Genomic DNA, 142,481 nt, shown 5'->3' on the forward strand with positions numbered 1-142,481 from the left:
CAGGAAGACTTAAGGAATGAACCATCGATTTAGCTGACTTGTAAACAAGTGAGTGGAAGAAAGGACAGAGAGAAACCACAGATTTGCTGCAACATCCATCTGGAAAAAAAAAAAGAGACCAAACTATGCATTGCCTTTATTCCTAATGTTTAGTTTATATCTTCCAAGGGAAAACTGGCAAGTGACCGGCTGTGAATAATGTACCCATGGGGAAAGTTTGTTTCTAAACATGAACAGTTAGTGCCTGGCTTATGTCTGGGTGGGTGTGCTGGCTATTTCATAAAGATTTCATTCTACTGAGGCAACCACATAAAAGAATTGCTCTGGAGGAATTCAAGGTGAGAATATCTTTATTTCGCATCAACACCAACACCCTTAATTCAGTAGAAGTGAAATGCAGAGATTAACCTTTCTCCTTCATCTCTCCCATGTCCTGCTCTGTGTCTGAGCTCCTTGCAAAGTCCAGCTGAAATGGTATGATCCTTTGTATTTCTAGCTGCTCCAGATTGGCTTGATCGATTAAATACTGGGGTTTTCTGCCATGGCATGGAGGCAGGACAGAGAAAAATGCAAGAGCTAAAGGTATAATCTGTTGTAGTTTTGGAAAAACTGCTGGTGGAGTAAGAGCTGCAAACAAAGAAAACCTAAAACATTTCCTTCAGCTTTGGATGTCAGGATAGTGAGGGAACCTGAGGGTGTGGCTCTCGTCAGAAAAGGTAAATCCAATTACATAACAGCAAAATTTGCTTGGGTGTGTTTTTTGTTTGTTTGGTTGGTTGGCTTTGGTATGCATGCCTAGGTCTCTCAGGTGAACCATATGAACCTTAAAGAATCTCAGATACTTCTCAGTTTCTACAGCCCTCAGGACCCCCTGTGCCCCTGCACTGCAGTGCCAAATACATATTCTTCTTCACCCACTTGGTCCTCTCCAATGCTGCAGTTTGGAAGTAATGGCTCCTGGCAAAGGAGTTAATCTGATTCATCTGCACTTAATTCTCTATGAGAAGGAATCTGAGAATGGCCTTTGTGTCTACATCTGAGAGAGGCAATATATTATATTATATATGGAAAGCCCTTATTCATGCCTATGTAAATCAGGAATAATTATCTTTAAATTGGGTGGCATTGAGATGACTATCAAGTCTTGAGAATTCCCAATTTTCAGAATATTTTATGCTGCGGTCTAGGTAGGGCCAAAAAAACACAGCAAGGCTTAGGTAGTTAGAGAAATGCTTTCCTAATAATTCCCACCAAAAAGTTCTGTTAAAAAAGCAGTTAAGGTTGCTTCAGGGCAAAACACACCCACACAAGAAATGACAGGTTAGGGGAACCTTCCCTGCATAAGCTATCCTGCACACCTCATGTTAACCACTCCCAGTGACAGACTCCAAACCCCAACAAGAAGTTCCCCTTGTTCTGCAGGATACAGAAACAAACTAAACACCTCCTACATGCTTCAGTGCAAAACCCTCTGGCTTTTGTAATACTAACGTTAGCGGCTGCTGCAAGTGGAGAGTCTATGGTGATTATAGGGGGAAAATGGAGATTAAGTGTCCCCTGAGCATAGGCTCTGTTGGTACTGCTGGTCTCAGGGACCTTCTGTGACTTCATCAGACTCAGTTTTTTCTGTGGTTGGCCACTCCACTTAGTAGACCCCTTCCACAATGCAGAGCTGAAGAGCCATCTGTTGCTTTTTATTAGCCTGGATAATGAGCTATTTGATATACTTACACCAGAATAAATCTTTTTCCCTTGCTGAAAAAATAACTACATCTGCTCCAGGTATTTGTATGCAGCTTCTTCTAAATGATTTATTCCCAGTTGGGCCAGAAAAGGTTTTACATGAAAGCTGTTTTGTCACACAACACTGTGGGGGGGAAGGATAGTGATACAAAGCTGTAATTATAATTAAAGTTTTATTTTTTAAGCAGGATTTTATGATTGGCATAGCACACAATTGTGTAACCAGAATAGAACAGGATGCTTACAGTTAGAATCAGCATATCGCAATTTTCTAGGTAGCTTAGCACAAAATTTGTATCACAGGTTGGCTTAGAGTTCCTAATCACCTGGATGCTCTGCAGAATGGGTCAAATCTTAATACTTGGCTTGTGGTGTCAAAATAATAATAATAATAATAATAATAATAATAATAATAATAAACATGTGGAAAAGTATTAATCAGTCACTCAAATTGGGAGGCAGATGATGGTGGAAATATCCCTGACCACAGGGAGATCATGGGTCCAGCAGCAACTATGGTCCAAGTCCCACTTTGGTCTCTTGACTGCTTGATTTTATAGACAGTGCTCTGTGTTCTACCACAGCTCCCAGTTTTGTGATGGTGTCATCACAACCTGGATGCCTAGGACCTTCAAGACTGGTAAGGAAGGAAGAAGTGAGCACAGTGCCCAGGAACCTTGAGGCTGATAGGGAAGGGGGAGAAGAATTCTGTCTGGTGCTTGGGACCTTCCAGACCTGATGAGGAAGGGAAAGGAGACTGATACATGACCGGTTTGGTCACAGAGAATGGCCATTTGACTTTTGAACTGGCATTAGTTAAAGTAGCCATATTTTGAGGGGTCAAGAACAGAGGGTGCCAGTTACAGACTTGTATTGAAGAAGCCTTTGCTTCAGAGTGTGTTGGTGGTCTTCCATCAGTAGAAGAAGCTTCCTACACAGCTTTTTACCTTCCCACACCTAGTGGCTACTTTCACCCAAGTTTATTCTGCTCCAGTGGGTCACAGTGACCAGTACTGACAGGTTTCACCTGGTTGTTTAAATGCTAACACAGACTTAATTCTGCATTTATACCCAGGTGCTCTGGAACAATGTTTTGACATCATACTAATAGGCTTTGTGTGCTGCCCCGGTGCCACAGGGGGCTTGTGAGTCTTCTCATCCTCTGCAGAAAGACAAATATGTCTTGGTCCAAGCAGAGAAACCAGAGTTTTTACGCTTGGTCTCAGGAGAAGGTTTTGATACAGCTGCATCAAAATAAAGAATTAAAGATGAGTAGAGAAAGTACATTTGTGTTACAGACCTATGTCCTTTAAAAATTATCTGGAGAAGAGGTAGTAGTCTAACAATGTCATTTTGTGTCATGACTGATGATGACCTTGAACACACTGAGGACTGAAAACCTCCTCACAGAAATTTTCATACATATGCCTAAGCTGTGACTTGGTCACAGGCTGTTACTTCAGCAGGTATCTCCAAAATTCAGGCCCTGCTCTTCCTGAGTGCTGTGCTGTATGATCACTCTGACCTGGAAAACTGAAATCATATTAAAACTGTACTCATTACAGACTGGACATTTTATAGTTCTGTCACAGTGTGAAGGCCCCAGAGTGCAAATTAATCAAAGTTTTATATGCATTTCTATTTTAAAAAGTCACTTCTAAAAAGTCAGCAGGAAGTTTTTATTTTCTGTCCTCCAGGAAAATCCACCTATTCCAATAAATCCCAGAGAATCAATAACTGTTAGGAAACTGTTATAACTGAAACTTTTGAAAAGTCCTAATGACTTTTAAATGCCTCTATTAATGGTTTCTAAGTTTATTACAGGCTGTGTAAGGATAATGAACAAAATAGGGTAAGCTTGGAGCACATATCTTTTGAGGATACCTATGCATATCTCTATGCATATCTCTACTCACTGGTCCAAGAATATGATACCAAAATACTTCCTTTGTTCCCATCACAAGAATACATTCCATGTGGAAGTCATCAGTATCAATGCTAAGCTTCCCTTTAAGCCCTTTTGAGCCACTCTTATTAAATATACATTACACATACACCTGTATAAGTTGAAGATTTGGAAGAACACATTTATTCCCCAGAAATCAAAGTTCTTTCAATGCAGATGCCTGCGGGGGGACAGTGATCATAAAGCAGCCAGAAAGCCAAAGGAATGCTGAGATTTCAGAGCCTGCATGATTACCCACAGCTGTACAAACAGTACAGTGGAGAAAACAGACTGACCTTGGCCATGTTTTGAGAGTGCCTGATAACCAGGTCCTTCAACAAGCGCTATTTCAACATGAAGAGGAAAGAAGAGACTGTGACCCTGAGGAACAGGAGGAAGCTCAATAATGACTAAAGCAGCAACATGGCAAGTCAGCAGCTTGAACATCTTCAGAGGACTGGTCTGGGACAAAACTGGTTGGTGATGACAGACATCTGCCTTATGTACCTGGCAGCATGAGAAGTGGATTAAACCACATACATGACAGCAATATCTCAAGTACAAGTAGACAGCACACTTCAAAACATGAATTACTGTGCTTTGACCATCCCAGAAATATCCATGGCAGAGAAATTTTAGTCTGTTTGCAAGAATTTTGAAATAGAATTTAAAAAGCAGAGAGTGTTTCAGTGTATTTCTAAATCCACAGGGTCATGGCTATCTTTTTCCAGCTTATTAGTGCCTATATTCTACTGTACAGAGAGAACATTGAAGGGGGCCATACAAGCAAATACTAGCAAATAACTCACTGACCTCCCTTTCACCTTTGCAAACAGGTATTTTCTTTGCTGTTTCTTCACATGTCTGGGGAACACACCCTCCAACACTTGCAAAAACAAACACTATCACTGGGCTGGCCATCAGCATCCCCTCTAACTCTTATCTTGGGCTGTGTCCCTCTAGGATTGTTAAATTACACACTTAACCTCAAGGAATCTCTCTCCCCTCCCTGTGGTGGACAAAACACAGTGGATCATGTAACTCATAAAGGCACTTGGCATGTAAATGACAGAGGCTTGATTCAGGATCAAAGCTAAAAACTAACTTCTTCCAGAATATCCCACACCTCAGAGCAGGCTGTAGGGATGATCCTCAGAATGGTTGTACAAAACAGCTTGAGGTTTGAAGGAAATCTTAGCTTTGTTCAGCTGGAAAACGGAACATTACACAATACTTGTTTTTCTCACCTTTTGAATTCTGCCCTTGCAATGTGTAAATCCTTAAGCATCCCTGTGTTCGCTGCCATCTAGCATCTTGGTAGGCAGGGAAAAAAAACCCACTAAAACTCAAAACACAACAAGGGCAGTGAGAAGATGGAAGATCAGAAGGTGAAGGTCACTATTCTGTCACTTCGTGGAGAACTCCTCTCCTAGCACAGGCAGTATCAAAGTGTTTCCCTGTTAAGGCTTCATCTATAGCTGCTGCCAGCTTGGCAGAGAAAGCAACTCTCCGATGAAAACAAATTCCTGTGTTCCCATGACATTGAGTTGCTCCTGCAACACTGCAGCTGTCAAAAAACTTGAGTGACTCCAAGGAGAAACTGCATTTACCCTGGCTGTTTTGCTCTCCCTTTTCAAACACTAATTTTATATTCTACAGTCAGCCAAACAACTCTTTACAAATTTTACAACCCATTCTCCCAAGAGCCTGAAGGCACGAAGCATTCACACAGTGCACAACCTGAGAATTAAAGCATAAAATGCGCGAAAACACACAAAGCCTGTATGGACAGTCCTGAATAAGGTCAGTGAATCTGCCTACACCTTCATGAGCAAGCGCTCACCTGACTTTTAAGACTTAAAACCAGACCATGTTAAAAGCTGATGAAAGCACAAGGAGGTATAGCATATTTAGATCTGCCACACAAAAATCCTGCATCTGATTTACAAGAAAGTGATATGGAGCATGTCCTCACCAGATTATCCACCAGCTGCATGTCAAGAGCTTTAGAGCAAATTTAGAGAAGGAATAACTACAAATTGTAATGAGTAGCTGAGAAACAGGATAAGATGCAAGATGGTTCTTTTAAAACTACATCATGCCAAACTAAGCAATTACATTTCTTAGATGTGATTAACTCAATCCCTCTTTAGGCAGAGGTAACATGGACTGTCTCAGCTATTGGACTTTAGCAAAGCATTTGATTCAGTGCTACAACTTTGGTGGTTAAAAGGCAATCTGGAGAAGATGGAGATTAGTCAACAAACTGTAAAACAGTGAGGAACTGCCTTAAGGGAAGGAGACAAGTTGCATTGCAAAGGTAGTTGCATTGCAAAGGGGCTGTGCTGGGATGAGGGGGTTCCACAAGTACCAGTCTTAGGACTTTCAATATTTTTACTGAGAATTTAGATATTAAAAAAAAAAAAAAAAAAAAAAAAAAAACAACCACACAAAACCAAAAACAAAAACCAACTCAACAGGGGTGTTGTGAAACATGACTGATATGTGATGAAATCTGTCAACAGCAGACAGCTGGAGGGTGTTGCTGGTATGCAAAAATTTATGGATATCACAGGCAGAAATCTCTCAGAGATTAAATTATATCAATGGAGTCAAAGGGTGTAATAAATATCAAACAGAAAAGCAGTAGAAATTATTCTAATAGCATTGTGGAAAATACATTAGATAAACTTCATCTGGAATACTGTATACCATTCCAGTTAGTTCTATTTTCAGAAAGCACTCAAACTGGAACAGGTGCTGTGAAGACATATCCAGGAACCTTACAGGGAATAGACAGCCTTTTCTGTAAGACATTGGAAGAACTTCAGCAAAGCAAAGGATGAGAGAGCTTATGATTTCTCACCATAAACACTGTGGAGGCACAGGAGGGAAAAAGTCAAACTGTTCAACTGGAAGGACAGTCTGACTCAAAAATATTTGACTACAAGCTGGTCATCAACAGACCAAGCCTTGAAATGAGAGGAAAGTTCCTAGTTACCAGAGACATGACCAAAAAGGCTACCCACAGAGGAAGACAGCCCCAAAGGTTGCTGCTTTTCAGTATGAGATCTCTTCAGTTTCTAAAGAACCTCTACCACATGGCTGCCTGCAGTGACCCAGGCCAGTGCTCCATGAAATCAATTCCCATCTCTGTTTCTGCTCCTGTCCTTGCAGCAATTGCTGGTGGTGTCCCAGGAAGGTGTCCCTCAACTCTGGTCTTACACAAGCAGGCGTCTCTCTGGTTGCACAGACTTGAGCGGTAAATCTTTGAACCTCTGTCTCCCAGCCCTCAGGGAAGGTCACTCCCTTTTCTCACAGTGCAAAATACAAAATCCTCTTCTATTTCTCCGGCTGCCAGTTTTCCAGAGGCATTCTTCATTTTGATCTTAGGCAGCAGTTAAACAGTTCATTTCTCCAGCCCAGGTGCTTCCTCCAGCACAGCGACAGGAAACGAGCAGGCTCTGAGGCAGGCAGGTTGCTGAGCCCCTGCGCAGCTTTTCTGTCCCTACCACTGCGCTGCTCTCTGCCCCTGCCCCAGCACTGCAGCCCTGCTCTTGCCTGTGGCAGCACAAGCATCTATGGGGACCTGCCTGAGCCAGCACCTGCTCTGTCCAAAACACACACACTGCTGCAGTAGAAAGAGAGGGGCACACAGGCTCCTGTGGAGAGGAGAAGGGGAGGCACACAACTACTGTTGATTATCCATGTTATGGCTACACATCCATAGGGCCTTTCCCCATAGGGCGAAAGAAAAGTGTATTTTTAAAGATTTAATGTTATCTTTTCCGGACCTAACTACTTTAAAACCAGCATATTGACTATGGTGGACAGTCAGGTGTTAAAGAATGATGCAGAAGTGCTCTTTCGTATTTTTGAACTGCAAAACCTCCTTCGTGGAAGAAGGGGCAGAGGAGAGTGAGGGTCAGGCAATAGGCCTGTAAGCTCTGTCAATTGTACCAATTCATCTGGAGCACCTTAGAGCCCCCCAAAGCCATTGATCATCTCTTAGGGACTGGCTTTCTATGTGATCATAGCAATGCACACTTTTACCACCACTGCTTTGACATGCAACTGCATCTGCCCCTCCTTCCCAACCTTGAGGCTGACCACGAGGAAAATGCCCTTTGTCACTTTGTCATTGCTGGCCATGCCAGGTTTACTAATAAAAAAAGGTGAGTACCTTTTTTATTCAGCATTGTACTGGCCTTGCAAGAACTGGAACTTTTTCAAATACTGCTTGAAGCCACCCTGCCTCTGCTCTCCCTCCTTGCTGTCAGAGGCTTTCTGTGGCCAGATGAAGGAGTGGGTACCTGCAGGGTGTCCTCTGCACCCCAGGAAAGCAGGATCTGCTGGGAAGGTTAAAGCTGACTTTTCCTTTGCACAAGTTGGCATCAAGAAGGTGCACAGAACTTGTGCCCATAGCTGCAGCTCATGTGAATCTCAGCTGTACTGGAACCCAGAAGTCCCCTGGGTTTTGAGAAGGGGATCTTGCCAGTTTTCACAGAAAAGCATTCACAGGGAACACACTGTGAGCAAGCTTGTGGAAGGCAGGGAATACGGGACAGGGCTGTTTTAAATTTCTGCTACCACAGTACAATCCTGGCCTGGGCCCAAGCCTCCTCAAAACTGCCCAATATCTATTCTACTGGTGGTAGCATTCAGAGGTAAACGTGTTCCTATGCACATGGGACATACAAATATCACAATAAATAGTCCAGAAGTCTATCTTTAGAGCAGAGCTCCTGCACATAAACAGAAAAGTAGCTATTTTTCCCACTCCTTTATATGTCGGCCCTGATGTCTCAGTCTGACTGACCTTTCATTAGTGTGAAACCTCTGAGGGCTATTTTCATCCTAGTGCAAATCAGCAGAGCTTCGGGGTTGGCATCACACGAGGTTCTTACCTCATGGGGACTGTCCCAGCACAACCTTCCTCCAGAACACACCTCTGTGCAGGAGATAACAGGATCTGCTGTACATGCTGACTACTGCTGTCTGTGGCTGTCCCCCTGCCGACAGAGGAATCCTGAGCCAGTAATTTAGAATTTCCCTCTTCCCTTTCTTAAGAGTTGCCCCAAACAAGTACCAGTATCTTCCCCTCAGGCAGTGTTTCTGCCACCCTGCTCCCTCACTGCAGCCACTGAGGAGGTGAGCAATGCAGTTGTCTGTGGTCTTCTGTGGTCAAGAGAGAGGGAGGTGCCTGCAGAAAGCAATTTATCCTTCCTAAGATCTTAACCATGTCTCTCTCTGGGGAAGTGTCCAAGACAACTTCACTCCTGACATTGGTGCTTCATTTAGACACCTAAAATGAGGTGTGGACAAATCCACACCCCTCTACTTCTTGCATGATGTTTCACAAGCAGAAGTGTTGTAATTCTCCTGCTTGCTGCTCTCAGCTGCTAATGCTAGATAGGATGTTAGATATAGTACATCCACCCACGTTCTGGCAGAGCTCTTTCCCCCAAGTGACAAAAATGATAATTTTCATCTTGCTTCACTAGATATTCAGCATTGCATAGTGCAAAGGATGCATATTTTCATATTTGGCTGTGATCAATAACACAGCTCCTATCTCTGGTAACAACAGCCCACAACACTGAGGGTTGGATCCTGCGTGGTGATTGTCAAAACGGCTATGTTTTGTAATCAATAGCCCAAGAGTCTTTCTCAGAAAGATTTGCATTGCATGATCAACAGCAGCAGTAGTCCAAGCCAAGCTAATGAAAGACAGTTAATCCCAAAGAGCCAAGTTCCTGGAATGTGCCCTGCTCTGGGAGGGCATCACTCAGCTACGTGCATACAGCTGGGTATGTCTGGCGTAGCTGAAGCTGCTAGCTAGCCAGAAGTCGGGGCTCGATTGGTGCTTTGGGGTTTTTTGCCTTTTTATCTTTTATTTTTTTAAGAAAGAAAATCATCCACACTTGTTCCACAGGAAAAGAACAAGTAATCTACCCACATGGAATATATGCAGTTGTCCTTGTTTCCTCCTTGCTTGCTTTCACCTTCTGCTAGTGTAATTTGAGTTACAAGATTTTTCCAGACACCAAATTAGGATAAACTGTAGTTTGTGTGCAACAGATGAAGGGGAATAACCGGCAGGCTTTAAACAAATCAGGAATATGTGCACAGGGCAGACACTGAAATGCGTAAACTTTGCACTGTTTTACAAAAACAGCCAAAAGCAGAGCCACACAGGTAGAGTCCTACAGCTGTAGGGTGTCTGTGCTTCACTTCCCACTCTCCCCTTCTCCTCGAGGCAGCTATGCTGAGCTGTGGCAGCTGAGCTAAACCTAAACCACTTGAAGTTTTCAACCTGACATGTTAAAGCAATCTCCCCTTACCCAAGCAGGGGCGTGAAAAGAAGCCCAAGGCATGATTCTTCAGGAAGGTAAAACACCCCAAGTGACACATCCCCTGGTGCCTGAGGAGGGACATTTGCGCATATGAATGGCCAGGACACCCCAGGACATAGTGGTTTGCAGCTGCTTTGCCCAGATGCACATGCCTACACCCTGCCCAGTGCAGTGAGGGACACGGTCTGAGTCACATTCAGTGCAAAGTCAGGCCTGAGCCGACCACATGTGAACACCTGCCAGAAGCCAGCCTGTGAAACAGGCTTTCCTCACCATTGATCCTATGGAGCTACACACACCCTGGCAATGAAGCACCATCTTTAAAAAGCATCCCAAGCATAAGAGGAAACAGCAATGACAATCAAAGCTAGAACCACAGGAAATTGCATAGGTAGGCCATATCACCTATGGTGTCTGAGCATCACTTGGCTACATGCAAAACTGCTGACTGACAAGTGCAAAGGCCTGAACTCAGTAAGTTTTAAGATGAGGTCCAGTCACTGACTATCTGCACTTTCCTAGGCCGTTGCAATATAAAATGAAACAGGTCTATGTTGATTGTAAGTGAAGGTACCACAACATGTCAAGCCCTTGTGTGGTGCTTGGTAGAGCAGACCCAGGGAACATTGCCAGTTCAGGGCACCTGGTCGGGTCTGACTGGCCAAAGCCATTTCTCTTGGCTCCCCACCTGAACTGGCAAAGTTGACTTTTGCCACTCCAAGGATAAAAGGCCAGGACTGGGACTGGTTCTTACCACTCAAGAGAACATAGACATGGTCAAGCTGTTACAGGGAGCTGACAGAAGATCTTGGAGAATTGGGTATGCTGTCATAACACCATCACAGGAGGCAGAAATAGCAGAGGTGGGAGCAAGGCTGTACTTTCTATCCTCCCATTCCAGCTTCCCAAGCTCTGTTCTATCTAAAATACCTAGGAAAGCTGCTGCCATTCCAGCTGCTTACTTTGCCACCAATGACTACCAACTTGTAAGCATTCAAGGCCCAGAAACAGCTTCATTTCTCCTGGTGGAGGGAAAATGGTGCTTTTATTTATCTTTCAGGCTTAGAAAAGCCATAACAGAGCAGAGCAGATAGGAGAGCCCAGACAAAGCACAGGCTGTGTATGGGGCCAGGCACCCAAGTCAACCATTCACAGGTAACCTGGCATACCCAGCACAAGGCACCTTGTGCTGGGTGGAAACTAAAATGTGGGGCTGGGAAATCGTGTAGCTGAGAGGGGTTTACATGGCTGTGCCCTACGTGCTGCAAGCTCCCCCTGCTTACGTGCTGGGAGGGACAGGGTTCCTCCTGCCTGGCAGAGAGCTGCCTCAGCCCCGGGCTGCGTGCTGCCCCGCTTGCACCTTGGCCCCACTTGGATTCACACACACCACACAATGCCTTCACACGGATATATTTATCAAGCTAAAAAAAGTTCTGGTTAGCTGTTGTCTTGGCTGTGAGGCTGAGTTGCGCTATCTAGGAGGGAAAAAGAGGCCACCTGAAGCTGTAAAAATCTCACAAGCCTGCAAAATAAGGAGGGCAGCATGCTGCTGGGAGGTTGGATATTTACTGAAGTGGAAGAATTCCAATACAGAAATTATTCTTTTTCACTGCACGGTCCCTCCCCCCACCATAAAAAATTTTTCCTTTTTTCATGTTTCCTGGAATATGTGATTGTACTAGAAGAGCATTTTATGCTCCTGTTATGAAAGGGAATCCAGTGGGACAAAGTCATTCTTGGAATAACTTTCAGTGAAATCAAGAGCTACAACTGGACTGACTTCAGTGTAACAAGTCCTCGGGATATTGGTGGCTGCTGCAGTCATGTTTTTGTAGGCAGTCTGGATCTACAAGTTTTCCTAGTATAATAATTGCAGTAAGAACTGTGAGGTTTTGTAACCAAACTCGTTTATGCTGGCAAAATCCCTTCTTTGGATGATAGAGAGGTGACTTACACCATTTAATTCCTTCCAGTTTTTCCTTGGAATTGCTGTTCTCTTATGAAATGTCTTTCTGCTGTCTGCACAATAAGTGTGAATGATTATTTCTGCATTGTTGTAACAGTACCCTTTTCTAGCACAGACAAGCTAAAATGTCTAAACTATTTTATTTTGTATACTGCAAATATTAGGATATGGTTGGGAAAGAAAGAAACGACTATCTTAAAACAAAATATATAAATGCCCTATAATATCCTGCAAAGTAAATTCTGTGGACAATAAGAGAACAGAATTCACCAAAATAATCTAGAGTATTTTCTTTCATTATTTTTATCACACTTGGGATCTTTATTTCCTAAGCAATCTGTATGAACATCTGCATGAACTTATAGCTTGTATATATCTATTTTAATTTCTAAGATCCAAGTTAATCTTGTTTGCAGCACACAAAGAACTTGAGCAGGATCTGATATCACTTTATGTCATTCCCACTTAGAAGTGCAGTAGCCCTGCAGTATCACTGCCTGGCCAGCCCAAAGGGCAGTGGGACATCTGCAGATTTGCCATTGCCGGTTTGACTGCAGATGCTCTAAGGAACTTCTGGGAAGCAGATATTCCCCGGGGCATCTCCTGGAAGTGAAAGGGAGTATGATAAAGAGAAAAAAGTTGCAGAGGTAAAAATATAAGTATGAGGAAATATGGGGCATCTCCTTGAAGGTGTGATTTCACCTTGTATTTTGTCCTGGCAAGAATGGAGATAGGTTCTAAGGGTTTTAAGATAGGTTTTAAGAACCTTAGAAGGTTCTTAAAGCAAAGATAAGCAGCTGTGTTTGATGGTTTAAAATCAATGAAACTCAGTCTGTGCTTTTAGAGAGAATATTTTCCTATGTATGGCACGCACCATAGGAAAACTCTGGATCAGTACCATAGTGTTCCTTAAAATAAGCCTCAGAGATAATTCACACATCCCAGCAGAGATGGGAGAGTTGTGGAAGGACAAAGTGTCTATGTGGGATCAAAAAGGGAAGAAGCAACCTCAGTCTGCAGATTGCTTCTGAGCGGCCCATTATGGGTTAGAATAATGAAAAACAGGCTCTTTGTCCTAAAGCCTCCCCTTGACAACCTGTTTCTTGAGGCAACGTGGAGCTCACAGCAATTAGGCTGAGGGTGGGAGGAATTTGCTCTGGAGGTGGCAGGGCTATTCTGGCACCCTGTAGCTGACTTTCCCCAGAGTTCCTCCCTCTCCTGCCCATCACAGGAGTAATGCATATCCTTGATGCGACAGCAACGGGGCCTTGGGACACCAGGAAATCTGGTGCTGGAAACAAACAGCCATTGCCAGTGATTCAATGGCCTGCAGCTCATTTGCAGTGAGGCCCAAGGTGTGTGCTCCTTCTGCGGCAACCTGGGGCACAGCAAAGTCGCTCCACCCGCTGTGCAAGTGCAAAGAAGCCCATCTGCACGTAGAGAGAGAAATACCATCAGCCACAATATAAATGGACTTGTATAAGTCGGGTGGAATTCTTCTCTTACTGAGGTAAGGAGGTTAGTGGAAAGGGGTGACAAAACAGCAAGCAAAGAAAACTTTTGTATCAGCCCTGTGGATATGTATGCAGCTGCAGGGTCAATGAGTGTGTATCTCACAAGCAGAGAAAGGACGTTGCAGCAATCAAGATATCAGAGAAGGAGAATCTGGCACAGTTGGGGCTACCAGGCTGGCAAAAAAAAAAAAAAAAAAAAAAAAAAAAAAAAAAAAAAAAAAAAAAAAAGACTGTATCTTGTAGACATTACCCAAAAATAGTCTGCAAGACTAAAAATAGCATGGATATACCAACGTTTAAAAAAATGATCAGAAATGAAGCCCATAAAGATTGCAAGTCATATGAGATGCAGAACTTACAAAGCTTATAAAAGAAAGTGATGAAAATTAAATTATACTAATTCACACTACCCAGTTTCAATCTCCAGTCACCAGAGCCAAAACAAGCAGACAGCTTTATTTATTGTTTTTTCTTTTTCTTCTGGGATGTACAAACTCAAGGTGCTGTATGCCAGACCTCCCATGCTTCTCATATACAGACCATGTTTCCTGCTTGCACAGGCCTCTTTTCTGCCAGCACCTCAAGCATGTGCTTTGGTGGCTACCTCAAAAAGTGTCTGGAGGACTGAAAAGGCGAGAAGCAAGAAAATGTCTGTGTCAAAGCCTGAGGAACAAGCTTTGTGAATCTCACTCTGCAGGTCAGACACCTGTCTCAGGTTTGCAGGGTTTTGCAAAGTATTTCATGCACCACCTTCTCTTACCTCTGGGTTAGGATGCCCACCAAATGAAGGTGTCCTGGTCTTGAACAGACAGCAGCAGATCTGACTCTGAATAGGGACCAGCAGCTCACACAGGCAGCTGCTTAGCAATTCTTGGCACCACAAGGGGTGCTTGGGGGCATTTTAGACTTTAGTTAAAGACCCAGGACCCTTAGTTAAGCATATCTCCTGCTAAGATACTCTAATCTTTCATCTGATTTAACCCTCCATCCCTGCTCAGGGGTATTAAGGGTTTAGATCAGCATTTGCAACAGGACCCAGATAGATGAAGAGCTTAAGGTGAATGGACAAACTAAGCAGAGGGGCTGCAGCAGAGGCTGATCCTTGTCCTATCTGGGGAACAGCACAGAGCCCTGCCATTCGTGCTGTGTGCTGCTGTAAGCACTGGACATGAGCAGTCCCGGCATGAGCACACCAGGCTCAGTCCCAGGGGAGACAAGGGCAGCCACGGGAGCGGCAGGCAGGCTGCTGGGGCAGCTGCAGCACCCCCTGGGGCAGCATGGGGAAAGGAAGGGAGGGAACAGCTCTACTCAAAGCCCTGCTTGTGCAGTCATAGCCTGTCTGCAACCACAGCCTGTAAGCAGCCATATGGACCCAGCCAGGCTGGAGACTCAAGTCTTCTTCCAGCTGTTGTTGAAGTGTCAGTACCCCAGTCTAATCCCACCCTCTCGTTACCATCCTCCTTCTAACCACTCCTAGCCTCCCAAGTTTGTCAGCAAAACTGTATATGCTTCCCCTGGTCCTCTGGAGTCAAAGTGAGCAAGACCTGCCTGAATCTAGTTCAATGCCAGTAAATAGGTCAAGGAAAGCTTGGCTAGGTGTGTGTGTTTCTGAGGGCTGGGTGAGTGGTAATCTATTCAGCCGACAGACCTGGACTTTACAGACTGACTTAGGCACCTCTGTGCTGAATTGCCCCATGCACCCAGGAGCTGACTTTGGCTTGTGTTCAGTGCACGCTACACCAAGAGGATGAGTCTGGTCAGAGGAACTCCAGATGTGCCCAACACTTTTTCATCCCTACAGGCTCTTGACTGCCTCTTCCTCCCATGGGCAGTCAAGAAGGTTCCATTGAGGCCCAGCTGGGGTCAAGCAGAGCCACAACCACCCTGCACACACTGCCAGGGGCACAGTCCCTCCGTCCTGGAACAGCAGGGTGTGAAAGCAGGGGGTGTGCATGGTCCTGCCCATGTAGGGTGCATTCCCTCTGTCTCAGCACACAAGAGCCTGATGCCGCTGAGCTGCCTTCTCCTGACAGCAGTTTGCGTGCCACGAGTTGCTTGCAGCTGGTTTTGGTGATGCTTTTAACGCTCAGATCTTGAGTACTGGGGCCCAGCAATGCATTTCTCCTATGTGTAGTACATGTCCTGTGGTGTAGATGGGTTTGGGGTTGAGCTTATGAGAGCACAGAATTTGCAAGTTCTCACCTCATCCTTCCTTCTAAAGCACTTTCAAATCAAGATGCCACAAACCAACCACTTTCTTGCAAGTGCCTGTACTACTGTTTTATGTAATTCAGAACTGCAAGATCACTTTCACCGGATACCTTAGCAGGCATTAGTGTGAGATTCTCTAACAAGGGATCCAAGGAGACCTGCTGTTGACTTCTCTGTACAAGCAAGAACCTTACTCTCTAAAAAAGATAATTACGAAGAGGGTTGTTTGTGCCCATTCTTGTTTTTGGGGACTCTCCTTTTTACTTTGCCACCATGACTCATAAAACTCATTAAGCCAGAGTATGCCTAGTAGAGCATTTAATTACACAGCAGTTGCAGGGTAGTGACGGAATCTATGTTTAACTGGCTGAGAGCATGATGGCTTTATCTACAAAGCTGTTTAGATGTCAGTATAGCCAGTGCCAGTCATAATGCTGGGCAAGCCATACCAGGCACCAAACCAGCAAGGAGGAAGGTAAAATTTGTGCCAGGAGTAGGCTCAAGACACTAGTGATTTGCATAAACAGTCTGAAAACCTGCCTGTCATCACCATGTCTGGGGCAATGTGTGGAAACATTATCTGGGTAAATCAACAGCCTCGCACTGCACAGTGACCTAGATAGGAAACACGATGCAAGAAGGGAGAAGGTGAGACTGCGCACTGTTGTAACACAAAGATCAGGTTATTTGCTGCTGCTTTTATTCTAACTATGAGTTTAATAGCCAATAAACCACTTGAAAACAAGTTCTAGCCACTCCCTTCTTTCTCTGACACTCTCAGAGCAACATAGCACACAGCCAGACCAATTCATGAACAATATATTTCAGTACTTAGCAAAATGTTAAAATATTCTTAAAACCACTGTAGACATCTCAGTCGTGGGTGCACGACTTCAAGAGCATAGCCTCAGAGTGTCTGAGAAGCTGCTCAGAGGGATAACCCCAAGACTGGAGTGACTACTTCTCTCTTGTATGTGTGAACAGCTTGTTTACATGAGGAAACTCTTTCCATTGTGGCCTTTGAGGTTGCAGTAGACGATTCAGTTGCAGGCTAGGATATGCGAGGAGGACTTTACTCACTGGAATAAAAAAAAAAGGGAAGTTTTTGGAAGCTAATGCATGACACTGTTAGAAATGCCCTCCCATTTGTACATTTTGTCCTGGTAACTTAGAAGCCAAACATGACCAAGTGATTTGTCATCAGTTCTGGTTTTATAAGGTTTTTCTCCTTGTAATTTACCTTACAATTAGCATGTTGTATCATACATTCTAGCCCATCTAAGCTGGTCTTAAAATTCTACCATAAAACCTCAGCACACTGAAAGAAGTAAGCACTGTTCTGCTACAGAAAACACATCTCCCTCACCTTTAAAGAGATTAATAAATTGTAAGCATTTTTAGAGAAATTGTAGCTGGATGATACTTTTAGAAAGGCAGAAGAATGATAGCCTTGTAGGGGGCTCAATTTTCCTACATTATTTCCATAATGTTTTTACATCAACAAAATAAAGATTTCTCTTAGCTCTGAAACTCTGCTGGCAGGAAGAAAAACATTCAAAGATTGCATATCAAAGGTCTTTGAAATCAAACAATAACTTATCTATAGACCAGTGTTCAATATGCAGTCTGTAAGCAGGAAAATAGCTTGCTTTAATTTTTTCATTCTTCTGTAGACAGAATATTGTCTTAATTAACCTTGTTCACTCCAAATTACTGAGTTTAGCCAAAATTAAGCCTCTTTTTTATAGTTTTAGATTTTTTTCCCTGAGAACTAATAAAACAAGTAATGGAATATGCATCTTTCAAATGTATAGTATGCAAGACTGACATTGCCATGAGGCTGAGCTATCAGAAGTAAGAGTGAAATTTTCCTTTTTCAATCCCATTTTAAAGTTATTTCTTTTGAAAATAACACATGAAACTCTATCCACACAATCCCCCCCCCCCACCGTATTTAAATTGTAGCTAAATCTTGAAAAATAGACTGTAGCTAAATTTTGGAAGAGAGTGCTTTTTAATCTGCCATCACAATCAAGGAGACCTGCATTAATGAAAAGAGAGAGTGGTAGGTCAGAATCTTCTAGCTTGTGTAACAGTCGCCTGGTTTCCTTCTATATTCACCTATTTTTTAAAAACAAAATTCCAACAGTTTTGCTCTGGAGACTTAGGCCAGAGTTATGTTTGTGATTACTCTGTCACACATTATCACAGTCATGACACTCCATCAGAAAAATTGAACAATTTCTACATGATAAACTACAGAATTTATTACAGCAGGTATTTACTGGTCCAAATGAAACCATTTCTCCACTTGTGGTGGGGAGGGAAACACACCCCTCAGGAGTGTTTCTTGACTGATTTAGGCAGGTATCTTTTTTTGTCATTTGCAGCGGACAGTCAATGCTGCATTTTCCACACTTCTGGCAGTAGTTTCTGTATAGCATCTAAGGGAATTTCTCCCTCCACACGCATTTTTGGAAGAGCCTTACATCTTAATTATTCTCCTCTCAACCTGTACTCACACCTCATCTCACAGTGAAGGAGATCCTTGTTCCCCCTCCTGGTCCCACCACACTGCTCCACAACTCTGCTTCCTCTGCCTCCATCGGAGCTCAGCACTCCCCCACACGACACTGCTAAACCTCCTCAGGGATGAAGCCCTCCTCTATTTATAGAGCACTAAGGCCAGATGAAAGTTTCCAGAGAGTTTTCTGGAAGAGCTCACATCTAGCTGCTCTGAAGGCACCTTGCTTTAGAGCTTTGCCTGGCATCTAACAATCACTAAACCTTTGCAGTAAAGTATGTAGTGCACCAAGCATGTGTTTGATGTTATACACTGGCATTTATGAACTTCTGAAAACTTTTCTTCCTGACATGCTTGGGGTGTATTCTCTACCATGAACCCATATTCTCAATTGATTTTTGTCTAGGTCTGTGATTCAGTGCTATCTTAAGATAACAGAGAGGAAAAACTGTTTTTAGCTTTGTGCTGTGTTTTTTCCGTAAAAGATTGAGGGCTGATATTTTAAAATCAAAAATAAGGTTCCATTAACAAATGCACTGCTGCGTGTTGCTCCACAAAGACATGATTCTGCGTTTCTTTTACTCAAGTCACAAGTTAAATACAGAATATCCTTTAAAACAGTGGATAAATGGCTGTAGCTAAAATAAGGTAGGAGTCAGGCTGGGTTCACAGGGTGGGCATATCCACAAATACAGTCTGTGTGCATATATGAGCTAGCCATGTTCAGCCTCTGAAACTGATAAGTTGCTGTTTATTTAAAATAAAATAAAAAAAAAAAAAAAAAAAGAAAGCAAGCCCTTGACTACTTTTGCCCACAGCACATGGCTTTTATTGGAGGTTGTGTTTGCACAAAGGGAGGAGTGTTGCCTCCCACACAAATTTCAAGAACCATTTGAACAATTTGGTAAATAGGTGAGGACAGAGTCTTCGTCTATTGTCTGCCTATCCCCTCCAGTCAGAAGTCAATCACACAGTGAGGAAGCTCTAATCTAAAGGAGAAATCCTTTTTAGGAATCTGCTTTTTAATGGAAACTCCTGAACATGGTCAAACATTACCAACAATCTGCGGTACACACATACACCTCGATACAAACAAATGAACAAAGAACAAAACAACAACAAAAAAGAGAGAATAATTCCAGGAAGAAAATATAAGTCTAATGCAACAGGAAAGGAAGAAAAAAGTGAAATCCGCCTCCTGACAGGATATTATCATCTTGCCTTGCACTGCAAGTGGCTGAAGAAGAAGCAAGTTGCTTCTTGACCTGTTTTTTGCTTATGCATAAAAATAAAAGGCCATTTCTTCTAGTACAAATAAATGCCACCTTTTCGCTAAGTCACTAATTAGCTCACTGGATGAGCAAGGGAACAGGTTCAGGTAACTCTAACAGTAACAAACTGATGCAGAATGATAGCAAGACTCAATCACAACCCAGCATTAATTACAGCTCTGCAGCACTTACTATCACTCTGAACACAAAACAAGGATGTTAATAATAGAAATTCAGCTGTGCACTTGCACAAAATCCTTGTAAGCTTAATTTTCCAGGACTTAATATTTCACTACTACTTTGTAAAAGCTCTCCAAAATAAGATTCCAACATTATGTTTCAGTGGATTCGTGAACAGCATTGTTTCATCTCAAGGCCCACTGAAAGAGATAAAATGAACAGTGTCAGTTTAGATCATGCAGGAAGGATACAACCATTTTCATAATATGGGAATTCAAATTATTCTATATCCACTACTACTAGCATTCCTGGTTTAGTAAATATCTGTCCTTGGTATAAGTTGCTTGGGATGTGCTTTAAAACATGATGAAATACCTCACTCTGGTATTAGTCAAAGAGTATTTACACAGAAAGTTGTGCTTGTTAGCACAGGGAGAATAAGACGGCAGAGAACACCATCATAATATCAGTATTATCATAAATAGCCAAAACCTTTCAACTACTAAAACCTGAAAAGAAAAACAAAGAAACCAACAAAAACTTACAAAATCAGAGTCCCTGGCATGCTGTTTGCACCATCAACAGCCTGAAGTATCTCTCCTTGCATCGTTAGATAGCAGTATCAGTTGATGCTAGCCATTACCCTGTCTTAGTATAGAATCTCCTGCACTTTGGATCTGCTGATTCCCTCAATACAGTTTCCAAATTAAAAGCTTCTCTTCAGACAGAAGAGAGACTGTACAAAGGGGTTGAGTTACATAATGTGAAGTAAATAAGAGTGAAGTTACATGACATGACTGAGGCAGCTCACTATTCTGATTTGCGTGGTCCTGCTTTTCCCTCCCTAACTCCTGGCCCTGCTGGTCCACACCCTCTCTCACAGCACATCAAACCACTTGGTAAGCAGATCCAACTTGTCAATCCAACAGAAAATTACTCTCTCAAACTGACTCACCAAAGGGCCTGAAAAGAGTGATGCCAAGGAGAATGGCTCTGGAGGGAGCAGGACCACCCCTTCTGGTGGCAGCAACTCAACACCGTGTCTTAAATGAACCACAGCTTAAGAGAGCGCTGAAGAAGGGCACAAGAGCAGCCCTGAGAGCAAATAGAAGGGCATGGAGTAAAATCCTGTGTCTTTGAGAAGAATGGAAATGCGAGAACAGACATCACAAAGCCCTTGGGATAGCATAGACACTGAAGGGTGCAATGGTAGGAGAGCAACAGGACATTGGATGGTGTAATGCAGCAGAGGGGGGAATGGGAGTGCAGGCACTGCCCTGGCAGAATGAAGAATGGCTAGTGACAGAAAACACAACACTGAGTCCACACGGGTTGCGGTGACTCTGGGGCTCAGGCTCACAGTGCTTGTCTCTCTGTGTGTCTGTAGCCAGCCCTGGCAAAGATGAGCTCTTTGGGACAGATGTGCTACTCTTGATAATTTTAACAAAATATGAGCTATAATTTTGTATCCCCATTGTTCAAGAAAAGAGGGAGGACACCATTGTTCACTCTAAAAACAAACAAAAATGAAGCCTGCCTCCATTCTTCTCAAGAAACTGCCTCATCAAAATAACAACAAAAATCAAACTTCTGAGTGTTATTGAGGAATACCATCTAGTCAGTCTTATCAGCTCAAAACCTCACTCACTATTATCTTTTCCTTCCTCTCTTAAATTACTGAGACAGGTCTCTCCTGTCACAGCAGCCAATGTTTTAAGCTCACTGTTTTCTTGGAATCTCCCCTACTTGTACAATTGCCTCCGTAAGAAAAATAGTTTAGGGGTATCAGAAATTGTGCTAGTTATCTGGAGAAAGCAAAAAGAAACTGCATCTTCACCCAAAGATAAAATGTCCAGGTTTTTAACAAATTTGTCTTCATAGTTTCAAGGAACACTCCTTGAGCTCGTCTCTTGAGCTCTAGGTAACTGCTCCTAGGTAATCAGAAAAAATTACAAAAAAAAAAAAAAGAAAAGAAGAAAAGAAAAAAACCCCACAAAACCAACCAACCAAACAGGAAACTTTGTAATGCATTAAATAGCAGGATATATTGCAAAGCATGAGCTGAGGTATTCTCAAGCTTCCCAAACCAAGGGGCAGAGAGCAAACTGTCCTTGCCTACACCCCAGGGCATCCCTGTTCTCTTTTCCAAGTACAAGACCAGGCACTGGCAGAAGTAAGAACTACGTGCCTGGCAGCCGAAAGATGAGGAAAGAGAAAATATGATGTGCAATAAATCAGGTACACACAAAATAATCACGGTAGGTCACATCATCCTAACACTGCTCGGCATTGTTTCCACCTTAATGATCTTTCAGCATGTCACCATGCTGAATCATGATGACAGAGGGGCAGGAAGCACATATCAGATGCAGAATGAACAGGTCTTCTTGTGATTGCCACTACGAAATGCTGGGCTTTCTTTATGTTGGAGTCCTCTGTTCTCACTCTGGAAGACTTGTCTGCACCAAAATCAAGAAAAGGTTCTGGAGCAGTTCAGATAAATTTGACCTACATACAGATAAAACAGGAACCGTTTTTTTGTTTTTTTTTTTTCCCCAAAAAATGCGTTTATTGCTGTATCAATGCGTGAATTTCAAATGGGTTTAAAAAAATGTTCTTTAAAAGAAATTTTCTGTTCATAACTGGACTTTAAGCACGCTGAGGGCCTGCTGGCTTGCTTAAATTGGAGGCCAAAAATGTACATAATTGTCAATCTTCAGCAAGACAGGGAGTTCTTTTCTAACCAAAGCCAGAAATACTCCCTCTGGAGAAATCTCACAAACAATGTGAAAAAAGCTTTTGAACTTTCCATGGTATGAAGTTTAAAATGAGAACAAAACTGGAATGTGTTGGTCTTGACCATTTTCTAAGCTATGCTGCATTTCCATAGCTTTATAGATACAGACATCTGGAAGTAGAATTTTCAGCTCAGAAGAAAAAAAAAACCCCATTGTCTTGTATTTCACTGGCATAATTAATTTGCCTTAAACATGAATAAAATTATTACAGTAGACAAAAAAATTTAGTATGTATTAATCTCTCTGATCAATACTAACAATATTTTTGGTGTAATAAAAACAGGCTACATTCCCAGATATGAAAATGCATATAATTTCAGACAGATTCAGGGACAGCAAAATCACTTTTATTTAAACAGCCTGGAGGAATTTCATAATATTTAAGACAGTATTAAACACAAGTTTATGTAGAGTAATTGAGAATACTCCTTATAATTTAGTCAAATACTTATAAACTGAGATTATAATGAAAGATTTTTTTCTTTTAAACATTAGACCATTATGGTATTCAGTGATACACAACCAGCTTATTCTATTACTTTAATTTCAGCAAAACCTTTTAGGGAAACTCTACAATGGCATGAACAAGCAGTAAGCAGAATGAGAAATGCTACAGGGTACGGCAGATTGTTTTCAGGGCTCTGAGCCAAATTCTCTGTTCTCCCAAGTGCCCTTTGCCACTTCATACTGTGGAAAACACCAAGTTCTTGGCATATCAAAGCCTGGATCTTGAAAAGTTCTGAGACCTCTTCAGTTATGCTGCCCAAATGATTTGAGGGGACCCTGAATTTGGTCCTGTGCTCCTGTGTAATGGCTGGCACTAGTCCTGCCAGGCAATAACCCCACACCTTCCAGATCACCTCAGCTGGGTGACCCTTTCCTTGCTTTGCAGAAACAGGGGCCAGGGGAGGTATCTGGGAGATGAATAAACCATGCTAACCCTTTCAGTACCTCAGGAAAAGAGCATGCATTCAGCAAAGGAGCACTTGCATAGCCTTGTGGATGTACCCTGTACACTTTGTCCTGATTAGAAAGGAAGTGAGTTTAACAGAGAATCCAATTCAGACAAACAGTTCTCTCCTTTAATTTGGAAAATCTGCAAACCTGTTACAGTTCACTTGCTAGTATGAAAAGCAAGCTTGAAAAATGGCACTGTTGAGACCAGTGAATAATGGTCTAGGTGGAAAAGTAGCAGTCAGGCTGAAGAACATGGTGGAGTGGTCTGGGTGGAGGAGAGCAAAGGCCACATGCCCCCAAGTTGTGACTTTTAATGATGATGCTGTTGTGGAAATGCATCTGTCTCATGGATGCTGGACGCTACCACCCTCAGGAGCACATGTAGCTTCCAAGAGGCCTTCTGGCACCAATGAAAACCTTGGCCTGGAGTCCGAGCACTTTATTTCCCATTCACAGCAAAACTATCTCAACAGGAGATTACTTTTCATTTCAACTTTATTTCTAAACTGACTGTGCAACCTCCTATAATCTTGCTGCTCTGCATTCCCCTTCTCTCCTGGCTTCAAAGATTCTTTTTTGGTCGCTTATATAATCTCAGCACTGCAGTACGCAAGCTATCTAAAGCATGGTATAAATGCAGCCGTTATTGCTACTTAATAAAAACAGAAAAGTTATTCATTGACCAACCTCTTTTTCCCCCCTTTCTAATAAACATATCCGATCCATATCTAAGTGGTGATAAAAAACTATGACCTTGCACTAAGTTTATCCCCCAACATCCTCATCATGACTGGTATTTAAAGACTTTTCACTGCATTCTCTGCAAAGCAGTATGTCTCATCATTACCTAGTCATCAGTAAAGCTGTTTTCCAGCATTCACTGATACAGACAAGAAATTAGCTATCTTAGAAAGGCCACTTTAGGGACCAAGCGAAGAGTAATCAGCTAAAAAGAAGGAGAAGGAAGCCCCTTCCTCCTTTATTCTGGCAACCATCATATTGATCTACCATGTGTCGCTTTTTGTTGTGCTTTGTCCTTACACTGTCTTTTAAAGAACAAGCTCTTTGGCAGTGAATAGAGTCTTATGTGCTTGGAAAACATCTCCAGCATGTTGCAGACAATATTGTAATATAAACATAATGCACATTGTATTCCTGAATTTCCTTACCACCACTGCTCCTCAACACAGCTTTGTCACTTTAAAGTTAAGTTTTGTGCCACTGTGCAGTGCTGCAATAATAAGGCAAATGCTTCATACGCCCAGAGATGGATTTTGTTGAACTTGGTATTTCTGTTGACCATGCTGTGAAACAGTATGATGTCAAGACAACCTGAAGTAGCTTAGCACATCAGCAAATGTGAAAAACTAAGATGCAAACCTTTAATTGCATCCCAAAAGACATGTGGAAAAGAGGGGGAAAGAGCAGAAGACTTCTGAAGCCAAATTAGCCTATAAATTAATAACTATCATTAGATTTTAGCCAGGCACCATATTTGTGCCTTGGTCTTTTTCTTAGTTGTTTCATGGTTGGATGATTGAGTTTCAAGTCTGCAACTTTCATCTCCATTGTGTTTGCTGAAGGAGTACACAACAAATGCAAAAGATCTTTAACTCCTCAGTTTCTATCTAGCAGAATACCACTATTTATATTTCTCAAGTTTCTTTCTTCTCATTTAGCCCAGTTTAACAGTGCTGCAAGTCCAAGGAAATCAACTGAATTAATCTTAAAGCATGCTAGAGGAATGCCTAAGCTTAGTATTTTTGACATACCTCACATATCTATGGTTGAAGGAAAAACTCTCATTAAACCTACATTAAAAATCTGTCCACTTCATATTCTGGATTTAAAACTTGGTTTTAATCCACTTCCTTCTGCTCTTACCACAAAGAAATTACTAATCTGGAATTTTGTTTTTAGTTTCCATCTTTTCAAGTTCATCTGTCACCTTTTTTTTTTCCTTTGGTGGTTGTTGTTGTTTTTAATTCACCCTTGGGGCTCATTAGTCATGTTCACCTTGAATTTTTTTCCACTGGCCTTTTATGACCTTGTCCCCTCAGCACTCCTTTTGCCTTTCTAATATTCACCCTGGTTTTCCTTCTCATTTTTCATCTATGTACCACAAGGCACTTGTAGCCTTGGTACACTTTGTTTCTCTTACACCGCTCATATAGTACACTCAGTGTACTTGGACATTCCTCCAAGTCCTTTACTATGCCAAGCAATCTTAAATCCAGTTCTATATGAGAGATAAGAATTAAACAATTTTAATTGCATACATAAAGTCATCTTGCTATAATACAAGTATATTACAGTGTTAAACCTCACAAAAGCCAGTGAAAAGCAAAAGCATTAGTATTCCTCTTCTACAGAGGCAGAGAACAAATTACTTATCCAAAGTCACGTGAAGTCCTGTGGCAGCCTCTGGGTTACCAACTAGAGGATTCATTTCACCTTTCTACCTCAAGATCTGTATATTGGCTCATGTATTTTACACTTCTTGGGCTTTAGAATGGATTTGCTTAACTTACAGGCAGCGCAGACCAATGGTATGCATCGTGTCTCACCAGCCCAGCCCAGGGAGCAGATGCTGGCTGTCTGTTCACCAAATGGCTCTCTGAGAAGATGGGCGGGAGAACACTCAGCCCAGGAGGAATCACTGCTCTGCCTCACCACACGGCCCTGAAGCACCGACTACCGTGTTGGGCTGTACTACAGGAAACTGCAGAATACACTCCACTTTCCAAAACTATACCACAAGCAAGCAAAGCCACGGTTAATCGGATCAGTGGAAGCTTAAACATCACCTCAGAGGAGTACAGATCCCCATGTGGCTTCTGACAACCGACGTGACTGAGCTGAGACCTTTGTCCCTCCACCAGCACTGCTCTGCCAAACGAGCTTCCTTTTTCCTGTCAGGGACTTTGCCATGTTCATCACAGCACAGGCCTCAACTCCTGGCCTCGCCTTGTTTTGGCAACAACATCAACTGGCTCCTTCTTCCTGCTTTTTGCTTTTTCTTTTCTTAATCAGCCTAGCTCCGGCCTTCATTGCCACCCCGTTAGGCGGGACACAAGCCCCGTGTTATTTATGAAGGAGACAGCACATGTCTCTCCCGCTCTACCAGCTATCCGGCGGGAGTATTTTGGGGTCTACGGGAGTGACAAAACCTGGCCCTCCACTGCAGCCGGGTGCCGCCGCCGCCAGCCTGCCTGTCATTCAAGCCAGCGCCCGGTTCCCGCGTCACCCGCCGCTCCTCGGTGCCCTCGCCTCACCTGCGGCAGGCCCACACCCCGCAGGGGCGGCGGGGCAGCTCGCTACTGGAGTCACGGGCACCCGCAGATTAGCGACCTGCCCAGCGACGACGGGGCGGCACCGGCACCACAGACCAGTGACAACCCCGGCAATTTCCCCACTGCCCCTGCCGGGAAGGCCGCGCTCGTCGTATGGGGGGGAAGGACGCCGTGGCCCCGGGAGCCCTGCGGCCGCCGCGGCCCGGCCCGAGGGCCGTCCGCACGCCCGAGGCCGGACCCGCGGCTGCGGCGGCGCCTCTGAGCCCCCCACGCAGCGGCGGGGAGGACGCGGCCGGCCCCGGCCCGCCCAGCCCCGCCCGCCCGGCCACGCCCGCCTGACCACGCCCGCCTGACGTGCCGGCGGCGCTGGCGGGCTGGAAGTGGCGTACGTGCACAGCGGGCCGCTGGAGTGGCGCCTCCTCCTCCTCGCCCCGGCACAGCGGCGGAGGCGCGGTGGGCAGAGGCGGCGGCCGCGCCGGCCCGCGCTGCACGGGGCAGAGGCCGGCGGGGAGCGGAAGGCAGCCCCACGCCGCGCTACCCCGCTCCCCTTCGGCCGTTCCGCCGCCGGCGGGGCGGCGATGAGGCGGCGCTAAGCAGCGTTAGCGGCGCAGGGAGGGCGGCGCGGGCCCCCGCGCGCCGGAGGAGGCCGCGGGCCGGCGGAGGCGGCGGGGGCCGCGGCGGAGCCGGAGCCGGGCGGCCATGATGCAGTGAGCGCTCCCTCCCCGCGCGGCCGGGTGGGGGCCCGCGTTAGCGCCGCTCCCGCCCGCCTCCTTACATAACACAGCCCGGCGGAGCGGGGCTGCGGCGGCACCAGCAGCGCCATGGCGAATGACAGCGGCGGAGGCGCCGGTCAGGGCGAGAGCAGCGGCGGCAGCGGCGGCGGCGGCGGCGGCTGCAGTAGCGAGCGGGACCGGCAGTACTGCGAGCTGTGCGGGAAGATGGAGAACCTGCTGCGGTGCGGGCGCTGCCGCAGCTCCTTCTACTGCAGCAAGGAGCACCAGCGCCAGGACTGGAAGAAGCACAAGCTCATCTGCCGCGGCGGAGGCGCTGCGGCGGCTGGAGCGGCAGGGGGCGCTACCGAGCCCCGCGGCGGGCACCCTCTGCCGCCCCGCGCCCACGGCGGGGCCGCGGCGGGCAGCGGCAGCCGGGCGGGGGTCGGCAAGGGCGCAGCGCCGCCGTCCCCGGAGGCCCCCGCCGAGGCCGCCCCGCTGACCAACAGTCACGCCTCCGCCGCCGCCGCAGCTGCTGGCGGTGAGGCGGAGGCCGCGGCCCAGTCTCCGTCGCCCTCCGGGGAGGCAGTGCTTCTGTACCGGGACAAGTCGAATCTGTACCCGGGCGGCGTGCAGGCGGGGCCCGGCGGGGCCGCGCTGCGCCCCAACGGGCAGACCAAGTCGCTGGTGCCGCAGCGGCTGGCGCTGGAGTACATCGTGCCCTGCATGAACAAGCACGGTATCTGCGTGGTGGACGACTTCCTCGGCAAGGAGCTGGGCGGGCTGGTGGCCGAGGAGGTGCGGGCCCTCCACCACACCGGCCGCTTCACCGACGGGCAGCTCGTCAGCCAGAAGAGCGACTCCTCCAAGGACATCCGCGGCGACAAGATCACCTGGGTGGAGGGCAAGGAACCGGGTTGCCAGACCATCCGGCTCCTCATGAACAGCATGGACGATCTCATCCGGCACTGCAACGGAAAGCTGGGCAACTACAAAATCAACGGCAGGACGAAAGTGAGTGAGGGAGGGGGAAGGGAGCTGGGACCCCCGGTGCCCGGCCTCCCCCTGCTTCCTGCAGCCGAGGGGGTTGTGGCGGAGGGGCGGGAGCGGGGCGGTGGAGCCGGCATTCCCGGGTGCGGGCGTGTGTGCGCGCACGTGTGCGGCTGTCTGCGGGGCTGCGTGCGTGTGCGCACGTCCGTCCGGCTGTCTGTCCGTCCGGGCGGGTGCCTGTGCGGGGCTGTGCCGTGCGTGTGCTCCCGCTGCCGCTCCGCTGCCCGGAGCCGACTTCTGCTTGGGAGTCGTGTCCGGTTCTGGGCTCCTCAGTACGAGAAAGAAGATCCTGTCTTTCTCTGGAGAGTCACAAAGATGATTAGGGGTTTGGAGCATCGGTGTCATGAAGAAAGACTGCGGGAGCTGAGCCCTTTTAGTCAAGTAAAAAGAGGATAGAAGGGATCTCATTAATCTATTTAAATATCTCAGAGGTGAATGTTAAAAAGACGGTGCCAGACTCTTCAGTGTTAGCCAGTGACAGGACGAGTAGCAATGGCCATAAACTAAAACATAACAAGTTCCACCTCATCGAGAGCAAGAGCTTCTTCACGTTGAGGGTGGCAGAGCACTGGAACAGGCTTCCCAGGGAAGTCGTGGAGTTTCTGTCTGGAAACATTCAAAACCCACCTGGATGCCTTCCTGTGTCACCTGCTCGAGGTGACCCTACCTGGGCAGGAGGGTTGGACTGGTGGATGGTCCTTTTCGACCCGAACTATTCTGTGACTCGCACCCGGCCGCGGGGGACCCGCCGCCTCCACGGGCGGGTTGCTGTCCTGGGTAGCCTGGGGATTGCTCTCCGCCGGGAAGGTGCAAAAAGAAAAAAGGTGATCTTGTTTATATGCCTGCATTTTGTTAAAAAACCCTTGACCTGGAAGCTTATCCGCTAGGTGATGAGTACTGAAATGCGAATTCTTTCGTGATCTCCCAAAAAAAACCCAAGTAGCAGTGCTCTGACAGCCTTCGGGAGGCAGGGATCTGGCTGCGAGCTGTCCCGGCAGCGGGGCTGGCTGAAGAGCGTAGAACCACTTGTGCATAGCGTTTGTAGGCTCACAGAAACGTCTGAGTGGGCCGGGTTTTAGTAAGCCTTGGCTCAGGATGTGGCCTGCCAAGTGCAGGACTTAAAAATGTGGTCAGGAGACCCACATCAGTGAGTGCCCCAGTGGCACAATAAACCCGTGAGTTACAGTGCGGCACTCTGGCAAATGGTGTTGTGGCAGGCAGCGGAGTCACAACCGTGGAGCAGAGCGGCTTTGGGCAGAGTTTTTTTTTTACTCTCATCAGGTCACTTTTCCACAAGAATCTTACTCCTTAGCTCTATTTCGAGGCTGGAGAACTTAGTCAAAATCTCTCATTGTATTAGCCTAATTTGCGATTCCCTTCCAGTCCTTTAAATAAAATTCATGCCCCTGGTAGAGAACTAGTAATGAATATTCATCAGTATCTTTTCAGTTAAAAAAAAAAAAAAAAAAAGAAGAGGGGTGAAGCCCCTTCAGACTTTGCTACCTCTGTTAAAGCATAAGGAAGCCAGTGAAATGGTAGGAGTCATCCTGCCGAGGTGGTTGCACTGTCACAGATGGACTGTTGTTGCTGCAGCTGCAGAATCTCAGCTGGTAGGAAGCTGCGGGAGGGAGGAAGGGAGAAACTGGACTGCAAAAAACAGCCCTGGATTTGTTCAGGGCACGGGAAACTCCCGTGATAAAGAAAAGAGGGTGGGAATTTTTTTTTTTTAATTTTTTTTTTTTTGGTAGGGCTGTCTTTGCATTTCTTCAGTTGAACCAGTACTGTGCTAAAACTTTTCTGTGGGAACATGGTGTAGAGTCCTCATAGATCCCTGCAGGACTTTTCTAAACCAACTTAGCTTTCAGGAGGTCTTAAATCTCTTCAAGGCTTCCAACTTACACTCTAAGAACATCAGTGGTTTTGCTGGATTTCACTTTTATGCAGGAAAAAGGAATACTGCTTCTGTTTCTATATGGAGGGGTATGCTTCTGTAAAGCATACGTGCAAGGGCTTTTGGAGTTGTAATCCTGAATCATGCCTGTTATTCCTGGACTACTGTATTTTACATTCCTACTTGATTTTCAGTCACTGCTGAAATCCGTCTGGGGGATCAGAACAGGTGCAGGGATCAGATAAATAAAAATACAATACTTTACTCGTTGGTGGCACAGAAATGCATTACTTTGCTCACTTTCGCTTGCTTATTTCCCCACAAAAGTCAGTGCTTTTAGTGTGCAGAAAAGCTCAGTTCTCTAAAATTCCAGCAAAAGCAGAATGAAAACTGTCATTCACTCTCAGAGATTTACCTCAGAGTTGAATAAACAGAAACAGGTGATACCTAGAGGATTACTTCGAATAATTTGTATTAAACCATGTAACTTGTAACTCACTGATGATGTTGGCATTGAATTACCATTGCTTCTGTAAACTGTCTAGAAGCAGTGTATGAAAAAGCAAGAAGAAATGGGTCTGAGGTATATATATCCCGAATCTCTTGGGTTGTAAACCTGCCTGTCAGGGAAAAAGCTATGTTATGTTAGTAGGATCTAATTCAGACTGATTTACATTCACCAGGGCCAGTCCATTAAGGCAAAGAGCATGAAATAGGGTCAAATGTTGATCATGACCTGAGATTTTATATTTTAAAGTCTCTTATAGGTGTTTTCTCTAGACTACCTGTGCCACCTATAACTGATCTACTTAAACTGATGTGGTTCTACCTAGTCCTGAGTGTCAGCAAATTACTCTCTGGCCTGAAAGATACCTGTACAGCAGTATTTATAAACTAGCCAAGTACCTTTGAGATGTGTGGAGACAGCAGCAAATATAAGAGAATGGCTAACTATTTAGTCATCTTGGAAGTCCTGACTTACTGCATTCCTTGCTTTTGTTCTCTTTCTTTCTAGACTCTGCTTCCTTCTTTTCTTTAGCAGATACTTACATATTTGAGCTGTACTGTCTTTCTCCTACTTCCTGTTATTTTCTAGTTTTTTCTTCTTTCATCTTTTCATAAGTTATCTGTTTTTTCCTTTGTCTTATCAATTGCCACATTTGTACATGCATGTATTTCTGTTTCCTGCCTGTCTTGTTCTTGCATAGCTAGTTAAGGTAAAAGCCTGCTCATCAAAATCAGGAAAAGAAATCATCCTGAATCTCATTCAGGTGAGAAAGTTTTTCCTCCTTCCCCTGTGGAGCATGAAGAAAGGGTTAAGGGTGAGGTTAGATTTATGATTTTTTTTTATTTTTTTTTTGCTATCTTTCTCTTTCCCTTGTTGTGGACTCTGCTGATCTGAAGCTTACATCCTTTACTGGTCCTGGAGTAATACTGTGACTTCCCAGTTGTGGACTGGTTTCCTAATAATCACCGTATAACCAAACATCTGATCCATCAGCTGTTCCTCTTTTTGCTTGCCCTTACACCCGGTGCCAGCGATCTCCTAAACACTACTCTCTGCCTTTTGTTGAAAGGACATTAAATAGAGAGGTTGACAGGCCCTGTTGCATCCCTTTAGTTTTCCCCTCATTCCTATGTCTTGAAACCTGTCAGGAGGCCTGTCCTGTTCAAATTGCTGCATTTTAATGCTCTCCTCTCTCTTCTAGTAGACCACTGGCACCCACTGCTTTTCAGCCACCTGTAGCTTAAAAAGTTGCTTTATTTGTTACACATTGTGCAAACTTACTTTTCTGCTTTTTCTGGCAATTGCTCATCTCTTACTCTGGAGATCCTGGTGTTTTCTGAAGACGTAGAGGACTCTGGAGTCAGACTAGTCTGACTGTGCTCTATTAAATTAGATTCTTTCGAAGTTACTAATGCTTCTTTAGAAAATAATTCTCCAAGAGTGAGTGGATTCCTCATACCCTGCTGTTAGCTTTTTTATAAACTGGACAGAACAGGCTCTCTGCTCTTGCAACTTACTTGCATTGCAGCTTTTCTACAAACATGTTAGATTAATGTCACCGAGGAAAAGTAAGATTTATGGGTGTATTTTCCACTGCATCTTATTGTACAAAATATAACTTGTAAGCATGTGTGGCAATAAGAGGACAAATGAAAAATAAGAGGTAGGAAATAAGAACTTGGCAACCAAGCAGGTACTGAAAAGTGATGATGATGCCAATACTCTGGTAGAAGAAAGGAAAGCGAGCACAGGGGCAAATGTGCAGCTTGGGTAAGTCCTGCTCTGATTGAAGGATCCAAGAGCTGTCACTGGAGATGTGGGCTTGGGAATGTCTGTAAAGTGGGGGGCTTCCCTTCAATTTGCTTGTGGCATGTGTAATTATGTCAATCATTCTGGAGTTTGTTTCGCTGTCACACCTTGAATTTATTTATTGGTAGAAAACTTACTGATCTAATTGGTTCCTAGTGAATGACCTCATGCATGAGTGAATTTGCCACTGAGCTGTTGTGGGAAAGTGTGGGTAGGTCTCTCTCAGTCTCCCAGTATTCACTTGTGTTGCTTGACCTTGATACAGAATATCACCCACACTCCTCCTTATCTGTTCCTTCTTTCTCTGACAGCAGCATTTCTGTTGGTGATGCTGTTTTCTTGTAGATGAGTGTGCTGGTCAGCGAAGGATGCTGTGGTGATTCATGGATACACAACGGCCCACACACAGTTCTTAAATCCCTCTTGGAGTAGAGCCCTGACACATCATGACTGTAGTTTTCAGTTGTTGTTCCTTATGTACAAGCCTCTTGGGTCCCAGGTGAAACAGATGATCGGAATACTTGACTGGGGCTTCTCCTGCAAATGATCTTTTTGATTGAGAAGCTCAGCAGCATCCAGAAAAGACTCTTATTTACAGCCAACTTTAACTTTGCTGAGATTCTGACAGGTTCTCCTACTAGAGAAAATTCTAGAGATATGCTGGTTTCTGAGGGGCAGCTGTGTGGTGACTGCAGCTTTGAAGTGTCCAAGGGTGGGGAGCACCACCTGTGACTGCTAGAACTTCTCCATACCTCTGTGTGTTAGGCTGTAGTTCAATGAACATTTTGGGCTGGCAGTGCTGGAGAAGTAGTCACTCTTCTTTGCCAGCACAAGTATTTACATGGCCATCCTGTGAACTGGTTTGGGGAACTGATCCATCTGAAAAATAAACTGGCAAAAGAAGTGCTCCTGGTTCAGTGTTCGGATGTTTGTGCTGGCACTGAGGACTGGCAGATGGTGAGACTTTCTTTCAGCAGCAATGCAAATTTATGCCAGTTTAAAGTGTTTGCCAAACTACAGTCTTAGTTTAGCACTTGGAGTCTGATTCTCCCAAAATTTGCCCTTGAAAATTCTAACACATTTTAAGAAATATTCACTAGCTGTGGTTTTTTTTTCTTTCTTAACTTTTCTTTTTTTTTCCTCTTTTGTGTTCAATGTGAGACTAGGTTCTTGCTGTCAGAAACACGTTCTCCTGTCCTCCAAGAGCCTTTCTTACAACAGTTTTATACGGAAATTTTGTTCCTCTACCCACCAGGTGATCCCATGTAACATGTACAGTGGAAACATGTATTTTCTCCAAATGAAGACTGATTTCCCACACACTCCCAGCTTCAAAACCAGCCTACTCTTAAGCTTACTGGCTGTTCCTACCCATTATTCTAGAGTTTTATTAGCATGAAAGATGTTTTTGACTTCTCTGTTTCAAAACAGAGCTAGATTTGCGTCATCTGCCATGAACAGTGTGCTGCATCTTGCTACTGTTTGCTGCTGGTAAGGAAGCTCAGCCCCATCCCCTTGTGCCAGCTCCAGTACTTGGTCTTCTTCAGGGGTTCTGTCTGATATGGGCAGTTTCAGTACTATTTCACATTTTGTGTCCTGCTCATTTCCCCTCTGTTGCCTAGTGCGTTAGGATAGCTATATGAAATTCTGGGTTGGTTCGTTGCTTGCTTTTCCAAAGCATTTTCGACTGTAATTGGAATTCATGTTTTTTAGTTATTACTGTTCTGGAGATAAGGAACCCGTAACATTGTAGTTTGTGATTTCAGTACACTGTGGATAATTAATTTTTTCCTGTGAGTGATATAAATGATTTTTTGACCATGTTGCTACTTTGATGTTCTGTCTCTTCTGCACAGAATGGGCTCGTTTAATACTGCCTAGGGATCAAGTGGGATGTTTCTCATCATAGCTGTACAGCTTGAGAGGAAGAGCTGTCTTCCCTTCCCTGTGGCCTCTTGGACTGAAATTCTTTGCAAGTGATGTCCTGCCAAGTCATAGGACTGTCTGAACAGCAGTTCTCAGATCCCTGGGTTAGTTGTATCAGTAACCTTGACTGGTTGGTTGAGAGATGTTTTCCTTTTTTCTAGATGGTGCTTGATTTCTGAATAGGCTGCTGGTTGTTTCCTGAAAAAACAAATCGGCATCATATGATTCTCTTCTGTGGTATATACTGTGATCATTAGATTTATAATTTAGTTGGATTCAGCCTGTCTTGGTTAGTATCTGATGGCTCTTGGCTTGAATAGGCCAGGTTGCTATTGAAGTTGTGCAGGATGCTGTCTTTCTAGTTGCTTCTGTGTTATTCTGTACTGGGTGCTAGTACGTATGTTTGTACTTCTAGGTATGTACGTACACAGCATACTTGCAATCTTAAATGAAGGCTTTCTCCTGCAGCAGAAAGGAAACTTGTTATAAAAGGGAAATGGGTGCTCTATATAAAGCAAAAATTTCTTCTTGCTTATGTAGAGACTAAATAGTTTCTCTTTAGGCTCCTTAGAGAGCTCTTGTACAAAGACAGCACTTTTTTCAGTTCAAAAATTAATTTTGGGACTGTTGTGAGTGGGTTGGTCAGTGAATTCTTCAGTAGGACACTCATGGAGCTCCCTGGCTCTTGTGCTGCTGTATTTTGTTATTTTTCAGTGGGGGAGTGACTGCAGACAATGCAAGGACTGTACAAGTGTTTTTTGGAAATCAACATACTCAGATTATATCAGTTCAAGTTCTTTATTCATGGGCATGTTTTTACACTCCACTAAAAAAACAGTATTTTGAAAGCAGTATTTCTAGTGAATAGAATAGTAGAGTTATGTGACTTTGCCGTTTTTTGCACTCACTACTGAGTGAAATAATCATTATTTATTATACCCTTTTTGTCTTCTGCATTTCTGACTGACTTAGACCCTTCAGAAGGAGGACTAATGCTTGTCTTTGAGGTCTCTTGGGGAAGTCATTTGGTGCTGATGAAATCCTTGTAAACTCCTTCAAGTTTCTGAAGGTTGTTGGTTAAGGATGGGTGGTCAGGCATATTTCCAGTGCAGGCTTGTGCCAGAATTAGCTGGTAAGTGGCAGTCATAAGCTTCAGGTCAAAATCCACTCGCTGTTCCAGAGCAGTGTCTGTCAAAAATAGAGCGATGCTTTTATGCACGTAACAGCTGCTTACACTTGAAGACTTTCTTGTTCTTTGGTATTTAACTTAAAACTGCTTGAGAGTATTTTTATAAATAGGAATCTGGTAGAAATGTGCGTGCCTGCACGTCTGTGCAGAGGCTGTGTGTGGAGGTAGGGTGGTTATCGATATGTTGTGTGTGTAGTGCTCTGACAAAGAGATGAAGTCCATGCCTGTAGGGTTACTTATGGGGCCTAAAGAAAAAGGTTATTTAATACCCCAGGATTAATTTTACACATTAATTTAGGCTCAGATCAGCTTAGAGCACATAGTTTGAGCATGAAGGCATTCTGCATTGTAGAAATTATGTACAACTTTGAGGAGATGCTGCTGTGTCACCTCTATGTGCTGCAGTGAGAGCAGAGCCTGAGACTGCCTTGCTTTGTTTCAGCAAAAACAAACATGATGTTGAAAATGATACAAAGGTGAATGCAGTGAGGGAGATTTTCCTTTTGGTCGTAGCAGGGAGGAGGAATTGTTGCATTGCCTGTAAAGTTATAAAATGCACTAAATGCTGAAGACTTTAGCACCTTATATGTATTTGCTTGGTTTGGTTATTTTTCGTGGGGTTTGGTTGTTTGGTTTGTCTTCTTGTATGAAGATATTTTAAATCTGTTTCCAGGAAGAGCTTGTATTATCAATTCACATCAATTTGTTCTGTTGATAGCTTGAAATTCTTGGTGGCAGAGGCTGCAGGATTCTGTGCTGGGCATAGTCTTCCTGCGCTTTGCTGCTGTTCTTGTATGCCAGGGTCTTGAGTAGGTCAGATGGCTGCAGTTGCATAGTTATAACAGTCTTGAGGTTCTAGTCAAATGACACAAAAAAGTTTCGATAATAGTTTAGCCTCGTTGTTATGATAATGTGAAATTTAAATTGCTATTGATTAAAAACTTGTCCCAACTTGAAGGCAGCAATCCTCATATGTTTAAGTTCTCTGTGCTGTGAAAAAGTCCACGGATGCAACATGTGTAAGGTTTCCAAAGCAGTTTATCGTTGGTTAATAACATATCTCTCTTGTTGCTGCTCTCTGTCCTGTTCAAGCATCTGTTCAAGCAGCTAAACCTTGCCTTGGATGCCAAGATCCCTCAACAGCTCCTGCTGTATTCGAACAGTGTGTGGTCTGTTCTCTGCTGAAGGCATTGGGCCCTTCCAGTTTCAGTGGTTGCTGGACTGTTGTTCAGGCAGCTGGCATGCAGCCTTACTGCTGTGAGAAAGGAAACTGTGGCCAGTTGATAAGGGCATCTTAAACTGACTCCCTTTCAGCTGGCGCACTGGATGATGCCCAGTGAAATAGATGCTGGCTGAATTGTACCTCTGTTTGGCTTAACCTTATCTGTGTGTGCTTTAGCCCCTCTATGACAGTGCGTCAGTCAGGCAGTAGTGCTGTTCATTGTGGTGGGTTTGCTCTCTCAGGTCATACAGGGAGACACTGAGAGAGCTAGGGTTGTTTATGTGGCAGAGGAGAAGGTGTGAGGGGACCATACCAGTGTGTACAGACACTTGATGGGAGGAGTGAAGAACAGGGAGCCAGACTCTTGGCAGCAGTGCTCGCTGGCAAGGCAGTGGGTACACTGAGATACAAGAAATTCCATTGAAATGTAAGAAATAATTTTTCCATTGTGATGAACCAAGAAGCAGGTTGCTATGGAGGTTGTGGAGTCTCCATCCTTGGAGATACTCAAAACCTGATCACTGATCACCCAGCCTGCTCTGGGTGACTCACCTCTGAGCAGTGGGCTGGACCACATGATCTCCAGAGGTGCCTGCCAACCTCAGTGCTCTCATGGAAAAAAAAATAATGCAGTTTGAAATGGAAAAGATACAAAACAAGCCAAATTTTGCAATCTGTTAGAATTTTTTTTCCAGCAATGGCATTGTCAGTGTAAGTCCTGCTCATGGCGTCTCTGAATGAAGTTGCTTGGAGTCTGTCTTCCTACTAATGGCCATTTGCTCCCTAAAGGATCATTGTGTCGAATCTGCCAGTAATGTAACTGTTTGAAATATTCCTGCCCTGGATCCCTTTTGGTCATCCAGGTGGTCTTTTTCTAAGTCTGTGCTGCTGCCTTTTTCCTGTTTTTTCCCAAGTTGCCTGTTTTTCCATTCATGTGTGCATATGCTCACAGCACAGTCTTTTCCTAGCATAGTTTGCTGATAGAAAGCATGTGTACACTTCACAAGACTGATTTAAGCAAATGTTAAAAAAATTAAAATTACACCTGTAGGGGATTAATACTTTCTCTCCAAAATTATTTTAAAGGTATATATGATCTTGGATCCATTTCTGTACTGAGAGGGCATAGTACACCTCGCATAGTTATCCTTTTCTTGCATGACAGACAGAACAATGAAATATGCTGTTTCAAAGCCGCAAACTACTAAAAAGTGCTTTACTTTTAATATTTCACATATTTTTACTTTATTTATGTAGAAAATTTGTAACAAACATCTGGCCAAATATTTTTGGTGCATTTCAGTTTTATCTTACTTATAAGAAATTCCACCCACTCTATATTAAAAAAGATAAGTGTGAGGATGGGAACATATGAACTGGTAAGAGTCAGGCTTATGTATACTGTTGAATAAATCAAAAACCTGCAGCTCTCAAGTTACAATCCTTACCTCTTCCATCTACCTTCTAGTAGAATTTTCTTTCATCTGTACTCCCCACACAAGCTTACTGCTCCTTCCCACTTCCATCCTGCTTGTGCTCCTCTGGGGATCCTGTTCTGCAGTGGTGTGTTCCATCCGTGTTGAGGGAGAAGGAGCAGGTGCTGAGGGAGGCTGGCTGCCCCAGCAGGGGTGCAGAGGACAGCACTTGCTGCTCTCTGCCAGGTGCAGCAGTTGTGGGCACCCTGTCAATGGCCTGTCCTCGGCAAGGACTGTGTGAGAGAGATAAGAGCCATGTGCCTCTCGGGAGATGTCAGCTTGGCCATCCCTACCATATATCTAGTGGTAAATTGGAGCCAGATGGAGTTGTGTTCATCTGAAGTGACCTTCTGTATGAACTAGATGCTAGGCCACGAATTGTAGGTTAATGTAAGCATTTTTGAGGAGTATCCAGTCTTAATAGTAGGAACACCAAAAATTTAAAACCATTTGTTCCTATTGTTCAGCTGCTGAAGACCCTCTGCCCAAAGGTTACACATTTCGCAGTCTGGCTAATTTGATTTAGGTTCTAGCAGACTGCTTTCTTGTGTTTGCTCAGTGGGAGTTCTTCCTTATCAAATGTCTATTTCACACAAGTATTTGTCATCTATGTTTATACTATTATGTAATTGTAATTAATCAATAATTGTTTTGTATATAAAGCTTCAAAGTGTATTTAAAATTATGGTCTCATATACCATCTACCTCTGGCAATCCAGGAGCTCTAAGACAGAGGTTGTATCTAGCCTGTAATACGTGCAGATGGATGGACACATTTGCCATTAATTTATGTAATCTTGTTTTAAAAGCCATTTGTACTTTTGGCCTCTGCAACATCCTGTAACAGCGAGTCCTGCAGTTTGATTAGATGGAAAAGGAACTTCCTTTTGTTTAAAACCCACTGATGGTGATTTCAGTGTCTCCTAGACTGTATTGTGAAAACTCACTTCCCAGTAGTTTGACTTGTCATATTCTTTTTAAAAAATTTGGCATTTGTTTGCATGTGGTTTTTTTCAGCTGACATGCTTTCCCTCCTAAATTGAAGAATTGTAGTCTTTTTAGTGTTTATCTAGTGGGTACTGATTCTAGTTATTTATCCAGTGGTTTCATGATTCTAGTTATTCCTGCTGCACCTCTGTGCAGCTTTTCTGGTTCTGCTGATCAAGGTAAGGCAAGCAGAAGCATAGTATTTAGTGTGTACAAATATATCCTGATTTTGTATGCTGGCAGGGTGATGTATTCTGTGTTGCCTTTCCTTGTTCAGTGATTTATGACACTTCAGTTGCTTCCTCTGCTGTGCTGAGATGAAGTTGTTGGGAGAACAGCCTGTATTTACTGCTTTTTTTTTTTCTTTCCTAAAGTGATGGTATCCAGTTTAGAAGACATTGCTGTATAAGAAAGCTTTTTTCCCCCCCCCAGGGGGTCTTTCTTCACACTTACACTTTCCTGAATTTCACCTCCCATTTTGTTGTTTAGGCAGTTGGTTTCGTTTTACACCCTCTGTGTGCCTTTCTGCATGCAGGGCTGGGAGGGGACTGCAGCATATTTAGGTATTGCAGATAAACACCATCACTTCACCCCGTTTTCCCAGGTCATAGAGAAATAGTACAGGTCCTCTGGGAATCCCACTGGTAACACCTCATTTTTCACTAAAAGGAGGTTAATTTGATATAGTGAAATTGCAACTGGAATTTGCCATTTTATTGGTCTTTCCTTTGCCTGTTTTGTTATTACGAAATGTCTTGGAAGTAAAATCCATGGTTCAAGTGCTTTATATTTAAAAATGTTTGATGTTGGCATTAAAATTAATGGCTTGAGTAAATTTGTATTTAATCTCCACTATAGCTTGGACAAAATGACATGTAATGACTCTTGAAGGCCTCCTAACACCTGGCACAGACTCAAGAACAACACAGGAGTTCCTATACTGGAGTCCTGACTTTGTCATTTTCCTTAGTGAAAATAGAAAATGGGAGTTGTCTCACTCATGAGCCAAGGCTATGCCAAAATTATATTGTAAGAGCTAATAAGATAAACATACATTATTTTTACCTGTTTAGTCCTATATCTTTATAAAGGACCTTGTAAACATGGAAAATGATATTCCACTGCTGGACATGAAGTGTAGATGAAGATACTATCAACTAGATTTATTTTGAGTTTCGTTGTCTCATAAAGTAACTTGAATTTTGCAGATTTCTGGTTTTTACTGTGTCTTTTACTCTTTCTGCACTCACATCCTGCTACTTTGAAGGAACACACCCACTGAAAGACAAAGCTAGTAATAAATGACGCTTCCTCACCATTGAGAGTTGGAGTTCTGCAATTCAACTTATAATAGCTCCATATTAAAACCCCAGAGAAAACTTGCCTTTGAAGAGCACAAATTCCAATGCACCACCCCCCCATGCCTCCCCCTGCCTTCCTCCCCCTCCTCCACCCCTTCCCTTTGGGAACAGCTTTCTGGAGGGAGTGATGGAATTCTTCAGGGGCTCAGTAGGGAACAGAATTTGCCAGTGATGGGAAGATGGAGTCCCTTTGAGATTTTTTTCCCTCTGAAAAGTCTGTTACACTTTTTTTTTTCATCATGTAGCCTTCATTTTTAAGGAACAGTTATCTTTGTTTGGGAACCCTTAATTAAGAGTTGTCTTACAGAGGAAGTCTTGCTTTCTGGAGGAACTCTCAGTTGTCTTTGTGGTAGCTATATCACATTGCTTGTATTGATCCTGGAAATAAAATATATGTCTTTTTACTGACTTGTTTGTGCACCAAGTGGGGGGATAAATTGAGCAATAGACTTGAGGGCAGAGCTGGCATTCAGAGAGGTAAGTAGCTTTTTGCAAGGCCACTCCAAGTGAACATTTTACCTGGAGTACAGATGATGTGAGCAGCCTTCTGCACGCAGTGGGTGGATTTGAGCACAGTGCTGTGCATGGAGCAGCCGCTTTTTTCTTATCTTTGCTTGCAAATCTGTGTGCTGACAGTAATAACCTTCAATGTCCAAGGTGTTTTGTGATGTGGTTCATTAAGGTCCCGGAAGACACCCCGAAACAATTACAGCGGAGGTATCTCACTTGTTCGTGTTTGCAGCTTGATTTCATGGGGTTAGTAGCAGGGCAGTCACAGTTAAGACCCACGTGCTGTGGGACTTGCTCCTTTCATTGCTGCAGCACATGGTTGGCAAGTTAATCCACTGTCCACAGGTAAATTGCCCACTCCTTCGCTTCCTCCCTGTTCTTCCCTACAGCCTTTCTCTGGCTTCAAAATCAGCTTTCCTCTTCTTGGTTGCCCATCTTCAAAGTGTGACTTCAAGAGGATGCGAAAAAAGTTTTGGGATCTGTAGTGTCTTTAGTATAAAGATACAGGGCCATTTACTACATGTAGTAGAAATTAGTAAATCAATCGGCTGCCCACAGATAATTTCTTGAAGTGCAATCTCCTATTTAGAAACTGCTACCCAGCGTTAGTGTGCAGTACTAGATACGTGTTTTAGGAGATCTGTTGTTTATTTCCAATAATTATGTAGAAATTTTACTGGAAAATATGGTCGCTGCCTGGAAGACTAGTTCTGCCAATCCTGAAATCTAAAGTAGTTGCTTGCTGACTTGAAGGGGAAGTTGACTGTATAGAATTCTGGAATCCAAGATTTTTAGAATTGGCGGCTGTTTTGTTTCTTCCTTAGTTCTCGTGATACTCGGCATCGCTTTCCCCTTTTCAATAATGCAGACTTTTGTCAGTGTTGCCATTCCTTCTGGTGTCTATTTTTTGTCTTCCTTTTCTTTCATTGTACATTGTCCATCAGTAATTTCCACTGCTATTGCTTGAGTTGATAAGAAATTCATGCCTTGAGTATGAGTTGTTTTGAGTTATTTGCAGACTGAGGCAAACACTTTGTCATCCATTATACTCTTGCCTCTTTTTTTCTTTAATTAGCACAATGTTAAGCTGGGAACAGGCTTAAGCTCTGCAGCTCTTGCATGTAAGTTGCATAAATATGTGCTGTGGAACAGTCCTCTTGGTCTGACGTGATACCTCTGATCTAGGCTACTGTTTCTAATGCCTGCAATCTCTCCCCAGTGTGTACTGTAGATTGCAAAGTCCTAGCTGGTCTTTGGTTTACCAGGAAAGGTTCTACTGATTGGATTTTTAGGGACATACAGATAAACCTTTCTGCAGAAACACAAAAAAATGCAGGTGTGAATGTCCTGTCTTGAAATACATTATTTCTAGATGAGGTGTGGAATAGTGTGCTTCTCTTTCTTACTAAATACAGTCCCTTGTAAGAAGGTTTAAGAGTATGTAAGTGCTTACATGCTAACACAGCTGATGCAGAGATTTTTGACTTTCTGTGAGAGCATTTGCGAGGTCCTGATTCTGTGCTCTTCTGGATGCCTTGGAAGAGGGGGGGGAAAGTCTCAGTGACAAAGTTGTTGAAGAGAAGCTTTCTTGTTCCTGTCAGATTTTGTTCACCATGACTGTTTTGCTTACATCACCACTTTGTGTGGAGTTTGGATTCCGTCACATTCTGATTTTTAGAGTGGGAAATTTGGAGTTTAAGGTTAACATGTGACTTCTAACCACAATGCTTGTAGAGTTATAGACAGTCATGACCAATTTGATTGACAGGAGCCTTGTCTCCTTAACATTAACAGGATTTTTAGTTGTTGTTCACAGGAAAGGACTAATCTGTGGAGAAGCCTACTTGCCTTTTAGGAAGGGTGAATAATTTGAAATATATATAGATATAGAAAGATAAAAAATACTATTTTTTGTTGTTGAAATAGTAGTAAAGATGAAAAGAGGTAAGTTTTTTGATTGGATTGGTTTTCCTCATAGCAGCTTCCTAATGCCAAGTATGAACAGATTTGCAACAAACCAGATGGGTCCATTTTAACAATTTATAGTTGATAAGTCAGCATGTTCCATTTTTTCCAGGACATGAGAGTGGTGTGTTTTTCCATCATGTTGGTCTCCTGGGCCAGTGGTTGTGATTGATGGTGAGACTGGCAAAAAGCCTGTTGAAGCAGCACCAAGGAGCTCTGCAGGAGGTCCTAACCTAGAGATGATCTTGTTGCTGCCATGAACATAAACTCACTGTATGGTCAGCTGAATTGGCATTTCAGAAGACACTGGGGCTTTTCTATCAGCCAGACTAGCACAGACAGTTTCCTCAGGTGTTTTTTCCTCCCTGGAGTCAGTGCTGGGGTACATTGAGATCTTTCCAGCCTCCCCACTGCAGCAGAATGCCTCCTTAACCTGAAATGACATGGCTGGCTCCGCTGGGACATACAGAGAAGGGGTGGGTTTGGGAGTCAGTTTTCCGACTTGGTATGCCAACGTCAGCAGTCCTGCTCCTGGTGTTTATGATCAGCCTGTAGTGCTGCATGGCCTCAGCTGTTCCTCGAGGCTTTGCCCAAGGACTGATGGGAACTGAGACAGCTGGAATACCAGTAGATTTGTTTAATGCCGGCGTGCATTTGAACTGGATACACTGGGTGATCTGGTTAAAACAACAAAACCTCTAAGTGTTGTTTATGCCAGCTGGGAAAGACACCCTATTACAGGACTGTGGTGGGATTGTAAGGAAAGGCTTGGATGGAGACAATTTATGTGTGAAAGCCCATAAAAAGTATGGGCAGACTCAGCACTTTTTGCATTTAAATTGTAGGTGGCTTGAAAGCATATTACAGGCTGCTCGTTGCTGTTTGGCTTTAAACCTTAGTCAGACTTCTGTGCAGTGCTACTGTAAACCAAATCTGTCCATAAATAAATGTCTAATAGCGTTTCAGTGCATAGTTGCTTCTTTTTCTATAATACATAAATAATTTCAAAGAATTGTCTAGACTCTAATAGTAGGAATGAATGCTATAGTATATGTTGTGAAGTTTGGAGTTCTGTGGGCATGCTGAATCACATATGTCCCCTTGAAAATAGCCTTAAGACCTGTTTTAAGATCATTCTCCTTGGCATACTGTTTATGACAGTAAATCTTTCTGTGGTTAAAATCTAGAGGTGGCACCTGAGGTCTAGACTGGGACATTTTACTGCATCTACATGAACGTTTACTAAACTTAAAGGAATTTACAGTGCACAAGTATTTCTAAGTATTGGGCTAACCATACTACTAAACACAAAATCCTGTTCCCATGCAGCTGTGCAACATTCAAATTTATATAAAGATACCTTTCCTACTAGCTAAATTTTGGTTATGTGGCTATTTTCTTCCCTAAAACAAAAACAAAATTGCAGTTTTAAGTTGTGGTGGTTTAGCATGAATGTGAAAGTTTTTTTCCTAAGAAAGTTCTAGCATGGATTGACAGCTTGGCTGATGAATAAGAGTGTTTTCTACGCCTCTGGAAACCCAGTCTTAAATCAAAAGTCCCAAGTGACTCAGCCTTTTCCTTTTCTGGCTGGCAAGGAGCTAACATCACCTGGTCAGTCAGGAGTTCAGGGGGGGCCCTGCCTGTGGGACGGTGGCCGGGGCTGGCCGTGTCCCCTCTGTCCCCTCCCAGCTCCTCTGATGGGGAGAGGAGGAGGAGGAGGACTGCAGACCAGCAGTCTGACCCTGCCCCAGGGGCCATGGTGGCTGTACTCTGGGCTTGGCTGCCAGAGCCGCTGGTCCGAGGGAGGAGAGACTTCGGAGAACTTTTCTCCAGAGCTCCAGGGAGCTGATCCAAGTTTGAGTCGTTTTAGATCTGACCAGGGGTGGAGGAGGTTTCGTCCATCAGCATTCTTGAGCATGCTCCCTCTCCCCCTTCCTCCCCCCATCATCACCTTGAAGTTCTGCGAGTCAGCTGGAGAGGAGGAAAAAAAGACTCTGGGCAAAGACATTAACTCTTTTTCCCTCCTCCACGGAAGACAGAGTAATGTAGAATGTAGAGAGACAGCATTGAGACAAAGTCAGTGAAAGAACTGAGAAAGACTATTGGGAGATGGGATGGAGGAAGTGGACATTTTTGACTGGACTTCTCTGGATGTGAATTATGGGGAAATGGACTGTTTTTGTAATATCCTAATGCTGCTTGGGGGAATGCAAGTTCTAGCCAAGGGTTGTGTGTACTGACATACATGGGTTTAATTGAGAATTTTGAGTAGGATATATCCCTGGCTCCTGAGAAGGAATAAGGAGGTCTCTATTTCTTTCAAGATAGAGACAATTTCAGAGATAGAAGAGAATCCTTGTTTTGTACTAGAAAAGCATTCTTAAAACGATACCCCAAACATGCAGAAACCCATAAACAGCTTGGGAAACTGTTCTATGGCTGGGACTGCACAGAATCGGCAAAAATTCCGTGTGGTTGCAGATCTGTGAAAGCCACCAGACCTTTTCTTGTAGTGTGTTCTCCTTAACTCTAGAGAGGCTCCTCTCCCAAGGTGATGTAGGATCATGTTTCAATGATGGCAGCTGACTGAAAATCATAGTTTTATCTTTGTGTTGAGTGGAAAAGTGAACAGAAGGAGGTGGAGGGGAAGGTGTTTGAATGTCTCTTTTTTTTTCTCTCTCTTTTTCTTTAGTGTATCTTAATAAAATCTATCTGGTTTTACTTTTAAGTTGTGCCTGTTTCACACTTTTCTCCCAAAATCCTATCTCCCCGTTGGTAAACGAAATTTGGCAAATGTGAAACCACAACAGAAGTAAGAAACTAATCTCCGTCCTAGTAGTTAGCAAAATGATTGTGTGTGGTTTGTCTTCTATAGGAAGGAAATTCTAGGCTTCTCAGTTTGTATAGTTTTGAGGAGAGAATGGCAGAAATTATGAGGGACATTCTTTAAATGGCAAATTTCTCAGCCATTTACTTCCACAGATAATACAGTAAGGTTTGGTTTAAAGAGAAAAAAACCCAACCACCTCTTGCCCACCTTAATCCTTAGTATTTTTCCTTCCCAACCTCTCCTGGTGCTAAGAAGTCCCCAGCCTTGATGTTTGGGCTAAATATGCATGCTTTATTTTTAGGGTAGTGTGTCACAGCATCATTAAGGTTGAAAAAGACCCCTTAGGGTTGAGTCCAGTTGTTGAAAGTTTACCCAGTAGATCTCATACAACTGAAAAAATTCACTGATAATACACAATAATCTAAAAGTAAGTAACCATGCTTTTTTGTGTGTTGTGCATCAGTTTGCCTGCTGATGTCATATGGTTGGCTCTGGAAATCTGTTGCACACAAAGTGCTGTCAGAATATATTTTAAGTGATGTAGCTGAATGAGACTTAACTTCATACTATTTTAGTGCACTGTTGTAATTTGCTTTAGTGTTACGTTATTTTTAGTTGTGTAAGATGTTGTCTTTAGTTGTTAAAGATGTTGCTGCTCTGTGCCCTTTTTGAATGGGCAGTGATGAAACTTAGGAAGTTGAGTAGTCTCATGTGTAAGCAGAAAGCTTTGCCCCATCTTGGGGAGAAAAAGTTTCAACGTACTTATTTTCTAAATGTTTGAGGTTTTTTTAATTTCAAAGAAATTATGGTGTTCAATTAAAAACAGAGTCTTAAAATTTGTGTTGACTGACTTATTTCTGTCGAATTTTTATACAGTGCCAAAACAGTGAGTCATGAGTCTGCATCTCTTGAAGGGAATGGGGAGTTAGCCATGGAGGCCTGCCAATTCTACAAACCTCTTTAACGTTATTCAACAGTTGTTTGAATCTGAAATGTATTGGTCAACTTATTTAATTATACCATAGACAGATTTAGACTGACACAAATCAAAGTATGCTTTGGACTTTCCTAGCTGCCAAGCCAATCCTGTGTTTGCTCCCCACAGTTTTAAGAGAGAACTTTCTGCCTCTGGTAACAGTGCTTTTTATCTACTTTCTTGGGAAGCCCAAATTAAATATATCTATGGGATTTTTTTGTTTGTGTGTTCTGTGTTGTTGACCTGGTTTTTTGAAGTTTGCACTAGACTTTATATCAAAACTATCAGAATGTGCTAAGTGTAATCTTAGGGGAGGGAGCTATTACTACTTCGAGGTACTGACGTATCTTGGATGTGCTAATATAAATGCTGCTCTTTTTTTGCCCCTTTTTTTTTCCTTTTTTCTTTTTTTTTAAGGGAATGCAGATGGTTTAAACTTGAAGACATTGTCTATATTCAGAGATATGTTAGATAAACTTCACTTTTTTTAAATTACTCTGTTTAAGCCAGTGCACAGCTCTCTGTGTACCTTTTTAGATTTGAACTTCAATTTATTTTCCTGATAAACAGTTAGATTAAGTTAATGGGAACCAGGACTTCATAAGATTGAAGGACTGCAGGTGTATTTGCAGTGCCTTCACTGACTCAGTTTTAAAACAGTACCTTTTGGTTAAAGGGGCACCGTTTTGAGAATAGACAGGTCCCACCTACTCTGGCTTGCAGCCTGGAAAATGCCACTGTGTTGTGTTACAGAAGATACAATCTTTCTTTTTCCTTGCCATTTGTAAGCTGACTCAGCCCTCTCTTTGCCTTTGGAGATTTGAGACTTGCAGCTTTGTAAGTTGAGGTATAGGAGAGTAAGAAGCTCATAAATGTTTAAGCACTTTCATCTCAGTTTAGTAGCAGGGAGAGCTGCAGAACTTCAGCTGGGAAGCGTCTTTTAGATCTTCCTGTTATGTCTGTCTTTAGCACTGGTTTCAGTTGCTCGAGAGTTCACCTTTGGAGAAGTGTTTCTCCAATTGTCCTGCTCTCCCCAGGGTTCAGTCAAAGCCTCCATGCAAGAAACATGCCTTCCACTGTCCCCATGTTGTGTATCAATACCATCTCCTCCTGCCTCTTGCTTGATAGTTTCATAAGAGCTTCTCTATCTTATTTCTTGTTTGTTAGATGTATTCATTGAAGTGTAAGCACATCCCACGTGCAGTCATTTCCTGAATATCAGAATTAAGCAACTGCAGTTCTGTGTTTTTTCCTGAGCCGTGTGTAAGAACTGATGAATCATCTGGAATCATATGCACATTTTTTCAGCAATTCAAGAGCTGAAAAGCATTTCTTGGAGTCTATGGGCATGCATGAATTAAAGCAATGATACTTGAAAATGAACTTTGTGTGGTCCTACTGTTGAGCACAATTAGAATTGAATAGTAAAGGGAGAGGTGTTTTGGTAAAGATCTACCAAACTAGATGTTGCTACAGTGAAAAATACCTGAGCTGGTTTTTGCTCAGCGGCACCGTGGTTACATTCAAGCTGTTTAGGTCCAAACTTCATGTGGCTCTTCTGGGCCTAGTGAGCTAAGCTGAATGTAAACCACTGAACCAGCATGAAAATTGCTGCCTTCTGGCTTGTGTCAGTTTATAAGTATGTTTGAAGTGAATGTTGTGAGCAGGTAAATGCCACATAAAAATGAAGACAGGAATAAAGCCATGACTTGGAGAGGAATTAACTACTGGGTTGGCAAAGCTTTTTCCGAAATTTGGTCTGAGAAATCAGCATCTGATTGGCAAGTTAGAAATAAGCAATGTGTTAAGGTATTAGTAGGTTGTGCAAAACTTTTGATGGTATGGTATGTTATGTTGCTTGATTTTATATATGATTGTTTATGAAATGTGGTTCTGTCCAAAGCGAGTAGAAGTCTTGTATTGACAATTGTATGGAAAAGCCTGGGAAGAAGGGAGGTAGGTCAGGTTACTGAACTCCCTAGAAGGTCATGGAAGATGTAATCCGTGTACATAGCTGTGTGCTGATTCTATTAATAGTGTAAGCAGCTATGTCAGCTCTCAGTTTTTCCTCTCTCCCTTCCTGTCTAAGTTCATTTTTCATCTCTGTTCTTAGTTCAGTTTGCCTGTGCTTTGCCAGCTTTCCAACTTTGCTGTTAAAACTTCAAAAATACAAGAAAGGATGACCTATGTTTGTAATCCTTGGCTCTTCAGTTGCTTGGACTTTTCCTGAAGGACAGCTTACTCTGTTCTTGCAAGAAGATGGCACAAATAGCAGCTGTAGGCAGGATTTATTAGTTTAGGTGGTAGGGAGCTGTTGGTTTCTGTTTCGGTATTTGGGGTTTTCTTTCCTCTACTCTGCAGCTGGATGTTTACCATATCTGCAGAGAAAAAATACAAAAGAAAATAATGGTTCCAAACTCCTTTGCTAATGGACAAGTTGAATGGCTGTAGTGTAATTTAATATTAGGAGAAAGGGCTTAAAGATCAGTGATTCAAAGCTACTGCAACATGTCAGTTTTTTCTTTATTTTAGTTTCTGACTTAGAGATTCCTTTCTTCTCTTGAGGATGTGTAATGCTTTGATTAATTTTTAAGCTGCTAAGTAGTAGTTTACTTTCCCCTTGTATGTTCTCCAGTTGATGATAACTGCAAGGCATAAATTTTTAATAGGAAATCTCTGCAGGGCCTGATATTTTCTCCAGCTTTTCTAGTTTCACAACATTGACATGTCTAAAAACTTGATTCTCTAGCCTTGCTTACTAAACCGTGGAGGATACCAACTAGAAATTTTACTCAGATGGAAGTTAGTATAGAAATACTTAGATTAGCTGTGTCTCAGATTTATTTTACCCTTTTTTAGATTGCTCTGTTTTGGGTAAGGCTGACAGGAGTTTGTCCCTGTTGACATTTTCTTTCTGTTGCAAATTTCTGTCTGTGCTTATGAAGGATTTGCAGAAGACTTATGAATCCAAGCCAAGTTGTACCATGCTAGCATGTGTTCAGTAATCTTGATCCTGCTCACAGAAGGTGATACTAAACCAGTCTTTTGTTCCTTTGATTTGACTGTTACTTTGTTCAACTGGTAAGAAGTCACACCCTGATGTGTACTTAAAGTGAAATGTATTTCCTCAGAACTCTTTGTTTGTCAGGGATTAATACATTTTTGAAATAGAAACACATTACAGCCCAAACAGGGCTGGGTCATTTTGTAATTTGATTTTATTTGTCTTTGATTCTTCATTGCAGTGGTGTGTGAGGTTTCTTTCTTTCTTTGAATAATCTGTCAGATATCCAATGCCAAGGCTTTCCAGTGAAGTGTTTGTGAGCACATCTGATAAATTTTGGAAGGAAGTCATCGGTCTTGCATTTAGACATCTTGTTTTGCTCACTGAGATTTTCAGTTCCTTCAGCAAACAGCAGAAGTGACATCTCCTTGACCGATGCAGCTTTAATCTGAGCTCAACAATAAACTTTAGATATTAATATATTTAATATATTTGTTTAATAAGTTAATAGAACATGCATCCTCTCCATTATATGTTTGTGGTTTTGGGGGGGGTTTTTCCCCCCCTTATGGAATTTTGTGTTCTCATGTTACTGGTATTCTCCTCTCTTTCCTAAGCTTGCTTTAATGTTTCCCTTTTTTTAAGGAAGGATACCTAAGCTTGCAGGCATCCAGCAGTGAGAGGAATGGAGAGGATAGGAATAGGAGAAAAAGCTTCAGTTTGTTTATCTGTAAGTTTTCCTTCTTTATAGATGGGAGAGGCTGTCATACTTCTGTGTGAAAGGAGGCGGAGACTAGTCCCAAATGAAATCATCTTTCCAGCTGCACCGTTGTGCTGTGCCTCTCAGGGCTGAGTCTTAGCTGATGTGTCTTTACATAATGAAAAAAACTGTATAGATTATGGTTTATTCCCTCTGATGTTACCTTTGTGCATTTTATTGTTAATTAGAGGAATTAGGGATGCCTATTCTTAGCAAAAAATCTGTGGTTTCAATTAGTTCTTCTGTTAAGAACTTAATGTTGCTTATTTGAGCTGATGGCCTTATTTTCTGGACTTAAGACGTTTGCAAACAGACCATCTGTATGTGAATGAGTGATCAGCAGGAGCTTTAGCATGTGAGTACTTCAGATTTGATAGGCATAAGTTAGGCAGATATCAGTGTGGGGAGGGCACTTTCATGCTTTCTTGATTACTCATGAATTCCAGGGGGTGTCTTAGGACAGCACTCGTGCTAGACACGAGTGCTCAACCTAAAACAGTACGCTCTTGGGTTAAAGAAGGTTAATATTAAAAGTGTTGGCACAGGAATCCTGTGAGTGAACAAATCCAGTGTGTGATTTAAATACATTTGTTGTAGAGAGTAAGTTTACTGAATTCCTAAAAATGATAATGCCTAAGAAGGGCAAAAGAAGAGGCTCCTTTTCTGTTGAGAAAATGCGAGTAATACCTTGAGTTGAATTAACTGATTACTTTTATGGGACAACTGATGAGACGGGTGGCTCTTTGTTTTGGAAAGTTAACAACTTTATTGTTCATGGCCCAAAAATGTTAGGAAATCTTGGACTTTCAGGTCTCAAATGCCTGGCTATACTGACTGCCACTAGCAGTGTTTGGAAAAAAAAGAAGTCACAGACATAATTTTTTCTCTGTTCTTAATATATTTGTCTTTGCTTGCTTATTCGTACTGTAAAATGTTAAAACAACAACAAAGGCTTTGTTATTTATGTGGATCGCTTCTTGTCCTTTCCATGTAAGGGTAATCTTGCACTACATGACAGTTTGGCATGAAGTCACTTCATACTGTTGCACAAAGCAATGTATTTCCCATGTCTGATAAATGGTTACATTTTGTACCTTTCCTTATCATAGGTTAATTGGGGACATGGCAAAAGCAATGTATATTATCCTACATCAGCTGAGTTGCAAATTTGTTTACTTTCCAATTTACTGCTAAGGGCTGAGTCATTCTCAGTGTCATAACAAATGCATATTAGAAAAGTTATCACAACAAAACTCTTTCTCATCACTTGGAGTTGATGATAGAAGTTTCAGACTCCAAGGTCAAAACCAAGAGGTCTTTTTAAACATTGGAAGTATTTTAGACTCAAATGACTGTATGAAATGAATGAATATGGTTGCTCTTTATGTGAAATTGGTAATAACTGGTGTTGCCACAGACATTCCAAAAAATGTTGCTGATCTCATTTTCTTCAGCAGCCTGGTGTGAAATATTGTTTTGTTGCCTTGGAGTCTAGCTCTTAAAGTGAGAATTGACAGTCTTGTTCTAGCTGCTTGAGCTCAAAAGTTCTCCTCATTCTGAGAGACTTAGTAGCTGTTTTCACACAGATAGTGAGCAACAGTTAGTGTCAGGATTTAACTGATTTGCTTGATATCTCTCAGCAAAGCCCCTTAAATTAAAACTTTCCTGTTATTAGGAATACTGTTACAGAATTGGACCTGGATCTGCTTTCAGCACTGTTCATGCTCCACGAGAGCTTAGTACGATTTATGTTGTACATGGGAGATTTTGTCAAGAATGTTGGCTTTCAGTGGAAACCAAATATCTTCCTCTTCCAGCCCAGCTTTGCTTTTGTTTTCTTCCCTTTTTTTTCTCCCTATGAAAGGAAATTACAGAACCCTATTACATTATTTGGTATCTTTAACTCACTGTTTTGATTTCTGTGGGTTTATCTTCCTGCAGCAAAACTGATAAGTCACGACTTTGCCAAATACTGGATCACATTCTTGATATGTGTAACATTTTCGTAACATGAGGTCTGTAATGATAATGGCGTTATGATTACAGTAAAGAAGTTGGAAAGCTGAAGTGTCTCTGTTATTTGTATTTTGTATTTTTGAGTACCCTTTGAGTACCCTTCATGCAGCATAGTCACTTCCTAATGATGTGAATGAAGTTTGGCTTTATTTTTAGGATTCTTCAGAGTCATGGGCTTACAGCTTGGCAGATACTGTGTTCTGATTCTGCCTAGATATAGCTACTAAAAACTGCTGTTTCCCTTAGTAGAGTATATATGGAAAAAAAGATTTTTGAAAGGTTGCTACTGCAGCAAAATCCATTCTGCTTACATGTGATAGGCAAATATTTTACTGATTGAACTGCAAGTACTTCAAACTGTTTCTCAGTTTGCACAAAGCAGTTTACCCAGCTGCCTGCACTGAATGTACTGCACTTGTCAGTCCTTGCAAGTAATACAAACTCTGGAAAGGTTTATTTATAGCATTTAAAGGGGGAGGAATTAAAATTACCAATATAAAGCAAAAAAAAATCACTTTATTGGGAAAATATTTTTTGTGCTTTACATGAGAGATGAAAGAGTTTGCAGTGCAGAGGTCTGACTTAGAGTTCTAACTTAACCAGGCTAAGTCTAGACAGGAATGTTTGTTTATAGAAGTTTTTTACATTTTTTTTCATACAGCAGGCAGTCATTGAGAATAGCAGTATGTTGCTTTATTGGTAGAAACTCACCTTTTTGTTGGATTTTGGTTGGTTTGGTTTTTGTTTCATTTTTTAGTTCATGCTGCAATTTCTTGCAGGTAGAATATTGTCACTGCAGACATCTGAGTAGTGTTGTGACAGTGGGTGACTTGAGCTGGAAAACTTTGTTCTGATCTCTTTCAAAAAACTGAAATAATTGATATTTCTAGCAAAGAAATATGGATAGAGGGATGTGCTGTGCAACGAACCAGCCGTGTGCTCTGATAGCTGATCAAGCTAATCAGGCCATCTGGGAGCAAGGGCCAGTTTGTTTCACACGCACATCCGCAGGTCTGAAGACTCAGAAATCGCCTTCCAGGGTCTTTCAAGTCAGCTGAGCAAAGTGCAGCATGGGAAGTTTAATACACTGCTGTACTGGGAGTCGTTTGATGTCAGAAGGTTATTGCAGATCACTGCTCGGTGTCTGTTTTCCATTTCTCACTTCTTGACTAAAAAGGATGTTTTTGTTGTAGGTTTGTTTCAACAAAGGTTCAAAGACCTCCTATGTACAGGACAAAACACAAGCCCAAGAATGCTCTTGGAATGATGGAGTAACATGGGCTATTGGTTTTGTCAAAAAGTCTCCTTAAAATAATAGTCTGACAACATTTTTGAGAAGGAATTCTTTGCATTGGAAACACAGGAGAAAAAAAAAAAATAAAAAGATAGCTGTCTGAACTTGAGTCTGGAAGATTGCTTATCACAAGGAGAAGCTATTAAATTACCTACATGACATTCTTCCTCTCTCCTATGTCATTCAGGGGAGGGAAGTCTGAATGATTAGTCATGACATGAGAGTAGGCCCACCTTCCATGCTTTAATTTAGTGTTCCTCTCAGTGTCTTTCATGCCTTTGTTGTCAGCATCTGTTTGTATTCTAAACCAGTTTTTAACTAGAAATAAAACACAGCTAAAATGCCTCTGCACATTATTTCTGGTTTATTTTTTCTATTGCTTATGTATTAATTACTTAAGAATTAATATAGATAAAATGTAGACTTTTCCCACACATGCAGATCAAAGTAATTCTTGTATTTGATTCTTTGACTCCAGGCTATGGTGGCTTGTTATCCAGGCAATGGAACAGGATACGTGCGCCATGTTGATAATCCAAATGGAGATGGAAGATGTGTTACATGTATATATTATCTTAATAAAGACTGGGATGCCAAGGTATGCAATAATTTCTTTCTAAAATTTTTTTTTACTTATATATATATACATATATACACACATACATATATATACACTTGTTATTGCACCTTTGTTTGAGGTCTTTGTTCGTGTTCTAGTTTCTGTGCTTTAGGTGTGTTTTTACACTACATTGACTGTGGGTATCCTTTACCTCTCTAATTCTGTTGATAGTGAGAGCAGATAGAGATTAAGCATTTATTTTCGAGGTTTTGAATGATGTCAGCAGGACATCCTTGACAGTAAGATTGAAGGAAAGGGGGAAATGCCTCGCTAAACACAAAGAGAAATTAAAGGCAATTTCATATATTCTTAATTTAATTTTTCTTATATTCCTGTTGAATTTGAATTTATGGTTTGCTTATTTGAGTATGCTTATACAAAGAAAGATGCTGTAACTTGGGAGCATTTTCAGATAAACCAAGTGTTACAGTCATTGCTACATCAGTAGAGTTCAAAGCAGCACAAGTCTTGTATCACCATAGGTACAAGGTGTAGAAGAGATTTATACCACAGTTCAAGTGGTCTGAGAATTTACTACTAGTGGCTATGAAAAAGAGAATTTTTAATAAGGATTTTTCTAGTGATTCAGTGAGACTAGGTAGATTTGAAGAACAGATGTAGCTAAGTGGCAGTATTGAGACCATGAAAGAATAATGCAAAGACAGCTTTGCTAATTCTTTGATTTCTCTGCCATTAATGATGGAGAAGTTTATTCTCATCATCTGTGGGGAAAAAACAAGATAAAACTCCTGATGCTTCATCATGCTGAGGGGAATAGCACAAGGAAAAATACATAGGAGCAGTTAGATTCTGTGCATTGTGTACACCAGATATGGATAACACAAACTGCAGATAAGAGTTTGAGAGTTGGTTTTTCTTTTTTTTTCCCCCATAACATACTTGTGTAAAACTGGTAGGTGAGAAATCTGAGTCAGATGGATGCACTTCAAGCTTCCTGTTTCTGATGTGTTCTTTGACATGTCAATTTGAATCCTACAATTAGAAAATGTTTTTTTTTTTCCATGATAGCATCTTTGCATATAAAGGTACTGATTGTACTAATCATCTTAAAGTGCAGCTTTGGGGCATTTTTAGTTGATTTATGGTTTCTCTCTTGGGAAAATAAAACATATACCAGAGTATAGAAATTAAGCAAATTACATTTTACAACAATTGTGAAAAATTTACTAACTCAATATTTAATTTATGAGCAGAGGCGTTAATTTCCTGCAAAATCTATTATAAATTATATATTATTAAACTACCAAGTATATTGTTTACTGAAAAAAGAATCTCAGACTTTCTTTGGGAGAAGAAATGGATCTAAATTGTCAGTTGTTTGATGACTTAGATCACAGATGCCCCTGTAATTTATATCAAATTGCCTTGTTAGTACTTGCACTGTTATGTCTGTTATGACATGAATGTCTATGGTGGCCATCTATAGTTAAATTTAACAACATCAACACCATCAATAGGAAGAAGTTAATGTGACTTAAATATCGTTAACCCCACCTACTCGTGCCTATTTCTAGGCATACATAGGTGGGTTCAACTGTTTTCAAAACCTAGAAGATATCTAACTTGACCCTGAGTAGTAGAGATTCAAGCTTTAGTTTGAGATTTCCTACTCTTTCCTTATTTTAATTACACATAAATTTGTGCCGCGGTTAAATGAAATAATCTCTTTAATGGAGAAAGGTGAAACTCAGATGTGAAATAAAATGCTTCTCTCATCTGTTTCAGGGTGTTTTTGGCCCCCCCCCCCCGTGTAATATCAGTCAATCTTATATTATTTTTTTTTACTAATAGGTAATGCACTCCTCCATCTAAGTTTTTACTTAAATATGAATGCACATAGCATTCTGTGAATCACTCAGTGAAAAATGTGTTAAGCATTTTGTTAAATGAAATGTATTGAGAGAAAAACCATATATTTGTAATTTCTACAGCACCTGATAAAGGCTTTTGTTTCAGTTCCAAGTGTCTGAAATATTTTCAAGTGTGATATTCAGAACTTTTAAGTACAATGAGACACAGCTCTCAAGCATTGTTTGAAAATATTTCATTTGTAGGTAAATGGAGGCATCCTTCGGATATTTCCAGAAGGTAAAGCCCAATTTGCTGATATTGAACCCAAATTTGATAGACTGCTATTCTTCTGGTCTGATCGCCGCAACCCTCATGAAGTACAGCCAGCATTTGCTACAAGGTAAGAGTGATGGACTCTCTACTGCATGATGCCTGTCTTAGCAAGAAATGAGAAATTACTGACACCGTGAATTATGACCTGACACAAAGGAGTTGTTTCTGCTAATGGATGATTAGGCTTCCACTATGTTCCTGAGTTTGTAGTGTTGCCTTACACTTACTCTTACTTTGGAGAAAACTTCCTGTGTGTAGGTGGGAAGTTTCTGAGCATGTGCTGGGCAGAACTGGGTGGGAGCACACAGAGCCGTAAGCAGACCCCAACTTAGCCAAAGGGTGCCATCTTTATCATTTCTCTGCAGTGGCTTTACACCCTTCTCCTTTCCCTTTGTTCTTACCACCCCACTGTGTTACTGGAAGATTGACTGGGTACTTCAGTTTCATGTTCGCTCTTGTTGGGAGGGAGCTGTCAGAAAATAGTATAATTTTCAGGCTAAGCTACCATATTCTAATTTGGGAATAAGTGAGGGTTGTGGAACAGAAACAACCATTGATACACAGATGTTTTTATGAAGTATTAGAGGAGCTGGTCTCAGTCTGAAGCACCAGGGAAACTTGATCTCTCTTTTGTCCCTCAATGCAGAGCAGTGGTTGATGCTAAAGGTAGCCACATTCACTGCCCACATATGATAAGTGACATTTCCAGATAGTGGTAATAAGTAAATCATTTGAGTCATTGATCCAGACTTCCTGGTGCTCATGTTTGGATGGCCAGAGTACTGAACATTGACTGGAGCTGTGAGATAACACAACTATGTTTGCAAGAAGTAACTTGAAGCTGCCTTCAGCAGTTTCTTGCAGCTTTTCCAGAAGCTGTACTGCTTTCCCCTCCCTCTTTCTACTCCCAGAAGAGTCAGAGGGTGAAATACCATTTACTAAAACCTCCTTAAAGTCTTTTCTCAATAGCTGGAATTTTGTATTTAAATCCTCTACGGGCACTGGAAAACCAGAGGAGCCATGTAAGAAGAGATAGTTAATTGTCCCTTGTGGCAAATGTCCAAAAAAAGATGATCCTGCAGTGTGACTCGGTGATGAACTTGACCTAGTAGTAAGCTGAGGTCACAGGGCAAGGTGGTGTGGGCAGAGACTTTATTCTGGACAAGAACCATAATAGCAACCCATTAGGAAAAGAGTGTAAACTTAGAGTATCAGTGTCATCCTTTCAATGACTTTTCATATAATACCTACTAGTGGAAAAAAAAAAAAAAAACCCAAACCCACTGCTTGCTTTATGAAAACTTTTTTTCTGTCAGACTGCAGAAGTATCATCTAATTTAGGTCGTGTTTCGTGTCAAGTGCTTCTCTGGTATTTTGCTTCATAGTTCAGGAGTGCTTTTTTCTTCTGTTTCCTTAGGTACGCAATAACAGTGTGGTATTTTGATGCAGATGAAAGAGCACGAGCTAAAGTAAAATATCTAACAGGTAAGCTCTTCTTAGTATCATTGTTATTTTTTGTGGAAGAGTAGCCAAGTCTAGCCTCATCTCCTTGGCCCACCCTCTGCACAAAAAGAGAGAGAAAGTGGCACAACTCGAGCTAGGTTTTACAGGGAAGGTGACCCAGGGATTGAACTCCTCCTGGGCAGTGGTTCTTGAAATCCAGGTCAATGCCTGCCCTGCTTACACTTCCTCTGAGACCTGGGGCTGCTTAGTATTTTTACACGGGGGATACAGTTTCTCCCTACTCTGGTCTCCCTAATATATGTGGAGGATAAATACACGAGAAACTGTAAGTCACTGCAGAACTGAGAGCTCTGGAAATATTTTGATCAAATATAGGGCTTCAACAAATGAATACAACTTTACCTTGACTAGAATTTTTATACTGTAGAAACAAAAGCCTAAAATTAAAATCTGTAATTAAAGAATGGACTTACTTCCTTAATTTCCAGTTTCAGCTATCTAGCATCTGTTTTCCTTCTCTGGCTTCTCCTCCAAGAGGAAGTTGATCTAATTTTCCTGTTCAAATTAGCGTTATAAGGAGAAATGGCCTAGGACTTCTGTCATGCTTGTAATTGCCATCACAATTTTGTGTTGTTACAGTAGTTTGAAAATAAACCAAGTCAGGAGTACCTGCAAGGGCACACAGACACGTGAACACGGCTTTGTCAAGAACTCTGAAACCATTGATGTTCAAGACATTTGCCGGTCATTTCCAACTGAGACTTCCATTCATTGCTGTATGGAGCTCCTTAGCAGCCCCAGAGCTGTGTACAGTTCAGTCCAGTCCCTCTTGGTGACTGTGCATTTTGGGAGTGGCAAGAGCAGTGCAGCTCCTGCTTGGCTTTGAAGGGAGCCCCTCAGCTCCAGCTGGGCAGGCTGTCCTCCTGCTTGGTGACACATGCCTGGCAGGGCACAGTTGACTTCCCAGGCAGTCAGCCTGCCTTTCCTCCACAGGAAGCCTGTGTGTCTCTAAGCCAGCCTTCATGTCACAAGTGTGCAACTCTGCAGCTGCTGGAGCCAGCCTTGCTGGATCAGAACTGTTTTGTTGCCTCTGCACAGCTTTAGCAGCTGCCCTTCCAAAGGGAGTGAAGAGAAATGGTTTGGGGGTGGGGGCTCAAGCCTGAAGGGAAGGTGCTCCCTTTCCAGGGTCCCCTTAAATTGCAGGCTCTTAAGGGAGGAAGGCTGGGTTGTAAAGTTTCACAGAATCACAGAACCAGGTAGGTTGGGCAGGACCTCCGAGATTGTCAAATCCAGCCTATGACCAAACACCACCCTATCAAGCAGACAATGCACTGAGATGATGCTGCTGGAGGTGGTGACTCCACCTCCCTGTGCAGCTCATTCCAATGTTTAATCATCCTTTCTCTGAGGAAATCCTTCTCCTTCAGTATCAGTTTGCTCTGTAATGGATTTGTATTACCACATTGTTGTGGTTTCAGTTTTCATTTCCAATTAAAATTGCATTATTTGCTCTGTATCTGCAGCAAGAATTGTGCAAGACGTGATTTATTTTCTACTGACAATAATATATGAAATTATAGAATAAAATATCATAAAATAGAAAACTATTAATTTTTTGGGTAAGTGTCAATCTGACTAAAGCCATGCAGAATATGTGTGTTTTTCTTCCTTATGGGATATTGTGTTTTGATAGTAAAACTTTTTTCTGGAAAGTGATATAGACTGTTAGACTATACTTGATAAATGCTGAAAATACCATTTTCCTTTTCATATTTCTGCAGGTGAAAAAGGTGTGAGGGTTGAACTTAATAAACCTTCTGACTCAGTTGGGAAAGATGTTTTATAAGCCTTTGATTTTGCAACTCCCCTTGCTATTCTCCCTGAGAAATCTTGATGCTATCTATTAACTTCTGAATGTGAATAACAAGATTAAAGGAAAATCAACAACAAACCAACATCTTAATACGGAAGCAAACAGTGTTTCAATGTTGCATCAAAAAGAAGGTTCTTTGACTGCTGAAGCATTGTACTCTGTGATTGTGACTCCAGGCCTGTGACTGCTTATGTGAAGAAGATAAGCAATCAGTAAGAAACACCATATGCATCTGGACATAAATAAGTGCCCTACATAGAATTTGTCCATCCTTATATTTTGCCAGACCTGTCATCCAGCTGAATCCATTTCATCTCTCCCTTTTTTTATATGGTAAAAGTTTGAATTTTGGGTAATTTTTGTATGACCAGGTACAGTTTATCAAAATTGAGTCTTAAAAAAAAAGAAAAACTGAAAAAAAGGAAAAAAATTACAGTACTCTCCAATATAACATGGATCTATTTTTGTAAAACTATTCATACTGTTCTCCTCTGCCATGAAAGACCTAATTTAATGTAAGAGTTGCCAGTACTGATAATCACTTTAATTTTTTTTTACAATTTAAGTCAGAAAAGGAGCACTTTAATTACCAGCTACAAATCTGATTGTTTTATATCATATCTCACACTAATCTTAACTTCTAAAGATTGCTGCTGTATTGTTTTTGGGGGGGTTTTTGACTACGTTCTCTTGAACCTTATTAACAAAAGCAAATCAGTATCTTGCTACTAGTAACATTCAGTTCGTGGTTTTGTATGTTGAATCCACAGAGGGGAAGTTTCTGTCTCTTTTCTTTTTCCTTTGGTTTCTTTTGTTCTGTTTTGTAGGGGGGATGTTTGGGGTTTTTTTTATTTTCTAAGTGACTGGCACTAAGTGAACTTGACACTATCGATTGCTGTCATTGGCTTTGGGGACCTAGTAAATACCAACAAGTTACAAAAATATACAAGGGCTTTCCTAGGCTATTAGAGGTACCCAGAACCTCCTTACTTACTTGACAGAAATTTTTGAGCTTTCCCTTTTCTAAAACATACTTGCCACCCCCCTTTCCTTTGTATATAAGTTAATAGAATATCTAAAATTCACTTTTTAAAATGTCCTTTTCAAATGTTGGTGTCCCATGCAGTCTGTAAGTTGACACCTTGATCTATTATATAGTATCAAGGAGGTGCTCAGCACACTGAAGCTGAAGTGCATCACTCTGTAGGCTCCTTGTGCAATAATACATCTTTAAATTTTCTGAAATTAACTGTTGCTGAAGGATTTCCCCAAAAAGGCAATGCCCTTTGATCAATACTGAGGTAATATTTAGTGAGAAAACATTTGCTTTCTTTTACATTGTTTTTATTTTATCCAGGAGATGGGGCATCACAAAATAAAAGTGAGATGTGCAGAAACTGTGATATTCTTATTTTTAAGAAATGGATGTTTTGGACACAGATTTTTTTCTTCTTTTTCTTTCCTTTCTTTCTCCTGAGCTTTAAAAGCTTGAGAAAACAAAAGAAATCTATCAAAGACAGCATTCATATTTAGAGGAGTCTGGGGGTTGTTCATCTTACCCACTGCAGTTTTCTATCTTATTACTTACTTAGCCAAAACAATGTGAGTGTACAGAAGTATTCTGTATATATTACAACTTGTGACAATTTTAACATCTGTATAGTTTGTACTCAATTAGAGACCCTTTCTATGGAAAGCTCAGTAATTTTTTATTAAAAACATTACTATTGTTCATGTAAAACATGAAAAAGCTAATTGTTTAGTAACAAACTGACAGAAGGGGGGAAAATTCAGTATTGTTATATCATTTAGGAGAACCAACAGAAATCCCAGTTTTGTTTTGATTTCACTTTTCCCTTTTTTAGTAAGTTCTTGCCCTGTACAGTTCTCTTCCTCTTTCTTCTTTTCTTCCCAGAAAAACAGACAGGATACCTTTACTGTAAGTGCCTCTGCCAACCTGGCCAAGGAGTGCAAATCTTCATTACTGTCTGGTCTGCAGTGCTTTTAGGCTACCAATGAAACAAGCAAAAAAGTCACCTCTTCTACTTCATATTCATTAGTAATTCTTTAACAGAAGTTTGGTTTTGTTTTAGAAATGAGCCTTTAAACTCATTTCAGTCCCTCTGTAATTCAAACCGCTGCAGTTAAACAGCGTATCAAATTCTAATCACACTGTAGGTTTGTGCTTGCCAGACAGGTTTAAAAAGTGCTTAATTTTTCACTCCGTGTAAGTCATTACAACAGGGTCAACAAATCAGGTCAGCCATTTCTTCCATGTCCTTTAGAAACTGTTCATTTCATGTCGGTTGAATATTCAGTCTTGAGCATCACCAAGCAGGTCCTTGTTTTAAAACTATTTTTTAAACTGTCTTATGATCTGTATGTATCTAGTCCTGGTTAAAAATAAAGCTTCATAATGCTATTTTTATTCATGATGTTAGCTGGCTGTGAAATATGAGACCTTTATCTATAGCAGGCAAAGAAATTCAGGATTCATTTACAGGTTGCCTATAAAGTTGTGTAATTTCAAAAGCAGTGTTCATTATGAAAGAGCTCTCAAGTTGCTTGTAAAGCTAATCTAATTAAAAAAAAAAAAAAAAGATGATGTATAAAGGTTCTTGAAAACTATGTGGTTATTTGTAATCTTTGTAACTTCTAAAACTGCTCTGTAGCAACTAATTTATGAATGCCTACTGATAAAGGGGGTATGGAATTTTGGTTGTTTTGTTGTGGGTGTTTGGTTGGGATTTTTTTTTTCATTTGGTTTTTGTTGTTGTGTTTTTGGTGGGTTTCTGTTTGGGTTTTTGGGGGGGTTAGTTTTTGGTTGGTGTTTGTTTGGTTGGTTGGGTTTTTTGTGGGGGTTTTGGGTTTTTTTTTGTTTTTTGGGTTGTTTTTTGCTGGTTTTGGGGTTTGTTTGTTTGTTTGTTTGTGGGGGGTGCGGGTTTTTTTGTTTTTGTTTTCAAATCAGGACTGTTTCTGCTCTGGAGAAGGATCTGGGACTTTTTTTCTTTAGACTCCCTACAGTTACCTGGGTGTGGTCACCATTTCCTGATGATTTCCTCCTTCAGAAACGGGACCCTTTTTAGGCTTTCTGAAGAGTAATTATGATGTAGAGTCAGCTCTAGTTTTTTCACCACTTTTGACAGGTATGTGAGGTACAGAATGAGTCACATTCAAACAGGATTTGTAAGGTTCAATGGGATCTCCTGAGTTTTTCATGGCTCCCAATGAGTTATGGGCCCTTGGGAGAGAACAGAAGAATGGTAGAGTCTGCAGGTGCAAAGCTGTAAGAGATACCATGCAATATTCCTCCACTTTTCACGAGCTTTGTAATGATTGTATGATAATCAAAGGAACAGCTGCCTGGCTGTGCTTCTGACATCACTCTAGCCTTTGTGAAGCCCGCTGGATGTGCTTGTCTGTCTTCAGCAAGTTCAGAAAGAGTTACCTGGATCTTCAGATGAGTCTCCAGCATTAGTGCACCTTTCCTGGTCCTTGGGTGCCAGTTTTGCTCATTTCTGCTCTAAGGTAATGGTTCTTGGCATCTCAGTGTAGCAGCACTGAGCTGACACCAAAGTGCTTTGAAGCTTTTTCCATGTTCAGTGCTGTATAACTTCCTACAAGTTCTGTTGAAAGCACCTCTTCCGCATCCTAGTTTTACATTGAACAAGGAAGAAACCTTTCTTGCAACCATCCTGTGTAGACCTCGTTTGGGTTTTGTTTTTTAAATTATCACATTGTTGAATACAATATGCAGGGGGATTGTTTTGCATAGTAAAATCAGACAATGCAGCAGGGAAAATGAAGTGTTTCTCTTGGGTGTTTCTCAGAAAAGAGATTTGCAGATTTGAGAGCTGATAGCCTGTATCATAGGTAAAACATCTGGCTTTGCTGACCACTTCAAGGTCAAGAGGGGAAAGATCACATCTATATCATGTTGGTAATTATGGCCAAACTGCAAAGTGTCATTTCTCTGCCTGCCAAATGCTCTGAAGAAGAGGGGAGAATGCCAAGTGATGAGAGCAAACTTCAAGTCACAAAACTCCAGGAGTCTAGCATTTGTACTTTGCCTGCAGGCATGCAGATAGCTGCATGCTCTTGCAAATACCTAGTAGGAGTTTATGAATACTGAGCAGCAAAGACTTTGAAGAAATTCATGGGTCTCAGCTGGATTTGGGTCTCCACCTGCCTTTTGGATGGGATGGAGGTTGAAGTATGGATCTCTGGGTCTCCCCCGTCAGCTTTTTTTTTTTTTTCCTCTTTTCACATGTAAAGCTTGAATGTAAGTAATTACTGCACACGTACCAAAGTCTGTTTGTACAGGAGCTGTGTTCACTCTGGGACATCTGCTGCATCAGAGTTGCTTGACCCTGTCTGTTAGGGGTGGATAGCAGCTGACGGAAGCAGGTTTCAAGGTCCTCTCTCGTACCAGACAAAACCAGTTCCAGAGAATTTGCTCTGTTGACTTTTACTACTGCCTACTGAGTTTCATCAAGCTTTTCGCAGTGGCTTTGAAGTTGAGTGAATATACAGAACATTAATTTCTTCTCTGAAATATGAAAAAAAAAAAACAAAAACCACCCAAACCACAGCTCCCAAATGAGTTGGCTCTAAAAGTGGAAGGGACAGATGAGATGTAACTTGCTAACCTGTTGGGACTAGGCTCAAGTCTTTAGCAGGAGAGGGAGGAAGTAGTTGAATAGAAATGGTAAAGTAGGATGTGAAGAAACTGGCACATGAGACGAAGATAAGACATGTTGGGTGGATATGAGGAATATGGGACATTCCAATTAAAAATATGCTATAATTGTCTGCTTTGGGAGGAACATGAAGTGTGAGGAAAAAGAATGCACAGTATGTTTGTCTCAGAAAAGACAGTTGATGCATCCCATCCATCCTATTCTTTGTGGATGTGTGTTGCAAACAAGCATAATTTTATCTCTGAAGATGAGCTGTTCAAAACTTTACTTGAACTAGGAGTTGGTTTTCTTGCCTGTATTCCAAGAGTAAGTTGTTGGATTTTCCCCTTATTAAATATGCAGTTTGGGATTAAACTTCTAATGGTAATAGTTTATGGGGTCTTCTGGAGAATATATTGTAACTACCTTTGTATATAATGTGGCAATAAATGGTGGAAGCGGTGACAGGCTCATGTAGCCTCTAAGCCCAGTGCCATCTTTCCGTATGGCTAAAAGTTTGCAGGGCATGCCTCACATGAGAGTGGGAGGGATGTAAAACACAGAGATGGATTATCAATTTACCAGGATCACACACAGGCAAGCTGTGATACAAGGCACACACTTCAGGGCAGCATCTGAACTGAAACCTGTTATTTCTTTTTATTTTTTTTTAATACTGTTGGAGATGGGAAGTAAAATTTCATCTCTGAATATCCAGAATACTCCTTTTGGGCTTGTCTGTCTGTGTCAGTGTGGTTTGCCAGGGTGGAACCAGTTCCTCTCCTTGGTTTGTTTCAAGGGCTGATGTGGTTGTGTTTTATTTTATTTAAAAGCAAAAACATGAAGCCAGCATAACTAAAGTGAGATTTGACTCCTTCTCCCAAATGAAAAGCCTAGTGCCTGAATATCATATTAGATTGTGATCTGGTATTTTGCTACCTAAAGAAAGTGAGGGTTAGCCAAAAAGCCAGGAAAAAACCCTCTCAAAGCTATCTGAAGGCAAGTCACTTTGGTTTTAAATGTGTCTTGCTTACATTACTGCATGTAAGCAAGTTTTTATAAATCTATCTTAAAAGATTGCATTATAGCAGAAGACATGGTGGCAGCTCTAAGGAACAGAAGGAAACTAGAATTTTGGAGCTGGATTAATGGCTGTTGGAATCCTGAGAATTTTTGTCATGTGGTAAGATAGGAGTGAATCAACCAACCACTACAGAAACAAACTTAAAAGCCACCACCCCTAGATCTCAAAAGTATGATTTTGGTGAGTGCTGTATCATGAGTTACCAAAGCCAAAAGATACTTCAGAACCATTTTTTTAGGAGGACTTGGGAACATCTTTGGATGTCAAGGAGACTATTTCCTCAGGGAAAACATGATTGTGGACACTGTTAATGTTTGCCAAAGGGCCATGAGTAATAACAGTCTGTTTTCTGAGATTACAGTCATGTTGATGTGTTTTCCATAGCAAAGAGCAAAGTTTGAGCTGTCACATTAGGTGCATTTATTTTCCCTTTGTTTCCCTTTCCCCAGCCACAACATAATAGCAATGTGGTGCTGGGCCAGTGTTCTGCACAGTCATGTTTTAATGAACAAGCAGAAACTGTACAACATTAACTCTCTTCAATCCTAAATATTTCTTGTATCTAGAAGAACTCCTGAAGGGAGTGTAGGTAGCAATTTCTAAACTTCTTTGACTACTTTTTTTTTTTTTTTTTCCCACCTGCACTATTAGAACATTATAGCTGTTTGGTTGGGGGTTTTTTTAAAACCCTTTATTTAAAATAGCACATTAGGAAATGACTGTATCTAGCTGAGAGTTTTGTAACTCTGCAGCCACGCAACATTATGTAATGAGATGAGGAGGGAGGGCACGTACTTCATGATAAACCCAAGGCTTATACAAATCCAAGAGGGCAGGCAGGGAGCAGGGGGCCACCTGTGGCCAGGCTGTGGCTGGGACACCAGGAGCAGGATGCAGAAATGTTCATGGGACTGAGGAGACAGTGGGTGGGGTCCCACCGTGTCACTGTCCTGGGTTGTAGTATAGGCTGTATTCTATCACCATCTTCATGAACTAATGAATCCAATTGTTGGAGCAGTGCTCTTCCCAGGCCCCCCTCCCTCTGGGGTGCCTTCTGTTAACGGCCCATCAATGCCTTGCCCGTGATTCATAGATAACTCTCTCTGGGGCTCTCTCTCTTTAATGGGCCATCAAAGTCCTCCTGTATGACTCATTATGAGATGCTCTGCCCACGGGGAGGAGCCAAGCATTCTCACCTGGATATAAGCTGAGATTTGGGACAGTACAGGCAGCCCTCACCCACTAAATTCCCAGAGAACCAGACCTACCAGACCTTTCTATGGGATCACTGCTTCAGGAAGACCACCTTACCTGGACTGCTTCCATCACCCTGCTCAGGTTGTATTCTGACTCTGTCAGTGGTCTTCTTGTATTATTGCATTTATTTTATTATACCTTTTCCCCCTTTTCTTCTCATTAAATTGTATTTCTGACTTGGAGCCTCTCACTCATTTTACTTTCAAACCACAACACACTCGTTTTACTTTCAAACCACAGCCAGGACAAAGCCTCCTCCCAAAGCAGAAAAACATGGGCTTTGTGTCCCAGGGGTGACAGAAACACATGGCACCCTTACAGGGGGAGGATGCTGTGTGACACAAATGTGACACAAAAATCCACTGGGGTGGGGATGGAGGAGTGGGAAAGTGGGAAGGGGGTGGTTGCAGCACCAGTGCTTACAGTAGGTTTGAAAATTTGCTCTCTTCCTCATGTGAGAGTTCCTGCAGAGCAGTTCCTCTGCTTCCAACCTGTCCTTGCCATTTCTTCTCCCACATGTGCATCCTCCAGCCCCTTGCTACCCCTGTGCTTTTGCATCCTTCCATGGCTCCCTGAGCACTGTCCCAGCTGCTGTCAACTGAGCTGCAGGCCCTTCTCTCCTGCTGTGTCCCTTGAGTGGGGGGGTGGAGTAAATTATAAAACACTTGCCTGAGGAAAACATTTGGGATGGTTTTTGGGGTGGTCACGGCCTGGTGGCTGCCTTTCCAGGTGGTCAGGTGCTACCCAAGCTCTTGGCTGAGGGCTGTACAAAATGCCTTGAGAATAGTGGCTACCAGGTCATGGCTGGGTGCACACCCTCTGGCTGGTGCTGCTGCCCACCCTGAGTCGGTGCTCTCTGACAGAAACTGCGTGTGCTAAGCTGCTGACTGCCTCTGCAAGCCTTGAAGTGCTGGAGGTGCTCTTTGTCCTTTGCAGAGGTGGTGAGGTTATACATGACACAGCTGAACCATGGCAGTTCATTTAGAGTCCCTTAACCATGCAACAAGCACCCAGCAGCAGCTTCTCACCAGGTTTGGGTAGTCTTTCTGTTGAAGAGAGGTAGAGGGAAGGAAACTGAAAATTGTGGCAGGTTTCATGGACAGGACATCTACTTGCCAGTCTCTTAAAAATGGTGTAACTTCAACACAAACCCACATCCACATGTGAAAACACACTGAGGGCTGGGATCAATCCATCCTGTAACAACTCATAGCTGAGTGAAGATGCTTGCCCAACAGCAGAAGCCTCCCATTCCTCTCCTCTTCCTGGAGAAGTTAAGATAATGTTTCCCTTCATATCTGCTGCAGGGTGCACATGGTGGTAGTATAGGATGTATTCTATCACCATCTCCATGAACTGATGAATCCAATTGTTGGAGCAGTGCTCTTCCCAGGCCCCCCATGCAGCCTCTGTATGGTTCAGTGCCTGCACAGCTGAGGATGTAAGGCATTGGTTCAGGGTGGGAATGTGCTGCTGCACACCAAGAATTGTCTTCGAGAAGATAACGTTTCTGGGGCCTGTACAGGGATTAAAAGGGAGGTGGCAATAAGGCAACAACTTTTCAGTGTTTTCCTCCAAACTGAGGGCTACCCATTCCTTTAGGGGATGCTTGTGCTTAATGCTTGTGTCTGTAAAACTTTGCAAACAGCTCCAAAGTCATGACATTGCTTACCACTACAGATGTGTGTCTACTTCAGCACCATTGCATTTCATGGCCCAAGCCTAAGCCCAAATGTCAGTAACAAGACCTCTTGGCAGAGTTGTCTTAACTCTGCCATATTGCCTGGGAAATGCTGCCTGTATTTTTCAGTGCATGAAATACCCTCTATTTCCTCTCATGAGAACGCTTTTCTGGTATCCTAAATCTCTTCTAGGTACATTCAAAGTTAATTAAGTCTGAGTTTTAATTCATGCTGTCTGCAGGGCTGCTAATCCTCCCCCCCACAGTGTGACTTGGAGAGGATTCAGCAATTAGCCTTGGCAGGGCAGAGCTTCCTTGTACCTGTCCTTGTGTTATGGCACTTGCCCAGCTCCTGCCTGAAGTCCCCCAGTATCTGATGCATGTGACAGGAGACTTATCCCTCACCCCCATGGTCTGTGTGGTGGCAGCCATGAGAGCTGCCCGTGCCAAACTTTGCAGGGAGAGGAAGAAATGCGCAGCTGGAAATCAGCTGATGGTCAGAGATGGTGTGAGCACCTCTGGGCTGTACCAGGGCAAGGGCAAGCAGGTGGACCTTAATTGCCTTCAGCTGTAATTTCAATTGACCTGAAGTGCTCCTGGGGTTGTTAGGTAGAAACCCAGGGCTGTTTAGGTGGGAAGGGGCTCCTGAAGGTGGTCTGGTCTAACTCCCCTGCCCTTAAACAAGGTCACCCAGGTCTGACTGCCTAAGACCGTGTCCAGCTGGGATTTGAGTATCTTTAAGGATGGACACTCCACAACCTCTGCAGGAAACCTGTTCCCATGTTCAGCCACCCTTGCTGAACGAAAACTGTCTCTTGTCTTTAAATTAAATTTTCTGTGTAGGTACTGCTAAATGTAAATCAAAGGAAAAACCCAAAGGATTCCTAGCAGCACATCCTGGGGAACACAGCAAATTTAAGACCAGACTCCCTTACTTGCAGCTATCCATACTCCACCTGGTACAGGTGCCATCCTCTCTGAAGCCCTTGTGGTGTTGACTTATCCTCAGGATGACTCTTCCCTTTGGATACGTTTTGCCATCTGCCATCTGTTTGCCATCTGCCAGAACAGCCCAGATCTGTGCCCTGTCCTTCCAGAACCTCAGTACCCGGAGCAGCCTGTGCTCCTGTGACACACCAGGGAGCTTTTCTTGGGGTTGCTGCTGCAGCCAGGCCCTGTCCCACCCTGCACCAGCATCTGCTGGAGGGCAGTCCAAGTGAGTCACTTGCACTTCAGCTTTGTGCCTGTCTCCACTAACAACACCTTCCCAGTGAATCAAAACCTGCTTATGGATCTCAGCACACCCACCGAGGGAATCCTTTGGGGAAGAAAGCAGATCATTACTGGCATACATACAGGAAAAAGATCAGTGTCAGTGGGAAGACAAAGGCAGGGCAGCAAAACAGTGGGGAGAAAGTGGGGTAAGAGCAGAGGCCCTATGGCCATTCCTGTCATTGTAAATTGCTTACTGAAGCCACGGGAAGAATGAAAACCCCCAAGGAAACCATGTTCCTATAGCCTCATATCCTGTACCATGCCTTCACTGAACTCTAGCCCACATCTTGCCCCAGATTTTTTATGCCACTAGTGACAGGTCTCTGAAGAGAAGGTACTTGCAGTAAACACAAAAACTACGATCCAGAGATTGACATCAGTTAAAGAAAAATAAAGCAATCACTACTTTTAAATTAAGCAATGGTGAAGCCAAATACTTGACTTGTTGGGTTTTGCCCCTTCAAAATTCTTTGTTATACAGTTTAGGAAATGTCACATCCAAGACATACTAAGGCAAAAAACCAGGTGAAATTATGTGAATGAAAGGTGATGGATGGAACAGAGATAGGGTGAGCTATTGAGGCCAAGCTGCTGCACCTGCTTAGAAATTTAATCTAGTCTTAAAGCAGCCTGGCCTGGCAGAAGCTAAAAGGGAACAGAGGAATTAAGGCCATGGCCACATCCCATTTTAAGCTTTCACACCTGTGGTACACAACCCTTCCCTGGGCCTGTTACACCCCTCTGGCTCCCTGGTTTAGCCGAGGCTCAGGAGTTTTGTTTTATAAACCACTGTGACTTCCTAAAACTCTGTCCTGCATCTTTTGCAGAGCTGTGTTGATGCCAAAAAGTGATAGAAAATTAGCTTTGTCACTGCAACAGATGCAAGCAGTGCGATGCCTGTAACTCACAAAAGGATGCCTTTGGGGTTACTCCGGAGCCCTAAACTAGAGCTACTGTCTCATGTTCCCAGTCCTTCTTGCAGCAAAGTTAAAGAATCACTCACAGAATCTAGCTAGCTGTACGTTTACTTCTCATTTCCCAGCTAGTTGCAGATGTTTCCTTCCCACCTCCACTATTCCTCCTCCTTTAACTTGCTTGTGGTCCAGTCAGGGTTGCTGCCGGTCCACGTTCAGCCTGGAGTGCGGTGTAGGTGAAATACGAGCCTACAATCCTGCGCTCTCTGTTCTCTCCGCGCACAGGTTAGAGAGGACGAAGTCAGAATTCCTTACGTGCAAGGAGCGCCACCTAACGGTCTGTTGAAGGATCCCAGAGCTCCACACAGCCTGGCGTCTTGGCTTTTTTTTTTTTTTCCATACAGAGTCTATGAAATCACACGCACATTTTCATATACAGTGAAACTTAAGTCTCTTTCATGGCCTGTCTGCCCTCAAACCACACTTCAAAGGTAATTTTTATGCAGAGGCTTTACATTCGTATTTTTAAAATTAGTTTATCAAATCCCAAGGCTTCAAGGCAGCTGCAGTAATGCAGATGCACGTAAGAACTTGGGTATCTCAGTTTGGAGTGTAAAACTGAAGAATGCTGGCTATCTGTTAAAGAGCAGCTGCTGCAGACTAGCAGTTTCAGAGCTGCCTTCACCATGTCAGGCAGCAACAAATATGCTCCTAGAGAGGTGTAAGCCAGCTGTAACCTCATCAGGTCACCCAGGCCAACCTTTTAGTGGCCTTTCAATTTAGGGTGACAAGATTCGACAAAAGGCACAGACATAGTGTTCAAAGACAACCAGAGCCAGCAGTGGTGATGGTAACCGCTGTGGTGGCAGTTTCCTAATGTCCTCCAGCCAGATCCCACCATCACCATGGATTGCTCCAGCCACTTGGAAAAGATGTGCATCCCAGATTTTTTCTCAGAAACCTGTTGATTCCTTCTTGCTGTTACCCTGCAGTAAAGCATATCTTGCTTTACTTGAAGAGGTGCTATGTGTATGGAAAATGCAAGGGAACTGAGGAAGTCCAGAAGAACACACAAGGAAGAAAACCTGCACAAGCCATTTAGCCTATTGCACGTCCTCCTGCTGCACCAAGGGGAGTCTGAAGAGCTACTTTGCACTTCAGGAATCATTGTTCACTTCTTGTCCAGTTATGACTAAGCCCTCTCTAGCTTTTGATTTTGTACTGGATTATTACCTGGCAACCTTCATTACGCTGGCCCAAGGGCAGATAGCAGAGCCTGCTCCAAATGAGCACTATTTCTCTGGTTGTTCTCTTGGAAAAAGTTCCTAGAAAGGAGGCTCAGGTAACAGGTTCCTGATTCCACACTGAGCAGCAGAAGCCTGTCCTGCCTGAGGGGCCTGCTTCCACCTAGATGTAAATAGCCTCCTCATCAGCTTATGCACAGGCATTAGGGTTGAACTGGCTGTGAAAATACATTTCTCCCACGTGACCCAGATATGCCAGGTGAAAACAAATAAAGATTGGACTAAAGGAGAGATGAATGCACACTATTGCTTTTAAAATATGTTCTAAAATAGACTACTTCTATTGCAGATCTTCTTGCAAGATACCAATACATTTTAGTAGCCCTGAGAAAAATTCTTCCCACTGCTTCATCAGAACTCAAGTGTTATAAAAACTTCTTTGATAACATTTCCATAAAGTAATAAATACTTGCTAATATTCGACTTCTAAGATTTCTTGCCTGACAACCAGTTTCAAGGCAACAGAAGAGCAGTTCGTTTATAATAATGAAAGGGCCAAGTAACCCCCACTTAGGTAATTTTAACCTCTGGAACTCCTCTCTGAATTATGCAGAGCAACCCTAGTAGGTCACCACAAAATGAGATGACTTTTTCCTTTAGTTTGCAGAACCTTCTGCTGACAAAAATGCACATACACGCTTGACTCTCCTTCATAGCTGCTCTCCCTCAGATATCAAGTCTATTAACTTGCTGCTCAGATGTCCATTCAGGCAAATCACGCTGCACTTCAGTGAAGCCTGTTTGTTCAAGGCTCACTGACAGCTTGTGTTGTTCCAGGCAGTATCTAAACTCACTCAAGGACAAAGGACAAACAATAGAAAAGATGAAATTTCTCCCCTTTGACCCAAATTGAGCAGCATATTTAAAAATCATATTGGTAGTCATTGTTGTCCTTGTGGGTAGGACACTGTATTCAAGCACAACAATTTACAGAAACAGCATTTGTAGTAACATACCCAAAATGAAGCTGGCCATGACCCATTAATAACAGCCTGCAATAAATAGCAACTGCAAAGCCTTCCTCTCTGGATAAAAGAGATCCTGGTATTAGAATACTTCCTTGTACAAACACATATGACAGAGGTGCTATTTTTCCATAGCTTATCCAGAATTGCTCAATTGTTTGGACAATGATCTATTTTAGGACATGTGTATATGAGAGACAGATTTGCCTACAGCTTAAGTTCCCCCCTCCCTCAACAGGCTACACTATTCACTAAATTCCTCATTGGTTTTCTGTTTGTCCTTCAAACGAACAATTCAGAAGTAAAAGAAGACATTAGGAAAAAAGCCCCACATTTAACAATACCCACAATCCTTCTCCTTTACTCCCATCTGTCACAGTAGGAAAGACAAATGAGGAAACTGCAGAGAGCAATTTTAATGGAAATATCTCTCAAAAATGCTTCATGATGTGAAAGATGCTTTGTTGTGCAACTCTCGTCCTCCTCTTAAAAACATAAGATAATACAAATATTTCTTGGTAGTCCAGTCCTTGAAAATGTCAAGTATCACTGGAAACACTGATAGATGCTGCAGCTTTAAGAAGGAAGTATGGAAAATTAACATGGCAAAGCAAGTTTTACTATCAATATTTGTAAAATTTTTCACAGAAGTGCAAAATTGGTGAAACTGTTTTAAAAACATATTGGAGAAAGCAGCAGTTGCTGCAATCTGTATTCACTAGCCCCTGTTTTTACAGGGAAATTCAAGAAGAAAAAGTGTTAATACTGAAAGGTTCTAATAAATAAGACTGTTACCAAATATACAGGTGAACCCATTGGTAAGTGACACAAAGTGGTCAGTCTTAGTGGAAATTTAAATTTCAGTAACAATTTATTTGAAGTGTGCAAGAACAAAGTAATTTACATTAAACTTCTGTAGTGTTTTAATTTTTTAAAATAGGAAGCATTTAAAATTAGTTAAGACAACAGGATTAATGCTGTAATCATATAAAACCAGGCTGATACAGCCATTTATAATTCCAGTAACAAGATATAAAACAATTTTGTTTAAAAGCTGTTTATATAAAACAATTTTTATGTTTAAGCAAACACACAATCAGTTTTACTGATTGTAAGGAATCAAACTGTTTAATGTTTAGCCTGTCAAATACCTTAGTGCAGCAAGAGAACATTTCAGGAAGCTCACATAGGAAACTCATGTGCCTGGCACTCCTAACTTTTCGTGGCACAATGGCGTTAGTACTCAACTAACAGGCCTGCTAACCACAAACCTGGGTGGCTTCCAGAAGCAGTAAGATAAAGATTGGCAGGTAATGTCACTTTAATCCTAATTTGTCCTGTATAGCACTCATAGTTTAACTAGGAAATCATGAAAGCTTTTATGACATGTCCAGGAGCAGTCTTTACCTGTATTCCTAGCAGCATTCCACACAATTTTTACTTACTAGTGTGAGGATACAGAGGTCAGATACATTTTAAATTCCATTTCAGAACAGGTACAGGAGTGTAGCCATGGCTAAGCAAACCCTGAGCAAATTACCTTTCAAACAACATTTCCAGTCCTGGTTTATCTTTTTATGAAACTTTCTGTTGTGTTACACAAGACAAGTATCAAGATGTTCATTTATTTTAGATTCCAAAACGTCAGTCTCACAGACAGGACAACTGACTCTTCTATCCTGCCTCACAGGATTGCTAGGACTTGCAGAGGACTGTGTAAAATCAGCTCTGTTTTTTGTAGTTGTAGTGACATCAGTACGCCCCTTTCTGATGAAATAATTTTCAAAGGCAGTTCTGTCATCCTTTTTTGGCCATTGCTGCAGTGCATTAACACATTCTAAGCTTTTTTTCTCAGATGCACCCTGAGCTCTTGGGGTCTGCTCCAAACAAATTTGTTTTGGTGACCAGTTAGAAGATGGCACAGCCCTCCTGCCAACTGGTGAGCCTTGGCTTGATGTTTCTCCAGCAACACGAGCAATCCTAGCAGGCAATCCACAGTCATTCTCATCATCTTCTGTATTAGCAGCAGAGGATTTTGGAAATTCGCGCTTTAAAGCTAAGCTGCTCCTCTCAGCAGCGCCATTGGTATGAAGTGGAAAGATGCCATGACGGGGTAATTTCTCCTGTTTTATCTCCTTTCTAGGGATTGATATTGTCCTTACTGCTGAGTGATGCGGAGAGCCATGTGCTTCACTGTTTCCAGTGGAGGTGCTGGCATTTGTGTTTTTCTCTGAAAGTACACCGTCCCCTCCTCCAAGGCGATACCCCGTTCCACTAAAAGGAGTCAGGTCTTGTACACCATGCATTTGTGTCTTGCCTGCAAAATCAGAGTAAAAAATAAGTTAATAATTTTTCATTAAAAAAATCATGGGCTTAGTATTTGAGGTGCTTTACACAAAAAAGTCTGCTGCTGGAAAATAATGCATCAAACTAAACTAAAACTTTTTGTAGACAATTCAGTTGAGGAGCAGCCTAGAAGTGCACACCCAAATAGGCTCTGTTCTCTGGCTATGTAACAGTAACATCTAAACCCAGCTTATGTAGTGTTTGGTCTATATTCATTCAAGAAAATGTCTACACAAGAATCAGCTTGGAAAAGAAAAAAAAAATCATAAAATACCTTTGCTAGTTGACTTGAGATGTGGAGGTTTTGCTGTCTGAGTTTTCTGCTTGGACTTCTCTGAGAATTTCTCTGGCTCCTTCACTTTTGTGAACGTGCCCCCACAGGTCCTCTGATGCTCCTCCCACCAGAAGTCATGTGCGGAGGGTGCCCTGTTCATTGAGCGCTTCACGTACCCAAAGTACGGCGCCCTGCTCTGGCAGGGGCCATTGCAGCGCCACCAGTGCTGCCGGTACAAATTAATCTCATCATAAAAATCGTGATAGATCTAGGTGAGAACAAACAGAAAAACCACAGTCATTCAGGAAGCTACAAATTTTATATCACTAGCTCTAAAATAGTTTTTTAAAAATCTATTTCCATTCAGTTCCTTCCACTACTGCTGTGATTTTTCTATTAGCAGTTAAAAGAGCTGGACCTGAGTAAAATTTGATTAACATTTAGCTACCATTAAAAAAAAGCTTTTTTAAAAAAATATAGGATGTGTAGGAATATGTCCTGATTATCTTGTCTGAACTGCCGTAAAATCACTTTGGAAATCTATCTACAATTTCACCTAGAAGACGAACTGTTTAGAATACATTGCAAACAATACCAATATTGTATTCTCCTTTCAGCTATTCCTTTAACTGATCTTATTAGACACATTATTTTTAAATATTAACATAAATATCATTCCCCTCTATTGACTTAAATCTTGACTGCTCTTCACACGGAGCACTTCTGTCCTTGCTACTATTAAGCTGTTTCTACTCTACCACAAAAGCTTTAAGAAAAATTCTCACAGAAAACATACCTGAAAATTATGTAACTAACAACTCACTAGAGTTGTGAACTAAAACACCAAATGAGGAAAAAAGCTCCATTAAATCAGGTGAAGAGGATCATTCTTACTGTGACATTGGCTCCAGTCAAGAGATTAATGCGACGCATGTGCTTGCAGAACTCTGGTCCATGAGACTCACGATCTTTGTAGTTATGAGTAACAAAGAGCAGAGCATGGATCATTTCATGCAACAGCGTCTGAAACGATGCAACCATCAGGTTTTTGCTGAAAAGCATTGCATTTTCGGTTTCATGTTTAAGCTGCAAGTATGTTACTCTTTTACATTGATTGGGGTACTGATCTTATCTTTGATTATTCACATATTCAGTCTGGGTCATAAAAATGTAACACTTTGATCTACCAAATCAAACTACCCCCATTCCTACATCACTAAAATATGCTGCAGAATATCATGACAATAAGCAGCATCCCAAAAAGGAGAAATAATCCTCAAACTTAAAGATTTAAGACATCATCCCCTACACAACCCCAAAAAAGAGCCACTTTTGAGCAGGCTGAAACTCTACAGCATTTCTGTTCTTAGATAAAGCTGGATGTTCAGCCAGCTCGAAGCAGCAGCTCTGGCAGAGGCTCACATAGCAACAAAAAATCATGTTAAGTCATATTCTACATCTTTATTTCCTGCTGTTGGCCTTTTTGAAACTATAGTCCATGCTCGGTTTGAATATTAAGAAATAATTTAGGAGTTAAAAACTTGGGGTGTTTTTTTCTCTATATAAAGTCAATAAAATAAACAAGTAACTTCAGACTTCTACTTGGAGTTGCCCACTTAGAAACATAAAATTAAAGATTATCACGGTACTGCAACACAAGCCACGCAAACGTAACAGTAAAGCCATCACTATTTTATGATCTGTAAGTTACTGCCTAAAAGCAGCCCAGTATGAAATCTAAAATGTTTGTATGAAGCGGGGGTGGGCACAACACTTTGTGTGCAGATTCACAACCCAGGTTCAAATACCTCCACAAGGTCCTTCCTTGGCCGTAACTTTAGAAGCGGCTCACTGAGACGAATGGAACACAACCCACTCCTTTCGTGGTATGAACAGATACCAGCAGAGCTGAGAGGAAAAACAGAGAGAAAATAGGAAAATCTATTTGCTTTTGTAGCACATGAAGAAAATGGAGAATTTAAGTTAAAATGCCAACCCCTGTAAACACATGCTGGGTCACTCAGAACACGGAATAAAATCACTTTCAGTAGTTACTTGAGAAACTCAGCATTGTTAAACAAAGAAAAAAACCCCGTAAGTTCCTTAGAGTAGAAAAACCTGTTCTAAAGGCAGAAGAATGTTTCCTTGTGATGGACTGAAATACAGTACACGGAGGCTGGCAGCAAATACTAATTTCTGGTTCAATTTCAGTCCCCACCCTTCTAAGTAGTCCCCAAATACTAATTTCATTAATTGACCTAATTTCTGATTCAATTTCAGTCCCCACCTTCATCAGCTTTTGACTCATACCGAACCTACATACACCTTCACTTCTGTGCATTAAGCCAGCAAACCACATTTTTTTGTCTGTGTTAGTCCTACTGAGTTAGTCTTATCAGTGCAATATCCAACTATTTCCAAATGTCTAAAGAATATTGCAACCAGCAGAGGATATGAGGTGGCAGGACTCCAGCTGCCAGCAATTGCATCTGCTGCAGAACCGCAGACTGCACTTTAAAGATTCCTAGGGTTTTGTAACCTCAGATTTCTTCTATATCCCCTTTCCTAGTCTATTCTAATTTTTTCTGATGTACTATTATTGGTTCATGTTTGCCTTTTTTTGCCGTTCAGTAAAACTATCACGAAGACTGAGAACCAGAACAACAACACGACTACATGAGGTTTCCACACACACCATCTCAGACCAAGTAATTTCTTCCGTTTTAACATCTCTCCGGCTTGCCTGCACGCCAGGGAAAGCCACTGAGGGCTGCCAGGGATGACAGAGGCAAGGCAAGGGACACAACTCATGTCCCGCCGCACGGGCTCTGCCAGAGATGCGGGACACGGGAGTGTCCCAGGCCGGCGGGGCACAGCGAGGAGGCGCACAGAGTGACAAGGGACACGCTGCGGCCCCACGGGTGCCGGCCCTTCCCAGCGCCCCGAGGCCCGCACGCTGCCGGGGCCGGCGGAGGCACGGCGGCCGGCTCCCCAGGCACAAGGGTCGGCCTCCCCGCCGCCTTCGCGGCCCTGGCGACCGCCGCCACACACCCCGGACACGGCAGCCCCGGCAGCCTGGTCGGCCCTCGGGCCCACACCCCGCCCCGGTGCCGCACCTGGTCATGCGGGGGCTCCAGGACACCGTGACAGCCTCCAGCTTGCCCCAGAAGAGCGTCTGGTTGAACTGCACGAACAGGGCATGCACGTCGGGGCTGGGGTCCAGCAGCTCCCACGCCTCGTCCACCACCGACAGCGGCCGGAGGGACGAGCGGTACGGAGACACATCAGAGCGCTTTGCTGCTGCTGCCGCCTCTGCCTCTGCCGCTGCCTTGTCCTGCTCTTCCCACTCCTTCTGCAGCCTGAGCGCCAACAAGAAATCCTCGTCCTCCATCCCGAGCGCAGCTCCCGTGGGCCAACACCGCCCCGACCGGAACCCGCGGCCGCAGCGGCGCACGCGCAGCCCCGACCCGCGGCCGCCGCGTCCTTCCGGGTGCGCGCCCCGCGGCGTCTCTCCACCCCTTCCCTTCCCTCTCCTCCCCTTCCTTCCTTCCTTCCCTCCGCCCCCGCCCCGCCCGGCGCGGTTCCGTCGCGTCACCGCAGCCGGCCGCTCCTGCTGCCGAGCCGCGGGGCGCAGGCGCGGCGTCTCCGGTAGCGGCGGGCGGGTGCCGGCGGCGGCGGCTGCGGTGCGGACATGGCGCTGTCGCTGGGTGAGGGCGGCGGCGGGAGCCGGCTGCGGCGGCAGCTGGAGTCGGGCGGCTTCGCTGCGGGGGAGTACGTGAAGCAGCTGTCGCAGCAGTCGGACGGGGACCGGGACCTGCAGGAGCACCGGCAGCGCATCCAGGCGCTGAGCGAGGAGACGGCGCAGAGCCTGAAGCGCAACGTCTACCAAAACTACCGGCAGTTCATCGAGACGGCGCGGGAGATCAGCTACCTGGAGAGCGAGATGTACCAGCTCAGCCACATCCTCACCGAGCAGAAGGGCATCATGGAGGCCGTCACCCAGGCCCTGCTCCTCCAGGCCGACCGCGACGACCCCGCGCTGGGCGCCCGCCGCGCCGCCGCCGCCGACCCCTTCCTGCCGCTGTCGGCCAAGGATGCGGCGGCCAACGAGGAGGGGCGGCAGCGCACTCTCACCACCCTCCTGGAGAAGGTGGAGGGCTGCCGCGACCTCCTGCCCGAGAGCCCTGGCAAGTACCTGGTCTACAACGGCGACCTGGTGGAGTACGACGCCGACCACATGGCGCAGATCCAGCGGGTGCACGCCTTCCTCATGAACGACTGCCTGCTCGTGGCCACCGCGCTGCCCAACCGCCGCGGCGCCTACCGCTACGACGCCCTGTACCCCCTCGACGGGCTGGCCGTGGTCAACGTCAAGGACAACCCGCCTATGAAGGACATGTTCAAGCTGCTCATGTTCCCCGAGAGCCGCATCTTCCAGGCCGAGAACGCCAAGATCAAGAAGGAGTGGCTGGAGGTGCTGGAGGAGACCAAGCGCAACCGCGCCCTCAGCGAGAAGCGGCGCTTGGAGCAGGAGGCCCTGCCCCGGCCCGCCCCGGCGCCCCCCGAGTCCACCAACCCCTTCGACGAGGAGGAGGACGAGGAGGAGGATGAGCCCTCCGCCGAGGAGGAGGTTGTTGACCTCTCGCTTGAGTGGATCCAGGAGCTGCCCGAGGACCTGGACGTGTGCATTGCCCAGCGGGACTTCGAGGGCGCGGTGGACCTCCTGGATAAACTGAACGAGTACCTGGCGGACAAGCCCGCGAGCCAGCCCGTGAAGGAGCTGCGGGCCAAGGTGGATGAGCGCGTCCGGCAGCTGACGGACGTGCTGGTGTTCGAGCTGTCTCCGGACCGCTCTCTGCGGGGCGGCCCGCGGGCCACCCGCCGGGCCGTGTCGCAGCTCATCCGCCTGGGCCAGTCCACCAAGGCCTGCGAGCTGTTCCTGAAGAACCGGGCGGCCGCCGTGCAGACGGCCATCCGCCAGCTGCGCATCGAGGGCGCCACGCTGCTCTACATCCACAAGCTCTGCCACGTCTTCTTCACCAGCCTCCTGGAGACGGCCCGGGAGTTTGAGACGGACTTCGCCGGCAACAACGGCTGCTACTCGGCCTTTGTCGTCTGGGCCCGCTCGTCCATGAGGATGTTTGTAGATGCCTTCAGTAAGCAAGTATTTGATAGCAAGGAGAGTTTGTCAACTGCGGCAGAGTGTGTCAAGGTAAGAGAGCCCAAAGAGGGGGGTGGTGGGGCACGGTAGCTGAAACAAAGGCTGCAAAGCTTTAAATTCTCTTTTCTAATTCTAGTTTAGTTGTTGACTCTTGTGTGGGTCTCCAGAGGGGTTTCCTGCATTGAAAGGTTAATATTCATTCGAGATTCGTTTGGGTTTTTTCAGTTTAACAGAGGAAAACCTTAAGGTTATAATACATGTCAAGGAAAACCCTGCCTTTGTCAGGAATGCAAAATGTGTTGATTCTTAATTTGCCGTTAACTAGTAGGAGGTCCTAAAATTTACGTAAGCTACGCCTGAATTATAAGTACTTCAAAACTTTGTCTTTGTTTTCTAAGGGTGTCCTTAGCTACATTTTCATACTTTTTTTGCAAGACTGACTTTCTCAGGTTATGCTTTCTTTCAGCTGCTAATTGAGAGGAGGAGAAAAAAAAAATCTTATGTGTGAGTGGGTTATAGTGTAATTGTCCAGAGTATTTTTGACAGCCAGGGTGTCTATTTCAGTTATTAATTTTTCATTAATGAGATTCTTACAGCATAAGAAATAAGTATGAGTAACACTTCTCAGTTTTCTGAGATAAATTTGATAAATGTGTAAGATGTAAAGGGAGCCTGCACAGTAATAACATCCTTTGCTTTTCTTTGTTATCCCAGGTAGCTAAAGAGCACTGCAAGCAACTGAGTGAGATTGGACTGGATCTCACCTTCATCATTCACGCCCTCCTGGTAAAGGATATCAAAGGTGCTTTACAGAGCTACAAGGATATCATCATCGAGGCCACCAAGCACCGCAACTCCGAGGAGATGTGGAGAAAGATGAACCTGATGACTCCAGAGGCGCTGGGGAAGCTCAGGGAGGAGATGAGGAGCTGTGGGGTGGGCAATTTTGACCAATACACGGGTGATGACTGCTGGGTCAACCTCAGCTACACTGTAGTAGCTTTCACTAAGCAGACTATGGCCTTCTTGGAGGAAGCATTAAAGCTTTACTTTCCCGAGCTGCATATGGTTCTTCTGGAGAGTCTCGTGGAAATCATCCTGGTGGCTGTCCAGCATGTCGATTACAGTTTACGGTGTGAACAGGACCCTGAGAAAAAAGCGTTCATTAGGCAGAACGCCTCTTTCCTGTATGAAACTGTCCTTCCTGTTGTGGAAAAAAGGTTTGAGGAAGGAGTTGGAAAGCCAGCCAAGCAGCTACAGGATCTGAGAAATGCCTCAAGATTGATGCGTGTGAATCCGGAAAGTACCACCTCTGTGGTGTGAAGTGACCCTAACTGTTCCTGGGAACAAGGTGGCAGCACTTACTGAAGATGCAGTACATTGAACAGATGAACTAAACGGGGTGTTTGAGTCCCTGAAAGATGCAGAACTCTTCTCTGCTGCATTCCGGAAGCTGAAGACTCTGAATCAATGCCTGCAAGCATGCAATGCTTTACTTGGTGGATGGGGTGTAGGGAGGTGAGAAGGTGGAGGTCACGTGTCCTTGGACAGCATATCCTGTACAAAGGGCTTGTGTAGTATTTGTGACTTGGGAAATAGCTGTAATACACAAATTTTGGCAATTGTTTGTGAAAGTCTTACATACGTACACAGCAGATGGCAGGAAAAGACCACTTCTCATCATGTCACTGTAGCAATTCTTTAAGGCAGTGTTCTGGTATAGGAGGGGAAGTGCTGAAGCATTCCCAGGGTATGGTATTCAGGAAGGGACATCCATCACCCAGATGTGACTCAGCACTGCAGATAAATGTCATGGATTTGCACAGTGTGATTTTTGTGGTAGCAATGTAGACTTTTCTTTAACATTGAGATTGTTTTCATTCATTTCAGAGGCAGACTGAAATAAAAATGTTTTTAGTATAGGTTCTGGTGTTTGGGTGAAGGGGCTTCTTCTGTTTAATAAGCTGGCCTGTCAGCCTAAATTATAGCTGTCTGAAAACAAACCTCCTGTCAGAACCATTTGTTCCCTTCAAGAGAAGTGAGAATAAATTGCTTCCCTTCCTCTTTGTGTTCTCTTCCATGTTTTCTCATGGATCTGATTGGGGTCATGTCCATTTAGTGGAGTGTGCACTGTTGCTTGAGGTGCTGTCACAAATGCATTATGGGCTGTCATTTCCTGGTTGAAACCATAGTGAAGAGGCATAAATTCTCTTGAGACACGCAGGCAGGGAAAGGGACTGAAGGGACTGTTTCATTTGGAAGAAATGGGGTGCTGGTTTTGCTGTATAGAAGCAGCACCTGGTGAAGAGACTGTAAGGCTTTTTGTACGAGATGTGACCTTTGAAGTACACACTATGTCCTGTGAGAACTAGCATAATTTCCTGTAATACAGCAATAAGCAAGAACTATCTTCTTTGCAGAAATCACAAGGATTTGGTTGGCAATTTTGATGTTGAGGGGAAAAGATTATACAAATGCTCTTCTGTTTGGTTTGAATGGTGTTGTCTGTCCCATGCAGTGTATGTCTTCACAGCTTCAGCTTCTAAGCTGTGCAAACTTCCTTAGTTGTGAGAAATCATGTTACAGCTAAGGAACCTTGTATTAGTCCCTCAAAAAGTGTCCTTAACTGGAATAATTAAATGTCCTATTCCTGTAAGGCTTTCAAATTAAAGCTTTTGCAGTTTGTATCATAGTTCTGAATGCCTTGTGATTGCCTGAACAAACAAAAGGTATCACTAGTAAAACATTCTGTGTAACTGTTTTACTAAATCTTCTTAATTTCTATTTTCATAGTGCTAGTTCAATGCAGTTTTCACTCAGTTGGCTGGGTTTTGTTCTCTTGCCCTTTGGATGCCTTTTGAACTGTCAGATTTTGCAAAGCATCCTATTGTATCTCTCTTTTCAGTCTTTGGGCCTTTTGCTAGCAACTCACAAAGTCATATGAAATGTTTTTAAAGGGTAACTTTTTGCTCCCAGATTACACTGATTGAAAACCAGTGAAATAGCTCTACTTTTAAGGGACAGAGACAGTGAGAGTTAGAACTTGTGTAACATGTTCTGTCAAAGAGAGAGAGAGAGTCCTATTGGTGTTATTTCAGTAGTGAACTGTTTTTGATATCAGAACCTAGTGAGGTATAGCAGAGTAGTATAATCTCTGTCATCTGTTTAAAGTGGGAAAGATGTCAACCTAATCTGAGAAATACTTTCAAGTGAGGTAAAACAAATGCCCTCTGTGGTGTGGATATTTTGGAAAAGAGATGGCTTTTTTTCAGTGAGGACAGGTATATTTCTTTTTTTTTTTTTAACAGCAGAAGAAAGCAGAATACAGATGAGCCTTACCTTTGTGTGTGTGTGTTTGCAAGAGAAGGGTTAGATCTGGAACTCTGTACTAATTATTGTGATGCCTGGGGGTTTTATGCAAAAAGCTGAATTCTAGTTTCCAATTCTCAAGCATTAACATGAGGCTGAAAAGGAGGAGAGCCCTGTTCATGTTTCTGTTGTGAGCTGGTGTAGCACAGCTTACCCTCATCAGAGAATGAAATGTAGAATGTAATTCTGCCACGTGCTCTGTTATGCCTCTGTCACTGAGCCCTTCATCAGTCTGTTTATGGCACACTGAGCCTACTGATTTTGTCTGCCATCATCCATGGAACAGTGAGCTTACACTGATGTTGGTTTTAATGCATCAGGGAATCTGGCTTTTCATTTGGGTTATGAAACATGTTCTTGTGCCTCACAATTCAAACAGGCGTGGATTTGTATAAACTGCTTTAAGTGGCATTGATACTTTGTAACTTGGGAATCTATTAAAGTCATAATAAAAGAAAAATAGTAGCATAAAGAATATGGTGTGGAATTAAACTAAACACCCTTTTATGTTAACTTAGTTAACAGAGAAAAATCAGTGTGGGCTGAGTCATAGTTCAATAAATTTTGGTTTTGGATTGGCACTTTCCTTTTCCTGAGCTTGTGGCCATTGTGTTGTTCAAGTTGGGATTTGCAGTAACTACTGAATGATATGACAACAGTTTTGCTGATTTGAGAAAGAACTAATATTGGGGTTTTTTGAAACAACTGCATATAAAATCTGGTTTCCTTTACCTGCTGTGACAAAATTGTATAAAATGATTTTTTTTTAATTCAGATAAATTGTGTATTAGAATTTAATGCAATAACTTTTCTGAACAGTGAAGACTGTGTATTAAAACTTTTGGACATACAGCACTAGTGGTGTATTTGTTTTGATCATCAGAAACAGAATGTTGGTTTGCAGTTGGACTTCAGTGAAGTCAGAGAGCTTCAGGTCAGTCCCTTGGCAGGGAGAGGTGAGCAGCAGCTAGCAGATAAAAGCTGAGTGGTATCGCTTCAGTTACATTCCTACAGAGTCACTTCAGCGAGGTGAGGCTGGAAGAAAATGTTTCTGGACATAGAAGAGAGGCTGTACTCTCCTCTGATGGTGATTCGGGGGTGTGTGATGGATTATCAACACCAAGGCAGCGTAATGGTAAAGGGTTTTTGTCTTCCAGACGTTTTTGTGTCTGGAGTCCATCCATACTTACCTTGGATGCTGAGTGTGTAGTACAGCCTGTCCCCTCACTAGGTGGAGCTTTGTGCACTGAAACCTCAGCATGCTGGAGCAGGCACAGGCATGGAAGCTGTGCTGCCCTGCAGTGTGGCTTGGCAGGTTTTGGGTAGCATGCTGGGGGAAGAAGATGCTGCAGAGAATGATCCAAATGTCTTTTTCGTTCCTTGGAAGTGGTTGTGTTCTGCATTTTCTAATTCTTGTACTGTTCGTTTTTTGGTTCTTCATGTTTTCCTGAAGTGTTTCTGTACAGTTGGCAGGTGTCCTTCAGAGTATCTCACCTTTCTGCCTTTGTTTAAAGGTAGGTACCAATATGTGACTTGTGTTCTGCCTGCAAAACACTTGCTGTACTTCAAGCCCCTGTAGAGACGTGGAAAGTTGCTTGTCCCAGCTGCAGTTTTATGTCTCATGTAAGATGTTCAGATTAGTGGCTTCTCAAAGTCAAGTTTGTGTGACCTCTGGTCATTTTACTTCATACTGGACTGAAATTCCTGTGTAACTTCATGCTCGCAGCGCAGCTTCACACTGCACACGGTAACACAAAAGGTCCCCACTGCCTATCATTATAACTTACACACTCTTTATATTCCCTTTGCTGCCCAACTGTTTCAATTTTACCTTTTATTTACAAATCTTAGTAGTTTTGCAGACTCTGGTGAATTTTCTCTGATGAAAATCAAATCTGGCATGGGGCTTATCTGTCAAGCAGGTCTGTGACCACAGACATCTTTTTCCTCACAAGTTCAGGAGTTGTGATACGCCTTTGATCCCTACAAAGTCTGAGGGATAGTGGAGAGAGAAACACCTCAAACTGTGGGGAAAATAGATTTAGGTCATTTACCACTTCAAGGGATGTTGACTGGAGTAATAGATAGAATTTGATTGAGCCACCTTGGACACAGAGTTGTTACCTCTTGTGTATTTAGGAAACATTGCTTATACAGCACAGCAACCTCAACATGCCCTGTAATACAGCTCTCAATTTCAGGGTTTCAAGCTGAACTAGATTATCTGCTACAGATTTGACACAGCAGAGATAAAGTATGGGCAAGGGACCTGGCCTGTGCTGACTGCTGAGCAGTAGTACCCTTCCTGGGGCTTTATGTGGCTGATCAGGGCAGTTTTAAGGCAATTTTATATCACCCGTCTGAGGCCCTGTGGTATTTATTCTCTCTCTCCCCATGCAGTAGCCGCATTCCATTCAATAGGCAGAGCATCCTGCTTCCACCCAAGCGGAAGATGCTGTGGGAGGATGGAGAGGAGCTGCTCCCCAAATTTCTTGAAGCGAGCTGCGGTGGCGCAGGGCCACCAGCGGGGGTCCCGCGGGAGCTGTGCCTTGGGGAGCATCCCCTCGGCACAGGGAACGCGGGCACTCCCTGCCGGCAGACACAATTGCATTCCGTCTGTTCTCTCATCCGCTGCCAGAGCAAAGCTGGCACGAAAGCTGAGAGACTGATCTCTTCGTGGCAAGGCAGGAACTGGACCCTGAGGCGTGGTCTTCGATTGTCCAAAATATGATGCGGCTCTCCAGCTGTTGGGAAACTTGTTGAGATGTGCTATTAATATTTTGGCATGTGAGTAGTGAATGCAATGCACTAGGAAGGTGGACCAGAAGGAAGGAGCAGGTAGTGTTTACTTCACTGCTGTGTGGAAAAACCTTGGAGATGCTTGGACTAATGATGTTTTCAAGTTATTAAAAAAAATAATAAAAGTATACAGCTCTTCATCTAATTGCACCAAGACACACAGTTCTTCCTCTGTCCTCCAGAAACTGATCCAAACAAAATCAAAAGTCTCATGAAAGTAAGAGAGAGTTAGCCAAACCCATTGTGATACAAGACATATGAATCTAAACGCCGCAAACTTTGGCAAAATTAGGATCTGAACTTCAAACCTTCTCCAAACTGACTGGGATGAGGGAAAACCTTACCTCAGACTCTTCCAGACTTCTGGACTTTGAGTCATTGCTGTTTCTAAAAATCACAAATCCTAGGCAACAATCTGTGCCAGTCAGACTAAAGTGTTTTGGTTTGGTTTGGGTTTGGTTTTGGTTTGTTTTAATTAGAGCTTTGCAGCACTGCTGCAGTCTGGGGATTCTTGTTATGTTAATTTTTCAAACCCCGGTATTCACAATAGGAAGGAGCCCAGCTCCCAGCCCCAGCTCCCGCAGGATGGGATTGTCAGGAGAGCACTTGATGCTCCGCAGAGAATCCTTCCTTCCTCAGGATTCAGTGTTTTTTTGTCTCAAAATGCAGATATCTGATAAGCAGCTTCTGCTCTGCTTTATTTTTCCCTCACTAACAATTGGCAGGACTGTTTCTTTTTCCACTCCATAATATAGCCTCTCCAGCAGAAGTGCCAGACTCGCTTTGTAGAGGAAGGATGTCAAACTAAATGTTGAGTTGCAGTCTATACATTTGTCCTAGCACAATCCAGGCTATATAACTCCCTGCCTGCTCTTGCCGTTGACAAAGTTGATGGGGAGGAGGGGGATTGGGAGGCTTGCAAAGAAACATCCATAATCTTCGTCCCTCTGGTTTCCACCGAGCAAGGTACTTAAACACACACTGAAGCCGTCCCTCTGAATTTGGGAAGCCCACTCTTAGTCAGAGGCAATTAGATCCTAAAGTGCTTTTCATCAGTGGAGGATCAGTAAATTTCTTTTGAAATTTGCAAAAACAGTTGGCAAAGAAGAGGTGGGAGAGTAGCACCAGAGCAACAGCACCACAAGAGCAAACAAAATGCGTGTTTCTGGGACATCTCAGGTCTAGTGTGACAAATGGTGGTCCCAAACAAAGCCTGCCCCTTCTTTGGTGGAAGCAGCAGGCTCTATAAATCATCAGTGCTGCAACTTCCCAGGAGGCAGCAATAACAGTGTTGGACAAGCTAAAATAAAGTCACTTCATCTGACCGGCTGTAATAGGTGACTCTGCATTAGTGTGGAGGAAATGCCCTCGGGGAAAACGACGACACTTAAGGAAGGGTGCACATCGAGGCTGGATCAGCGGCTGTTGCGAGATGTGGCTCCACCCCAGCCTGACACCAGCGCTGGCTGGCATTGTCCCAGCCTGCTGACACACACCACCCTCCCTCATTGTGCCCAACTCCAGAACCTCCCATGGTGAGCATTTTCCTCCTGCTGCCCACTGGCCTGAATTAGGCCTCTTCCCTGCCGGCAGGATTAACCCCATCCTGTTTGCTCGGTGGCAAGAGATGTGTGCAGGGAACAGGAGGCCCCGGTGCTGCCGCCGCCCAGCAGCTTCACAGCAGAGAGCCCCTCTCCTGGTGTGCCTCTAATCAGTCACTATTTTTTGTCATCCACTGAAGTTTATTACCATTTAAATAGCCTTTCAGCCTGAGACGTCCTGTGGGGTTTCTGCCTCTGCTGCCTCATGCTCTGTGAAATTAATTCCTGTAAGAGCATGTCCTCACATGGCTAAGAGCTCAACTAAGATGGTTTAGAAACTGTTTTAAATCCCCACCAGTCCTTCTGTGGCCTTTTAGTTTGGACTGGGGCACTTTCTAAGTACTCAGCTTGGGGTAAAATATGCTTAGACTGGAAAGTGTTTATTTCCAACCAAAATTGCCACACTGAATCCTGCTGTCTGGGGCAATGTTTTTGAGTACTGTGAGCAAATTCCATATTTAGCTCAGCATGTGTTTTTAGGCCTTGAAGATTTAAGGGCCAGACTGCAAATGCCTTTAATCAGGAAGCAATTAATGGCACAGATTTCCTCCTTGCAGCCAGTGTAGCACTCAACCAGGTAATACTCCCTGTGAGGCAGTGGCTCATGCCTGCACACTACTTTTATTACTGTGTATCTCTGCTAATTAGTGCCCCTTGGATGGTTGGCCAGGTTGCTACAGGGGGTTCAGATAAAAGGTACAATCCGTTAAGACAGTCTAACGATAGCTTTAAGAAGAAAATCAAACAGTCTGTATTCCTGATGAGCTTTTATTTAAAATATTATTAATATTAACATTAATATTATTCTCCCTGAAGAAAACTTGCAAGAAGGATTGATACTTTTGATGGAAGTCAAGGACCTGGTTTTGACTTCAAGGGTTGTTCCAAGTAACTTGTAGTGGAGCACACTCAACTGGAGCTTACCCCCGAGCACTGTGATGCTGACCCAAGACCAGCGTCAAGCAGAAAACACCTCGTTTGTATCTCTTGCACTCACTTCCATGCAAAGGAACAGAGTCCTGGTTTCCTTTAGCTGCTGTGACAAAATTGTGTAAAATGATTTTTTTTAAATCATTCTCCATCAAAAATGATGCTCAGCTTCACTTGGAGAGAAGAGTATGAGGAGCTGGGGAACATGTTTAGCCCTCATTGACAGTCCCTGGGGCAGGACACAACATCTCACAGAACATTGGGGTAAGGCTTAGCTCCCCCACATTCAGGCCAGGGCCATTGCTCCACCTGCTAATGCTGACATCAGCCTTGTTCACTCTCTCAAACGCCAGTCGCACATCCTTCCTGTCCTACAGGCTGGCTATAAAGAACAAATTCCCTTGTTATGCTATTATTATAATTTACTAGCAGGAACCTCTCTCTCTGCACACACAATTCTTCATGTTTGACTATTATAATTGCATTTTCAAAGTTATAAATAACACGTTAGCCTGGTTTATGTGTTCATGCAAGTCAGGCTATAAACTGGCAGATGAATGAAATTAACTGTCTCCAGAATTCACATTCCTGTCACTTATTCAATTATTTGATCAACATAATTGCTCAGAGCAAGAGCTAATTGGAAAATGACATGCATTTACCCTCTCTATAGAGGAAGAGAGGCTTATCAGGTATTTTACTGCAGGCACTTCCATGACTTCCAATATTCTGGAAGAAACAAGGGTTTTAAATAAGCCAGGCCCAAACATACAAGGCTTGTTTTTTAGCCAGATGCTTCTCCATCCTTAAAATAGCTCCAGTATTTTGCAGTGCAAGGGTTTGAACACTCCTATACTGCAGCACACACAGGTATCTTGGCACACATGTATGTGAGCTGCCAGCCAAGCCTCGCTCCAGGGGTCTGCAGTACAAAATGTGTTCCTGCTCTGTGTATCTGTGTTCATGCTGGTGATGCAGCTATATGTGTTTGGTTCTTTCTGGGACAGACTCCCATCCCTGGGTGCTGATGCAGAGAATATCGGCTGGCTGAGGCTTAAATGTCAGGAGTAGGAAAGGCAGAAAGTGAATATTTTTGTGTTGCTGATGTAGAAAAGACTGTAAATCCCCACCTTGTCAGTTCAAATACTACATTAAGGTTACACCTTGGAACACTGATACCTTTCAAATTATTTTTCTGTCTCTCACCTCGCACAGATATCTTGGCTAACATTCTGAGTTTGTTATTAAATTTTCTTATTAAATTAAAATCTAAGAAAGAATCAGGAGGTAGGAGACTCAAATCCTAAACTGATGCTTCTTTCCATTATTAGCTCTAGCATTGTCTGGAGTTGGAATATTTCATTTGTTTAAATAAGAGACAGGCAAGCAATTTTCCAAGCTGTGTGGAAGGGGAGGAAGCTCATCTATCAAAGGCAGCAGTTTGCAGCCTATTGTCTGCAGGCCTTGAGGGTTATCTCTTGGGGACAGGGAGCTAAGTAAACCAACCCTGTTACCAGCTTCCTTGAATTGGTGACAGATGGTCTGCACCTCTTTCGGAAAATATTGGGGTCTGCAAATTTAAAATTGGGTAAAAAACAGTGTGTTTTTCTCCTGCTGTTCATGAGCAATTCAAGCATCAGGTTTTGTTCGTTCGAAAAAAAGCTCTAGAAGTGATCCATGGGGCATGTGAGTGCTGAGAAACAGTGTGCCAGGTCTCAGGTGTACTGCTAACATTGCACAAGTGGTACAGACAGCTCTAGGAAACGCGCTGTACTGTGTGCTGTGTCCGAGGGGCTGGCACTGCCTACATTTGATGAGTAGTGAACTAGGTGAGCAATTATTTAGCTCATGCAAGAGGAGATGAAGAAACGAGTGCAGAACAGCCCATTTGTACTTGCACCAGGACATGCCTAATATTGGAGGTTTTTGAGAGTAGGAAACAAAAGTATCCAGGAAGGAAATAAAAATACCCCCACCATGTAGTGGTTTTGTATGTGTCCCAGTTTTCCCTGGGAGGAGAGTTTGATTCATCAAGTACCTATAAGCAGAATTTTGTTGTGGTGCTTAGTAGGATTGCTGTGCAGTTTGGACAATGTGTATGCTGAGGGCATCAGGTGTCATTCCTGCTCACAGCTCTGTGACACACACGGCCACAGCAAGCTGCAAACAAGGACGATGCCAAGGTTTGGCGTCCTGTGAGTGACTCCAGCCAGTGGGAAACTGGCCTCAGAGTGCAAAGCTGTGATCTCAAAGCTGTGGCTAATGGAATAAATCAGTAACCCGATGTCTTCACAGGACACTGCACAGTGGGGCATGCAGGCTCCTGTCGCCAGTTCTACGCACAAGGGGAAAAACCCCACCCAGATATTGTGGGAATCTCTGTGAACTCAGGCTGCTGCTACGGCTGAAGCAGGGCACGGGGGAGCAGGGCAGTGTCGCTCCCGGGTGCCAAGGCAGCAGGGCCAGCAGAGGGAGCCCGCCGCTGCCGCATCCCGGGATCGCCGCAGCTCCACGCCCAGCCCGGCGCGGCAGCTCCTCATCTCCTGCATCTTTCCGAGCCCAGCACGCAGCCTTGCAGCCCCGCAGAGCCTCTGCACGCCGCTCCGCAGTGCTTCAGCCCCTCCGCTCAGCGGCCCTGCGGCCCGGGATCCCACGGCCCTCCAGCCCAACACTGCCCTGTGCCCAGCAGCCAGAAGCCTCACGCCTCCCCAGCTCGGTGTCCCGGCAATGCCACAACCAAGCACATCGGCGCATCTGCATCCAAATGTCCATTTCTGTCGCCCTGCAGACCCGCGGCTTAGCACCAAGCCCCAAATTTCAGCATCCCCACATGCCAGCAGCCCTGCAGCCCAGGAGCCCCGCAGTGCCTACCACCCGTGCCCACAGCCCATCATCCAGCTGAGAAGCAGCCCCACCCAGAGCCGCACAGCTCCCTGTGCCGGCAGCCCAGAGCCAGCAGCTCGGCCCCAGCAGCTCAGCATCCCAGCCCAAGGCACACAGCAGGCGCAGCTGGCACGGAGCTGCTGCCCCTGGCTCTAGGCTCTATTGCAGCTTCTGCCCTCAGGCGCAGTGACAGCTGTGACTGGAGGTGGCTGTAGTCATACACTGGCGGTTTTGCCAGAGGTCCTGCTATGAACTATATTGACAGAGGCGCTATTTCGTTCCTGGGAGCTTGATAAACCTTTCTGATATGATCTTGCCACAGCCTGAGCCTGAGGAGGCAGTTTTACACGTGTGCTGGACGCAGCCAGCACTACTGATGCACTCCTGGTCCCACTGCTCTGCAGAGCTGGAAGTAGGCATGCAACATGGAAAAGGCAGGCAGCAGCTGCCTCTGCAATTTCTTGCCCAGTACCACAGCTGGTACTTCACTGTGAGCTTTCCCTCCACCAGGAACAGTCCTTCCCTATGCACAGGAACAGATTTTTCTGCGGGATTTTAGCACTGGAAATGAACACTGGAAAACCTGTTGCTTTTGTTACACTGGGACTTTCATCCTGCCAACTGTGAATGAACATGGTTGCACTTCTGCAATGGGAAAATTCAATAAACGTATGCAGAAAAATAATTCTCCCCCAGTTTTTGTCTAGTCCTGATCACTTCATGGTCCTACTGAACCTCATCCTAGCAGCTCCATACAGGAGGGTGGCAACATGGTCAATCTGGTGTAGCACTCCTTACCTGGCTGACTTACAGCAAATAGCCTTGCTATTATATCCAAAACCATAGCACAAGTGTGCTGCTCCTCTGTAAACATATTCCAGAGGCACATGTGGGCTTTCTTAGTTGGAATTTCATCCTATTTTTTATTCAGGCACAAAATATCTGGTTACCATTTTCAGCCAAGAGAAGGTGATTGAAATGGAAAAAGTCAAGTCACAAAATGGGATAAAAACAAAGCCATGGAAAATATTTTCAGGCAAATAATAAAAATGCAATTTGAGTCAATGGTAATATTAAATTTGCTTTCAAGGTTTATTATTATTATTACTTTAAAGTAAACTTATTTAAATTGTAGAAGACATTTGAATAAAGAAAACATTATTCTAAATGTCAACAATGGAAAAAGGGATGCTTTGATATTCATAATTTTTTCCTTATTACTTTTATTTGAGAGACGCAAGGGGCGTGTTATCTTTTGTAGGTCTCACAAGAAAAACAGTAGTTTTAAGGAATCAAAATTTTTCAGTTGGACAACATTTTGCTGAAAACCCCTCTCTAAAAGAAAGCTGGAAATAGTTAGTGTGAAAAGTCTAGCAGGAATCATTTAGTTCCAGATGTGTTATTCTGCTTCCCTTGGTATGACGGAGGTACTTAAATTTGAAGTTCAAAGATGCAGTGCCGGTGTAACTAACTACATATTTCCTGACATTTGTGCCTGTCAGCACAGGAGTGCTTAGACTGCTATTTATAAATCTGAGCTTAATTCATTCTCCTACTACAGGGAGCAATCAAAACGCCAGTGATTCCCAGGGAGAAATCAGGGCCAGCGTACAAGAGACTTTTTCCTAATTTATTTCTGCCTGTGTTGTATTCGGAAAAAAGACACGTAGCAAACACAGTCCAATCCCAGCCCTCCTCTGCTGAGTCAGAGTCAGCCTCTTAGGTCTTATGGATCTCAAGTCAGGAAGGCAGGATGGTCTTGTGGCTTAGGTTGTGGACTGTGAGTCAGAATAGTTTATTAATGAAAAAAGAATTGTTCCTTTCATTTATTAGGAGGTCATTCTCTAACCAGCAAAATTTGCTTTAGAAAATTTTAACTGTAGGCATTTTAAAGACAAAAGGGCTAAAAAAGAAGTTCTATTGACACTGGATAATTTCTGCATCAACATTACATCTATCCTTAACCAGCTATTCTGGAACGAAAAGGACAAGCACCAGAGTAAATACCAGAAATATCCAGGTTTGTGTTTTAGGCTCGCCAAACTCCCATTGATTAAGCTGGGAATGTTGATTAAGGACCTCAAGCTGTGACCCTCAACAATTCAGTCAGGTTCCTCCTGCTGCTTAGCAAGGCTTGAGTTAAATTGGAAAGCAGTATAAAGTGTCAGTGAGTTTATCAGCTCTGAGCAGTGTGTTTCTATGCAGATAACCTGCAATACCTCCCTGCTCAGCCCCGGAGTCTTACAGAGGATTCAATAGGTTGTCTGTCTGCTGGTAGGAGATATTAAAGTCCTTCAGAAAAAAACCAACCTAAACCCCAATCCTTCTTTGGACCAATCCTCTGGAAATCAGTCATTCTGCCAGTAGAGTTAATGATCACTTGTTGGGTTAATAGCCAAACCTGAAGTCAAAGCTGATTAAAGCTTAAAAAAAATTTAACCATTCAGTGACTGTAGTCAAAGACAGTATTCAGTTATTTTTTGTTGGTTCCTTCTCTGTCTAGGCTCCCATAGAGACTGACAAGGGATATTTTAACTTGTCAAGGCAATAGCACCATAGTGACAAAACCCTGAGAAGCCCATCAGTTTGCTGCAGAGGACCTGTTTTGCATACCAGGCCTTTGATCTTTAAGTGCATTTAGCATTGCCATTTTTTAATGAGTGTGGCGAGGAGGTGAAATAGGTCCCTTGCTGAAGTAGGACAATTTCTTATTGTCACTTAGCTTGTGAAGGACAAGCCATGCAGAAGAGCTCCAGTCAGGGGAGAGAGGCCTTGAACGCAAGAACATTTACGCTTCAGTTAACAGGGAAGTGAGCTGCATGGGGGTTTGCAGAATCCAGTTCCCACTGCACTGGGAAAAAAAATTTATGTTTTTATTTCTTTGCCTTCGATTCATGCTTCCTCAGTTTACTGACAAAAGAAATTTTAATTATTTACTAACAAAGATAGGACTTTCCCCTTCTGCTTCATGCTGTGGCAATAAGGTTGTTGGGGAAATGTTCACTGTATAACCCATGGTGCCACTAGCTGCTGTGAAAAGTCACAGGAATTTACCCCAATTTCAAGGGTACCAGCTGAGCCTGTCAATCCAGCAGGGAAGGAAAGGGGAACTACTGCAAACCAAATGGAGATTTTTCCAGTGAGACCATAGAGAGATGGTGTGATACAGGTAAATGATACAATACAGCCAAGAACAACTTCTACTTTCAAACATAAGACTATAAGAAACAAGTGTCGTTTCTTGTTTCTGTGATCTTTCCCTGATGCAGAGCAATCTAAAATCCAGGACAGACAGCAGTTAACAGCACCTAGCTGCACATCTTTCAGGTCTTGGTTATGTCCTCTCACAGGCAGAGGTGGCAGCTCACATGAGACCGGCAGGGCTTTGCTCAGAGCCCAACATCCACATGTGCCTCACCTACAGAGACAAGTGGTCCTGGCACTGCCCAGGTGGGCACACACAAGGAAGGGATCCAAAAGGGCTCCCATGAGGATATCTGCTCCTACGGTTTTCAGGCTGCCCTTCAGGCACACACAGGCGATCCACAGGACAAGAGGAGCTGGTCAGTGAAGTGAATGGAGAAAAAATGAATGGAAAAGGTGCATCTACTTCCACACACACAAACAAATGTTACTGTGAGGGAGCAAGAGCACTGAAATGTACCCCCAGCTTTATCTGGTTTACTTTCTGTTGTCTGTGAAAATCACCATGGAACCATAGTACTTGACAGTCTTTGGACTGTTTTACAAAGGTATGGCTGGAAGAGCAATTGTCAGGAAACACCACTGCATCCCAGCTACCTAGAAACAAAATGAGCCGTCCCTAACTATTCCTGACAGCCTTGGGTGTCTCACCTTGCTGAAGATGCCTCAGTCCCTAGAGGCAACTGCAATGTGCAAACATCCACAACTCTGGAAAGCATATTTTGCCATCTGTATTAAGCTTTCCATGCTGCAGTCTGAGATCACTACTTGCTTCCTCCTTTACCTCCACATACTGTGGAGAACAGATTATTTCCTTTCCCTTTGCCATGGCAGAAGTGAGGAGTGTTAAGCTCCCCATAGTTCATAAGGCCCTGCTGCAGAGAGAGCCTACGCTTCCCTCACCTCAGTGCTGGCCAGTGAGCCAGCAACAACCAGTGTAGCCCAGAGCAGCCCATGAGCAGCACTCTCCACAGCTTTCCTTTTCTGTTGCATAGCTTTTATTCAGTGCTGTCTTCCCAACCCTAAACACCTGCTGGATTTGCCTCTAGTTTTGAGTGGCTTTTCCAGTGCTGATTTCTACCCCTACCTCTATTTCCTTAGGAGGAGCCAAAGCACACTCGTGGTATCCTCTGAGCCCACTTTACTCCTTTGCTGCCCTTCAGGAGGGCCTCCCTTCCTTTGCAAAAGGCAGCTTTCAAACCCATGGGGACTGCACCGCACACACACACATACAATCAGCTCTACATTAATCAAGACCCAAGACAACTAAAAGCATGGGAACAACAAAAAAAGAGAGCCCTGTGTGGTAGTCAGTACCTGGAGCTAAACAGAGATATTCTACCCCTCATATTTTTTTTTTTTTTTGTTAATTGTTGCTCTGGACATTTTTGTTTTATCAGATGGGGAAGGACACTCGAGACCCACCTAATTTGTGTTTCTTGTCAAAGGCTCTTTGTTTTCCTTTAGCTTTTTTCCCCCCTTATTTTTTCCGTGGCCCTATAATAATTTCTTTGTTCTCTTTGGTAAGCTGGCCACTCAGAGCATTACATCCCTGTCTTAAACCTGACTGCAGTACTGTTCATAACAGCGGCGGCAGCATCTGCTGGGGTGGCAGTGATGCGTGGCCGCTGAGGCTCCCTCTGCCAGGCACTGCACAAAAAAATCACACTACCTGCATCAACCAAACCCAGCTCTGCAGTGACCAGAGAGATTGAATTGCAGAGGAGAATGCAACTTTTTCTTACAAAACAAACAAAAAAAATGCTTTGAACTTTCCCCTTACAGGTACTTTATTGCCCTTGTTCATGGCAAGCTCTCTGTCCGTACAAGTGTAGGCTAGCAGCAAGGTACTACTAATAAATTAATGAAGAGGAGGCAGGGCACAGGCCCAGGCAGTTGCCCATACAGTTAAATGGTTGGCATTGTCCTTGCATGAATTTGTCCCAGACCTAGCACATACTCCTGCAGGCAATGCCCAGGCATGTTTCAGGAGCCAGGGTGGTTCTCAGCAGGTGGTTTGGGCACAGCTCTCCTGTTCTGGGGGACAGGAGCTTGTCTCCCTGGGGATAGCTGGGCATGCAAATGGGTCTTGGGACTGGAAAACACTCCCCAGCCTGTTTTATTATTTTATGTGGCTGTAGACTTGGTGTCTCAATGGATTGACTCACCCCAGCATCCCTGTGGAGCAGGGAAGTACTGTTAAACCCCTGGGTCTGAGGGCAGAAGCAGACTCATGGAAACACTAAAAGGGGTACATGGCTCCAGAGAAGCCTTCAAGTCAGACAGCGCTCGTGTTCCTTAAGCTCCTGCCCCAGCCCCAGGGCTTGAAGCTGGTGAGGATGAGCCAGCCATGGAGATGTGCCCCTGATCTGGTGGGGATGCTGAGCTGCCAAGGAACACATGGGGAAAGACAGGGGCCACCTCCTTTTGAGTCCTGCAGCTGAGATGAAACTCAGTCTGGTGAGGCTGGGCAGATTAAAGCATGCACCAGGCAAGCCTGGTTCAGAGAACAAGATCAGGCTTGCACTTAACTTGACCCTGAGGGACTTGCAGAAGCTTAGGCAGGGACATGGCTCCTTTACCCCATACGTTTTGACTTACTAAGACATATGAGGCCTCAGGGCCTCTCAGAGGCCACACGTCAAATCCATATGGATAGTTTGTGCAAAGGAAATTGGTGGGGTCAGGAAGAGTGGAAGCTGCTCAGTGTTTTACAGACACATTGCCTGAAGTTCCTCTCCTGAGAAAAACAGAAAGCAGTTCAGCACCATGGATTTTTCATTTTCTCCATTCCAATTTTTCCATTCATTTTCCCCATGCGTGTGTTAGGAGGGAGATGATCAGTCACTCACCTACTGGGTCATCTGTCTCTGTTCTTGAATCATATCCATCACTGTGGTGCCAAAGGCTGCAAATACAGAGAATTGTGTTCCTTAATTATGGCACTATACAAAAAATGCACTGTTTTATCAACCATCCTATTCTGAGATTATTTTTACGAGTGATATCATTATTTTGATACCCGAACAACTTTTGACAGAGCACCTTCAGGTTTCCAGAGCCACCTCCCGGGCACTCGGCTAAAGTCCCTGCAGAGCCCTGTACACCTGGTGTGGGGATTTGCAGCTCCCCACCAGCATGCAGTGGGTGGCCCTGCCCTAAGACACCCAGCTGCAATGAGCCCAGCCCTGCCCATATCCCAGCAATGAGCTTTGCTCCGGCCAGCGGCCAGCCTGAGGCTCCGCAGAGCAGGGATGGATCCAGGGCCCATACAGATCCAGCTTGTGAGGCTTCAGCTGTGTTTATCCCAGCCTGTTTTTTCTCCCAGCTCACCTCCCACTGACACCTGCACACCTGTGTGGAGAGAATATTTGTGCCTTTCCCTGCTCCAGGGCACTGACAGTGGAGTTGCAGTCAGGGCCCATTACCCACTCAGGGTGGGGCTGCAACACTGAGGGAGGAGAAGGCAAAATCTACTCATGGCCTTACCGTAATTGTTATTCTCCTTGCTGAGTCTTCTTCTTCCTCAGTATGGCCTCTGGTAGGAAAGATGATTTTCTTGCATACAGTTGCTTAAAAGCAAGAGGAAAACTCAGCAAAATGAAAAGTACCACCACTACCAAAAAAAAAAATCCCAAAAAGACCCCCTGAAAAATCCCAAAAAACAAACCCACACAAGAAATCTAGTACTTACCCACTCTTCTGTTAATTAGCCTTAACAAAAACAATAAAACCAGAAAGCGAAGAAAACGTTGATGAAGGTAATTGCGCCGGGCTGCTGTAAAAGCAGGAGCTGTGGGAAACAGGGACATGGCTGCAGACAACACCACCTTGTAGAAAGCCCAGACTTCTGAGGTCTGCCTCTCCCCTGAGTCCTATTTTGTGGCAAATCATAGTAGATGGTGTAATTATCACAGCTGTGCTTTAGACTGGTTTAAGAGGCTGTACTTTCCTGACCGCCTTTGGAACACAACAACAGTGGCAGGCCAATTCCTGCCAGCACAGCTCGGCTAAATCCACCAAAACAAGCAAACAAGCCTTCTGGAAGAACTTGCTGGGTGGTTTTTGCTGGATGCTTGTTTTAAATGACAAGTTTCCGAGGAAAACAGTAGCATTTTCAAACCTTCATGTACAGCCAAGAAAGCTTGTGGACTTTTCCCTCCTCCTCTCCAGCAAATACTTTGCTGCCTCTATTACAATGCCATTTCTATTGACATAAAGTGAAGATAAGGAATGTTTGCCCGTGCTGCCTTGCTCAGTTTTCCATGTGTGGCTTCTGGCTGATTTGCCATGTGTCCCTGCTGAGGTCTCAATCCATTTTCGACCGAAAGTGTCTGGGTTCTTGCTTGGCTTATCATGCCGACACAGCTGGCAACCCATTAATCTCCTGTTCCCGATGCCTTTATTTCAGTGGGAAAGCTCTGGTGCTTTTCAGTGGTTTGTATTTACAGCTAACAGAGGCTGGTACTCAAAGCCCCTAGGTCATTTCTCCACAACTACCAGAGAGATTCAGCATTTTTGTCCTTCTTGCTCTAACACTCTCCGTCAAAGATATGAAGAACCATAAAGCAGCAGGAGAAGGAGGTTTGAAGCCAGGATCACATTATCTAGGGCTTTGCTCTCGTTCACATCTTTAATCTGAGGACTTCAAGTCATCTACGAAGTACCTTCTCAAACACTGACAAAGTGAAGCTCAGTTTGCACTCAACTGAAGTTTTCCTGTAGAGTTTTGGGGTTTTGGCACATGAACTCTGTCTGCTCCCTCCCTAGCTAAGAAAGGACATTAGTCTGTGAGGGTTTTCCAGCAAAGGAGTTCTTGGAATTTCATTCTGTTCAGAAAACTGGCTTAAACTAGATTGATGAAAACATTACTTTGTGAAAGTAAAACATTCTGGAAGGGTTTGCCTCACAGAGCCATGCTGGTAATATTCTTTTGGCAACTCTTTGTTTAAAAATCCCACTCCAATGGACTAGAATTGCAAGTTCTTGGGCCTTGTATGTTAGTGAGGGAGTCCCAGGAAGAGATGGGATGCTTGAAAGGGAAGGAAAACCTTATACTATGCCTGGCTTGTGTCTGAATATGTATACCTGTTATGGTTGAAAGGTGCTGTCCTGAAAGATTGTGAATTGGAAGTTTTCACTCTGTCCCTGAAAAGAGAAATATAATGCCTGTATAACTGCTTTCCAGTATCTCAAACTTGCTCATTGTTCTCTTCCAAAGCAGATTTCTGGTGGGGTGGAGCAAGCTGTGCTGAGAAGTGCCTGCTTCTCCCCAGCTGTGGCTGCCAGCAGCAGGGATATGGGATGGATATAGCTGGCTCAGCTAAGCTGGAGAGCAGGGAGGCACTTGGGAGCCTCTGCATACCACTGCCTGAGCCAGGACAGTGCTGATTTGGATGGCAGTGTTTGCTCCTCACCAGGTGAATCCTGCTCTTTGTTTTCCTGCCTTTGTGTTACCATGCAGCACAGAAAAAGCCACGACTTTCGTCCTCTGCTAAGCTGCCCTGGAGGTCTGGATGCTTTTCTGTGATTCCTGCCCCTCAGAGTCAGGCAGCTATCAGGGAAGAACATCCTGCTGACTTTCAATAAAACTAACACTTGCATTGGCTTGTTCCAAGCTTTTCAATTCCCACCAAGGACATCTTAGCAACCGCTTTTGGAAAAGATCTTTAAATGTGGAAAGGGAAAAGGCTTTTCAGCAGTGGCTATGGGGTTCTTCCAAGTTTGATACCAAGAGGAAGTGGCTGGCTCCAAAAGAGATAACACTAAGACCAGTTTTTGTTTTTCAGACTTTCAGAGTAACCAACTAAAAATGCATGGGACAAACTGTCTGCAAAGGCAGATCAGCACAGATATATATATTGGCTGGGCCAAGCTTCCAGGCGTGGGAGGGTGCAGAAGCAGGCGTGGGAGCATCCCTGCAGAGCAGACAGATCTCCTTGCTCTCCTCAGCATTGTTGACAAAAGTGAAGGGTCCCAGTAGGAAGCTGGTTTGATCCCTCACACAAGGATGTGTATGGGCCAGTGAGAAGAGCTCCTGGGGACGCCCCACAGCAGTGGGGAGGTGGTGGATTTCCCCTGGGAGTATTGATGTACTGGGCTCTGTTCACTCTGGCTGGCGACCATTTCAGCCCAATCTGAGCATATTTTACAAGTACCGTATCACTCAGTATTATAAGACTCTTCAATATCCTGATTCTCCATGCCTAGGGAACACATAGACTGATCTCTCTCTTGCATTCCCATTCCTCTCACAGTGTTTGCACTTGGGTTTAAGATGTCAAAAACTTCTCTCCTCACTGATGATTCCCTCCCTCTGCACTCACTGCTCTATACCATCAGCCTGGATTGTAGTTGCCTCTTCCTGGTTCTCCAGCCAGGTCTAATAACATCATCCTCAGTCACAAATTAATTGCAAATAGGGACCATATTCTTACACACAGCCCTGCACCTGAAATGCAGAGATATGCCTGCAGTTACTTTATCAATGTAGAAGTGTCAGCATTTTCAGGCCTGGCCACTGAAGACTCCCTGGTCCAGAGACCAGCTCTGCATCTCCTATTGCGTAGCTGGAGTCTCCCTGGCACCTCCCAGCTCTTTTGCTGCAGGCCTGGGAGACCAGACCCCTTATAGCTGTTGTGCCATAAGGGGGTACATTTTGGGAAAGAAACCCTGGTCTGGCAGGCTGCTCTGGATCTTGACTCTCCTTTGAAGCAGTCCTCACTCTGGCAAAGTGAGGGGTTTGGGTATGGTGTGCAGGTGGGGTGCCCAGAGTGGGCCGATGAATTTTGGTGCACACAGACTGCTGGGGTTCATCCCCATTCAAGGAGACTTTGGATATTTAACCAGGGTGAAAACAAAACAGATACCTCACACAACCCTGTAAAGAAAACTAATAAAGCTTTTTAGCCTGTCTAACAAAGAAAGTATCTGTTGTACAGAAAATACCTCTGAGATAGACAACCTCAGGAATACAGATTATATCACTGAAGACTGGGGTAGGAATGTACATAGGAGATGTTGGAGAAAGGAAAGTTTTCCCAGCTGCTGGAAAGAATCCCTAAAGAACAGAAGCACGGCAGAGTAGCATTTTGACAGCTGCATTGAGAGTCCAGCTGGGGAACTAGTGGGGTTGTGCCAGCTAAGGAAAACTAATAAGGGAATTGACCTGCTGGCCGACAGGGAGTCTGGCAGACTACCTGTGCTGCAGATACCTGTTTCCAGTGCAGGCAGCTCTGCTCTGGGTCCTCTTAGATGTGTCCAAACTGAGCTGTCGTTTCTCTGCTCAGCTCTCTCCTCCATCACTCCCACCAGTCCCACCAGTGTGTAACACATTATCCAAGCATGTTTTCTTCTCCTCTAGCTTAGTTCTTGGACTTCCTCCCTCTTCAGGTTGTTTCTGTAAACAGGGCTCCTGTGGCAGAAACAAAAGAATAGTTATAAATCCCAGTGTGCAGAAGGGCAGTGAAATACAATATACTCCAGGGCTGGGGCAGTGCCGTCATTCAGATGTTTGGCAAAGCTGGTATCTTTGTTATTTTTCTTACCGAGACATTTGTCTGCTACCACCTAGGTCTTATCCAGTGCAACCCCAGCAGTGCCCAGATGACCTGCTGGGTCCATTGCTTGATCCCTGCTCTGGGCTGGCAGGGAGAGCCCTGGGAAGAGCTCCCAGCTCTGGTGCACCCAGAGGGGTGTGGGGCCGCCCTCAGGCACTGAGGGACTTACACAACAAGCTGGCAAATTGGTGACTGTCACACAAAATCAGGACGTGCAGTGCTTTTCAGCATCTGTGACCCCAGATCAGCTGAAAAGGATTTTGAAAGTGAGATAAAGGGCTCACCTCCCACCGTGGTTCTCCTGCAGAGGGACTGCAGATAGGAGGCTAGGGTTAATTTGTTTTCTGAATTAACTAGGAATTTGGGAGCCTTGAAGCATTTGTGCTTTGTTTTGGTTTTGTGGGGTTTTTTCCCAGGTTTATCTCAACAATGGGTTTTGTCTGTGAGGTTTTAGTACTCTGTCCTAAATTCAATCAAAACTTTGCTGGAAGAGTGGTGAGAGTTTGTTGTGTTAATAATGTGTGCTATTTACTGATACCATTTCCCAAGTAGTGAAAACCTCCCTGAAACCCATACACAGGGCATGAAAATATTACTGAAAAAAAGTTCTGGCAAATATATATGTATTTTAAACTAGAAATCAAATCTATAAATAGCAGTATTTTGTACTTCTCTTGTCCTTTCCTCTCAAAATTTTCATAGAACAGCCTCAAAGGCACTTCTCTAGAGTCAGAGCAGGTCAGAGCAACCCTTTATAAAAGCTGCCTTTTCTTTCCCAGGTTGCTGTCCTTTCCTTGTTCTCTCCCTCCCTTCCTATTCTTCCCCTTTCGTTTTTCATCAATTCGCCTGCCAGTGATCGGCTCAGTTGAGTCACTGGGGTCCAACTCTTAGAAAAATGGATGGAGGCATCACAGATGGATGATTTTGCAGATCCTGGGGTTGCTCTTCTTGACAAAGATCAATATCTTGGTGACAGTCCTGCAGAGCAGGCTGTACCCTTCCCCTGAACAAGCAGCAGTCCATCACGCCATGTTCAGAGCGTGCTGCCTCGCTCCCTCACCTCTCTCCCTGTCAAGCTTTTCAAGTTTCTGCAAAAAAAGAAAAAAAATAAACCTTTCATTCTCCAAGGCCAGCATCCAGTTCATATTTTTTGTATCATAGGGAAAATGATAAGCCAGGGTATAACAATGACCTACTTCGTGTCCTGATAAAATAATTTCCTCTCTCTGTCATTTTTCTCAAAGAATAATATTCGACTAACAGAAGCATGTAGGATAGAGCAAGAGGTTTTCTGTGAACTGGCTGATAATGTGTCAAATTCAGCCCTGACACAGACAACTGCCACCCTGTTGACCTATGTGGAGTTAAGCCTGTTTATCCCCCAGCTTAGACCTCTGAAAACAATTGGGTTCAAACCTATAAGATGTGTGCATGTGATAGGATTGAGGCCAAAAGCTCAGAAACGGGGGCTATCTGTTACAGCATCCCTCCATCCATGCCCCCTCAGCCCACTGCCAGCAGAGCTGCCTGGGAGCTGCTCTGACTTGCTGCTGTGATGCCAATGGGCCCCCCTTGCAAAACAACTGGTTAGCTCATCCTCTGACACAAAAGGCTACTGTATTGAGCAGGGTACATTACAGTATAGGGCAACCATGCAGCTCTGAATCCACTCACGCCCCCCTCCCCGAGCACAGAAACAATGCAGACTCTTACAGCTATCCCACTGCAGCCTACTTAGCTCAATGCATCAGCTGTACTTGTCTGCTGAAGGTGTTTAAAAATGTGCATGTGGCATTTTTTGCTTGCAGCATTGCATGAGGAGACTTCTCACATCATCTTTCAGTGCCGTTCAAATGGGTTGTCACCCAGCGCATATTGCCCACCCTCTCATCTCCCACCTACAGGAGTTTCCCTTGTGGTTATGCATCTTTTGTCTAAATGAGTTCTCATCATGGCATTGATCCAGGACATGAATTTCCCATTTTCCATTGCTGATAAGGGCTGATGTGGTTTGCACAACCTTGTGCCCTCAGTTGGGACACATCCTGGTGTGGTGTCAGAGACTGCAGTACAACTGCTCACCTTCTCTTTGCCAAAAATGGACAAAAATTTGTCTTCTGTCATGACTCCATCATGTCAGGACACACTGCCCAAAATGGCCAAAGCCAACCAGCATACAGTCCTTACCGTTATTTGCTGTCAGCATACTTACTGTGTTCTGACTTCCAGCATCATATACCATTCCACAGTACTAACAAGATACCTGATTTATGGGATGCTGCTGGGAGTAAAAGGTAGTTAAAACATAATTATAGTGCTCCTTTTATTTCTTTCCTTGCATAAATGTGGTATGGAGCTAGTCTGGTCTATTGACTTCTCTCCAATTTCTTGTTCCCTGAGGTAGAAAGTTCCTCTGGATTTCAGGAGATGGAAAACTACCAGCTGCAGGGCTCTGGCAGAAGGGTAATACAAATCTTGGCATGGAGATGGAGACTCCTCTTTACAGCTCTGCTCCTCAGGCACAACGGGCCTTTCTATCAAAGCTCATGTGTGCAGGAGACAACTTTCTTGGGTGCTGCTCAGAGCCTGAAGAATAAACTGTGAGGGAACTAGATCCTGAAAAGCTGTACCTCTTCCCAGTGTGCATGCCTCTTACCAGCAATGCCTTGTCTTGTGCAGAGATGCAGCTAGGCATACACTGGGAACCATGCAGAATAAAAATGAGACTCTGGGCTGCAAATGTGGCTCTGCCCCCTGCACAGAGCACTAGGGAGAAAATGCACCAGAAGTAACAGTATCCAGTCTCCATACTCCATGCAGTTCAACAGAAATGACTGAAGATATTCTTTGCTTTATGCAGATCCTGACACCTTCAGAGTTTCACTGAAAAGCAACTTGTTTTCAATTCAGGAGAAGGGACACAAACCTCTGTGCAATTAATCCATTTCCCTTTTGTCCACTTAAGAAAGAAGAAGAACCTATGGCAATTTTTGGTACAGGAGTTGGTACCTGACTCTGATCAGGGACGTGATTTGTCATATGCATCACTCTAATACTTATACTAGATTTATACTGTTGAAACAGCATCGCCATTCGAGATGTTACCGCACCGCGCACAGCTCTGAGCTACCTCACGTCGCAGCACGGCAGCCACACAGTAATCTCAGGCCTTTCCACAGAACACTTGCTGGGCTGAAGGTGCCTAATACTAAATTAAACCCTGTGATCTTGCAGCCAGGTGGCCGTGGAGCACACTTGCTGCAAGGCTCTGCTACTGAGGCACTAAACCCAAGAACAAGTGTGGCAACAAGCTGCCATGGAGGTAACCTTTCCAACAGCTGCAGCTGTTTGCAAAGTGAGCCTGCAATGCACACATAATGTTTTTCCCTTTTCTGAGAAGAATAAGCCAAATTAGCATTATCCTGGCACAACTGCATCCATGCTCTAGGGAATTAGCTGCAGTAGTATTGTTAAAGCAATTCAGCTTTTCTGGGTAGACAGGCTATAATTACACTAAAGTAAAACAGAATGCTTTTGTTCTAACTTCAGCTTGCCCACGAGGACTTGTACCAAAATAACCAAAGGTATGAATTAAGCCATTTCTGTTACTTTAGTATAAGCACGAGAGCAGGCAGGCTCCCACTCCAGTTCTTCTATCTTGGCAGAGCTCAGCTGTCTGGGTGATCTCTTACAGGCTTTATCACAGAGGGATAAATGTATGAAAGCACCTAATGGGAAAATGTTTCTTGGTTGTAGCCAGGTGCCCTGTGACGTCTCTCTCCGGGGCTAATGCCATATGTGGCAGAACCAACTTTGTTCATTTAAGGGATGGTAATTCTGCAGGACTGGGGTGTCCCACAGGATAGTCAATGGCCCCTATGGGTCTTGAGCATGAGGTCACACTGCGCCTCTGCTCTGCTGGTTGTTGTACTCCATCCCTGCCTGGCTGTGCTCCTTGCCGGGAGTGGGTGCTGCTGAGCTGGCATGGGGCTCCAGGGAGATGTTGCTTCCCTACACCTTCAATTGCACTCACAGCAAATCCAACCTGCAGCTGCTTTCAGCCAGGGAGGACCTTGGCTTTGGCCCTGCTTTGGAATGCCCACAATGTCTATGTGCAAAAGAGACATGGCCCTACGGAAAGCCACAGTGACCCTTCCCATGGAAGAGGCCAGGGCACTTAGGAAAAGATCAGCTGTACAGAGTGCCTTTTTCCATGTGACACGAGCCTTTGCAGAGCCTTGGTTAGACCACACCGCTCCAGGGTTTAAAGGCTCAGGAAGATGTCAGGTCCAGTGACCACGGGAAACACAGATGGGGCATGATGGGCAGCTATAGCACGTGCTGCCTCACATGGGTTTCCACTTCACTGAGGGAAATGGGGAAACAGCTCTTCATGACTCACTGGCAACTCAGTGACGGTAAGCTGAAATCTCAACTCTGCCATAGACCTATCAGCACTGATTTGGGTAAGTTCAGATATACGCACTTGCTGCCTGTCAAATGAAGCATCCCAGATTCACTAGGTGGTGTGGTTCATATTTGTATGGTTCTTTTAAGATTCCCATAAGAAATGCATTAATAACGTTTCCAATTGAGAACAGAACCAGGCTATTCATCAGCCTTTCATTTTCAGTGTTTTACTGCAAAACTTTCCATGGCCAACTTATTACAGAGGTTATACCACTGAGGTGTCCCCTTTCCCACGGCACACGGGCCGGTTTACCCCTCCCCAAGCGTGCAGGTGGGAGCTCACTCAGCGGCTTCCACGGCAAACATGCTGAGAGCACCTGCCGAAGCCTCAGGGCTCTCCCGCCCCGCTAAGCCCGACGCGCTCCCCGCAGCTGGGCGGGCGCTGCCCCGCCCGGGCCGGACGAGCCCTCACGGCGGCTCCGCGGGCAGAGGCGGCCGCGAGCCCCGCGGGGCCGGGCGGCCCCACCCCCTCCGTCAAATCCAGCCAATGGCGCTGAGCGGTAGGGCGAGCGGGCCAATGGGGAGCGCGCCCTCGAGGTGTGGCCCGCCCCCTCTCCCCGCCCGTGGCCTTCGGCGCGTGCGGGGCGGAGCGCCGCGGCGCCGCCTGGCGGCCGTGCCGGGCCGCGCGGCGCCGGCTCCTCCCCGCGCCGGCTATGTCACGCGGCGGCGCGGGGCCGGCGGCCGGGACTCTGGCGCGCGGGGCGCGGCGGTAGCAGAACCGCCGGGAGCCGCCGGGAGCCGCCGCCACCGCCCGCGCCCGGGAACCGCCAGCGGCGCCGGGGCTGGCTTCGCGGCGATCGCGCCGCTCCTGCCGGCCCGCCGGGGCCCCGCACCGCTCGCCCGCCGCAGCCACCGCCGCCGCGCCCCGCCGTCCCCCGGCCGGCGGCCCCGGGCAGCGCGCCGCCCCCCGGGCCGCGGGGCTCTGCGTGGCCGCGCGGATGCCGCCGCAGCAGGAGGGCGAGGCGGGATACATCAGCAAGCCGGTGCCGCCGGGCGGCTGCGAGGTGCCGCCGGTGCCCCCGCGCAGGGTGCGCAGCGGGCGGGCGGCGGCGGCGCTGGGAGCGGCGCTGGGCGGCCGCTGCCGGGCGGCGGGGTCCGGGGCCGTGGCCGGAGCCGGGGCCGGAGCGGGGTCCGAGCCGCGGCGCAGCATCAAGTGCGTTCTGGTGGGGGACGGCGCGGTGGGGAAGACCAGCCTGGTGGTGAGCTACACCACGAACGGGTACCCCACCGAGTACATCCCCACCGCCTTCGACAACTTCTCCGGTAAATGACCGGGGCGGCCGCGGGCACCGGGGCGGCGGGAGGGGGTTCTGCCGTCCTGGGGAGCGGCGCGTCCCGCCCGTGCCGCTCCCGGGGCCGTGGCTGGGCTGCGCGGAGGGGACGCGATGTCCAGGTTCGGTGATTTCATTTTATGGGGACTCTACAAAGCAGGACCGAGCTTGTCAGGCTGCCATCGCAGCCGGCAGCACCGGCCGGTCTCCGGTGAAACGGAGCCAGGCTGGCAGCGGGTGTCGTGCCCGGCTACGCGGCCAGAGCCGCGCTTTAATTGGGAGCCCTCCGGTGGAAAGCTTAGCGCTCTCGGGGACATGGGAAGCGCCAAAAGGGCAGGTTTAAATACTCGCCTTGTCTCGCCCTTACAAAGCGGGGAGTCCAGGGGTTTCTCTGCGGTTCAGCGGGGGCTTTCCGTGTCCCGGGCGTGCTGAATGTGAGAGGAAATAAAGCTAAACCTCTCTAGCAGAAGAATATCCCGGAGTGCCGGGCTCCTTCTCCGCGCTGCCTGCGGAGGACTCGTGCTGTCGCTGCCTAACTCATCTCTTGTAGTAAAATGAATAGGAAGGCCTTGAAGGGTTGGTGTGCTCCCATTTGTTAGTGACGGACTCCCAGCTCTGCTAAGTTGTTAAATCTAAAATAATTGAAGCAAAGGCTATAAGAGCTGAGGGATGGTAAATTTTCGTTTTTAATTTTTTTTCTTTAACGGAAAGCATGTAACGTTGAATTCACCATAGTTTTCCCCCCTGCCTCCTTTCTCTCCAAAAGCTGTTGTGTCCGTCGATGGCAAGCCGGTGAGACTTCAGCTCTGTGACACAGCTGGTCAGGTCAGTGGAGCCATTTACTTGATTTAAATGACAGCGGGAGGGGAGAAGTTATTGCTGTTGCGCAAAGTAGCCCTGCAGTGACTTCATGGATTTGAAAGTATTACCAGCGTTTGATCATGTTATTATTTGCTGTCATTTTCACTACTGCTTAACTCACTGCTTTGCCTGTCTGTTGAAGGGTGTGGGACATACTGTGCTTCCGTATAAGGGCTGGGCACACGCTGCTGCTCTGCTGGTTCAACCTGCAGCTCTGTTTAGCCTGACTAGAAAGGCTGAATGTATTGGGGATTCAACGGCCACCTGGTTTTCTCTTTGAGCAGTTGTCACTGTCTTTATTTTTGCTAAATAACTGCAGATTTAAGAATTAGGGTGTTTGGCATGTATGCATGCAAAGCAATCACAGCTTTGTAGGTGTGCAGAGGTAGAGACTGTGTTTTGGAAAGGACAGAAGCTGGAGAGAGAAAAAAGTATTATTGGGTGTTGTCCGTGGAGGCTTCATAGTTGCCATTCCCACTGGTTTAGAAAGTGCTGCCTCCGCAAAGCTGAGGTTTGGTGTAAAGTGCAGCTTGAAGAGATGAGGGTGGCTGATGCCTCTCATCTCCTAATTTGCCTGATACATAAAAAGAGCCCTCAGGTTTTCTGAAAGACCCAGACTTGTACCACCCTGAGCTGTGTGCAACACTGCTTGCCAGGAGTTGAGGCTGGATAGCCAAAAGTAGCCGAAAATATTTTGCTACATCGCTGCATTTAAAGGCAGTGGGAGTTAGGGTCTTGTGCAGATTTGCGGATTTAGGTCTATGCCTTCACCAAAACCACGCTGAAAAATCTCAATGGTCTTAACACACAAACCTCTTTAGATGAGTAGTAACTTGATGCCCTACTTAGGAACGGTGTTTTAAGGGCTATGCAGTGTGCAGACAGCAGTGTGCCCTGCAAACCAGAGCTAAAATCCTACAAATAGGCTTCTCTGCAGGCAGTGATATGAAGTCAAACAGCAGAACTGTCCCATGATTTTGTGTCCCAGTGAAGAGATGGGGTGGTGCTGCAACAGTCTTGGCTGCACGTGTTCATATGCAGAGCATGGCAGGTGAAATTGCCATTGGGTGACAGCCTGTGGACATGCAGTGCCTGTGGAAATGCAGCTCCAAGCTGCAGGAGGGATGAACAGGCCCTGTCACCCTTTGCCTTCCTTGCCCTTGGTGGTTAAGGTGTTTGCTCTGGCTGCTCAAGTGCAGCTGGAATGGGTAAAGTTACTGCCTTTAAAGTGAAGGGGTTATCTAAACTGACAGAAGTTGTCCTGAGTAAAAGATTCCTGGCTGGATACTTTGATAAAACTACTGCTGGGAGATGGCTGCTGAAATCTGCAGCTAAAAAAAGCACTCCAGGCAGCGAGAAATTCTATTTCAGCATCACTAGCCCAAAGAGGTGTAGAGTCCCTGCAGGCAATGTACCTACCATTGAAATGGCAGGAGTGTACTTAGGATATAAAGGGAATTATTTACTTCAGATCTGGGGTTTGCTTCTAAACCGATTGAATTGAATGCTTTTGAGGTTTCTCACGTAGCAAGGAGAGGCAATTACATGGCAAGGTGCCTTTCTGCAAACAGCCCTGTTGTTCAGAGCAGCATCTCTCAGTCAATGTGGGGGTTTTGTTGAGCTGAGTGGTGAGAGCCTGGTTTCCTCTGAGGCTTAATCTGAGAATCAAGAGAGCCAATGAATCTTACTTTTCTTGACTGGTGTTTTATAAATGTCCGTCTCTCTCGGAGATACTGCTGCAAAAAATTCATTTGAACAGAGCAAGATTTTTGAGGCTTCCAGGGGGCTTTAAGCTGCATATCCTGGGCCTCCAGAGGCTTTAAAGCAAAATTTCACACTCAAAAATTAACATGCATCTTGCAATTCATCAGTTTACTGAGACATGTATTCAGCTTTATGTTTCTGTGCATTTTCAATTCCAAGCATTTGAGAGCATGGTCCATTTTAATTAAAATGTCACTGCCAATGAAGCAAATCCTACCTGTTCAAGCTGCTAGTGTTACCCTGGTTTTATCCTGCTGTCAGCGTAAGAGCAGCCTGCCTTGAGTAACCCTTGCTTCTAGCTGAATTCTTCCCTGAGGATCAGCAGACTTATGTTACCATGAGGTGTTTGACTTCCTTGTGGCTTCGTCCTGAAACTGTAAAAAGGGCCTTGCTTTGCTGGAGTTTGCACTAAAAGAAAAAAAAAAAAAAATCCCAGAAGTATAGTGCTGGGAGGCCCTTGTGCAGTTTGTTTGATGTGGCATGGGTGGGAGGGAAAGGTAAAGCTCTTACTCTATGCCATTGGCATGTTAAGCCTGCACATTGTAAGTCATTATTACTCCCATCAGATTTAAATCCCTGGGCACAATGGCAGGGAAATTATTCCCATATCCTCTGGGATGTTGCTAAGTAGTTACCAGTTTAAAAGCCGACTCTGGGAAAGGTACCCAGGAAGGTACACATGCTGCTGCTTATCTGCTTTGCCCTTGCCAGGGTCTGTCGGCGGAACGGCTTTGAGGTACAAGGTGCTCCTCCTCAGAGCTGCTCACTGACTCACCCTACAAGAGGTGAGCCCAGAGAAAGTGCTCTCTCCCTCTTCAGTTTGTGGCTTTGTGTGCCATAGCCTGCTTCCTGCAGCTTTGCTTCTTTGCTGAAGTAGGGCAGAGGGCCTGTGTACAAAGAGCAAAGGAAATATTTAAGCTCTTGAAAACCTGCAGTAATAGTTGGAAAATCGCAGGTGTGTAGGGAGGCCACCACCTTTGTCCTGTGTGCCCAATAGTGGCAGAGTGTGTGCTGGCTGCCAGCCACGAGACCTCAGGCTGGGTACAGGTGGCTTCTGCTTGTATCACACCTTACTGAATGGTCTGGGTGCTTATTTTGGGGTCCCTGTCTAGAGGGCAGTGGCAGGTGATCCTCAGCTTCACTAAGGCTCAGGGCAGGCTAAAGCTGCTCTTTCTGGAGAGTGCTAACACAGTTTTGTTCTGTGCAGGATGAATTCGACAAGCTCAGGCCTCTGTGCTACACCAACACGGACATCTTCTTGCTGTGCTTCAGCGTGGTGAGCCCTTCGTCCTTCCAGAACGTGAGTGAGAAGTGGGTTCCTGAAATTCGCTGCCACTGCCCCAAGGCGCCCATTATCCTGGTTGGGACACAGTCAGACCTCCGGGAGGATGTCAAAGTCCTCATCGAGCTGGACAAGTGCAAAGAAAAGCCAGTCTCGGAGGAGGCTGCGAAGCTCTGTGCTGAGGAAATAAAAGCCGCGTCCTACATAGAGTGCTCCGCTTTGACTCAGAAAAACCTCAAGGAGGTCTTTGATGCAGCCATCGTGGCTGGTATTCAGTACTCGGATACCCAGCAGCAACCAAAGAAATCCAAATGTAGGACTCCAGACAAGATGAAAAACCTCTCCAAATCCTGGTGGAAAAAATACTGCTGTTTTGTATAGGGGTTGCAAGGACCTGAGTGCTGCTCTGAGGAAATCAACAGAGGCTATATTAGCTGAAATCTCAATTTGTGTTGTCTTGAGTGTATAGTGTAGATCTGTATGTATGTGTATATGTTGCTACTGGATTACTCGGTTGCCCTTTCAAGGGTTTCAGAAGGATTCTTAGTCAAATAATTGCTATATATCAGGTCTGGCACCCGGTTTTGTGACCAGAACTTCTCATTAAGGAAAAAAAAGCGCCATGTGTCTGTGAGAGTAGAAGGATTTGTCCAAAGGATTCAACAACTTCTGTTGTAAGGTGTATGTGATGGGGAGGAGCACAACAGAGGCCTTCACTGGCAGGGCTTTGCAGGAGGAACGCACAAGCAGCGGTGGAAATGTAGAGCTCTGTACATGGACGATCAAAGGGAAAAATAACACTGTGCCTCCTAACTGACATTTGTAGCTTTAAAACCCCACTCCTGCTCTCTCTGTGTCTTCCCGAGCCAGTGCTCTTAGGGATCACTTTTAAAAGGGTATGCAAGAGGTGTAATCTATACGCAAATGCCGTGGTTAAAAAGGTCATGAATATACCTTCAGCTTTTGGTGAGGGAACCTAATCCCTTATTGAGCTGACATCTCATTTGTCACCTCCTGACTTTCAGAAAGTCCTTTCTGTCCTCCTTACCCTGCCTCTCCCAGGAAGCCGAGTGGAAGCCCGAGAACATGACCAAGCTTTAACTCGCTACCTCGAGCAGTGGCGGTTTCCTCTGTGTTTTTGCAGACATGATGACAGTTCATCTATTTCGGCTCAAAGGAATGTAAATACTGTTGTTTTGGGGGCTTTAATTTTTTTTTTTCTAAGCGATGTAACAAATACCTGTGCAGCACCATATAAACTACATCTGGTTTTAAGTCTACAGCCAAGAATTTCAGGATGCCCCACTTTACCTTTTAAGGCTGCTAAACAAATAACAAATCAGGCAGACTGATATTTATAACAAACTGGACTCTAGAAACTGAGGCTGCTGCATCCTCTTCATCATGCTGTTTCCAACCAAGTTAATGTTTCTCTTCTAAAGGCAACAGTCACCTGTGGTTGAATCTTGTCCAAGCTCATAGTTGTGAAATTGTCTGAGGCCATCCCCAAAATGTAAATTCTTTTTTTTTTTTTTTCCCAGATCAGTCCAACAGATTGAAATGTGCCTAAAATGTAGCTGAGGGATCAACATAGAGCTGTGTGTGATCTGTTCTCTGACTGAATCTGGTTCCAGCTGAACTCTAAGCCTAATTGTGGTTATAGTGAATTCGAGAGACCTGAATGATAATGTGACTCTCTGCAAGAAGCAGTATTTAAACCTGTTCTGCAGAGGACATTTATTTTGTGCTGTCTGTCTGCCTTCGTATGGCCACGATTACTTTTTTTTCCTTCGCCTAGATAGTTCAAGATCAAATTATGTTTCTCATTTTTTCCCTTTGGCCCTAGCCTTGAAGTGACCTTTTCTTTATTCTTAAACTAAATTGTAGTGACAGAAGGCCAGAACCCTTTTTCATCAGAAATGAATCAATGTCTGATATAAAGAACTGTGGAGGCCATTTGAGTTGATAAAACTGACCACAGTTTACCTCCTGGCCCATTAAGGAAAATGACACTATGTAAATGAATTCTGGGCTATTGGCATAGTCTCCACAGAAAGTATTTTTTCCTTCTCTACAGAAGAATGAGAGCAGAATGGGTAATGTTCCATGACTGAAAACTTGAAAATGGGATGGAAATCTTTACGTAGAGCCTAATTCAATAAAAATATGTTGGCTTCTGCACTGGAAGAGCCTGGAAAAACAGTTTCATAGCACAGAAACTGGATGCATTTGACTTGGTTGCATCTGGTTGGTAATGGTTTAATGTTTACTGGTCCTGAAGTTAACATCTGAGCCTTTATATTTTTTACTGAAATGCTTTGACAGGATTTCAGATATGCAGTCAGGCTGACATCTTGGAGAAAAACAAAGCTAGATTACAACTGGGTGCTTTGCTTCTCTGTAAAGAACAGTGTCGGTCACTCAAAAATGTGGGTTTGAGGAGGGGACAGGCTTGAATCTGAGCAGCTTCCATTTACAAAAATAACAAAATTTCCTCTGCAAGATCGTACTGCTTGGTATCATGCTGAACTAGAAGCAGTAGGATTACACTTAAATACATAAATATACACTAAAGTGTATAATTACACTTTATGAGCAGCCTGTTTCATAGTCTGGAGTAGCATTACTTTTGAATGTAGCCAGCTGTGACTGTTTCTGAAGATGTGATTTATATACAACTTGTTATAGCCCTTTATTAGGTGTGTGTAAACTGAGGTCTAATAACTCTATGGATACTGCTCTACATGGGGCTACACAGGGTCTAGGTTTTAGAAATCTTACTTTTAAAATTACCAGTATTTTACGAGCGTAAATGAGCGGGAGATATCTCTATGTAGTCTATAATCTGATGTGCCTTATAAAAAAAACTCTCTTCTGTTTTCTAAGTGTAGGCTATATTCCAAAAGAAATATTTCATGTGAGAATGATATAAATGAGGTATTTGGAAATAAATTTTGACCTGTGTATGTGTCTGCCTCTTCTGCCTGCTCGAGGAGGCTGGAGGGCAGTCCCTTGGCTGTGCACTGTGCCAGTACTCAGCAAAATACTGGGACTGTGCTCCCAGTGCCCCAGCAAAAGGCCTCTGCCCAGAAAATACTGCCTTTTCCCTGCACTGCCCCATCCCCAGTGGGCTGGGCTGGGCTGGATGGGAAGGGTACAATGGCCAGCTTTCTGTCTCCCTGCCAACACAGCAGCATCTTGCTGTGGCCCTGTGAGACATGGACAGGCTCATTGTGCCTGGCCCTGAAAGTGGGGTGAGCAGCAGGGAGCACAGCACAACTGCTGGAGTGTTTTGCCTGCTGCATGTTGTGCCACGTGTTGTCCTGGGGGAGCCAGAGGGCACTTTTGGAAGAGCAGAGCCTGTTCCCTTTTGGCACCATAGGTCCTGCCACTCCTTTCTGGGTCCTGTCCCTCATGCTAGGGCCAAGGTAAGTGAGGTTTGAGGTTGTTCATGCCCAGGAGCTGGATGGCTGTGGCACAGAAACCTTCCGCCCTTCGATGCCATTGTGTTAGCTGAGTGGGGAGCAGCATCTGGACCTCCCAGGCATTCCCACGAATCCAGTGTCCTGCTCCAGAGAAGGAGCTTAGCTCTGGACCAACAAGGCTTGGTAAACTGTCCCCATTGTGTTTGTTTTTCTGGGAGCTGAGAGGAGGAGCAGGCATGCTGGGGGTGGCATATCGGGTTGCCCTCCCATTTCACCTGTCTCTTGGGTTATAAAGCCAAGGCATTTTCAACCATGGGAATGTACACAACCTGCATAAAGTAGAGGAAGGAGATCAATGCACAGTTCCTCTTTCTCATGATTGATTCATCACTGGAACAAAGCTTTGGCTTCTTCCTCTCTTTAAGTGCCTGGCCAGGCAGTGCTGGGAGGCTGGTTCACCTGGTCATGCCTGCAGCACAGACCCTGCCCAAGAGCCCAGCTTGTCAGCAGGCTCCTTTCTGGTGATACCTGGTGTTGAGTCACCACTGCCCTTGCTGGTGCCTTCAGAGAATCGCTTCCATGGGGTTTCTGTGCTGCAGGGATGGGAATTGGGATGTGCTGGCTGGAGACCTGGTCACCCCACCTTTGCATGCTGACTTTGCAGGAAAAGGGGCTGTTGCCACATCCTGGCACAAAAGTCCCTCTGCTACCTGTGGGGCCTCGCTTTTCTACTGAGGCGGGCTGCTGTCTTGTGCATCCCTGCATCTGGACAAGACTAAGGCAGTTCAGGTCATCCTTAACCCCACAGTGACTGTGCCTGGGTGTGCTGTCGTGATCAAAAGGGTCTCTCAGCTGCCTTGCTTCAGATACTGGATGGGCTGGCAGCTGAAGCTGATAAGGGCATACTGAAGTAAGCCCACTGTGCATAAGGTTTCCCAGAAATGCTGAAATAGCTAAATAGCTGATGGTTTGTGATGGATGTAAGTTCCTAAGGGAGGACTTTGTTTTCTTTCATATGAAATTAAATTTCTAAGAAAAATATTTTTTTTTCTTTTGGAAGTCACTTTTACCATTCCCCCACACACTGTGTTTAGTGGATTGGAAATATTTGTAGGGTCTGATTTAAGGTTGTTAGAGCTGAGACACTGACAAATGTGACAGTTTGTCCTTACAAGGTGTCTGTAAGGACACTTCACCACACTTTTACTTTGCTTCTGATTTTCTTACTAGACACCAGTTACTGACCACAGCGAGGGGGGCACTGCTCCAGGAGACAGTTTTTGTACGGTCACATGGAGCTGACCTAATGTTGTCATATGTATTATGCTTAAACACTGAACCTTGCTGAGGCATGTATGTGCCCCTACAATTGGGCAAACTTTCTGAGCTCTAGTAATTGATGTGCTCAGGGGTTTGTATAGAAAAGATCTCAGCTTCTCACTTTAGTGTTGCCCTGGCATGCAGCAAGGCAAGGAGCGAGGAAGAACAACTGCTCAGGAAAGAGTGAGGCATTATAAACCACGACAGAACTGGCAAAGGGACTCTGGGGCAGTGGGGAGTGATAGACACTACTTTTACCTACTTTAGTCATAAGCAGATTAAAAGCACAATTAGAGTAATGCATGAGGAAATGAACAGCCCCAAGGAGGGCTGCTAGGTATTAAAATACAGCCTTTTCTTTAGGAAGTTTCAAAGCTGTGTATAGCTGAAAGCTGGGAGGAAAAATCACCATACACAATAGGGAAAAATCACTCAGCATTTACTTGGTTCTTACATTCTCTCCTTAAGCATCTGTGCTGACTAGAGACAGGATGTGGGATGAGGTGGACTTTTGGCATCAATTTGCCTGGCTGTCCCAGTCTATTTAATGATTTTGAAAGAGCAGAATGGGTTTCAGGCCAACAGCAGGGCCCCAAGATCCAATAAGACCTTCTGAAGCCTGAGCTTTCCACATTGCTGGCAGCCAGCAGGAAGATAGAATAGTTGAGGATTGTTCATTACTCCGTTAGTGCAGTCCTCTGTATAACCTGGGGAACAAGCAGTTGTGTAATCCAATTAATTTTACCATCTGAAGCAGAGTATTCTTCAGCACTGCTGATTTATTTCTCCACAGTTTTAACAGGATGAATAGATCAGTGATGTGTATGAAAAAAGGCATAAAACATCACCTTCAAACAGCTTCTTATTCAGCATGGGAAATGTGTCTAGAAAAGGAAGTATGAGGAGCTGCTCTGCTGATCTGCAAGGGACTGTACCAATCTGAGGAGCTCTCCTGGCTGAAGGAGACCTGCCTTAGACACTGATTCAGGTTCTAGTGCTGAAGAATGTACCCAGGCATCCCTTGTTCCCTAGATCTGCACATTTTGGTTGGATCCTGATATTTGAAGGCAAAGGAGGAAACATTTCATCCAGGTCAGCAGAGTTGCAGACCTGTAAAACTTCACGTAGCCTGAAAAAGTCTCAGGCAGGGATCCCTGCTGAGCTTCTGGCACTGCAGGTATACTTATAATGACATTTCCTCTCCTGTGGCACTTTCCCCCTGGCTTCACTGGGAGGGAGGAGTATTGATCCTCTCCTGCTGCTCAGATTTTGCTGGTCTCTGTGGTTTCCTGGGATGAATTTCTTATGTACCTATCTGATGTTTCTCACTCCTGGTCCACTACTCATTCAGTTAACTCCAAACATTTTTCTAAAGCCCTTCTCTCTGGGAGGGCAATTTTAGCAGCAGTGGCCAATTTGGGTTAATATAAATGGCATAAATATGATGTGGGATAAACCATAGTCCTTGTCCAGATGGCTGCTCCTTTTCCTATTATGGTGGAACCTCCCTGGCCATGTGTGTGCCCTGGATTCTCTGTGGCCACCTGGCCTGTGTGCCTGGTCATAGAATCACTTAGATTGGAAAAGACTTTTAAGATGAAGTCTAACCATTAACGCAGCACTGCCACATCCACCACTAAACCATGTCCCAAAATGCCACATCTACGTGTCTTTTACATACTTCCAGGGATGGTGACTGCACCACTTCCCTGGGCAGCCTGTTCCAGTGGTGCCAGCCCCTGAGATGCTTGTTAACAGTGGCAGAAAACAAGTTATAAGTTAATATGTGACTTTTATATTTGGTATTTCCATTTTCAAGTTGCTGATGAAGTGAGAACTGTATGCATGGTGTCCTGCCATTTGTCCTGGCAGGCACTTGGTTGTCCATGGTTCAGCAGGGATAATAACACCGTAAAACAGCTGTACCATTTTCCTCTGCCTCACTACACTTCATAGTCTTTCAGGAGAGGAGCACTGAAGAAGATTTATCTGAGGGCAGTGCTTGGACTATAGTCGCTGCTCCATCACCCTCTCCACAGCTGCCCCTCTCCTGCATTCCCTCAGGCAATTTTCTTATTTATTCTTAATTCAAAACGGCATGTTGCCCAAAGCCTGGTGCTCAGCATTTTTCTGCTGCCTGTATCCCATTCTTCCATCTTTTGAGCTCTGTCGTGTCCTTTCCACATTTTAATTACAAGCTCAGCAGGCTTCAGGCTTCCCTGTTTCTCAGGGCTGAGCAAAACCACTCCTTTTATTTTCTGCTTGTTTTCACGTAATCTTTTACAATCCACCTGGGTGAAGCTGGGGAGATGATGGGCAGCGTGTTGCAGAGCAAAGACTGAAGAAGATTGGGTTGTGATAGTGAGGGGTAAAGTCTCTCCTGCTGCTTGCTGTTGTGGTGGTGATAAGGCTGCTCCGAACGCAGGGGCAGCTGTTGACTTCTTGGGGTGAGGGTGCCTGTATCTGCTGGGCTACAGGCAGAGCCCTGGCCATTTTCAAAGGGCTTTGAAGTACCCTCTGACAATCTCCTCTGTGAGATAAGAGATTGCAGGGAGAGGAAGGAGTTCTTGGAAACAGCTTTAACAGCACGTATGTTTATCTAGGCTGGGTAACCCAGAAGGAGGCCAAAACCTGGGCTGTTGACACCTGAGAAGATATGCAGGGATTTAAGCAGAAAACGCAAAGTAATGCCAAACCTCGGGGTTCCAAAGTTTAAATCAATCAATTTTCTAGCATCTGACTCAAGCCAGCAATTGAAAAATGGTACATCCCTCTCTCATCCTTTCAGTATCTGCATGGAGCTGTTACCCATGGATTTGCCTTCTCCCTCACAGATGTGGCTGTTACTGCTCATGTGGTTGCCCAGGACAGCCAGCCCCAGAGGTCCCACACCTCTGGGTGTAGAGAAGTATTATGTAAAAATGTATTTGCTTTGTCTTAAACAGAGCTTCTGTTCTCTCTTTTGTAAACCACAATTTGGTTTTTTTCTCCTCAGTTGAAGATTCCCAGCTTTTATATAATGTCTCCTCATAGAAGAGTTTCTCCATCCTCTCAATCATTTTGTCTGCTCTCCCTTTGGGTCCACCCTAGCCCCACCATCCCACTCCTGAGGGGCAGAGAGCAGAGCTGCAGGCAAACTCTATAATCCCATGTTTTGTTCTTCAGAACTCTTCCTGGTACTGCCCAATATTTTACTGGTGCTTTTTCAACAAGTTTTGGTGTTGAACCTTATCCAAATTTTCTGGAAATTGAGCTATCCTGTCCCTGAGACACCCCCCCCCCCCTTATCCCCAGAAATGCCTTTACCCCATAGAACAGCAGGGCCATTTCCAGAGCCATTTCTCTTCAGAGAAGACAGACTGGCACTTTCCCAACAGACCATATTGTCCATGTGGTCCATTATGTTACTCTTAATTGTAGCATCTACCCTCCATGTGAACATACGGGAAATAGTCTGTTGTGAGGGCTACCAGGAAGGAGAAGCTGCCCAGGAGTCTGTCTGATCTAGAATTTTAATGGATCTATGATCTTGACAAATATGAAAGTCAAATGACTGCTTTCTGCATCATCCCCTCCATCAGAGGGGATGATGCAGAAAGCATCAAATTTTCACAGACAGTGAAAATTTCCTACTGCACCACAGTACTATAAGGCTCTACTACCCTTGGCCAAGATTTTCAGGCGTGATACAAGTCTTTGCCCCTATGGTGGGCAGCTCATCAAGGATTGTTCAGTAGTTTTGCTGCTCACTGACTCTGTGGAAATCAAGTCCCTTTATCATTATTCCAAGTCCGATTATGTTAATCCCTAGTTGCATTTTGCCTTTAAGAGGCCACAAACTTTTTGTGGTGCCTGAGGTGGGAGGCAGAATAGCAGCACGAAATACTGTTCTGCTGCTGAAGTTCCTTGAGAAAGAGGTCTTCATGTCCTTCTTCAAAGTATAACTTAAACTTAGTTTGACTCATTGGACAAATATTTTGTGCAGGATGTGTCATTTGCCCAGTTAGAATGGATACTAATTACATTTTGTAAAATTACATTGAGAATGTTCCCATCATAAATTTGGCAGTTGTGCAAATATGACATTTGTGGTGTCAAACCAGAGAGCAGATTTGGCCTAGTAATTTCAAAATATTCCTAATGTTCTGGGTGATTGTGATCCCAGATTTTCAGCAATATACAACGGCTGTCGCTTGATTTCAGGAAATGGGAACACTTGATATACTGTTGCTCTACACCAGGAAACAATGGAGAATGATATTATTATAGCTGCTGCCTTTAGCAGGAAAATGCAAATGAAGCAAGTTGGATTCTAACCTGATTTTTAAAGAGGTGAAACTTCCCCTTATTGCGCTGGGAGCTTACTGTCAGGATGCAGACAGCAGCCTGTGGATGTGATCAGGCATTTTACCTCTGTGAGTACAGAGAAGCAAATGTTACATTCAATGCTTTTGGGAGCAAAAACATCAAAATACTGATGAGAAATGGACAGGAGACATTTGGCAAGCCTGATGATGGAAGGATGCCTTGATAAGCACCGTTATTGTTAGGGATCCAGGCCAGATTTTTGGAGTTCTTCATCTGAAGGGTCAGCTAAAGCAGTCACTAAACCCCTTTTAAAGTGCCACAAATCCATCCTAATTGAGACCAGGTGGTTCTGACTGGAGGCTGCATTTGCCTAAAGTTTTGTGGCATGAGCCAGGAGTGGCTGACCAGGAAGCAGCCCCGGATCCTCATTGATCTGCCACAGTTCAAAGTGAATCCACATGTCCCAGCAGCTTTCTCATGGGTCCTTTGTGTCACTTTTCTGTACAACCGGGGCATTAACATTTATGAGGCTTGAAATGTTGACCTGTGCTTTGGATGCAGAACACCAAAATGGAAGAAATGGGAGTGGCACTGGGCAGGGTCTGGGCTACAGCCAAGTGCCCTGGGACACAACCAAGTGCCCTGGGACTGCTGGGGCTCTTCACAGTCCTGACATTGTCATTTCTGTAATGAACAGCATAAAAAGTTGTTTGAGGCTAGGAAGTGCTAGATCCTAGGGTCCTGGTTTAACACATTTGCTCTGTAGTCCAACCTATCAGAGGCATGTTTCCACTGAAGGACTGCAGTTGCTGCATTTCCTATTCATTTTCTCCTAACACTGTATTTCTCACTCAGGCACTTCTGTTTCTGATGATTAGAAATAAAAAGGTGGCAAAAATATAGCACATTCTGGTGTTTACAAACAGCTTTGTCTCCCTGGGTTGACTGGAGTGGAGGTTCTCAGGATATATTGTCCATAAAATCCCCATAATGGAAGGGCTTGGCATTGCTCTTTTTTTCCCTGTTTCTCTTTTCCTGTTCTGGATGGTGGTTTTATTCCCAAGAGCAATATTCCCTGCTGATAATTTCCCCAGATGCTGCAACCTGGCTGGAACTTCTGCCCCAGTCTTTTCCTCTGCGTCCTACAGGTCTCCACAGCTGAAACACTCACTTCTCAAAAGTGAACACGTGAGTGGGAAAATGTGTAAAAAATGGAATGGTAACATTGATGGTGCTCATTTGGAAAAGGAGATAATCTCCTTTGTTTGCACTACCACATGCTAACGGGTGAAGCATCTGCGATGTTTTCTCAATAAAGCTGGTGCTGGATTTGTCTCCATTGCCTAGAAAATCCTCTTTAATCTTGTGAAATGCTATCTCTGTAATAAGAAGTATATCATGACTTGCATCACTTTGCTTTTCCCCCGCATTGTCGTGATTTGATGTGGTGCCAATTTGCAAATATTTAGCGGGATTAAAGCATGAGACTTGTGTGAGAGGGAGAAGCAGAGGGAGAAGCATCGTGTCATGAAGAGAAAAAGAAGAGACAGAATTTATTGTATAAATGTGCTTCCTGACACTTTTTACTCAACACTTTAAGTCTTTTTTGTTTTAGTTCTCCTCCAGCAAGTTTTGCACCCAGGCAATTCATGCCTCCACCTTTTTATAGCTGCTAATAAAAATTAGATGTTGTTTGGTTGTTTTGGGCTGCATTTTGACACAAGATGCAAAGACCTGATTTATCAGTGATCCATTTGGCAGTGCTTAGAGGTGAGATTGCTCTTTCTGGGTAGCTTACGAGGGCTTTAGCTTTGTGTGCTTTTCTAAGCAGGCAGATGGGGCTGCTTACGTGAAGAGAAGGAAAGTTTAGGTGAAACGAAGAGGAAGAGAGGTGGGGTTTTCCCTTTGCAGTCTGACGCTTTGGCCCGCAGACTCAGGTCCCAAATCTGCTCCCGGTTACGTTGTGTAACTCTGAAATAACTTGATTTACAGCAGCCCGCTCTGGATTTAACTCGGCGTAATTGATGGCGGAGTCTGGTCCTTATTATTCATTCTGCACCCAGTCAGTTTAAAGGGTCAGGGAAAATATCTGAGGAACAGAACTGCCTTTGATCTTTGGTTTAATATTTCTGCTACGTTTTACATACACAAAGAGCTATCATGGCCTTTTGCTAAAAGTTGTTTGGCAAGGAGAGATGTGAAGTAGTCCCTGTGATTGTGAGGAATCTCTGGGGTGAGTGAAGTGTAAAGTAGAAATGGGTGAAAGAAGAAGATGGATTTCTCCTGCTGTTACAGGCTATATACAGGTAATGGCTATATACAGGTAAAGGAAAGAAAAATGGTTAGTGAGTACACAGCCTCTTTTGTAGATCTTTTCATTTGAAATTGTTGGTTTGCAGTGACACAGGAAATGACACTGTAAACACCAAAACTGTCACTGTAATATATAGTGGGGTGGTTGCACCCAAGAATTCACATTTGCCAACATATACCCTACACATGCAATACGCAGTCATTATTCTAAGTACAGTGGGAAAAAAAAAAAAAAAGACATTATTTCAGTTTACTGTTTGCACATGCTAACTTTTGTGACATTGGTGGTGATACTTAATTTCCCCACTGTGCCAGAATGTAACGGGAAGTGTCAAGAGGGTTAAGGAGAGGTGATACCTGTATCTGCAACATCTGTTCCAGATATTCACCAGGGGCCAGCTAACAAGTTGTGTTTGACTCTATCTGAACATAACTTGCTTTTCTTCTTTGCTTTGCAACTCACCTGTAGCAAAAGAATGGATGGAGACTTGAGAGGTGTTTTTCAGCACCTTATGAGAAGCTATGCAGAGTGGCTTCCCCGGCGTGCCAGCAGCTCAGGTTTTCTTTTGGATGCTCTTCATTTCAAGCTATCAGCCATGCAGAGCAACCAGTGGTCAGAGGGTCAAGATTAGCCCTTAGAGACTGTTTCAAAAGGCTTCAAGATATTCCCGTTATCCAGCAAGTCTCCAGGCCAAGACAGACTATGGTGGCCACTAAATGTTTTGAGGCATTGAAGAGGAATGAAGGCCTCTCTTAGGACTGTCAGAGTTTAAGTCAGGTGCAGATTTTGCAAATAACTTTGTAGTGGTCCAAGGGCCCAGCCCTTGACCAGCAAGGTGGGAGCAAACATGAGGTGGGAAGGAAAGGAGCACATAAGCAGAGTCTGCTATGGGGAGAGAAAGCCTCAGGCGATGAAAGGGGTGGGCTTGGGCTTCAGACGTGTTTTACTTTAAAATTCCTATCCCTGGTTAGAGAAAACTCATTTCCACTTTATGTTGAGATATCTGTGAGACACCTGTCTGCAAAATGATAGTGTCTAAGAAAAAAAATGACATGAGCATATATTTTCAATAAATTCCTTCTGTTGATCAGAAAAGGAGGCTGTCTTTAAAGGCTGTTCCAGTCTTTCAGCTGAATACATACCAGGAATGAAGAGCTCTTCAGGTGTGTATTGACATTTTTACCCAGTAGCATATAAAGCACTGCTGGCCCATTAAAAAGCCCCTGTGTCTGGTGTGTGTGTGCAAATTTTGTCTGCTTCTTTTGCATATTATTTCCATGACTTGTTGATATTCAAACTGACGCTGTGGAAAATTGGCTATTTTCACTTCACACAGGGAATTAATTATACTTTAACTATTCTGACTTGCAGAATTCATGCCAGATAATTTTCGTGTAAGATTAGGGGACTAAGCAAACCAGTGAAAAGCCAAACAGCCATATTGAGGGACAGGCAATCAGAGGACAATTAATGTCCTTGGGAAGGTTTATGCATTTTGGCTTGCATCCAAGCACAAACATAATAATGGCTGGAAAAACCCACATTTTTGCATGGCCTGTGCCAACTGTTAGCTTGAAGTCCATGAATTGTTCCGTATGTGATGGACTGATAGGACAACCTCATGAACAGATCCATGGGTCTCTGCTCACAGAGTGCTGGGTGAGCAGCAGGGAGTGAGATGCCTGCAGCCCTGCTTGCTCCTTCAAGAAGATCCCCATCCTGCTTCATCCTCTTCAGGAGAGGCTATTAGCAGCCTGTGCCCAGCCCAAATTTCCTGGATCCCTGGGTTACAGCTGCACAGAGGACACCCACCAGTTCTAAGCTCCCTGCTCTGGGTGCTGCCCCAGCTACACCCAGTCCCTGCAGCACTAAGTGGTCCAGTAATCCTTGGGTTGTGCTGCACACACCCTGCCCACACAGGCCAGGAGAACACTGGGCATTGCCTCACCTGGAAATACCTGAAATACCTGTAGACCACAGGTGCTCCCTCACTACAGACTTGCCCAGCACCCCCAGGGACCTTCCTTCTCTATACTCCAGCTTTTCCTCTCTGCTTCCTCACTCCTGGTCCTGCCTAACCTTGGCAGGGCAAGGGTTCATGCTGTCCTTCCCTCCCAGGGAATGCACGTCCTCTCTTGGACTGTGCAAGGGTATGGGTTTGGATTGAAACTTTTCCTTGTGGGGCCATTCCTGCAGTTTTGGAGTGGATTTTCATTTCCAAGAATCTGCTCTTCAGTGCAAGCACAGTGAAGAAATTTCCTCTTGTAACTAGTCCTTGAGCTTTAGAAAAAGTACAGCTTTTCTTTGAAAAGGGCTGGTTTCATTTGATAAGTTTTTAGTTTTGAACACAAACACCAATGTGGGGTTTATGTCAGCTCTAAGAAACCTTCATTTACCCTTTAAAGAACCTTCATTTACCTTCTGAAATCCTGCCCTATTGCTGAACCTGGAGGGCTGAGCAGAATTCCTCCCTCCGAATTCCAAAAAACATTCTTCCATGTTTCTCACGAGATTTTGAACAGCCCCAAAGAAGGATCACAGTCTCCAATACATGCACTATATAGGACATCGTGCTCTGAGGCTCTGCCCACAATACAGACCCGGCTTGTAATCCCAAAGTTTCCATTTCCCTTTGTGTAACCTCAGTGTCTGCCTGCTTGGGGCACACCAGTTTCCTGGCTAGCAATGCCACTTGGCCACACCGTGAGCTCGGAGGTTTTACAGCAGTTTTTTCTTTGCAGCTGATTGTCTGTGTGCTCATCCATTCCCTCCATCCCCGGACAGTGTTCACAGTCCTTGCAGAGCCAAGCACTCCAACACTGAGCAGACACCCCCGGTCAGTTTGATCTTTATTTCACTGAGCCTGAGCACACAAGGGTGAACACGCAAGTCACAAGTGAGTGACCTGTGCAGGAGAGGCTCTCCCAGGCCTCACAGACAGAAGAGGCTGTCAGTGATTTAAAGCTGCTGTCTGCAGAAAACAAGGGGACGATGGCTCCATTGCTCTGCACACAGCAGGGAGCAAGGGAGCAGATATCAGGCTCGAGCAGGCCTGGCTTTGTGTCAGCAGTAACCACAGGGTCACAGGAGGATTCTGTTATTAAAGAAAATAAATTTGGGTAAGTTGGGCAGTTATTCTCCAGCGAGCTGTTTGAGGCTGATTGATCGGCCCACAAGTGGTACCAGGAACATGAGGGCTCTCTGACCGACTGCTGCTTTTACAGCCGCTCTGCTCCTTCTCCCTCATCTCCACTTTGTTTTCTTTAATAGATGGGCAGAATAAAATGCAGGTGAACTCTGTGAACTGCAAACAATGGGAGCTCAAAGCTTCTTGAATTGAGACATTCAGGGGCAGCACAGTATGTACTTTGTTCTGGGGCAGGGCTCTGGTGCCTTTGGGGGAAAGTAAGCCGCTTGTTTGGAGCATGCACGGCAATAAAGGGAATAAAATGATAACATTTGAGAGAGGGATAGGAAAGGAAAGGAAAGGAAAGGAAAAGAAAGGAAAGGAAAGGAAAGGAAAGGAGAGACAAAGGAGAGGAAAAAAGAGGAAAGGAAAGAAATGGAAAGGAAAGGAAAGGAAAGAAAGGAAAGGAAAGGACAAGGAAAGGAAAGGATAAGGAAAGGAAAAAAGGAAGGAAAGGAAAGGAAAGGAAAGGAAAGGAAAGGAAAGGAAAGGAAAGGAAAGGAAAGGAAAAGGAAAGGAAAGGAAAGGAAAGGAAAGGAAAGGAAAGGAAAGGAAAGGAAAAGGAAAGGAAAGGAAAAGGAAGGAAGGAAAGAAAGGAAAGGAAAGGAAAGGAAAGGAAAGGAAAAGGAAAGGAAAAGGAAAGGAACGGAAAGGAAAGGAAAGGAAAGGAAAGGAAAGGAAAGGAAAGGAAAGGAAGGAAGGAAAGGAAAGGAAAGGAAAGGAGTGTGAGCTCTGGCCCATGATCATGAAAAGGAAATCTGCCTCTCCAGACTCTGCTCAGTGGCTGCAGCACAGCACAGCTTGGAAGGAGATAGCAGCTGAGGATTTGACAGCAGGCAGGTATGAGAGTCCTAAGAAGAGAATTAGTATGTGAATGCACAAAAAGGAAAAATCAAGGTGATGTTTCTTCAAGAACTTGTGTAGAGGAAGGGATGCGATTAAGAGGACAAAAGAGAGGAAGACCTCTAGAGGAAGTAAGCACAAGTTTTCTAGGCCTCTCAGTGTAAACAAGAGCAAAAAACATGCCGGTGTTCAACTGGGTAACTGGGAACTGATGGGTCTCTGGATATAGACCACAGTTTTATATAACTTAAAAAGAAACTCAGTAGTGTATGTAAATGGGGAGGTAGATGATATTGCCCATGAAATAGCTTGGAGAGCCTGGAGAGACCAAGAGATGTAGCAGCAAAGTTCTGCATCAGGAAAAAATGTAGTAAAATGAAGGACGGTACTTAGAATTTTGTGTCCTATCTGACTGAGAGACCAAGAAGGGTGCAAAACAACAAAGGACAAATGCAGGTGGGAGAGAGGAGATTAAAGGCACTTCTGTTATACAGGACACTTCCTCCTGCTCAGTGTGATCCTGGCCTGGGGCGTAAAGATGAACATTTAACAGGATAGAGCCTGTATTAATAGCAGGGACTGTTTGGACTCCAGTATCCAGGCACAAACCACAGCAATCCAGTGAGAAGGGTAGCCTGCATGCCACCTGCTGAGGACTGAGAAGAACATCCCCATGACAAAACATCAGGGAGGAAAAGGAAATATCTATTGTTTTCTTGACGTAGGAATGACATTTTTATGGAACTCGACATGGCCTGGAGTCTGTGGAAACTTGGGCAAAGGCATTATCATCACTTCCATCTCCCCTGGACAAGACAAGAATTTGTTGCTGGGAAGGGTCGGCCCTCCCCAGTCATGGGACTGCAGAAGGAATTCCCGCAGCACTGACCCCTCAACACCAGCAGGAACAAGGCAGAGTGAATGATCTCTGAGCTGGTATAAATCTGTGTTATCATTTCATTCCCCAGAATATATTTCAGGGAAATCCTTGGGTATTTCATGCTGCCTTGGGTATTACCCACATCACATCTTGTGATGGGTCATTTTGTTGTTGTGCAGGGAGCATTTCTTCATGCTGGACAATGGGCTGCTCTCCAGACAACAGGGAGGCCTCCTGTGGTTTGTTCAGCAAGCAACATTTGTAGTCTTCTATGGGAATGGTGATGGGGTGAACAACCATGTCCAGCAGAAATACCATAGTGAGGTGGAAGAAAAAAAGCCCTCAGTCACACAGCAGATGTGATAGGCAGCTGTCACTGCGAAGTCACACTGTTTATGACTTGAGCAAAAGACAAAAATGGAAAGTAAGGGAACAACGATTCATTTTAGGCAAACAAGGTGGAAGTAATACTGGTAAAATCTAGCGGTGCTCATCACCTAGGAAAGAGTTAATTCCTGTATGAGCTTCTCCTAGCACAGAAGCTGGGAAGACTGACATCTCCCTCAGGCAGTGATCAGCCATTGAGATTTTTTCCTGATGATGTAACAGTTGTAACGTGACATCTTGCACACCTTTCCTGGTTGGGGTGGTTATCTGCAGAACAGGAATGATACCCCTACACATGGCTCTGGCAGTTGTCACGATGCCATGAAACACAGGTGATTTATTTCCTTTATTATAAAGTATATTTTTCTTTTTAATGAAATAAATTATTGTTTTATTAATCATGGCTTTGTTGTGTAGCACTCTGGGCCACATTCTTGCATTTCAGCTATTCCACCATAGATCATTTATACCAACATTTAGGATATAAATGAGGGGGTGCAATGGAGGGAAATCAATCCAGTACTCCAAAAGTAGTGATTCGCTGTCCTGTTACCCTCATTGCATTGGTAACAGGACAGCGAATCCTTTTCCTGCTGTTCAGGAGGCATGCTGGAAGGACATTTGTCTCCTGCAGGCTCCTGTACAAATATGTATATACTTGCCTGCCTGTGTAAATGTCTAAAGTAAGGTGGAGCAGCTCAAAAAGCACCAGGCAACCAAATCCTCCAACACAAGTCAAGGGCTGGGCTGCTTTTACAGAATAAATTTATAGTTTGTGGAGGGAAGCAATCATTTTGTGATTGCTATGGGCTATTTTAGGTATCTACCACAGAAGAAGATGAATTGTTTCCTGTAAATGTTTATCTCTTTTAACTGAACCCAGGGTGTCTGGCTCACGTGTAGATGTCACTCACGCATAAAGACATTTCAGACGATTCTAATGCAAAATCTGGGAAGAGACCGCAGGCAAATTCCCCAAGAGAACTCAAGCCCCATTTAAGAGAGCTAAATGAACAGGTTCTTAGATCCCAAGGAAACAACTGAAAACATGGCTCCTATGTCTCCTGAAATGCTTCTTCTGTGTAAACTACATGGTCGTGGAAGTCTTTGTTCCATCTTCCCTTCAGAAGTGAGGTGTTGGTAGCTGAGCTCAAGGGGCAGTGCTGGCAGCACAAGCACTTCAGAGGATGTTGGCTGCAGCACAGCCCCAGCCTGTCAGTGGGGCATCTGCTCTGGATCTTCACTGAGCATTTCACATAGAATCACAGAATATGCTGAGTTGAAAAAGACCCACAGGGGAATCGAGTCCAGTTTCCAGCTCTGCATAGAGCCATCCCCAAGAATTCCACCATGTGCCTGAGGGCATTGTCCAAACGCTTCTTCAGCTCTGTCAGGCTGGTGCTGTGACCACTTCCCTGGTGAGCCTGTTCCAGTCCCCAAGCACCCTCTGGGTGCCTAAAGGCAGAAAGGCCAGAACAATTAGGTAGTTAAATGCTGAATATTTGCCAGAGTTTCTGAAATAAGTTTCAGAAAGAGAGTCTATTGAAAAAAAAAGTAAAAGTTAGCAAGGTACAGCACCTGGCTTGGGGCGGCTGCTTTTGGAGTAGGTGTGCAGCTCTGACTGCTACAGAAAGGAGCCATTTGAAGTAGAAAAACTCCAACAGAACATAGCCAGAGTGCTGCAAGGGATGCAGGAAAGGCAGGAAGTTTAGCAATCCTGGATTTGTCCTCCCAGAGGAGATAAGGAGATGGGGTCATTATAATAAAGAGTGCTTTGCTTTTCTCTTTCACTTTCCAGCTAAGGGCATGAGATGTTCACATTCTCATGCCACTGAGGAGTTGCTACTTGTTTCCACCTTGTACAAAGGGAAGCAGAGAGGAGGACTGCTGTAAGTGAGCTCACACCAAGCCAGGCAATTGCAACACTGGGAAGAGAGCTACAGCTTCCAAGCCTTCATCCTCTGCTTCGTTGGCAGGTGGTGCCACATCAACTGAATGACTGAGGCTCTCAGACAATCTACACAGCATCATGCACAGCAAGATAGATACTACCCGAGGAACAGAAAAGGGTCAAAAAGTTGAAAGAAATATTTTAAAACTTTGCTTGCCTAGGGCAGCAGGAAATTTGCTGAGGCGATCAGTGATTATGAAGAAGAATGGGATGTGCACCTGGATTTGTGGTCACAATCTGAAAGTGTCCTTTTGAACAAGGATCCCTGTTCAGTTTCAAATACCATAGGACAAGGGCCACTCACAGTGCTGAAGAGACTAGACAGAATCATCCTGAGCCTTGCAATGATCCATTAACTTTGACTTTTTTTTACCCCCTCAGTGAAAGCCGTCTTCCGACACCCGAGTGTGCCTCAGTTTCCATTCTAGAATGGAGAGATCAGTATTCTCTGCCTGGGAAAGTGAGGAGAAGAAAAAATGCCCCTGACATAGTTACTCCTATAGTTTCTGATACTGAAGTAGAAAATTCCCAGAGTACAAAGCCTAGTAGTTGTTGCGGGTATGGAGCTGAATAGAACTCTTCAAGAAGTTAAAAAGGCCATCTCTGGCCAAGATTATGGGATCACAGAATAATTCTGTTTGGAAAGGTGACCTGTGGACTCTTTAGACCAAGCCCTGCTCAAAGCCATGCCAGCTTTGAGGTCAGGCTAGGTTGCTCAGGGCTTGATCCTGCTGGAGCTGGAAATCCTCTGGGAATGGAGACAGCACAGCATGTGTTTGTCTGAGTTGACTGGTGGGTGAACATGGAGGCAAGACAGAGACACCCATCAGATGTGGTTCCATTTCAGGAAGACATTAATGAGTCATAAGGCTGAAGGATTTCCTGCAGTCAAAATCCCATGCCTGCCTCCAAGCCTGCTTGCCCCCGGTTTTGCTGCAAGATCCATGGTGAAGGGTGTGGCACTGGTGTGACTATCTCAGCACAGAGCAATGGCTGGAAGATATTTCCAGTAGATATTGCAGGCTATCCTGACCTCACACTATTAGACCTCAGTTTTATTAGCCTACTGTTAAAGTCTGGGTGTGTTAAATGTATTAGATCAAAAGTAAGGCTGGTGTTTCTATTACTGCAAATCAGCATGGCATGCAGACATGCCCTTAGAAAGAAAGTAGGTAAATATTTAGAGGAGATATATCCCTGGCTTTTGAGACGAAATAAGGGATACAAAGTGGTATATGATGAAAGCAATGAAATCAGATATTCCTTTTGGCTTCTTCTCTACTTAGAGCTTTTTTTCCTCTTCCTAAATGAAAGCCCAAAATATTAAGGATTTATTCTGCAGGAGACTGACATTCTCTTCCTAAAGCCCCAAAGACTTAAAAAAGTTCAAACCCAGACATTTGTCAAATGAAATGTTATGTTCAGTTTGAAACTCAGCTTAAGTGCTGTCTGTGTTATCCTGTTAGTGAGGCTTCCCTAAATCCCACTTGCACATCAGAGCTGCATATTGCCTTGCAGATTATTATGGTTACTTACAGTGGCCTCTGACAGCACTCCTAATTTAACAGTGTCTCATTCTTGAAAAAGGGATGCTTTCAGACAGGATTGATGGAAGGAAAAAGAAAACAAGGTGTAGCAGGCACATCTGTATCTTCGGCAGAAACTAGCACCTTCATTTGAGGCCACAAGTAAGCCTTAAGGCCATGTCCACAGGAGCTGTTCCACAGAGCCAGCCTCCCACTGACCAACCTCTGCCAGTTCCTGCCTTCTCCACTATGATTTCTCATCTCTCCCTAGCTGTGACATAAAATGGTCACTAGGTACAGATTTGATCCTGTGAGTTCTGTCCAAAGAATCTCAGGCTTTTGAAGTGTTGGTCTCCAGATAGACAGAAACCCACCTTTGCAGTTTGCTCTCCACAGAAAGCCAGGATGAGGCCACCTTGCATGCTCCCAGCATGGCCCAGAGCCATCTGGACAAAGCAATCTCCAGTCAATGCTACAAATTCTGTAATAGTGCAGTGTGGTTTTGGACATGTGCAGCTGTACACATGATGCTTCCAGTGATAGGAAATGAGGGATGGGGAAAGATGGGAAGCTCTCTTTTCCCATCACCAGAAGTAGCTTGGCAGGTAATAGGGGGAGGACTACCCTGTCCCTGTTAGTGATGATGAGGAGCCCAACAAAGGTTCTGGCTCTGGGAGCAACATGAAACCAGGAGCTCTTGCAGTTGCAGCCAGCCAGCCAGGGTGGGGTTTTTCACTGCCCTGATATTCTCCTGTCATATTCAGATTGTCACTGTTCAGCCCCATCCCCAGCTGGGGATGGGATAGACCTCAGCAGACATTTAAGAGTCTTCAGGGTTTTGAGGAGGGAAGGAAGAAAGGAGGAAAGGCTTTAAACTTGTCTTTTTGGCTCAGACAGCCTTTCTTCCATTTTGTCCTTGCACCTGGAAGGCACTAGTCTGGTCTCTTCCCAGTATGCACATCCACAGCTGACAAACCTAGTTATTCCCTGTGGCAAACCCACCAACGTGTGCACACAGAACTTCCCAAAGCTCACCTTCTTTGTTAAGTCAAAGCAATGGTCTTTTCCAAGTCTTTCAAGGTTCTCATTGAACAGCAAGGCAGTTATAGCTAAATACTTGTGTATGTACTTGCCAATGTACTTCAAAATTTCCACACAGTGGCTCTCAATTACAATTGTCTTTCTAGGATGTGAGTTACCAATGATATCCACAGAAAATATGTGCATCTTGGATCAGTCCTTGGTTAAGATGGGAGTAGAGAGTGAAGGTATCATGATCCTCATGAGCTGCAATACTTCTATACTCACACTGAGAATGAAAGCAGAGTTTGGTCTAAGGTTCCAAACTTCTGGCTGAGCCGTTCTGACCCACTGTTCCTCCCGGCTGGGCATATAAGCAGTAGCATTTAGGATCATTAGATCCTATTTGCATGCTCTTAAGCTTTGACCTTCCTATGCTTCATGTCTAATTTTGTCTCTTCACTGGATAGATGCTTGGTGGAGAACCAGGGGACTGTCAGAGGGACCAGGGCAGGAAATGGTTCCATGAGCCAAAGAGAAATTGGAGAAGGTTAAAAATTAGCTGTGCGAATTCTCTGCTGATACCAGTTGGACTAACATAATGAAGCTGCATTAATTTACTCTAAACAAAACGATCTGACACTACTCTTTGTGCAGGACTGTGCTGACAGAGTAGCAGCCTCTCTGGGAGAGACAGGGAAGGCGTCAGGGTCCCATTTGGCACCAACCCTTTGGTTTGGACTTTGTATACACATTTATTACTGCACAGCCTCCACAGCAAGAGACAGTGAGTTTTGCATATGTGAAAAATAATGAGTCTGGATGCAGAAAAGCCTTTGGAAGCCCTGAATCTGGACTAGTATTCCTCAGTAACTTGTTCTGTAGATTTGCAGTGTTTGCTGAAAACAGTTTGTATGAAGCCTGACCGGCTGAAATAGAGTCTGAGACTATCCCCAGCTTGCAGTGCTGTCATTAAACATTAACAGTGAGCAGCTGGGCCTTCCATGGGCTGCACAGACTTGTGCTCTTGTCACTGCTAGTGGGAGCAAGCTCTGTAAGGAGAGGGAAGAAAACACACCCTGGCATGCACAGCCCAAACTATGAGTCAGAGGAACAGAGGAGCAATGGGTTTACACTGGGACTACGTATCTCTGCCTTTGAGCATGAGGTGGGAGGCATGTGTCCCTAAGATGAGAGGCTGGGCTTAGCAGAGATGGAGCTGTCTCAGGCAGCCATTCATATTGCTTGGAGAAATCATCACTTTCCATCCAGCTCAGCACTGCAGTGTGGTTAGGCAGAGAGGACATTTCACAGGGGGTCAGGTCCAACATCAGACAACAGAAAGAAAAATAAAAAGAGGGTTTTCACTGCTGATGTTTAAGATGGGATCCTTGTGGCATCCCTGTGCTGTGCTGTGCTGTGCTAGCTGCTCCAAGCAGATGTGGGATGGTGCAGACGCCTTCCCACAGCGGGGCCAGCACAGGAGCTGGCCACTTCCAGCCTGGGCACTTTCCAGGCTATAGCTCATAGCAGGTAACATTGATTTTTTGTCCTGTAGACCTCACTGCCCTGCCACAGACAGATGACAGCATTTGCTCCTACTCATACAGGACCGAGGGCATCTCTCCTGCCCCCCAGTCTAGATACAGTTCAGGGGACAGCTGTGCTAACTCCCTGGAAATCCTTCGGAAGAGAAGTAATAGGGAAAGGAGATTAAGATAGACAAAAGCTTAGGGGCTGAGAACATGAATGTCCCACATTGGACTTGCCATCTTGTGCTTTGTTCTGTGGTGAATGTCTGTGAGCAGCCACTTGCTGTAAGGGCAGGTAGCCCAGCCAGCTAAGGAGCCTCCCATCACCTGTGCCATGATCTAACCCATGAGCAAAGCACCTACTGCAGGTAGCCATGGCACTGGGCCTGTGGCTTTCACCTTCCCTTGCCTGTGCAGCCCTACCTCTGGGCTTGCCTTTGAAGGTCCTGTGGCAACCATCTCAGGGACAGAAATCTGGGGTAGTGATCCTGCAGACCACCACACTAACCTGTCCAGAGCCCTGACCAAATCCTCCTGTTGGCCTCTGCTTTGCTGCTCTGCACAAGTGCAGATTGTGCAGACTGGGGTTGGGGGCTTGTGGCTGCAAAGCATCTGGCTTCATGTGCATTGGTTATGGTGGGGACCTTGCCCCAAGCCACAAAAAGACACAACACAGCCAGTGAGGTGACCACAACATGGCAGTTAGGTAACCAGTCTAAATATCTCCTGATGATCCCATGTTCAATGCATCTCTTAAATGAAGTGGAGCTTGTTGATCCCATGAAAACTGCCTGGTGACTGATTTTCTATGGCTCAGTCAAAGAAAAGAAACTGCTGGGTCTGGATTAGTAGATTGATTTAACCTGGATTCTTTTCTCCAAGTGAGATCTGCTAGATACTGGCATCATGTCCTTATTCATATAAAATATGCACAATTTGTCTTAGGTACATGCAGGAGTCTCTTGGGTTAGTACCACTCAACTCCACAGAATCAAAATAAGCTGGGCTCAGGATGAGTGAGCTTTGTACCCCAGCTCCTGTCTACACAAAAACTTGTCTCTGCTTCCAAAAGAAAGCAGAATCCACTTTCTTTTGGAGTGAATTTTCAAAATGTGATGCCACAGCTGCATAATTTCAGCAGAAGTTAATGAGAGACATAAAACTAAGAACTACCAACCCTACAAATCAGCACAATAAGGTTTTCAAAATGTGCCCCTTAACATTTTATTTTCTTCAATTTTTCTTTTTTTTTTCTTTTTTTTTTTTTTTAAGTTACTGGAGGTTTCTTGGAATAGTGACACCTTTTTTTATAGACTAATATGTGCTTCATAGATAGCAGAGGTGGTGTTTTAGGTTCATGTCAGAGCACAGGGGAAGACAATACACAGGAAGTCTTTAAAATACAGGACAACAGCACATGAGTTGATGAAATAATAATTGGAAACTCTATTCATCAGGGTATTTAAGCCTCTGACTGACTCTGCCCAGAAACAGTTCCACTCATTTCACTAGGATTAATCATGGGACCACAAATGAATACTTTAAAGTAACCTGCAGAATCATGGCCTGAGCAAACAAAGCTCATGATTTTATTTTCTTTCACATGTAAGTGTTTCAGAACCCAAAATTTGCCTGCTAGAGACTCTTACAAGAGCTTGTTTACTGGCAAACGCGGACTACATTTTAAAATCCTGCATGAGGAGTCATGGAAAACAGATTTTAAGTGCCCATCCTTGAGCAGTTGTGCCAGGAGATCTGGTGCAGGTAGCAGAAGAGTCCCAGTGTCATGTGATTTATTTGTCTGAACAATGTATCTTGGATTTCATGAATTTGCAATCCAATATTTAATGGAAGAAATATCCCAACCGAGTTCTGTTTTAGATACCGGATACATACTACATGCTTGGATAATTAATAAATCTGAAGAAATCCCAGTATTATCCAGGCTATTCCACCCACTGGGAAAAAGTGAAATGCTTCCCTATCCTGAGAGCCACTCACTCAATCATGGTAACAATACTTCGGTTTTCCAAATGTATCTTCCATTTCAAAGCACTTTTCAAATGCTAATCAACTCTGACCATAACCTTGCCAGAAAAGGAAATATTATCCCGGACTGGACAGGTGAGGAAGACAAAGACCTAAAGAAGTTCCTTACCCCAAATCTCACAGGAATCAGCGGTGGACAGAGCTGGGGATCTCTTTTTCCCTTTTGATTTTTTCAGTGTCTGGTCTTGTGCTTTAGCTGTTTGCCTAATCTGTGTCTAGACGCTGTTTCCTTGTCAGAGCAGGGCGGCTGTGGGGCTGTGAGCGAGGGGGCACTGGGAGGTGTGCACATCTGCAGCCCCAGGTTATCCCTGCCTGGAGAGACAGTGACTGAAAGGGCTTCAGCCTCTGCTTGAGCCAGTGGGAGACGGCACAGGGGATGCTGTTCAGAGGAGTGCACACCCACTTTTGGCACCTCCAACATGACACGTAGGTTTCCCTTAAGCACTCTGCCCACCTTGCCCCGGGGCATCGGGGCAGCAGCTCCTGGGTTGGCTCCTCTCCCCCAGAATGAGGTGAGGAGCAACTGGACACTCACTCTTTGGGTCTCCAAACCCCACTGGGAAGGGAGCTATAGCTTGGATGGGCTCAGCTGGCAGGACTGCAGCAGGTCAGGCTGACAGCCAAAGCTGGATGATCTCTAAGCCTCCCTGAAGGGCACCTCTTGGAGAACAGAGCATGAAGTACTTGCCAGGACACAGTAAAAAAGTGAAAAAGCTAACCCTCTACTGTAGAAGGGAAAGTCTTTAACCTCAGACTGGGTGCTTGGTGCTGGAAACAGTTCCAAATCCCATTTTTCCTCATCTCCTTGCAGTATGGCCCTGCACATGAGAAGGGATAGGATATATGTTAAGACTATTCACTTTTACAATGTGAGAGACAGGAGTTTTAGGGCTTATCTGTAGTGAAAAGGACTTGCTGGTCTATCTCAGTGAATATACAGCTCCATCCTAAGCAAATAAAATCCAGATTGTCCTTCTAGTGAGTATAGTCCAAACCTGTTCCTTGATGGAGAAAAATTGTATCAGCAGCACCACATAGTTTCCTGTGTAGCTATACTAGCACTAGGAAGAACGTAGGTTAGGGAGATAAAAGATTTTTCATTTACTCCCATAACTGATGTAGCTGTACCAAACTATATTTAATTACAGTGCTAGCACTGCCCTGCTGCAGCAAACCTTGCATTTTCCCGTTATACATTATATTTTCCCATTTCTCTGCCTAGCAGGTTGTAATCCACTTCAACTCTGTGTGGTTAAAGCATCTCTGGGCTTTTTTGCTGATGTTATCATGAAAGGCATTTAGCTGTCAGAAGGCCTCAGTGACTCTTATATCCCCAGAGGCAGGCTCTCCCCAGCCCTGAGCCCCATGCTGGCCCTCAGCACACTGTGAGCTTGTCCAGGGGAAGGGCTCCAGGAGGATGCTCCTGGCAGAGACTGTCCCTGTTTCACGGATGAGCAACCCAAAACCCAGGAAGATTAAGGAGACCTATTCCCTGCAGCCACCACTGGTGTGATGGTTACTCTGTTGTGATTAAGAATGCAGGTGGACTGAGCTATTGGGGATTATGCCAGAGGAAGGAGCCATCACATTATGGCAAGGAGAGCTGTGCCAGGGGATGAGCTGCTAGAGGCAGACCTCTGCCTCATTACGAGCCTGGGTCACTGGATCCAAATACTCACACAGTTCAGTGTAGGGGTCCAGGGAAGTGAGGCACCAGGGTAAAACCATTGGAGAGGGACTTGCACAGGGTGGAGATGTGAAGTAGGCACATGGGAACCTTGTTGGGATGGGGTGGGTGGCACTGCAAGGAGCTGGGAGCCATCCCATGGCCTGTTTGCAGCCCCCTCATTGCTCTTCCTCTTTGTAGGAGATGTGTGTCTGTGTGTGGGGCATGGGGGGGCGCTGGGCTGAGCCACTCATGCTGACAGTCTTACCACAGAGTGTAAGGAAAATCCAGTGTAACTCACAGAACAAGGTGTGTGGGTGCCATAATGAGATTTAAAAGAGGAGAAATTAGAGCATGGAAGTCTGTTTTAGCTCCTATTTGCGTGATAGGAAGAGACATTAAAAAAGAGCATGTGTGTGACAGAAACATGCCTTTTTATATTCTCATAATTCATGCTTTACGTAACTAAATAAATGTTAGTGAGTTTGTTGGGGGGTGGAGATGACAGTCTGTGTTCATCACAGAGAAAGAAAGAAAATTTGCTGTATCCACCCATAAAATGAGGATCTTCCAGATTTTTTCCCCCTTGGTATTTACAGAGGGTTTGTTCTCACTAGAAAACTCCAGAACTATCTGGCAGGTGTGTCTTAAAATGTTTATGACCGTACTCACGACTTCACATCTGTGAAACATCGTCTGTGCTGGAGCCTGAGGGATAGCTGCAAGCATCTTTCCTGGCCCTTCCTCTACAGTCCTCTCAGCAGATTTTGGCACCTCTAGCTTTTACATGAAAAAGCAGATGGGAGAGAGAGCACTTCTGAGAGGGCCTAACACCTTCTTAGCCCAGAGATATTTTAAGCATAAATCTGCTAGAAGACCTCAGGAGGTTTCAGGCTCCAAACTCTCCCAAGCAATCGACTCAGCTCTGGTGTCCCATGCTGTGCAAATGCAGAAATGGTCATGGAGGAGGTCCAGGGGCAGTGGAACCACTTCAGCCATAGCGGAGTCACACCAAATGGCACCAGGGTGAAAATTAAGTGAGAAGAGCCAAATCCTCCATGCTACAAAAAGCACCAAGTTGTCTTGAACTGATAATAAATTTTTCAGTACAAAAGTGGCCAGATGAGGCTAGCCTGAGTGAACGTCAGGAAAAGTAATCACAGGATAACACCAGGGCTGTGGAGCTGGATGTCTGCCTCTGCCATTTCAGAGCTTTGTTTCAGCGCCGGCGGGAGCACAGTGACCCCGGCGGAGGACGGCAGTGTGCCAGGAAGGCGTCATGGCACAGCCTGGAGCTGCCAGCCAGACGTCAGGACAGGCTGTACCTGTGCTCTACCTGCCTCCTGATTTGTTCCCACTGGGCAGTGAAGGTTCTTCGGCTTAGACCACATCGAGAAGAAAATCATTGGTTGAGGGAGGAAATACACCGGCAGCTGTTGCTTAAATGAAGCAAGGGTTATGGTTTGTCCACTGATTGGAAAGCAGTTTTGTACAAGGCCTTTTCAAATCCACCACACTGCTCACTTCTCCTTCCCTATTAATAATTACAGTACAGCGCTGCTGGTGTCAAGTTGCTATAGAAGCACTGACTAAGCTTCTTTGCAACCTGTTTAATAAATAGAAAAAGATCTTTCCTGAGATTTCCTGAGGTTTTTTTCAAACAATCAGCTGCAGAGCAGCCTGAGTCCTTGCTGCCTCCCTGCTGCCTGACCCAACAGCCCCCTTAGCTCAGCACCCTGGTCCACTCCAGATAACTGCAGTGCCAGGAAACCTGTTATCCATAACAAAGTCCCTGTGACTGGTGTTTAACATAAGTGCCTCTTCAAGCTGAGGCAATGAGGTGCTGCTTGGCTGGTGCCAATCTGTTGCCCCTCAGAGCTGGCACAATTTACTGGCCTGTCCCTGTGTGTTCTCTCCCTGTGTCTCTCCTGTACAATAGTGGGACTTGTGCTTCACCACACTCATGTCGCTTCAAAGACCAAATGCTTAAATAAGCAAAGCATTAACCCTTAATTTCAAGGAGAGGTTGTCTTTAAGCTTCATGTATCTCCCCAGTCCGCTCTGTCTTCAGGTTGCAGCCTGCCCCTGACTGAGTTACAGACAGCAGTATCCCAGAATGACTGCTGTTTCCCATTCCCATCACTGGCTGTAATTAATGGCTGCTAAAGGAAGATCAGGACTGCCTTTTATATACATTTACCCACCCAGCACTCCCTCAAGCTTTGTGTTACTCCACTGGAGCCTCAATGATTTATTAGAGTTCAGGCAGACCTGTAGTCATAACAGGCTGGGGAATATTTTCTCTCTAGGTTCAGGATTAACACAGAGGTTCAGACCTTACTCAGAGAAGAGATTATGGTGTGGGTAAGTGGACCTCTGGTATATATTTATCTGATGAGCCCAAAAAGCAGTGGCTGGGAAGATGACAGAAGACACTGCACAGAGCCCAGGCCATAGGGTCTCCGATGCCTGAGCTTCAAGCAGCTCTGCAGGTATGCAGCATTCCATGTCATGGCATGGGCACTGCTACCACCCTCACAAGCTCACCTCTCTTTCCTTTGGCTTTTTTGTCATCCACCAAAGATACAAACCATTTTTTCTGCCCCTTCAGGAGGCAGAAGATGAGGTGTAACATTTCACAGAGGCATTTTCTGCCCTGTAGAAGGGCACATTCCTTTGCCCCTGGTTAAATAACTCAGGCCATGAGTTATTCCAGTCAAGCCTGTAACATCCTCCAAGGAGAAAGGTGCCATCGAGGAGGGGTGGTCCGTGGTTTGTTGCCTTGGGTACTTACTGTA

At 44.4% G+C, this 142,481-nt stretch overlaps 4 protein-coding genes and 1 long non-coding RNA gene across 5 annotated transcripts; 3 read left to right on the forward strand and 2 right to left on the reverse strand.

Annotated features, from left to right (window-relative positions):
* Positions 1-389: 389 nt before the first annotated feature.
* On the reverse strand, positions 390-26,908 carry LOC136359263 (uncharacterized). The gene is made up of 4 exons (XR_010743244.1): positions 26,741-26,908; positions 25,997-26,082; positions 8,596-8,700; positions 390-536 (listed from the first exon to the last, which is right to left on the reverse strand). It is a non-coding gene; the product is annotated as an uncharacterized lncRNA (long non-coding RNA).
* A 239-nt stretch (positions 26,909-27,147) lies between these two features.
* Positions 27,148-63,052, forward strand: EGLN1 (egl-9 family hypoxia inducible factor 1). The gene is made up of 5 exons (XM_066315727.1): positions 27,148-28,482; positions 54,720-54,839; positions 56,936-57,072; positions 58,423-58,490; positions 60,251-63,052. The coding sequence occupies exons 1-5, from the start codon at positions 27,580-27,582 to the stop codon at positions 60,313-60,315; spliced, it is 1,293 nt and encodes a 430-aa protein (XP_066171824.1). The 5' UTR covers positions 27,148-27,579; the 3' UTR covers positions 60,316-63,052.
* Positions 63,053-74,353: 11,301 nt separating this feature from the next.
* On the reverse strand, positions 74,354-79,583 carry SPRTN (SprT-like N-terminal domain). The gene is made up of 5 exons (XM_066315728.1): positions 79,238-79,583; positions 77,930-78,029; positions 77,016-77,144; positions 76,122-76,389; positions 74,354-75,818 (listed from the first exon to the last, which is right to left on the reverse strand). Exons 1-5 carry the CDS (start codon positions 79,510-79,512, stop codon positions 75,097-75,099), a joined length of 1,494 nt encoding a protein of 497 aa, XP_066171825.1. The 5' UTR covers positions 79,513-79,583; the 3' UTR covers positions 74,354-75,096.
* A 110-nt stretch (positions 79,584-79,693) lies between these two features.
* EXOC8 (exocyst complex component 8) lies at positions 79,694-83,362 on the forward strand. Its single transcript, XM_066315729.1, has 2 exons — positions 79,694-81,333; positions 81,997-83,362. Exons 1-2 carry the CDS (start codon positions 79,813-79,815, stop codon positions 82,603-82,605), a joined length of 2,130 nt encoding a protein of 709 aa, XP_066171826.1. The 5' UTR covers positions 79,694-79,812; the 3' UTR covers positions 82,606-83,362.
* A 25,602-nt stretch (positions 83,363-108,964) lies between these two features.
* RHOU (ras homolog family member U) lies at positions 108,965-115,747 on the forward strand. The gene is made up of 3 exons (XM_066315730.1): positions 108,965-109,360; positions 110,135-110,193; positions 113,201-115,747. The coding sequence occupies exons 1-3, from the start codon at positions 109,036-109,038 to the stop codon at positions 113,654-113,656; spliced, it is 840 nt and encodes a 279-aa protein (XP_066171827.1). The 5' UTR covers positions 108,965-109,035; the 3' UTR covers positions 113,657-115,747.
* Positions 115,748-142,481: the final 26,734 nt, after the last annotated feature.

The sequence above is a fragment of the Sylvia atricapilla genome, chromosome 3, assembly GCF_009819655.1.
Source record: "Sylvia atricapilla isolate bSylAtr1 chromosome 3, bSylAtr1.pri, whole genome shotgun sequence".
Classification (NCBI taxonomy): Eukaryota; Metazoa; Chordata; class Aves; order Passeriformes; family Sylviidae; genus Sylvia; species Sylvia atricapilla.

What these genes read in the sequence shown, in the direction of transcription:
- EGLN1 (XM_066315727.1), top strand. Translation starts at nt 27,580, where the DNA reads ATGGCGAATGACAGCGGCGGAGGCGCCGGTCAGGGCGAGAGCAGCGGC. An exon ending in CAGCCAGCATTTGCTACAAG is followed by an intron (nt 57,073 to 58,422) that starts GTAAGAGTGATG and finishes CTGTTTCCTTAG; the next exon opens with GTACGCAATAACAGTGTGGT. An exon ending in TAAAGTAAAATATCTAACAG is followed by an intron (nt 58,491 to 60,250) that starts GTAAGCTCTTCT and finishes ATATTTCTGCAG; the next exon opens with GTGAAAAAGGTGTGAGGGTT.
- SPRTN (XM_066315728.1), bottom strand. Translation starts at nt 79,512, where the DNA reads ATGGAGGACGAGGATTTCTTGTTGGCGCTCAGGCTGCAGAAGGAGTGG. An exon ending in TGGAGCCCCCGCATGACCAG is followed by an intron (nt 78,030 to 79,237) that starts GTGCGGCACCGG and finishes TTTTCCTCTCAG; the next exon opens with CTCTGCTGGTATCTGTTCAT. An exon ending in CAAGGAAGGACCTTGTGGAG is followed by an intron (nt 77,145 to 77,929) that starts GTATTTGAACCT and finishes GCATCGTTTCAG; the next exon opens with ACGCTGTTGCATGAAATGAT.
- EXOC8 (XM_066315729.1), top strand. Translation starts at nt 79,813, where the DNA reads ATGGCGCTGTCGCTGGGTGAGGGCGGCGGCGGGAGCCGGCTGCGGCGG. An exon ending in CTGCGGCAGAGTGTGTCAAG is followed by an intron (nt 81,334 to 81,996) that starts GTAAGAGAGCCC and finishes TTGTTATCCCAG; the next exon opens with GTAGCTAAAGAGCACTGCAA.
- RHOU (XM_066315730.1), top strand. Translation starts at nt 109,036, where the DNA reads ATGCCGCCGCAGCAGGAGGGCGAGGCGGGATACATCAGCAAGCCGGTG. An exon ending in CGCCTTCGACAACTTCTCCG is followed by an intron (nt 109,361 to 110,134) that starts GTAAATGACCGG and finishes TCTCTCCAAAAG; the next exon opens with CTGTTGTGTCCGTCGATGGC. An exon ending in TCTGTGACACAGCTGGTCAG is followed by an intron (nt 110,194 to 113,200) that starts GTCAGTGGAGCC and finishes TGTTCTGTGCAG; the next exon opens with GATGAATTCGACAAGCTCAG.